Source organism: Tiliqua scincoides, chromosome 1, assembly GCF_035046505.1.
Source record: "Tiliqua scincoides isolate rTilSci1 chromosome 1, rTilSci1.hap2, whole genome shotgun sequence".
Lineage (NCBI taxonomy): Eukaryota > Metazoa > Chordata > Lepidosauria > Squamata > Scincidae > Tiliqua > Tiliqua scincoides.
In genome coordinates, this window is record NC_089821.1 from 258,634,152 (window position 1) to 258,778,330 (window position 144,179).

The 144,179-nt window shown below is 41.4% G+C and overlaps 1 protein-coding gene across 2 annotated transcripts; it reads left to right on the forward strand.

Moving 5' to 3' along the window:
- The first annotated feature begins 13,620 nt into the window (after positions 1 to 13,620).
- EML4 (EMAP like 4) lies at positions 13,621 to 106,190 on the forward strand. Of its 2 annotated transcripts, XM_066623342.1 has the most exons (24): positions 13,621 to 13,805; positions 28,921 to 29,103; positions 45,885 to 46,014; positions 48,235 to 48,414; positions 51,932 to 52,060; positions 53,184 to 53,209; positions 53,870 to 53,902; positions 61,306 to 61,429; positions 62,960 to 63,109; positions 64,310 to 64,379; positions 67,381 to 67,491; positions 69,748 to 69,843; positions 71,641 to 71,775; positions 73,176 to 73,311; positions 77,629 to 77,780; positions 80,053 to 80,178; positions 80,269 to 80,400; positions 81,912 to 81,979; positions 87,311 to 87,399; positions 88,962 to 89,059; positions 94,580 to 94,667; positions 100,244 to 100,342; positions 102,195 to 102,325; positions 103,399 to 106,190. In XM_066623342.1, the coding sequence occupies exons 1-24, from the start codon at positions 13,739 to 13,741 to the stop codon at positions 103,867 to 103,869; spliced, it is 3,024 nt and encodes a 1,007-aa protein (XP_066479439.1). In that variant the 5' UTR covers positions 13,621 to 13,738; the 3' UTR covers positions 103,870 to 106,190. The 2 variants fall into 2 exon arrangements, with proteins under 2 accessions (XP_066479439.1, XP_066479430.1); XM_066623333.1 differs by lacking the exon at positions 53,870 to 53,902.
- The last annotated feature ends 37,989 nt before the right edge of the window (positions 106,191 to 144,179 follow it).

The window sequence follows — 144,179 nt, forward strand, 5'->3', positions numbered from 1 at the left end:
CCTGGATCTCTTGTTTGCTAAGCGTTTGAAAAGCACTCTGCTTTAATCTTTTGTAGAGTAACATCCAGGCTTTCTTGGTGAATGCCACATTTAAAAACCATGCCTTTGAAGCAGAGTATGCTGTATGGCCAATAGAGATTGACAATAACAAAACTTCATATAACAAAATGATCCAGTGCAGTGTCATCATTGGGAAATGTTCAGATCTCGTAGGTGCTTAGAATTCTCCCAGCAGCTATGAGAACACGTGTTTCAGAACACAGGCTAAATCACAGTACTTACTCATACTTGATCCTATTCAGAACATCAAGTGTTTTGATACTTAATGTTCTGAGTATCACTGATTTTCAAGGAGATTGGAACTCAGAAATAACACATGCTCCTTTATGTGCTCCCATACTGCTCTTCTTCAGTGAGGAACAGACAAAATGTTCATAAGAAAATATAACTCTTAAACTCAGTTGTTACACTGTGTGTTCCCAGTTCAGGTAGGTTTTCATTCTGCTACAAATTTCTGACAGCTTTATGAGATCTCTGTCTTTGAAATTTAAGGTTTCCCCTAAATCAGAATGTTTGACACGTAAAGCAGTACAGACCTATATTTGTATAGACCTAAGTATTGCAACGCTGGAATAGTTTTGGTTTTGATGAAGCCATGCTGAAATGCAACTGTCTATCCAAGTACCATTTAAGTAGGCTGGGTTTGACTAGTATGAAGAGGCCCATGAAGCAGAGAATAGGCCCCAGATCTCAGGCTGATGGTATCAGAGGGGTCCCAGTCACTTGATCCCAAATGCAGGTTGGACAGTTGAGGAGACAAACATGAAACAGTTTAATCTGCATATGGATCCAGCTATGAGCTCTTTTTTTTTTTTTTTACTGTAAGGATTTTTGGGGGCTGTGTGTGCTCTTCTTCACTTGAATACTCTCTTTGCAGTCTTCCTTCCTGATAGTGATGGCTTCTTTGTCTGATACAGTCTAGAAAATTGCCTTTGTGTATGAAGCACTCCATCCATCTGTAACTAGAAGAAATCCATTCATTAAGTATCGCATGAGGCACTGAATCCTCCCTTCTGTGACATGCACCTTACCATGGCCTGTTTTTCACAGTTGAGATGTCGTGGTGGTGCATTCCTCAATTTAAAGTTCTACCTAAAGTTCAGCGAATGTTTATTCTTTGCACTTGATTACAAGGCAGTTTCTTAAAGGGTGATCATGCACCTGATTGGACCTCCCCTGTAGTCCTTTCACTGTTGGTGAACAGTTGTTTGAGCTGTGGGCTACGTGCTGTTGAACTTCTGTCCTAAAAGATGCAGTCCTAGTAGTAGATGTATTGGCATATTGGTTTTGTGAGCTGAATCTCCAGTGTGGTGCATTTTTTTTTTCTGATAGTCTAGGAGGACAAAGTTATTTCAAGTTCTAGGGCGGAGTTTTTGCTCTAAAGTAAGTACTGTCTTATTAGTGTTCTTTTCCTGGCCTTCTGATGATGGAGTTTTATCCTTCAGACACTAGATGTTGGCAATACTCTGAAGTTTTGTTTGCAACATTCTTCTCAGGTTAGGAAGGATGAAGTTCTACCAGTGTAAAGAGACTTTCTTTATTGCAAGATTTATCTTCTGTGGCTAGAATGAACAGAAGATGAGGCACTTAATGTAGGGCACTTAGTGCCACAGCAGCTAGTTGTGAGAAGAGTTAGGTGTGCATCATAGTTGATGCTCTAGAACAGGGGTCTCCAAACCCTGGCCCGGGGACCAGATGCCGCCTGCGGAGAGCCTCTATCTGGCCCGCGGCCAGCCTCTGATCCCCTGAGAGCCTCTGGCCCAGTTGACCAAACACAACCAGAGTTGTGCTTTTGGAGTGGGGGAATGGGATTTCATTTAAGTGTATGTTTTATTACCTGGGCTGTGTTCGTGCTTGGAGAAGTCCTGGACATTTGAGCCCATTCATATATTCGTTCATCTAAGTTCCATCTCTAATGCATTTATTTAAATTTTTAATTTTTTCCTGCCCTCGCCACTGTGCCAGGTATTTGATGTGGCCCTTTGGCCTAAAAGTTTAGAGACCCCTGCTCTAGAAGCTTTCCCAATCTGGTCTGCACAAGCCATAGGTTCTGGTTTTATGACTGCTAATGAAACAAGAACAGTAATTAAAATTGAACTCTAACCTGTGTTCTGTCCACTTTAAACTCAAACAGTGATTTTCCGACATAAAACAGGGATTGTTGCATCTTTCAGATGCAAGAGTTCACTTGCTTAGATACACAAACTTAAAAGTCCCCCTCTTTTCTCTTCTGAAGCCTAAGTGGAAACTTTCTGTGTTACTGTAACATTAGTCGGGTTAATATACTGATTAACAAGCAAGATGTCCATATATACCATTGTTAACTTTGTGCAATTTTTATTGCACCATGAAGATCCCCAAATCCAGGAATATCATCTGACTGCTACCATTCTGGAAAGGTCAAGCATAAAAATGTAATGTCTAACTAGAGCTGTATGTTGCTTTAGGGCAGGAGTGCCCAAACCCTGGCCTCGGGCCACTTGTGGCCCTCAAAGACTCCCAGTCCGGCCCGCGGGGAGCCACCAGTCTCCAATGAGCCTCTGGCCCTCCGGACTTGCTGGAGGCTGCGCTGGCCCAACACAACTGGTCTCAGCGTGATGGCCAACTGTTCAACCTCTCACATGAGCTGTGGAATGAGGGCTCCCTCCTCTGCTTGCTGTTTCGCATCTGTGATGGAGCAGCGGCAGTAAAGGAAAGGTGGCCTTGCTTTGCGCAAAGCCTTTTACAGGCCTTGAGCTATCACAAGACCTTTATTCATTCATATAAGTTCCATCTCTAATATATTCATTTATGTAAATTTATTCAAATTTGAAATGTAAATTAATTCTTTTTTTTTCCTGGCCCCCAACACAGAGATATGATGTGGCCCTCCTGCCAAAAAGTTTGGACACCCCTGCTTTAGGGAGTCTGTAGCCCTGAGATGTCAACCTATAGGGTGAAATAGGTCTTTGTATTCTGCATTTATTAATATTCGGTAATAGGAGTAATTTAGAATGGGCTGTGAACAATATAAGTAGTGGGTCAAATAATGAAATATGTAAAACTAACAGACCCATCCTATCCTCCCCCTCCTCCACTGATGTAACCACATCAGAAAGGCACATTGTATCCAGCAGGGAGTGGTGGATTGGGAGGCTTCAGAAGAAAAGGGGATTTAAATCCCCTTACCCATTCATAAGCTTCCTACTCTGCCGTGGGTCTCCTGGACCTGTGCTAGCGATTTCACTGGCACAAGTCTGAAGAGAGAAGGGGTGGGGAAGCTGCTGCAAGAAGGGGTAGTTTCCGGTATGCACCATTGCTGCTGGATCCACCCCCTCCCATGTCCTCCCTCCCACCTCTCCTATTTTCCCTGCTGGCTTACCTGTTCTGGCAGGTGACCAGCCATCTGGTGATGTGCACAGGAAAGGTCTGGCCTTCCCATCAGTGTTCCGGCAACATGGTACTGAGCATGCTGCTGGAGTGTGCTTCACAACTGCTTTTCAGTAACAAGCTCTGGTGGACTGTGCGTTCCTCAAGCAGGGTAACCCAATATGATTAGGCTGTAAATCAGGTAAGTGTAAGAATCTATGGAATCACCTAACCCTGGTCAGATGGCTTCTGTAAACCAAGTGCATTTGTAATTTTCTTTAATGTGTGGTTTATGTTCTTGAACTTTATTGTCTGACCATCTCCAGAAATGGGTGATATGGATAGCAAAGAAAAATCATTTTAGTTTTTAGTTTCTTGTGATTCTTTGCATTGTATCAAGCTTGGCTGCAGTATAGTGAGAAGAGAAATTAAATAGTGTGTACTTGGACATTTGCTTCATCACTGGAAAGGTGGGATATAAATTTCTTAAATAAATTTAAAAAATGAGTACTTGAAGAATGTCCCATTTTGAACTGATTAAACACCGGTATGTTGATCATAAATGATCATATATCCATAGTGCTTTGAATGAAGTGTTCTTTAGTATAGTTGAATTCTTATTCAAAACTTTCAAGTTAGTTTTTATTTTTATAGAGCGTCAGGACTAAGAGTTTGCCACTATATTGCAACCCTTCGTCAGAACTCTGAAGTTGAAGGTTGGAGAAAGTTGGTTGGAGAAAAGAGGGGGCCCTCAACTAGGGACCAGAGTTCTGGTGAGGACCGTGGCGAGTTCTGGCAGGTTGCTTAGGGACAGCTTCCTAAAGCAGTGTGGAGGAACTGGTGCTAGTCTATAGAAAGTCATTATAAGAAACTCAACAGTAGTGGGGGCAGTTGAACTTCCACTTTCAGCTGGTTTTCTGCCACAAGGACATTGGGTTGGGTCTTATGTCTGACAATTGACCAGTCCAGCTGACCAAATTGTTTAATTATTAGAGATGATAATCACATTCAGTTGCATCTCCTCAGGATGGGAGTGGTGAGAGGAGAAATAAGTAAGTTTTTATTAAATTGAAACAATGTGCAAGTAATGTGTACATTACTTTGTAATGTACTTACAAAGTACAGTATGTGCTATGAGGGACTGAAGTCTGTTTTGGAAAATGAAGCTACTATATTGCATAAACTAGCACTGTGAAAAACAGCAAGTAGCCTATGCAGCATTAATCCTCTGTTCCTGTGTAAGACAACTCCCATTGTGACACACTAAGATTATCCCAATTGCATGCTGTACTATAGCTAGTAGGTATAAGGGAATCTGAGAAGTATTGCCATCGTCTGCAAGATGTGGTCCTGTCCCTAAGCCTTGATAGACTGTTCAAAGGGAAAGTAGGAACCCTGTTGTTTTGGGAGCAGCTTGACGAGAGAGAGAAAATTGAGCCTGAAACTGAACTGCTAATTTTTAGTCCAGATAATGTGTCTCGGGCATCATAAATTAGAAGGCAAGATCTGTTTCCAGCTGCAGTTAAGCTAAGTGGGCAACAAACCTCCTTCTGTTGCTTCTGTGGGCTACCGTGCTCCTCATCCTGTTTAGAGATGCTTTCAGTCAGAGCAGATGGCAGTAGGACAAGCTGTGCTTCTATCTTGCTGGCTGCAAAGCCAGTCTTGGCTTCATGTTTGACTTTCGACTGCAAGCTTCTACAATCCAGGAGCTGCCATCGTTAATACAAAGTCTATGGGAGAATTGCAGGTGATTGAGTGCTGCTATGGAAGGTGGTGGTGTGGTGAGAACCGGTGGCTTTTCACACAATTTATATCGGACTGGGATGCTTGAGAAGGATTTGGAAGGGAATGCACCAGGAAGGTGAACTTAGTCCTTCCCTTCAACTCATGATACTGGTGAGGAGCCCTGTGCTAGGACAGGCTGTAGCTCTTGGGGGTTTGTCATTTATTTTAATTCTTTGGAATTCCTGCTGGTGTATGGGAAGAACCAAAATACTTGACATACAACTTGCGTGTGTAATATAAGGAAACATATAATCAGCCCAGTGCTGAAACATGATGGCAGATCTTTCTATGCTCCTTTGATACAGATCTCTGTGGTCTTGCACAAAGAAAACAAAACCGGTGTAAGGCATATGGACAACCAATTGTGCCAAGGGAATGCTATCGTATTAAAAGCCACCTCCTGAGCAACTCTGATGTTCAGCTAGCAATTGCTGTGTTAGAAAAATTCACAAGTAAATGTGCTAAATATAGAAACCTGGTTGGGTCTTAGTAGACATTTCAATTAATAAAAATATAACTAATTCCACCAACTGAAGAAATTGAAATCTTCCTAATGAAAACCTAAGTGTAAGTCAGGTTAGAGATGAAATACAGTGAGATGGCAATTGAAGAAATGCTTTCTATCATATCTTGATAAGTCAACATTTTGTGTATTATTTCTTTGATAAAAGTGCCATTGGACCAAAGCAGTGAGGGGACCAGCTAAGCCTCCTGTAGGAAGAATTCCAGAGCCTGGGGAATGCAACTGAAAAGACTCTGTCATGTCATCTCTCCTCTTACACCCTCCCCCCGAACTGCATTACATAGGAATGGTATCTAGAATGCACAGTTTGATCCCAGCTGCAAGATATTTTCAGTAACTGCAGAATATGAGTCTGTATTGCTTCAACAGCTTTTCCTCCTTTATTTTCATTAATTTCCCACAAAATACCACGGTAGGATAGGAAAATGCTTGACTCTTCTGCTTTAAGTACCTTCCTGAAGTCAGTGCTGGGAGCCAGCCTTAGGAGCTGTGGGGCCCAATGCAAAATATTTTTTTGGCGGGGGGAGGGGACTCCCGTGGGGCAGCTCCACTCACCAGAATGAGCTGCAGCAGCGAGGCACCCTGCAGGGGCTTCATTGACAACTGCTCGGGGGGGGGGGGCTTGCAATTTCAAGCCAATTGGATTCGGGAGATAGTAAGGAGTGCTGTTCAGCAGTAATGCTCCGCTCACTATACATTCCTTGCAACGCCTTGGCATGGAAGATTCCATGCCGGAGCATCAGCTACAGAGTGAAGTGCCAACTGCTCTGCTCGCGTCCCCAGTGTGGCGCCTTTCCAGGTGCGGAGCCCAATTTGGCCAGATTGCGTTGAGGTTGGCCCTGATTAATGCTATTGGATATTTCTAGCTTGCAAATGCAGTGACTCTCAAAGCTAGTTACTTAAGAATGAGGTTGCCAACTAACCAGTTATACAGTTGAGTCAGTCTGACAAACTACATTTGATTCTTTGATTTTGAATTGTGAACATGGCTCAAGCCTTCCAGATTTTGATTGAAAGTCATAGTTAAACACAGCTCTTAGGTATGAACAACACTAGGGGCTATACTATAACTTACAGGAATTTTTCCCTTGCCGCTGGCTGCACAAGGGGAAATGGAAGCTCAGAGTTCCTTCAGTTTATGTTTATAGTACAACAAACCAATGTTTTATTTAATTTTTTTTAAGTGTGCAAAATATTACTGGTCTGACCAGCTAAGCTGCATTTTTCCAGGTAACCATTACTGGAGCCTGAATGGCTAGTTTATATTCGGTCTGGCTCCTGCACTGGATCTGATTATGAGATTTGGGGAGTAGGAGAGAACAACAACACTTTTGGGTATCAGAGTTGGCAACCCTGTTTGAAGAAGGTATACTACTGAGGCCTCCCCATAAGGAACACTGTATTAGATATGCTTGTATTTAATCATGGTCCTTAAAGCTTTGCTGGGCATGCAGTTTTCAACAGTCTTCATAATGCCCCCTCCCACTCCCAGTTCTGCGTAGAAAGTAGATTTTGAAACTTGTGCAATTTGCAAAAGCACCTTGATGTAGGAGGGTGAGCTGCTTTGAGATGAAAGGTCCAAAGTGCCACTGGATCCGTGCCCAATGGTCTCTCAAGGCATTGGACTTTATTCCTTTTTCCTGAACTTCCCCCCTATACATCTAAGATAAGATTGGTGTCTCTTCTGTTCAAGGCTATGTATTTGCTGACAAATTTCATGTACTTGGCTGTAATCCAAGGTTGTCATCTTCCTGTGTGCTTGTGTAGGCCAGTTTTAAAACAAAAAAAAGCAAATGTAGCAAATTCCTCCTTCACATCTCTCACCACTCTCCCTCCCGCCACTCATTCTCCCTACTTGTAGCAGTTAGTAAATATATAGATTCCACCAGGAAGGTTAATTGCAGGATATTTTGTTTTAAATAACTCTGTTGGACTTGTCTAAAGGAAATAGCTAAATCATCCTGTTTATAGACATGTGAAGCATAAAAAGCCCTACTTCATGTAACTCTCAATAAACTTGTTCCTCTCAAAGCACTATAACCTATTTAAAAATACTAATTTTTCCCTTTGACTCTTTTTATAAGGGTCTTTTTATCCTTATAAGCATCTTGTGAGAAGATAGGGAAGATAGATTTAGTGTTTTTAAAAGCATTTTAAAAATATAATTTTTGTTTAAAAACAAAATTTTCAACATTTGTTAGTCAAAATTACATTGCAGTCTTTAGTTCAAGCAACACAATGGAGCTGTGGTTCAACATAGAATTAACTGGGTTCCTTGTTAGATGAAATCAGGATTTGTGTCAGTGGTGATCCTGACCCCAGTACCACCTGGGTCCAAGACCACAGGCTGCAACCCCCTTCAGTGCCAGGCTGCCACTCCCTACCTCCCTTCTGGAGGCACAAGGTGGCTGTGTGCACCCTTCCCAACCCTCTGAATACCTTGTAATGGCCTCGGAGGATTGAAAAAGTCACTTCCTGTTTCACAGATTAAATAGGAAGTGACGTTTTAATGCCCTTAGAAGGCATTCTGAGGGCCAGGGAAGCCTCCTCAGCTCCATTGGGTTGCTTGAACTAAAGCCTTCTAAGGGCTTAAAAAGTCACTTCCAGTTTCCTCCACGAAACTGGAAGTGATTCTTTTCATCCCTTCAAAGCCTTTGCAAGGCTTTTGGAGGAGGCAGCACACTGCTTCTCTGGCCCACCACTTCTGGGCTTTTGTCCTGAGTGGCGCAAGGCAGGTGCCACGGGCTGGGGTGGATGGTGGCACAATGACCTCTCCAGTCTAGTGCCTGGGGTGTTTGTCCCCCTTGTCCCCTCTCAGGCTCGCCATTGATTTGTGCATCATAGTTTCTCCCCCAAGCTGAGAAGGAAAATGGAGAACACTTGGGGTTTGGTGCTCCTTTGACTTTCTAGTACAAGTTCATGCAGTCATCTTTTTTTTTTTTTTGGATCATATGAAGCAGATCGTTGTGTAAAAAAGTATTTGATTTAATCTCTCTTTAACTTTTTATGCAACGTATGTGTGTGATTGTTCCTTGCTCTGTCATCTTTGTGGGCCAGTCACCTGTCTTGTACTGGGCATCAGAAATATCTCCTTAAAAAACATCAGAGTTTCAGCTTTGAGTCTTAAACCTGAGCTTTATAGTCCCTAAAAATACTGAGTTGGTGTTTTGCATCTTACCCAAGTATGCATTTTATTTTTGCTACAGAAGTATTTCCTTAATTTCCTGTTAGAAATCACCTGCATGACCCAAACTAGTCGTAATAAGGAACTAGTGCCTCTGCCTGTGGTCTCACTTTCTTAGTGCTGTTAAATGTTTTCTGTGAAAGTTATTTTCTGCTGCCCGGGTGGCAATAGATACTCATTGGCAATATTCCATAGTTAGTATTTCTTACTGTGCAGCACTGCACCTCTTGTTAATAGTACACAGGTGAAGCAGCTGCCAGTTTCTGACTGTCATGCTAGAGAAAGCTAATCAAAAACTTGCAGGGTCATGGCCAGTTGCATTTGAAAAGTGTTTTAGTCAATTTTGGGGAATGTTTCTCTCTTCCATGCAGACATTTCTCATAATGAAATGAATGGATATCCATACCTGCAGCCATAAACTCAAAAGAAACCTGTTCCTGGGCAGAAAATATACCAATTTAGATATACAGGTGGGGTCTCCGTATCTGCGGATTGTGTATTCAGGGAGCTGGCTCAACGCGGGTTCCCCAGACTTACACTGAGCCAATCTTGGCACCATCAGAGCCCTCCAGAGGCTGTACTCAAGGGGCTTCCTCTCCAGGGGCTTCCCTGGGCCTCAGAATGCCTTATATGGCATAAAAACGTCACTTCTGGTTTCCCCCAGGAGACTGGAAGTAGCTTCTTTTGGCCAAAAAGGCCATTCTGAAGCCTGCAGAGGCAGCGGGCGGATGTGTACTGCCTCTGCAGGCTTCAGAAAGCCTTCCAGAGGGAGCTGTGCTCCGGTCCCCTTTGGAGGGCTTATGGGGTCCCCCTTTGGTGGGCTTGATTTCACTTGCGGCCCAAACCTATTAGGGTCTTGCCCCCCACAAAGCACAAAGCATTCTGGTGGTATAGGGTCCTTTACAATGGTTGCAAAATGCAACAAGCCATTCAGCATGCCCTGACTGCCACTGGCAAGTGTCAGGTCCACACTCCAGTAGACCAGGGAAGATTGCAGGTGCTGCTAAGTCAGACCAGGGGTTTGGAGGGGGTGGATCAGGGCACAGAGAAGGACAAGTTAGGGCTGGGCTGGGGGTGGTATCAGTGGCAGCAGTGCATACCAATATCCTAATTCCTTTCCCAGCCTTGATCCCCCAACCTGAGTCCAGGATATTGGTATGCACTGCTGAGGTTCGAGAAGATCCAGAGGCCCAGCATGGGCAAAGGCCCCCCCTGGACAAAGAAACAAATGTTGGCTTTCTTGAGTAGGTTATTGTTCAGTATTGATAGGTGCTGATCCTGGCTGTGGAAATCCTACTCTTTTTCCACAATTTGTATTATAATAAAAATACCTTTATGGCTACAGTCATGACTTTTCTTCCAGAAATCTGTCTAATCTCCTTTGAAAGCCACCTGAAGCAATGACCTTTGCCACATTTTATGAGGGGCATGTACAATTTTGATGTAAGCTACTACTTTTTATGATTTTATTTGCAAACATGTCTTAATGGTTGAGAACAGTATTGGATAACCTCAGTTTCAGCTTGAAGAGTTTGACATAGGGAACGGTTACAGAGAGTAGGATTGCTGGGGTCAGATCTGTTACTTAGGTTTGTTTTTTTATATTTAGGGCACAATCCTAACCCCTTACGCCAGTGCTTTCCAGTACTGACATAAGGGCAGTGCAGCTCTGAGGGAAGGGAACAAACATTCCCTTACTTTGAGGAGGCCTCTGTGAGTGACACCCAACTGCAGGATGCAGCACACGTCCCCTGGGCACCGCTATGCCAGTGCTGGAAAGCACTGACATAAGGGGTTAGGATTGCGCCCTTAGTGGTTAATGAGATCTTTAAAATCTATGAACATGTTGTGGCTATGCCCTGCCCATTGCCACCAAAAATCACTAGAATAACAGAGTGCGTATTCTGCCCATACCTAACATACAGTGCATGTGAGAGAGAGTGCATGAATCTCCGGAAAAAGGTGCGAGATAAAAATTATTCAGATAACTGGCAACCATGTTGGGTCTTGGGCTGCATGCCCCCATTTTTCCAATAAAGGAACTATGGAATTATTTTTATTAGTTAACTTGCCCTGTTCTCGTTGTGTGACATTCTAATATACTTTCACAGTGAATTGTCAGCTTTGTGATGAAGTTGGAGGTTGAGAAGAGCAAGGCGAAATATCCTGGCAGAATGACAGGGGTGGGGAGGCATTGTATCTGTGTTCTTCCCCTCAGAGGTGCATTTGGTGAGAAGGATGTCTGTCCTGGGGGGTCCTTGTAAATGAAAGTCAGCTGCCTGTAGCCAGAAAGGTGATTTATTGTCTCCACAATTGTGTCCTCTGCATGCAGCAGTTTGACTCTTATGGAAAAGAGCAAGTTAAAGAAGAAGGTAGCCAGACACAGGTAGCCAGAATCTGCTCCTTTTCTTCCTAAAACTAACATTGACAGCATAGGGAGCAAATGGCGAATGTGATTGTCTCCACTTTTATTCCTAACAGCAGCCAGTTTTTCTTTCCTAGAACTGAGTGGCTCCCAGTGAGGTCTGTGGGAAAGGTACTTGGAACATGTCCATGGCCCGAAATTGGGCTCAGAAGTTTTCCTCTCAGTGCTGCAGCTGTTAGAGGTGAGATAGGTAGTGGCTGGAGAGCCTTCTCTGTTGCAGCATTCAGTGGAACTCTCTCCTCAGAGAGGCAGGCCTGACAAAGACTTTTCATTCTTCCTGATCAAGGCATTTTAGGGTTTCTGTTTTTAGCTGCCACTTTTATTTGTGCCAGTTTTTTAAGAATTGGCAAATGTTTCTGTTTTATTTATAAATATTTTATTTGAAAAGTGGTGTAGAAATCCCCTAAATAAAGTATAATTTCATATTGTTCGGTTCTCTGTCTCCAAAATGTAAGGTTTGATTTGAGGTATTTTCCTTGGTATTAAATTGCAACATCTTATGCACGTATGCAAGTGCTCACATACAATCTTTCTCTAATATCTATCTAAATTAAAGACCAACATGTAAATAAATATAAGTAATGTATTGATTTTCAATGTAATTTTATGAAATACTCCTTGCTAGTACTGTGCCAGTTCAGGTTTACCACCTCCATTGTATTTTCTTTAGGGTGCCAATCTCTGCCTATTTAAATTTCTACACTTTTAAGGCTGTGTAGTCGTAGATGAAAATTACTCTTAACATATTAAAAAGATCGAAGGGGAGGGGGTCACTCCACACAGTAAGATTGCTTTGTTTTGACATTTATCTTACTGTGATCGTTCTGCCAGTTGGCTTTAGGCACGGCTACCAAAAAGACTGAACACATGTTGCATTCATTAACTTTCCTCTGGCTCTGCTCAATTTTGCAAGTCAGACAAAAGCATGATCTTTTGAAATGGACTGCTGTGCAGTTGTAATATGAGTACTTTCTCACACACTTTAATGAAGTAATAATCTTGAGAAAACTGCACATTTTTTTTTTTCCATTAGAGATACTGTGTCAAAGCAGTGCTAACAATTGTGGATGGTTGCCTTCACCTTCTGCTAATCAAGTTCATAATGCTGAAGTCGTGGATTGGTCACTAACTTGGTGACATTGTCATTCTTTCAAGCCTTTCCAGGCATTGGTGGAGATCTGCATATTATGCACACAACAGCCATGTGAGGTAGGTTAGCCTGTGAGACAATGCCCCTGTAAAGGCGGCCCACTGCATTTCACTGGCTATGGATTTGTGCATAAAGTCCTTGGCCTTTTGCAGTGTTGTCTCCATTATACCACAGTAGAGGTACAATATGGCTGAACCCTGTTTGTCTTACTAGTTATAAGAATGGTCTGGTTTTTGTTTATGCATGTGATCTGCCTATAGAGCTTGTTTGCTCTATGGATATATATGTATTCATTCCGCATGAGAAGGTATATAGGGTGGAACTTGTTTGTAGTAGGTAGGTCTTTCCTCCCTTTTTGTCTTCTAGAAAGCACTTGACAACTTCTTTAACTGGTTGCATAGGTTCTGCTTCTGAATCTTGCCGTCTGTTACTTTTTTCCCTTTATTTATGTATAAAACTCTATATAAATCAAATTATGAGGGTGCTCTGACCTAAAAATGGACAACAAAGGAATCAGCTCTCTAACTTTATACTGATGTTATAAGAATAACTATTTGCTGCTGCTGCTGCTTTTGTTATAATGTGTGTGCATCTTACTGTTGAAATTAGGGCTGCAATGCAGACTGACCTGAAGAGAGAAAAGCTTAACATTCAGTGCTTCAGTTTAAATCCTCTTTTCTCTTGATTTAAACAGAGGAATAAATTGAAACCATTGTGTCCCCACTCCAGTTGTTGTACCAGTTAATAAAAATCCCAGACTCTTTCATTTCTACCTTTAAAATAATAATAATAATAATCCATAAACACACACTCACATCAGACTTGCAACAAATGCTGAGGTCTTTCATTCCTAGCTTGTGCTGTGTGACAGATTACTGTGTAGTGTCTGTGCTAGTAAGTGCCTTTATTAGTATATTTATGACGTCTAGAATTTAGTCCCTCCCTACAGCACACTTGGATTTTTTTCTCCCCTATGTATCCCACCCCCTTCTGCCTCCCTCTCTCACACACACTCAAAGGCAGAAGCTCTCCATTTGCTCAGTCGAGTGCCAGGGCTCGGAGGAGGAAAGCTGATTGTAATGAGTTCTTGTGGGTGCTGGGCATAAGAGCTTTTGTGGTGGGCCATCTGGGCTGGCAGGATTTCCCCAGAATTCAAAGTATGTTGTCTGATCTGGAGAGCAGGGGTTCGCTGTGAAACTCCAGGAAGGCAGCAGGAAGCGTACACAGAACTGGTTTGTAGCTCTCGTAACGTAGGTGGCCAGAATGGAAGACGGCTTGCCTTGTCTTGCTTCAGTGTGCAATTCCTCAGCTCTTATGAACTTCTGCACCGGTAAAGTATCTCATCCTTTCTTCTTTCTTTTTTGTTCACTGGTGATGCCAACACTTGCTATCCCCAAGGGGATAATGTTCTATTTTCCCCTTCCTTTGCTTTAGAACTGGTTGTTTGAATCTACTACAACCCTTCTGCAAATGCATGCAGCGAAAGAAGAAAAACATTTACCTCCTTGAAGCCTAGAGGGTTTATTCTTTTCACAGATCAGGTTTGCAGTAGCCTTGAAAGCAGCACACTTCATTTTTGCACAGTAAGAGACCAGACATGCACTCCTTCAGCATGGCTACTCTTATAGTATGAAGAATCCACTCCCGTTGATGGAAATTAATATTGTGTTGTTTAAAAAACCTAATGTGTAAGAGATTTTTAAAACCTGGCTGTGCTTAAGCATGAGTTCTTTTTCTGTGTATCCATGAAAGAGGCTTCAGTTAGACTACGTTTCAGCATTGTATCAAAAAAAATAGTGAACCCCTAGAGGAAAGTTTTGCATTGCATAGGGGGGCCGGCAGGAAGTCGTACCGTAAAACATCTCTGTACACAATAAGTCATTATGTATGCTTCAGTCTTGAGCATGGTTTGTATTTCTGCGCAGCATGTGATATTGTCCAGACCAATTTAATTCTGGTTCTCTCGTAATTGTTAATCGGCAACTGCTGAAGTATCTCAGCATGGCTACATTTGCATACATCATTATCAGTGATCTGTGTATTCTAGAAAGCTACCTATGGAGCTCTTGCATTCATTTATACATATTTAAATATATATGTATATGTTGACCCAAAATAGTATGGCCAAAAAAAGTGGGAGAGTTACAAATTTAATCCTGTTTTGGAGTCCAAAGGTAAATGAGTACTTATTCATTTGGTTGACTTGTCCAGATCAGTCTTGGCATGAATGTATACTGTATATATGTCTTTTAAAGCATTGGTTTAGAGCATTAAGATGAAGAGAAAATGACTTCTGCAGAAAGATATAAAATGTTAAAATAGAAACTGCTTCATACAGTGAAAGAATTATCTTTCCAAGCTTGCTTTTATTGGTAGGAAAAAATGCTGCTTTATTTAAAATCCTCTAAGTAATGTTCAATGTTTTTATCTGTTGCAGAAACCCTATATGTTAAGTGTAGGATAGCACAAAATATAGTACTAAGAGAGGAGGTGGGCTATGGGGGTCTCAACTTGACCCCTTCATATTTCTGTTGAGCTCAGTCCAAGCTGATTGGCAATATTGATTCTGGGTTGCATCCATGGATTTTAAGATCATTCATTTTAAAGTTCACATATACTTACTCCCTTGCTCACTTGCACACCCTTACCTTAGTCAGTGTGGAGAAAGGTTGGTCAAAGTCAGATATGTCTGTGCTCAAATGTCACATGCCAAGAGGTGGTTGTGGTGGTGAACCATCAATATCATTACAACTGGGCAGGGAGTCACATCACAACATCTTTGGGTTTGGTTTCAGTTCCCGCTTGATTTTGATTGAAGCTGTTCCAGTTCAAGTCAAAGTTAAAGTTTTGTTGCTGGTTCACTACAACTTTAGTTCCATTTTACAGGAAAGACAAGTTAATAGGTCTGATTTTTTTTTTTAAGAAGCTGGCCCTAATCCATGCTTATGATCAAAAATATATTTAAATGCAAAGGATGAAACTATAGTAAATGTATAGCACATGCTTAATTTGAACTATTTAAAGCTTGTTGCAACCTTAATCCTTAAAACAGCAAACCTTTGTCTTTTTTTATGAGGACAGAGTTCAGAAGCCTACACAAACACAGAATGTGCAACATTGCTTCTAGGCTTTAATTTTATGTGGTTATGATTTATTCTAGTTGGGGCTAGTAAATTTGTGAGAGAGAGAGAGAGAGAGAGAGAGACTTCTGTTGAACTGGACACCGGAATTCATTTTAAAGATCTGTTCTGGGTTACACTCAACAGACTTTCAAACTAGGTCAGGTTATATTATGGTTGGGGGGGGGGGGAAATCTGTTTGGTTCCAGCTTGATTGGGCTCCATGCAAGTTAGTCTGCTTGGTGCTGTGGCCACTGTTTGAAATGGCTCATATATCTTGTCTGCAATCACATGTATTTTGCACTTAACCAACAACTAGCAGGATATCAGAAGGTCACCTGTAGATCAATACTTTGGGAAATCAATTCAACTACAGCTGAGTCATGTTGGTAGATGCAAGAACAAAGACTTTTGCAGTGCAGTCCGCAGTTTTGATTATAATCTCAAGTTGCAAATGGAACGGCAAAAGTGTGTTGCAGCGAACAATACACTGCCTCCCCATATATCCCAGAAGGCATTCTTTGAATTGATTCTTGTACCAGATAAACTGTTGTTTGTTGTTGGCAGTAACTGTATGTGGACTCTGACTTGTCAATGTAAATCTGTCCTTTATCTGTCTTTGCAAGGGAAGAGTATATGTAATAGAATGTATGCTATTTGTACATGATTTTGCATGGAGCCATACTTTGGTGCTAGATATCTGCTTTAAAAAAAATCATTGGAACAGATTCATTTAAAAAGAAATCCATTAACGGGCAGGGGAATGGTTGGTAGAATGTTTCATATTTGCTGATGTTGCTCTTGCAACTTTCAGCACCAACCTTCCATAGAGGTGAAACAATTCAAATTAATACCTTTTATATAAGCACCCCGGATGCCCGGTTCCCAACTACCCAGCTAAGCCTTGGGGAGGGGGCACCTCTATCATGCTTTGCTTCTCAAGTAGGACTGGAAAAATCAAAGACTACTGTTCAGATCTCAATTGGGTCACTGTTTAGATATGGTACATACTATGATTTGTTTATGAAACTTCTAAGGATGCCACTGGACTGAACTGGTAGTGATTGTTGGGTCTGAAAATTATGTTCATAGTTGTGATGCAGAGATTAGTGATGAGGCTTAATAATGAAGACTTCAGAGTTTTTCTCTATTGCCATCTATGTAGGTAATTTTTCTTACTATTTAGAGTGGGAAAAATATAAGCGAATTCTCCTCCAAGTTTATGAAGATGCATGGTTTTCTCCTTGTTGGTACTGAATTGAGCAGGCATAATCCTAATAATTGGAGGCATTTTTCCAGTCTGGCTTTGGTATTCAACAAAAAATGGTTCTGACGTAGGAGCTGCAAAGATGGAGTACGTATATTAGTACTTTGAGGTTCCATTGTCAGTACAGTACAGTATTTTGATCCCCAAGAGAAACAGTGTACTATCAAGCAGGTCGTGTTAGGATTGTTGCTGCCGAAAGTGTATGTGGAGATGATGCTGAGTATTCCAGGTAACATGCAAAAACTCTAAGTAACTGGTGGACCATGTGCCGTAATAAATGTAACACTTCTTAACGGCTTATTCTGGATTGCACAAGTGTGTGGCTCCTCCTCCATCTCTACAATGCAAGCATTGCAATACTTCAATGCTTCTTCATTATCATTTCTTATTAAAATGTATACTTCAGAAGATTTGCAGAGAACTTATCTACCACGTTTTTATATTTGTTACCACTGTTTTGTCATATGACTATTGACAATTTTGTAAATTGCACTTTTGTTTTGTATAGTGGATTTATCACTTGGTTTTAAAGTGACACAGCCACTCTTTTCTCAGGTTTGCTTGAATCAGGACCCAAACTTGATCTCAGAATGTTATTCACTTCTGATTGCGTCTCCCTTTTCAGGTAACTGATACCGCAGAGCATGTCTTGCCTTTTCCAGCTGTGCCCAGAATAACCTAGACTATGTCAGCACTGTACAGAATGGTGAGGAAAGCCCGCCTCAAAGACCAAACAAGCAATTGTTTGTTTGGTTGACTAATGTGCGTACATCAGATGGCACAATGCACCACAGCTCTAAGGTGCTTCTTTGGGGGAGTGCCTGGCTTCTTAGGTCTTTGGTTTGTTCTCTAGGATCATTTGATGCTATTTGACTATAGTTTGATAAAAAAGAAGTAATTCCATGAAAGAGCTTTATGTTTTCATAAGCGAATATGATTTGTATAATTCACAAGAATTATAATCTCACACTTTCCTCTGTGCATAGTAGGCAGCCTCTAAAAAGTTAAAAATGCCCCCCTCTTGTCACTTAGATGCTTAAAAAAAGTTCACATTTTGAAGAGTCATAATTATACTGGCGATATTAACCATATGTTCTGTGGTGCCACCCTTTCTAATGACTATATAATAATTGATCTGGATAACCAAGAAAATAATGAGACTGAGTTAGACCATGATGAGTATGGTCTCATTTTTGTGTAAGTATTTTGTGTAATGTTGAAAGTGTAAGGGGTCTTTAATAGTAATTCTGTTCAGTAGTTAGGTTCATGAGCCTTCTAAATCAAGAAGTGCCTAACCTCCTTATGTGTAATGAAAGGCATAAATTTGCATGGAAATGTCTCTGACATTTTTAGTGCTCAGCAAGAAATATAGGAAGGAATCTTTGCAAGAAACAAGAGGGGAGGGAAGAAGGTGGAGCTCAGTGCGTTTCTTTTTCTACCCAGAAACAGAATGAGCTCCTCTGATTCCTGTGTGAAGTGCCCCTCGTAGATGCTTCCTTACAGCATATTCCTGGACTGTGCTATTCAGAGTGCAGATGAGGAAAATCACATTTTTTATTTCTCCTCTATGAAGAAATCTCCATTATTTTTAATAAACAAAAATGACTGTGTCACAGAGAATCTGCCTTAAATCCTTCTCTCTGATGGCATGTTGTTGACACTCAAGGCACAGGAAAGTTTGACTGTCTTTTTGTGGCGGAATGTTCAACCATGACTGTTCCCCATCAACACTTTCCTGAGTCTGGATCTGGCAAATAGGTGCCTGTGCAGATCACCTGTAACATTTAGAAAGTGGAGGCGGGGGAGAGCAGAAGCAGGACAGTGTTGCAGAGAGGCTGCTGCTATCAGGCTCACAGAAAGAAGACCAAAGGCAAAACAGGTGGGAAGGAGCAGTGTGGATGAAAGACTCCTTGGACAAGAATCCAAAGGAGGTTAAGCTTGTGTGCAGTTTTAGGATGACCCCACTGAAATGCTAAGCAAGACAATAGGTCATGCAACTCCCTATCTCTGCATTTGCTGGGAAGATTTGACAGTTTTTTCCTGGCCCCATCTTGCTGCCCAGTATCCCCTTATTCTTTTACCAATAGAGAGACTCTGAACTACACACAGACATCTGCATTTATCAAAATGGCAGTGTTTAACTGTAAGAAATGCAGACCAGTAACCAAAGGATGGTGTTGTTCAAAGCAATACTTCTGTGAAGTGTTTGGTGGGGTCCTCATCAAAAACAGGACATGCTCCATAGCATTGAGGAGCTATGCACGACTGAGATTGGCCTCTACTATCTGACAACAACTCCCATAAGGAGAACTCACTGATGGAAAGGGTCTCTTCAGTGCTGAGACAAATGAATCATTGGTGTGCCTGAAGAAGACTGAGGGGACAATGAAGACGTTCGGGCTCACTTTTACCTCACCTGCAAAATCAAGGACAAAATACTGTTGATTTTCTGATTTCAGTCAGAATATGACACTATAAGCCATATTTAGGAAGGGTGCACTGTAGACTGTTTTCAGGATCACAGGAAAAGGGCCAGCAAACTGCCTTTGCCAAGGAGAACAAACATAAGAGTGCTTCAGCAAGCAGAGTGTTTGACTTCACCTTCCTTCTATTCCTTTCTACTAATTTCTGCCATCTTCATCTGTTGGCCACGCTATTAGCAAAGATTTAGAGTCAAAATCGTGATGATGTCCACAAGATTGACAGTGAGACATCTTCTGTTGTATTTAACAGTGACATTGGGACACACAAAACATCCTGAAGTTTGTTGGGAAGTATCTAAAGATTTAGATAAAGAAAATTATCTAAGAGAATTACACAGGCCTACAAAACTGAGGGTCAGAAAAGTTTTCCCCAAACTTTATGGTGGTGTGATATGAATTTGGGATGCTGATTCCAAAAACGGCATCCGTTTTGCCCTATCACGTATAGTTTTGGAGATATAGTATAGCCTCATTAGTGAATGGTTCAAGCAGCTTCCTCATAAGGAAGCCATGGTGTAGGCTTCCTCATGTGAGGAAGCTGCTTGAACCATTCACTAAAGAGGCTATACTATATCTCCAAAACTAGACGTGATAGGGGCAAAACAGATGCCATTTTTGGAATCAGCATCCCAAATATACCCAGGAATTGGTGTAACGTTTAAGGAAGCAAAAGGTGTGTTGGCCTGTGTATCGGGGAGTAATGGATTTAGATCAGTGGTTCCCAAACTTTTTAGCTTTGGGACCCACCTAAAAAAATGTTTCACTTACAAGCCTCTCAAGTCTCTGTGGCTATAATAGTGATTTTGCAGCAGTGCTCCTCTCCCCATTAGCAGCTTGTTTAACCCTTGATGCACATAGCCTAATCTGCCTAGTCAGTTTGCAAGCCACCAAGAATTGAGTCATGACCCACTGGTGGGCCAAGGACCCCACAGTTTGGGAACCACTGATTTAGATTAAAAGAATTTGGACAATATTTAAAGATTGTAGATGCTGGAGACATTAAACTCCTTGGTGATTACCTTAATAAGGATTGACCACAACATAGAATTTCCAAACCTTCTCCTTGGGACTGCTAGCTTTCTTCAAACCACTAAAATCCTTCTTATCTTTGAAGGGTCATGTAGTGCAGATTCTAATGAACAATATGATGGCCATGCACTACATGAACACACAGAGTAGCATGGCACTGAAAATCCTCTGCATACTAGCATCAGCTTATCAATTTATCAAGCTGATCAATTTATCAGCTTATCAAATCTTGTGTTTCCTGTGCAGTCCTCCTGTATTTACCTCGTCTTTTTCTGAAATTTCTTCTGTAAAATGGCAGACAAATCGCTGGAGGAATTTGCCTAATAATTTCTCTCTTAAAGCCCCTCAGTATGATACACATAGAAGCCATGAATTTTATGATGGAAACTGTGATCCACCAGGAATTTCTGTGGTGGTTAACCTGTATCCAATAAGAGCTTTGAGTACTGCATGTGAAGTATGTTGGAGATACTTAGCACAAAACATCTCCCACTTTAGCTTTACTGATTAAGTATTTACAGCTATGGAAATAAGCCTTCGATTTCACTTGAACTTAATTTGGAATAAATATTTAGGAATGGAGAGCTTAAAAATTCTTGAATGGACAACATAATTCTAGGTTTCTGAATCCTGCTAGCTTGCTTGTGTTTTAAAAAGTAGGCTTGCCATTTGCTTTACATGTTTGCAGTACACTGTTACATATCCATACAATACATATGAAGTTTGCATGCTCAAAGTGCTCTACAGATGCTTCATCATTCTTGATAACTCTCCCACAAACTGTAGACTGACATGTCCCTCACTACAGAATTGTCAAGTATAGATGAGAAGTGCTGGGGAGCGTTTACCACTATTTACCTACTGAAGGCTGCCATCCTAACCACACTTTCCTGAGAGTAAGCCCCATTGAACAAAATAGGACTTATTTTTGAGTAGACCTGGTTAGAATTGTGCCATAAGTGTCATAATTAATCAGTATTTCTGTCTTTTCCTCTTGTGTGTTTTGTTTTGTTTTTGAAGCAGATTTGGCTTTTCCGGCTCTGTGCCCAAAAGGGCACAATCCATTGTGCTAGTGTTCATGTTTTTCCCCCCAAAGATCCAGTCCCATTGAGATGAATGGATCTACACAAAGAGATGCATATAGAAGAGCCAATGCTGCAATTTTTTTGTTTATAAATTGTTTATTGTTCTGCATGTCTGTGTCCCATGGCTTTTTTGCAAGACTTGTGCAGATGCAGGTGCATACAGATTTGCAGCCTTTGTTCTGATGACTTGGCAGCATGGCTAGGAGCCAGCTCACAGCCTGGATGGTGCTAGCAACCCAGACTTCATGAGATACCGTATTTTTCGCTCCATAAGACGCACTTTTTCCCCCCCAAAAAAGTGGGGGGGGGGAAGTGTGTGCGTCTTATGGAGCAAATACTGCAAAGCTGCAGGTGTTCTCAGGGCAGCAGAGCCTCCTTGGCAGGTGCTTCTGCCCCTGACCAGGGTCCTGCCTTCGCTCAATGGTAATGCAATGGTAATGCAAATGTAAATTGAAATGCAAATGCAGTCGCTCAGTGGTAATGCAAATGTTCAGCGCTTAGTGACAATGCACTTGCAGAACAATACTACAGTACCTCATTCTACCAGTGCAAGGATGATAAAGCAGAAAAGGCTAGCATATAAAATTCCTTTTAAACTAGAGGTAGTAAAATATGCTAAGGAGCATGGAAACAGAGCAGCGGAGAGACATATTTTATTACACTATTTGGTTCAGAATATTTTTTTTCCTGTTTTCCTCCTCTAAAAACTAGGTGCGTCTTATGGTCAAGTGCGTCTTATAGAGCGAAAAATACGGTACCTCTTCACCCAGTTATATGCATGTGAAGGGAAACTCAAGTGGTTCATTCTAGCCCAGGTCTGTACCAGTGCAAACTTTTAGCTAACAGTTTGGGTTCAAGAAAAATAGCTATTTCCCTTCTCTTACTGCCTTTGCCGGTCTCTTCATTAAAGAACCACTACGTTCTGTTTTACATAGCGCAGAATATACAGATCTTGAATATTGCAAAGTTAATATGGGCATTCACACCGTTCAAAGTGACCTTGTGTTATAAGGAAGCTACCTTAATGTCTGGAGTAAATCCATCTGAAGGACTACTCCATATTTCATGAGCTTGGATAACGAATACTTGCAAACTAACATCAGTGACAGAACAAAATAAACAGTCCATAAATGAGGAGTCAGGCTGACTCTGTCTTAAATTATCCAGCATAATGACTTCAATATTTTTTTCAGTTTTGTTTTGAAATAATGTCTCAGAATTGATCAGGAAATGATGGGTTTAAACACAACTTTCCTTCTGGGCAGATATGTACTAGAGACCACACCACAAACACAAAATGTACCCAAGTTTGTTGAAATAAGCAAGGAATGTCGAGCAAGTTTGCAAAAGCACTTTCCATACTGTTTTGAATAAAACTCTTACTAGTTGTATTTTGAATTCACATGGTTCATAGCAGAGTATATTTTACAGTGTGTGCCCGCAGACCAGGATCAGGAGAAAAGTGTTTGCAATTCTCATTTTATACATATTTGGTAATTTGATTTTTAAATGAACACAGGACACTATTTGTTTATGTATGCATGCTTGTGTTTTGCAAGCGTAGACTTGATTAGCAAAGCAATATGGAAAATTCTGTCCTTTTCCCACATTTTACCAAGTCACAATCGACATGCATCTAAAGCTCAATTTTCCTGTCAGCACACACCCTTTCAGCCCTCCCCCTTCTGTGTGAAACTTTAATTTCCTTTCTCTTTGGCTACTTCTTTGTTGATGTCCTTGCCTGTTTCCTTCACTGCTTTGCATCTTTCATCCATTCTTAAGAATTCCGTTGCAGGAGAGAATAAGAGCTAGAGATACACACTCATTAAAATCAGCCAGAGAGAACCTCTCTCGTGTTCCTCCCGTTTCTTAGTTTCAGCTGGTGGTAAGAGGTCCTTCTTCATGATGCCCTGCAAGGCTTGGAACTTCCTGCTTCAGGATATTCATTTGGCATCCAGTCTTCAATATCTGACTTGGCTTTTCCAGCAGGTCTTCAATTGGTTTGATTTTAATCTTAATTGGTGATGAGTTTTTGTGCTGCTCTTTAGTCTTAATTTAACTTGCTGTTGGTCTTATTTATAATAGTTTTAAATTCTGTTTGTAAACTACCTTGACCTTTGTAGGATTGGAATAAAGAAATATACATTTTCTTAAATAAACAGAATCCTGATCTTAATGTTTATCTTATCCCAAAGGGCAGCTAGCCAGATGCCTCTGAGAGCTCACAATCCGTGCAAGATGATAGCCTCTAGTATCTGTTGTTCAGAGGCCAACTGTCTCTCCCAGGGATGTACCATTGAGCAATCATGGCTAGTAGCTATTTTTAAAAGGTGCATCCTTTTCAGGGCATGTCAGATACTTATTTCCTTCATTCCAGGTTGACTACTGTTGATTTTACTCCCAGTTTTGGGTACCATGAAGGAGATGGAACATTCATAGGAAAGGCAGACAATCCTAGCTCCCCTTTCTGTTCAGAATGGCCTATAGCAGTGGTTCTAGCCCAGGATCCACTTTTTAGAATGATAATCTAGTCGGGACTCACCAAAAGTGATGCCATTAACATGGAAGTGATGTCATGGCCAAAAGTGACACCATTAAGTAGGAAAATTTTTTTAACAATCCTAGACTGCAGTCCTATCCACATTTACCCAGGAGTAAGCCCCGTTGACTATCATTGTTTAAAGCATATACAGGTCCAACCTTGTTATACACGGATTTGACTCAACATGAATGGCCCCTGCAAATGAGAAGGAATGTGCTGATCCCTGGAGAAGGGGAAAAATGCATCCCTTTAAAATCACAGTTTAAAAAACTGCTTTTTACTGTTGTAGACAGACAGTCATGCAAGTGATTAGAGGTATAACCTAATTATCCACAGATTTTTCTATCTCAACGTGATGAGAAGTACCCTTTAAATCAGGGGTGTCCAAAGTTTTTGGCAGGAGGGCCACATCATCTCTCTGACACTGTGTCGGGGGCCAGGAAAAAGAAGAATTAATTTACATTTCAAATTTGAATAAATGAATATATTAGAGATGGAACTTATATGAATGAATAAAGGTCTTGCAATAGCTCAAGGCCTATAAAAGGCCTTGCACAAACCAATGCTAGCCTTTCCTTTGCTGCCACTACTGTATCACAGATGTGAAACAGCAAGCAGTGGAGGGACCCTCATCCCATAGCTCACGCGAGAGGTCAAACAGTCACCCTTACACTGAGAGCACTTGCGTCGGTCCAGTGTGGGCTCCAGCAAATCTCCAGAGGGCCAGAGGCTCATTGGAGACTTGGGGCTCCCTGAGAGTCGCATTGGGAGTCAAGGTTTGGGCACCCTTGCTTTAAATTAAAAGAAAACAGTGCTTTGGCAATAGCCTCTTTAATGTGAGAGAGAGGGCAACCAGCTGAGAATCCATTAATCATTCTTTCTCCAGGCACAAGGAAAACCCCTCCCTTCCCCCTGAGCATATGAAGGAGGGCTAAATGGCAGTGATTATCATGTCCATGCTTTCCCCCTCACTGTGGCTCCTGGTGAACTGAGGGATTGCTGCCTACTAATGAAGCCTAAGCACCTGGAGAGAGACTGATTGCTGCTGTGTGCATTTCCAAAGGTCAGCAAGTCTGTTTTTAAATCACCAGTCCAAAGGAACTTTGATTTTTAAATTGATTTGCTTTAGTGCATTTTTTGCCATCCAGGTGAGTTCTGGGAATGGAACTCTCGCAAATAATGAGACTCAACCTGTATATTGTAACCTGTTAAAAGTACAGATCTCCCCAAATGCAGTCACATACCATGTTGGCATCAAGTCTAATATACTAAAAATAAAATATTGAAATGAATGGTGACCCACCTAGTGGGTCCTGAGCCATAGTTTGAGAAATAGTGGCCTTACCCACTGGAATTGGTTACCCAGGCCTCAATGAATTATGCGCCAGTAGATGCAGTGCATTAAAATGAATTCTGCCTAAGCAACAGATGTAACAGTAAACTATGTTAGAAATGTTTCACCCTTTTCTTTTAGCCCAATCATTAGAGATGCATGCATCTCTGTCACCAACAGTCCAGCTGCTTAAGACCCAAGAGGGGTGGGTCAGCATACACGTTAAATATTAAATGGTTCAAAATATCCATAACAATGTGATATTTACATTTGCATGCAAGCTATGCAAGTCCTCTCTAAAGAGATGTGAGAGCTGCAAATGTGCATCTATTGAATGTGGTCTGTGTTGAAATAGAATCAGAGTTGGAAGGGCAAATTCCCTAGACTATCCCTAGACATAACAGGTGCTCGTTCATCCTCCTGCTAATAACCTTTAGAGATTCCACAACTTCTTGACCAGTCTGTCTATCGTCCTATTTTTCCATTATCAATTTTGGCTCTATCTGTGTGATGACCCCAAGTGGCCAGTTTACTTCAGTAGAGCTGAACATATATCCAGGAAAGTACTTCTACCACCACATCTTGCAACATGATGCTTTTGTTAGTAAGCACTTTGAATGCACAGTATCACATTGCCATCATGCGTTTGGATAGTGAAACATGATATCTAGATCAGTGGTTACCAAAGTGGTGGGTTGTGATTCACCATTGGGAACCAGAACTGGGCTATTCCTCCTTAAGGAGAGTGACCCAGTAATGGGTGTCCTGATGGCACCCCAGCAATAGAATCCAGGGGCTTTCCCCCTCACATCGGGGGTCCTGTTGGCTTGTGGAGGGTCTGGGAGGCCTGGAGCCCCCTCCATGGGTCTCGTCAGTGCTGGAAATCACTTCATTTAGGGATCGGAGCGCAATTTCGGTTTTCATGCGAAGGGGGCTATGTGTCTCCCAGATCCTCTCCAAGGCCAGCAGAACCCCCTGCCCCACATAAGGGGGAAAGCCCCTGGGTTCATGTGGCGGTGCAATCACTGTGGCATCATTGGGACACCCTCCCCCCCCCCGAAACACTCACCTGTCCAAGTAGGACTTTGGGAACTGCTGATCTAGATTCTTTTGTAATGGAACTACTCTTTTGCTTGTTTACCATGTCTTCCTGACAGAACTTAGGAAAATGTTTATACTGTAAATTTGAAATCATTTAATTTTTTTTTAACTTTACAGTGAAACTTCTTGCATATTCTGTAGGTAGGATATTTGAACCATCTACCAATATCAGTAATCAAGGAATAGACTGGTGTAAGTAAACTCCGTTTGTTGTAGTAGGTTTGCTTGAAGGTTTGAATTCTGACTAATATCTTTCGATGCCTTTTGATTCCAGTTATTACAGGAATACTGTTTTCTTTAAATTTACACTCACTTGCTTACTCTCATGCTTACAAAGACTAGAGCAGTGTTTCTCAAATTGTGGGTCAGGACCAACTAGGCGAGCTGCGAGCCAAATTCATTTGGTTCCCCATTCATTTCAGTGTGCATTTTATTTTTAAAATAGGATTGCAGCCTTTAAAATGTTTAGATAATTTTTTTAAAACAGATCAGCAATTGATTAGGAAAGTTAGGAGGGGGGTTCTTAAATCTTTAAACTTACATTTATTGTAAACTTTTAATACTTACAACAAAATCAAATCAATCAAGTATGGAGGCTGTTAAATGTTTTCCTATTTGATGATATCACTTCCGTCCATGACATCACTTCCAGGTTAATGACATCACTTCCTGTTGGCCCTTCAGTCGTCCTTCTAAAAAGTGGGTCCCATAGCTAAAAAGTTTGAGAACCACTACACTAGAGTATCTCATTCAGAACAAAACTTGTACATTATTACCATTTTAAATGGTACAACAACCCTGTGAGGTAGGTGAGGCTGAGAGAAAGTGACTAGCCCAAGGTCACTCAGGAAGCTTCGTGGCTACGGGGGGGATTTGATCCTGGTTCGTCCAGGTCTAAGTCCACCACCCAAACCACTACACCACCCTGGCTCTCTAGTCAGGTCTAGTCATAGTCTTGATAAACAATCCTCCACAAATAGTTTTAAAAGATGTCTCTGCATTGCTTTTAAGCATCCTTTGAATTCAGTATTGTTCTCATGAAAGAATCCACCTCTGCATACAAAAGAATTCTATGAGTATGAGCCAGAAATAAAAGTTAGTCAGTAGGAAAGGTTGAGGAGTCACTGCCATATCCTAATGAAACAATTTTATTCCTTTTATGTATTTGATCCAAAAAATCAGCTTGGCATATTCCAAGGCCAGATCTTGTATGTATGATTCATAGCAGCTCTCATGAGAATAAATCTGCATCATATCACGTATGGGTGGATCTGTGTGTCTCGGCTACCACATGGCAGCTACTTTTAAATCGACCCATGTGGCATCTGTTAGCACTTTGTGAACCAGTTCTACACAGCTGCCTGCCACAACACTGAGATGGAAAAACTGCCCGCATGTCCAAAGAGTGTGGAGGAGCTATTTAAAAATGCCTCTGTGCAGTAGCCAAATCCCCAGGCTGATAGTTATGAGAGAATTCAAAGTCCCCATTGAGGCCACAGTGTGGAGGAGCTCTGGATTTTATTGCCTCTGTGATCACATGAGTCTGTCTCAATTGATATTGGGCTACAGCTACACTTATTCTGCTGGAGATATCTTCAGGGTATTGGTACTGGATTGGGATGGTAGTGATCAGTTTGTGGGTAAGTTGGAGATAAGTCGCATAACAAACAAATCACTATCTTCATGGCACTCAACTGTTTTTGAACAATGGTATTTAAAGAGTCATGTTTTTCTACATCAGTGTTTTCAAACTGTGGGTCGGGACTCACTAGGTGGGTTGCGAGCCAATTTCAGGTGGGTCCCCATTCATTTCAATATTTTATTTATAATATATTAGACTTGATGCTACCATGGTATGTGACTGCATTTGGGGAAATGTTACAGATCTCTTCTTTTAACAGGCTATTGTGTCTGTCATAGTAAATGGGACTTACTCCTGGGTAAGCATGGGTAGGATTGCAACCTGGGATTGTTAAACATTTTCCTGCTTCATGATGTCACTTCCTATCATTATATCACTTCTGATGGGTCCTGACAGATTTTCATTCTCAAAAGTGGGTCCTGGTGCAAAAAGTGTGAGAAATACTGTTCTACGTGATTCCACCTGCTCACTGAAGTTATCATGAATACTCTTGAGTTCTAACCTACCACTGTCAGAAGTGCAGTGGTTGGGATGTTGGACAGGGTATTTTGGTTGTTATATGTGGGTTATCTTACCCATCTGATCCTCTTTCTGTTAGTGTCTTGGCATATTCTTACTACTGTTTTGGTTTTCCACACACTTAGATTTTTCTTATGTCTTCTGTAATGCTGTGTTGCTATTTCTCTATTTTCTTATTGATTTATTTCACTTTTTAGTGGGTTTTATGTTGCTTATTATTTGATTTTTATTTTGACGATGAATTTATATTGTTGAATCTGTTAGTAACTGAAAGATGGAGTTTTAAGTGTCTAACTAAAAATGAATAAATTTCTATTTTAAACAGATGACAGCATTTCTGCAGCAAGTACATCTGATGTCCAGGACCGCCTTTCGGCTCTAGAACTGAGAGTGCAACAGCAAGAAGATGAAATCACAGTGCTGAAAGCAGCCTTGGCAGATGTATTGAGACGTCTCGCCATCTCTGAAGATCATGTTGCATCTGTGAGAAAGTCCACACCCAGTAAAGGTAAAGTGAACCTGTAGTGCAAACACTTTTCTGTTCAATTTTTGGAATTTTTAATGCAGTTCATTAATGTTTCTTAAGCTCCTAAGAAACAGGGCATTAATATGTACAGTACTAATGTTTATATAATGCCATCAGTGTAGATGGTACTTTATATAAAGTGAAAAGATACTTCTCGGCCCCAGATTTTTCCAGTCTAGATACTGACGCAGGGAGGGGGAAGGAAGGGGGTGGAGTATGAAGGTTAACTGGTGATGTGTATGTGATGCTTTCACTTAAACATATACATACCAGGCCTGGAGTGATGGTGGTATTAATAACACTGCTGTTGGTGTATGTGGCAACTTAGAGTTGCATAGGAAAGATAGACAAGTCCCTTCCACCAAGGAGCTTGCAGTTATAAATATCTAACCTAGAATATGGAACAAAGTCTTCTGTAATAAACATGGGTTCTATGCAGCTATGCTAGGATTTCTTATCAGAAAGGATTCTGATAAGGTAGAAATTTGGACAACCATGTACTTTTTTTTTTGTCTGAATTATCCTGTAGTTTGTTTTTAATTCTTTACAGCATTTCATTTTGAACTGGTGAAGTTTTTGACTTTCATTTCTGGATTTACTGATGGCTCATTTAAATACATTGATTAGGCCTCTGGTTAGAGGACTAACTTAGCATTTTCTCACTTTGGAGACAGTGAAGGACCTGGTGTAGGTAGGAGAGTCTGATTGTATTTAAAAACCAGCTAGAAAGTAGAATGATGGAGGTGATATTGGTCTGTGTATTCAGGTCTTATGCAGAAAGCCTCTTCCAGGCTTCTACGTAAGACCTTATTACAGTCGGTCTTGGCCCTAATGCACACTAGTCTTGCCATTTAGCTTCCGTTCAGTGTGTCTAATGAATACACACCTCACCAAATGGACTCCATCATGCATCTCTCTATTATAGTCAGGCTACCCTTTTTGAAGAGAACAATTGGTTTCATGATTAGGTGGACAACTAAAATAACTTCCTGTTCTCAGAATTAGAAATACTAGCAAAATTCTGGTTACTTCTGCTAAATTGGTTGTCCTGGAAATCTTGTGATTTTTGAAAATTTTCAAAATGTGGTATGTTACTCAACTCAGTTCACAGTGTGTTCATTTTTAACAGTTTGGTTTTATAGGTTTCAATCATCCTGCTCTGGTTTTGAAAAGGGGCATCATCTGGTCTTGTTTAAATGTAGCTCAGGAATCATCAGAATCTTTAAGTTGAATGTACAGAAACTGAGTTGATACTAGGGTTGGGCCAAATATTTTCAGTTTTTAACCTCAAAATATATAGTGCTGGTGGGAACAGACAGTACTAAAATAGACTGGTAAATCAGATTTAGTGCAGTTCTCTGCTGTTTTTACTATATTTTCTGCTACAGTCTTCGACAGTAGTTTCTTCATTTGAGATCCATGGACTTGGATCCATGGACAGTCTTATTCACAGATATCCAAAATGGTACCACCTAGAGTTTGAACTATCTAGGAAGAAACTTCAGTGCTTCCACATTCTGTGGGCAACCTTGTAGCTGTCAGTAAAGTGAGCAGATTTTACGTACAAAAAGACTGCCTGTGGTGATAGCTTTTTGTGAAAGAAAACAACCAAAGGGAGTTCTGGTTGCTCCTTTGAGTGTCAGTATTACTCAGCTGTTTCAGATTTGGTGTTTTCCAAATCAGATTTGGTGTTTCCCTTGTGATCCAAAGTGGGGCCCCTGCCTTATAGACCTCTTAGCAAGTAACTTCATTGTTCCCTAGAGATAATGCTATTCAAAGTATGGTCAAAATGTTTGAGAAGAGCTGTGAAGCATTGCCAATGGAAGGAAAGAATTTTTGATGCACAGTATATGAACAGGCAACTGAAAAAGTCACTTTGGTTCAGCCTATAAGGATAAACATATGGAAGTTTGAGCTACTGTAACACTGCAATCATTTTAAAACTCAGAAGGTGCACTCACCAGTCTTTTATAATTGAGACATTCTTTACTTCATGACAAATGCAAGTGTTAAAATGAAATTGGCATAGATAAAGGAACAGACATCACCTTTCATTCATTCAGGCTGTCTTTGCTTAACATCTGGATTTAAACTTATTTTATATTTGCATATTTCTGTCTTTCCTTGCCCTGAAGCACTGGGATGGTTGATAGTGCATTCTAAGCCAGCAATAGACATGTAATATAGCCAATAAGCATTAAAATAAAGTATGATCAGACTGTTACAGCCGACTATGACCAAAGCTTTCAGAAGCTATTCATATATTCACAAGCACATGTCACCTTGGGATGGAAATGGGGTAGCTTGTTCAATTGCACCCAAGTATCAAACTTCCTCCCACACCAGCTGTAGGGGGATTTGGCTACAGTGCATATGTTTCCATACCATGTCCATTATGCTCCATAAGCTATTAGTTTCAGGATGTTTGTTACCACAGATTTGTGGTGACCTCAAGAGTGCATTTTAATTGAAAATATACGGCTGCATAAACTGTTTCCCTTGCTGCAACTGTATTTTAGCTTAAGTGAAAAAGTGTGGCAGCAAGTGATTGTAGCCAGGAAGGAAATAGCACTTCTGCAGTGCCTGTAAATAGAGCATGCAGGAAGATGAGCATTTTCTAGGAGAGAGAGTATTAAGAAGACACAAGAGAGATGGGGGGGGGTGATCTCAAACTCCTTGGGCTTCTTGCTCAATCTGGCCTATCTCTTTAAAGAGCCTACAGATATTTAAGAGACTAAGATTATGACATTTGGTTAAAAATTCAAATATATGCAAAGTGAGATGTCATTTGTCAATTTTGTGCATCTAGTAAGATTGTCCTGCAATTAAAAATTTTTAATTGTCCTGCAATTTTATAAATTATAATTTTGTAAGAGTTGCTGCTGCTTTGACCTCCTTCCGTAATCCTTTTGTTGGTAATACTAACTAAGTAGTCACTGCGCTAGTAGAATTAAGCAGTGCTGCCACTGCACCCATAAAAGAATAGTTTTCTAAGGAAAAGCAAAAGGACACCCCCCACACTATCTACAATAAAAGTAACTCGTTCCCCACAGTAAAACTTTCAGGCTGCAATCCTAACCAACTTTCCAGCATGGACATAAGGGCAATCCAAATCCAGGGCAAGGGAACTAATATTGTCTTACCTTGAGGAAGCCTCCATGATTGCCCCCCAACTGCAGGATGCAGCACATGCCCCAATGGCATAGTTACACCAGTGCTGGAAGGTTGGTTAGGATTGCACCCTAAGTGAAGTCTGTGTCCCCATAAAATTGCCTGTTTGCCCCTCCTCTTTCCCTTCCTCAAGAAAGTTAGCAAAATAATGTTCTGGTTTGGCAGTGGTACCAGTAGAGGTGTCTTATAGGAAGGGTAAACTTATTTTTTGAAGTGGAAGGTGCGAAGTGACTCAGAATCCATCTTAAAAACAAAAGCCAATGGTTAGAACTTTGGAGAAAGTGGAGGCACTTTCTGTATTCAGACTGAATACGCTATTAATAAATGAAACTCGCATCCATATTTCCTTCACCCTGATGTATAATTTTGCAACAGTATGAACCCAGGAACAGTACAAATACCGTTATATGTCTGCACTACCTCTTATATGTCTGCATCTATACTTGTGTGTTTGCAGGCAGGAAGACTTGGTGTAAACTATTATTTATCTATCAAATTTTTATTCCGCCTTTCCTTCTCATAGTGAGTGTCAAGGCAGCTATAAACTGTGTATCACTTCACTTTGCATCATGCCTGCTATTTCATTTTCAAAATTACTCTTTGGGTCAAGCGTTTGCCAAGATCAGCAGAGCTAGTACAAGGTCTGCAAATACGTTGAAATATCTCTTGCGATCTGCTCAGTTATTTCTTGTGATCAAGGAGTTAACCTAACTAGTCCTAAAACAAAATGTGTGGTTATTCAAAAGTACTTTTGCATATTATTGTTTTAAAGCAGGCCAAACATACTTCCTTTAGAAATGAAGATAAAGAGTTGGCTAAATGTTATGATGCCACTCCAAAAATGCATTTGAGGAAGTAGAACGATATTATGAGAGGGTTTGTGACAAGTGAATGATGCAAGTTTGCCTTTATAAAAGCAAGTTGTTGTTTTAAGAGCCATTAGCAGCATTCTAATACTTTTATTATTGACAGTAGCTACACACAAATCCTTTTTTCAAAGCACAAAAGCATAATGAATGCTTGGTCCATTAATTACAGAAACACCAGCCAATCTAGAGCTTTTGGAAAGGAGTTGGCTAATATTTGGTTACACTGTTGTAAAGATGGTAGAAGTTCCCTAGCTATCATCATGAATTGCAATGGAAATTCATCAAGGCCAACTTCTATTCTGTTGGCAACCTTCAGTCTCGAAAGACTATGGTATCACGCTCTGAAAGGTGGTTCTGGAACAGCATCTAGTGTGGCTGAAAAGGCCAATTCTAGTTGAATAGTATCTGTATGTGTATAATTTGTATGACTATCTTAGTTGCAGGTTAGTGCGAATATCTTGGCTGTGGACCAGTGAAGTTTCTATTCTGTGACCACATCCTTACGCTGGCAATAGTGGCAACAAAAGAGCTTGGTTTGGGCATCACACCATGGCGCAGTGTGTAGTAAACTTGGATCTGATGTTATTCACGTGTAAACAGATGGCATTTCCACTTTTGTAAGCGAGGGGGTGATTTTTGCTGCCCCCCCCTTCTTGCTGCAGCTTCCCATTCTGCAAGCTATCCTTTTCCAGAGAATGTTCGCAGGTCTTGGGTGAGTCATTATTCTGAGGCTGCAGGGGAATTGCAGAGTGAACCATGTTTTGAGTTTTCAACCAGTCAAACAATGTTTTGAACCACTTGTCTACTTTTTGTGTTCCTTCTGCCCCTGTAGGCAGCTACCCAGGCCACATTATTGGGCTGATGGGGGAAAAGCTATTCCTTCCAAGTAAAAGATGGCTTGTAGTGTTCACAGCCAGCCTTTAGAAAGAAGAATTCCAAGAAAAAACTAACATTCGGCTTCCGTTAGATCCATGTTCTTTTTTGATGAGAGTTCTGAAAAAATCATAAGAGTAAATGAAGAATTGATCTTCAGTTCTCATAATAGCAGCAAAATTGGTTTCACACTTTTGGAAGCAAACTCCTTTTCCAGCAAACCAAATGTCTGTGAAACTGGGGTCACCTTATGTCGACTCTAGTCTTATGTGGGGCGGGGGTGCTGGTAAAATTTGAAGACTGAGGATCAAACTAAATGGATTTTAGAAAGCTAAGGAGTGAGAAGTCTACTTAAATGAAAAAGGAGTGCACTGAGGATGAGAGCACAACTTGTTCCTGCCTTCCTTTGTTGTGTTCTTAGCTGTCTTCTCTGCTACCTAAACAGGACTAGGTGAAGACTCTTAAAGCATCAGTATTCAGAAACCAATCCTGTGCATGGCAACTCAAAAATAATTCCCATTAGAGTCAATCAGATGTTCTCCTAGGTAAGTGTGGATAGGATTGTGGCCTCAGGGAGGTAAGGCAGGAAAGGGGATACATGCAAACTACTTTAGTAAGCATGTACTTGTAGATAATTTATTTACTCTTGGTAACTTTCATATACCTCTACAACAGTGGTTCCCAAACTTTTTAACACTCGGACCCACTTTTAAAAATGACACTCTATCAGGATCAACCTAGTTTACAAGATTAAAAAAAAATTTCATTTTACCAGCTATTCTGTTTTTACCCTTTTTACTATGGCGGGGGCTGCGTTCTATTGCATTTGTTGAGTTCCACATTTATCAGATTGAAACCAATCTGGTGGCATTGTGTTCCCTTTGGCCTGCCCATCGGACTAGAGCAAAGCACAATCACCTACTTGTGAGTAAACATGGATGTGCTGGTCCTTTTTGGTTTCCATAGTGCTCAATACATTTTCTTTGCAAGTTTTGTGACCCACCAAAAATCAGGTCCCGACCCACTGGTGGGTCCCAACCCACAGTTTGGGAACCATTGCTGTAAGCTATCCTAGGGATAGCTGTTCCTTTTCAGTAAGGGATTCTAGATGTACACATCAGTCATACCTCGGGATTGGTATGGTGAATAATAGCTAGTGCTGTTTAGGAGGTAGGGTTTTTGCTATAAAGGAATAAAAGTTACTCATTGGCTATAACAACAAAAAGGTGAACTGCAATATGTTCTTCAGCTCTTCCTTGTAGTAGTTAGATTAAGAGCTCAAGTGTGCAACTTATGGTTGTCAACTTATTTCATTCATGTCTGACTGTTTTTATTATTTCTTAATATTTTGAGTGAAGCAGGAGAAAGCATAGTCCTGGCCATAGGGCCATAGAGACTTAGAGATGGCAGAGAAATTAAATAAGTTCTTTGCATCTGTCTTCACGGCAGAAGACCTCGGGCAGATACTGCTGCCCGAACGGCCCCTCCTGACCGAGGAGTTACGTCAGATAGAGGTTAAAAGAGAAGATGTTTCAGATCTCATTGATAAATTAAAGATCAATAAGTCATAAGAACATAAGAACAGCCCCACTGGATCAGGCCATAGGCCCATCTAGTCCAGCTTCCTGTATCTCACAGCGGCCCACCAAATGCCCCAGGGAGCACACCAGATAACAAGAGACCTCATCCTGGTGCTCTCCCCTACATCTGGCATTCTGACTTAACCCATTCCTAAAATCAGGAGGTTGTGCATACACATCATGGCTTGTACCCCATAATGGATTTTTCCTCCAGAAACTCGTCCAATCCCCTTTTAAAGGCGTCTAGGCTAGACGCCAGCACCACATCCTGTGGCAAGGAGTTCCACAGACCGACCACGCGCTGAGTAAAGAAATATTTTCTTTTGTCTGTCATAACCCGCCCAACACTCAATTTTAGTGGATGTCCCCTGGTTCTGGTATTATGTGAGAGTGTAAAGAGCATCTCCCTATCCACTCTGTCCATCCCCTGCATAATTTTGTATGTCTCAATCATGTCCCCCCTCAAGCGTCTCTTTTCTAGGCTGAAGAGGCCCAAACGCCGTAGCCTTTCCTCATAAGGAAGGTGCCCCAGCCCCGTAATCAGCTTAGTCGCTCTCTTTTGCACCTTTTCCATTTCCACTATGTCTTTTTTGAGATGCGGCGACCAGAACTGGACACAATACTCCAGGTGTGGCCTTACCATCGATTTGTACAACGGCATTATAATATTAGCCGTTTTGTTCTCAATACCCTTCCTAATGATCCCAAGCATAGAAGTCACTGGGCCCTGATGGCATCCACCCAAGAGTTATTAAGGAATTGAAGAATGAAGTTGCAGATCTCTTGACTAAGGTATGCAACTTGTCCCTCAAAACGGCCACGGTGCCAGAAGATTGGAGGATAGCAAATGTCACGCCTATTTTTAAAAAGGGAAAGAGGGGGGACCCGGGAAACTATAGGCCGGTCAGCCTAACATCCATACCGGGTAAGATGGTGGAATGCCTCATAAAAGATAGGATCTCAAAACACATAGATGAACAGGCCTTGCTGAGGGAGAATCAGCATGGCTTCTGTAAGGGTAAGTCTTGCCTCACGAACCTTATAGAATTCTTTGAAAAGGTCAACAGGCATGTGGATGCAGGAGAACCCGTGGACATTATATATCTGGACTTTCAGAAGGCGTCTGACACGGTCCCTCACCAAAGGCTACTGAAAAAACTCCACAGTCAGGGAATTAGAGGACAGGTCCTCTCGTGGATTGAGAACTGGTTGGAGGCCAGGAAGCAGAGAGTGGGTGTCAATGGTTTACCCCTGCTAATTGGGTAAGAGGCACTTTTTCAAGTGGGTGCTCCTTTTTTTAGCAGGGGGAGAGTAACTGGCCCACCTTACCCCAGCACTGTCTGTTCTGGTGGCTGTCTGCTGGTATTCCTTTGCATATTTTTAGATTGTGAGCCCTTTTGGGACAGGGAGCCATTTGGTTATTTGATTTTTCTCTGTAAACCGCTTTGTGAACTTTTAGTTGAAAAGCGGTATATAAATACTGTTAATAATAATAATTAATAATAATAATAATGGGCAATTTTCACAATGGAGAGAGGTGAAAAGCGGTGTGCCCCAAGGATCTGTCCTGGGACCAGGGCTTTTCAACCTCTTCATAAATGACCTGGAGACAGGGTTGAGCAGTGAAGTGGCTAAGTTTGCAGATGACACCAAACTTTTCCGAGTGGTGAAGACCAGAAGTGATTGTGAGGAGCTCCAGAAGGATCTCTCCAGACTGGCAGAATGGGCAGCAAAATGGCAGATGCGCTTCAATGTCAGTAAGTCATGCAGGAGGTCTGGTCTAGAGGGTAGAGCCTCCGTCTGCCTGAAGATAACATCCACAAGGTCGCCAGTTCGAGGCCACCGGCACCGTGCGACCTTGAAGCAGCTGACAAGCTGAAGCCGAGCTATTCCATCTGCTCTGAGCGTGGGAGGATGGAGGCCAGAATGTGAAGCCAGATCGGAATAAAACACCTGAATGTAGTAATTCTTGAAAGAAAGAACCTTCTTTCAATTGTAAAAATCCCTATTTAATAAGGGATTTAGATAAGCCTGCCTATGTAAACCGCCTTGAATAAAGTCTTGAATAAAGATCAAGAAAGGCAGTATATAAATACCTGTTGTTGTTGTTGTTGTTGTTATTGGGGCAAAAAATCAAAACTTTAGATATAGGCTGATGGGTTCTGAACTGTCTGTGACAGATCAGGAGAGAGATCTTGGGGTGGTGGTGGACAGGTCGATGAAAGTATCGACCCAATGTGCGGCAGCAGTGAAGAAGGCCAATTCTATGCTTGGGATCATTAGGAAGGGTATTGAGAACAAAATGGCTAGTATTACAGTGCCGTTGTACAAATCTATGGTAAGGCCACACCTGGAGTATTGTGTCCAGTTCTGGTCGCCGCATCTCAAAAAAGACATGGTGGAAATGGAAAAGGTGCAAAAGAGAGCGACTAAGATGGTTACTGGGCTGGGGCACCTTCCTTATGAGGAAAGGCTACGGCGTTTGGGCCTCTTCAGCCTAGAAAAGAGACGCCTGAGGGGGGACATGACTGAGACATACAAAATTATGCAGGGGATGGACAGAGTGGATAGGGAGATGCTCTTTACACTCTCACATAATACCAGAACCAGGGGACATCCACTAAAATTGAGTGTTGGGCGGGTTAGGACAGACAAAAGGAAATATTTCTTTACTCAGCATGTGGTCGGTCTGTGGAACTCCTTGCCACAGGATGTGGTGCTGGCGTCTAGCCTAGACGCCTTTAAAAGGGGATTGGACGTGTTTCTGGAGGAAAAATCCATTATGGGGTACAAGCCATGATGTGTATGCGCAACCTCCTGATTTTAGAAATGGGTTATGTCAGAATGCCAGTTGCAAGGGAGGGCACCAGGATGAGGTCTCTTGTTATCTGGTGTGCTCCCTGGGGCATTTGGTGGGCCACTGTGAGATACAGGAAGCTGGACTAGATGGGCCCTATGGCCTGATCCAGTGGGGCTGTTCTTATGTTCTTATGACAGCATTCATCTTGGGATGTCTCACATAATGTGCCCCTCCCCCCAAAAAGATCAGCAATTATTGGAGAAGATAGAAGGCAGTATCTGGCACTTGGGGCTGCCATTGCAATAGATTTCTGCTGGTGTCAGAGAAATGCATTAGGACCTCATAGGTTGTCAAAATATATGTAACATAAGACTTCAGTCCCCAGGGTTTCAAGATGCAGGTGGGTCCTTGGTATCTGCTGTGGATCTCTTCTCGACCCCCCCCCCCCACTGATACTGAATTTCACAAATACTCAAATCTGCAAAATTTGCCCCATTAACCCCACCAAAGGGGACTGGAGGGCTTTCTGAAGACCAGAGGCAGCGCAACGTCTGCCCGCTGCCTCTCTGGTCTCTGAATAGCCGAGAGAGGTGAAAAAAAAAACCCACTTCCGGTTTCCCTTGGGTTTCCCTGGGTCTTAGAATGTCTTATAAGGCAAAAAGCGTCACTTCTGGCTTCTCTTGGGAAACCAGAAGTGGCATTTTTTCGCACATTCTGGCTTTTCTGAAGCTTGGAGAGGCAGTGGGCAGACACATGCTGCCTCTCCGGGCTTCAGAAAGCCCTCCGTAGGGGACTGGAGTGCAGCTCTGGTCCCTTTCAGAGGGCTCAGGTGGAGCCAAGTCTTGCTCAGTGCAGGTCCAGGGGACCCCCCTCCCACCCCATTGAGGCAGATCCATGGATGTATAATCCGCAGATACAGGCTCCACCTGTATGTCCATGGCACACAGTGGCCCTAATTAGAGGCAGCTTGGATTAAGCAGGCTTTTGAAGGCTATTACCCCCTCCAAAGGAGCTGCTTCCCTGATGAAAGCTGTATAATGCATCTGTCCCGAAAGAGGGAGAGACCACATCCTCTTGCCAAATAGAGGCAAAGAAGAGAATTGGCTCCAGTACACTCTCTAATGGAAAAATTCTTTGTGGTGTATGTATGGAGAAGAGGAAAGTATAAGAATGTGATACGTTATCTGCCTTTTACGTAAGCACCATTTCTGAAGATGCAAATGTGTGCCAGAGCTGGATGGAATTCCGTAAAACTATAGCCAGAGTTTAGTTTCCATGTTAGAAGTGTGCATAATTTTGCTAAATACTTTGAATTTGTACAATTTTTTTTTCTATAAGAGGATGTCCTGTAATATCAGCTGGAAAACTATATACCTGTATGTTTGAGGAATATGATGATAGGTGACCTAAACCGCAATCCTGTTTTATGGATAGAGGTGTCACTGATAGATTGATGTTTCTTTGTGAAGCAAAGTGGTGGCCAGCCTTTCATACTCTTTTTTTCAGCATTTATTTCCCCTCCTCCTTGTTTTAACCATAGTTTATCAGCAATGCTAACATTGATCAATTCTAACCCTCCGAGATGTCACCTTAGCCAGGGTTTGCAAAGCTGCTTCAAACTCTAGTCAACAGGGGAAATTGATTCAAAGTCACCAAGGGGGGGGGGCAGCATACATTTACAAAACTAACTTCCAGTTTTGCAATTCATAGTTTGTGCTGTTCTTCATCAACCAGAATTTAACATTTGATTTAATCTGTTTTCTAAAACCTCCTTTAATTGTTCTAACGTTAAATGAAAAAAACACATCTGCACTTAATTTTTGAGCTGTTGTTGAGGCTGTTGATTTTTAAGCTTACAATTAAAAAGTGCATGGTTAAAAACACATTTCAAATTTTCAAGGCATTTTAAAATGAAAGATTGTTTTTTGCAATGATTAAGACTGACCAAAAATTTTAATTGAGTTGTAGTAATTTTTGAAGACTGTTGAGTTGTCCTTGAACAACTAGAGGCCTGTTTTCTATGGAAGTTATTTATGCTGAGAGAGGTGAAAGTTCTACCAGTGTTTAACTATTGCATCCGTGAGTTACAGACAGGTGGTTTTTCAAAGCTTTATGCCTGAGATATTCAATCTGTGCATCCCTCCTCCCTAGTGAGGTGTGGCTAGCCTCCAGGGGCATCGCCAGGCATCTCCGGGAGAGAGTCGAGGCTGCTCTGCTTGCTCAGCTGCACTCCTGACTTACTGCTTTTCTGCAGCTGTGAACGAACGAGGTGGGTGGGGCAGTGTGAGGCTGGGGGGCGTGTGAAACATGGTGGGGGGAGGTGGGAGAGAAGTCTGGCTGGGCAGGCAGAGGTGCCGCATCTCAACATGGAGCTCTCTCCATGTGCAGCCTCGCCCCAAGGACTACATTTCCCAGTGTGCCCCTCACCCTGGGCATCCTGGGATTGGTCAAGGCTGCTTGGGAAGGAAGGAGCCAGCCTGCTCCTAGTGGGGCGGGGGTTATCCAAATGCCCCAGCCTGCATCCCTCCGCCTTGCCTGGGGGGAACAGGGGTGGCCCCTGCATGTTGGGTGTGTGTGTGTGTGTGTGAGAGAGAGAGAGAGCAGCCCCCATCTACTTTGGGGTGAGTTGTAATCTTGCTGGGTGTGGCTGCAATCCTTTCCACACTTTCCTGGGGGTAAGCCCCATTGACTCAAATGGGGCTTACTTCTGAGTAGACCTACATAGGCTTGGGGTCTGTGTCAGCTTAACCCAGAGTCCTCACCTTTCTCTTTTTCTTCCCCCTTCAAAAAAGAAAAAAAGCCACTCTCCAAAAATTTTGTCTCCAAAAATTGATTAAAAATAAAAATCCCCATTCCTTTTCAGCCAGCCCCCTTTTTCCTCCTACCTCCTTGGGGGGGGGGGGGATACTCTGTTGGCTGAAATTGTAAGACAAAAGGCACAATCCAAGCTAGGTCTACTCAGATGTAAATCCTATTGTGTTCAATGGGACTTATTCCCAGGAAAGTGGGGTTAGGATTCCAGCCAAACAGTCTCTAGGTCTCAGTCTGCATCAGTTTGCAATTAGCAGATACACACAAAACAAAGTCTTCCTCTCCCCCAGCAAATTCATCACTTCTCTCCCCCTCCCCTTTCTAAAACCCTCCAGGTGTGCTGCTAACAAACTCAGGGCACAATCCTAACCAGGTCTACTCAGAAGTAAGTCCTATTTTGTTCACTGGGGTTTACTCTCAGGTAAGTGTGGTTAGGATTGCAGCCTCAGAGTGCTGGCAGCCTTGTTTCTAGTGTATCATTTATAACACCTTCATCCCCATTTTGGGGGTAACTGAGGTGAGGTGTTGTAATGGAGAGCCGTGGCCAATGGCTACAAGGATCAGGGGAGGCGTGAGTTGGAAAAGTTCGAGAACCACTTCTTTCTGCACTGCTGAGTAGATCATGACCTTGACAGTGGTTAATTGCTGCAGGTTTGTTATTCACCTGGTCATCACAGCAGAAGATTAGTCATAGTTTGGATTAGATTTCCACTTTTGAGGGAAGGGGTAAAGCTAGGGAATTGTATCCTCTCTCCCCCCTAGTATAAAATCTGATTTGGGGGGAGAAAGTGCTCCGCACAGGGTGTCATCTACTTGGAAATTTAATGAAGGAAATAGAAAGTGTTTCAGGTTGGAGTAAAAGTAGATCCCCACATTTTTCTGGTGTTCCTTTAAGAAATGTAGTCTGAAATGTAGTCTGTCTGTTCAGGGTCTAGTAGGCTGTTGGCAGTAGGTGTAGTAATAGCTATATCTGTAAAATATATCCTGTATTGAGGAAGGCAGCTGGGATATGGGAAGAGTTAGGGCACTGATTGAGAAGCGGTTCTTGCTTTTTTAACACAGTCAGTAGATGGTCATAAGCTACTGACAGTTTTATTTCCCTCTTTCTTGCAATACTCTCATTATAAGAGGCCTCCCAATAAATTTCATCTTAGCACAGTGCCACATGCAGTTACCACCAGAATGGCAGAGAGAGAAAGAACTAGCAGTCCTAATGTTTCCAGGTTTCCTTTTGCAGTCCTCTACCGCACCCTGTCCCATTTATGTTCTCTGCAGTATCTAAAACACACACGAGCTAGTTGTACTTCAAAGATATACTCTGTGCCACCCAGAAGGGTGTGTAGCCTGCAGTTCTGGTTGGGTTTTTCCTCTAGAAACAAGATCCCCAAGTGATTCAGATTGAAGGGTACAGTATTTCTCAATTCTGATTGTAGAATAGTAGTGTCTGTGTTTGATCTGTCTGCAAATGGCTTTTTGTTCTTGCCTAACCTGAGACACTTTACTGTGATAGATGGGTTCTGTTCTATGCCCATTCTTCACATGCATGCAAACTTTGTTTGTGTACATGGCATCCTTTGAGAGGGGACCATGTTCAAGTACTTGTGATTTGGGATAGTAGGGTTGTTAAAATTCAAAAGCAGCATACTTTGAGTTGTTCTTAATGCAATAATTTTTTTAATGTACTCTTGCAACAAAATTTGCCTTCATCTTTCTCCAATTTTACTAATGAAGACCATTTTTGTATTCTGATTATGTGAAACACGGAGGTTTAAGGGAGGCTTTGTCTAAATGTACGTTATCTTTCATTCACACACATGAACACTTGACAGATTTTTAATGAAAGTTCTCTCAAACTTGGCAGATATTATTGTATGAAAATGTATCAGAATGGAGTTGGAATCCATTATCTGTGGAAGGCATTTTACCTCTTTGATCTCCAGCAATTTGGCTCTAATCCTCATCACCCGAACACAGGATCTCATTTTACATTCAGCTCACATCTGGCTCCTGTCCTGAGTCAAAAGATAAAGCTGAGTGCTATTCAGGCTGAAACGTTTCAGGATGTTTATGCTGGTAATTGACATATAACGTAATATTTGCCAGTGCATAGGATGCACAAGAACATTGCTGTTGCAGGATTATTTTGATTGGCAAATTATTTTGATAACCCAGTGCCATTTGTCCATTTATAAATGAAGCACGTATGCAGGAATCTGGCATGTCACAAAAATGGTGGGTGGTCTAGCCAGTCAGTATATGCATAACTACCTCCCTTCTGTGGTTGCACTTTGATACATGGCAGCGTTCATATACTGAAACATTTGTGGGCCCAATTCAAAGTGCTTTAAAGTCCTAAATATAGACTGGATATCTCCAAAACTGACTCCTATTATATGAATCTATTCATGTACTCAGATCAACTTTAGAAACCTTATTTAATATACCCCTCCCCTCCCCCAGTCAAAGATAGGTAGAGGCTCCTTTTCTGCTTAGGAATGCTATAGAGCAGTGCTTCTCACACATTTAGCACTGGAACCCACTTTTTAGAATCAGAATCTGTCAGGACCCACCAGAAGTGGTCATGACCAGAAGTGACATCATCAAGCAGGAAAATTTTAACAATCCTAGGCTGCAATCCTATCCATACTTGCGCGGATAAGTCCAACTTATTATCAATGTTGAAAGAATATACATAGTACCTTGTTAAAAGTACAGGTCTGTAGCATGTAACAAGTGCAGTCATATACCATGGTAGCATCAAGTCTAATATATTAAAAATAAAATATTGAAATGAATGGGGACCCACCTGAAATTGGCTTGCAACCCACCTAGTGGGTCCCGACCCACAGTTTGAGAAACACTGCTATAGAGGCTCCTCTTCCTAGGCTGTGGAATGCTTTCTCAGGGAGGTCCACCTTTCAACTGTGTTTTGTGTTTTGGTGCTATTTGGTTGCAATTATTTTTGTTGTTGATAATATTTAGCTGCCATGTCAGTTTTCAGGCCAGAAAGTGGGATAAAAATGTTTTTATAATTGGCAAATTCTGTCATACCGTGTTACCCTCTAATTTCCTTTATGCAGCCACTGTGTGAAATTGTCTGGGATAACCTGCCTTGTTGAACTCCATTTTGAGCTTTTATTTGTCACTGAGAGAGTATGATCCTGATCTTGATATAGATACAGGGGAAAATATCAGTATTCCCCAGCTTTTCGCATGGATTTTAAAGTTTATTTATTACTTTATGCCATCCAATAAATGTCTGCTGCATAACTTGATTCCAAATTTATCTTTCTTTACGAAACCTGGAAGCACCGTGTCAATGGCTTCCTTTTTATTTCTGACAGGAAATTTAGAGCTGTTGCAATTGTGTCCTGCCCATTCAGGTCTCCACATAATTGCGTCTGTGGCACCCTCTGAGGTATTGATCTATTATGATAATGAAGAATGAAAGAGTTCACCTACAGTTCAAGAGCAAATGAATGGCTTGAATAGGGCTTCCGCCTTCCCACTCCCTTGGAATAATCTATGAAATCATTTTGTTAACAGTGCTTGGAGAAACCTAGCCAAAGTTTCCCGCTGCTCCTGTGCACATGAGGAACTTCCTTTGACCCTGAAGTGATTCTGGTTGCTTTCTGAGCCTCTTTATGTGCCACTGAATCCTTGCATACGCACCAGAGTTACTGAATTGCCTTAAAGTTTCTCCTGTGTGCTACCATTATGAAATCTCTTGTGCTACCATTTTTACCTACCAATTGTGCTAGGTAGTATCTCTATAAGGAAAGAGATGCATACTAAGTACAGTATAGGAGCCACAACATACCAATTTCCTTTATATTCCTAAAGTAAGATTTTGTTTTAATAATATTGATGCACTATATTGTTTTGGTAATTAATGGGAAAAAGTTAATGGATTGTGCCTTGGCTCCTTATACTGAAGTAACCTGCTGCAGCTGTTGAAATAAGAGCCATCTGGTGGCCAAAAGCTACCACATTAAAAATGTTTTGGAAAATGGGTTACCAGGCCAAGTTACCAGAAAAGAGGTGTCAGAGATCTGTCATATGTTTCATAGATAATCAGGAGTCCTGCCTTGCATAGTGACACAGTCTAATCCAGCAAAATGACTTTTGTCAATTTAGCTGTTGTGGATTGATGTTATTTTCTTGGTCTTGGGGACCAAGTGGATTTTATACAATATATGCATCCTGATGTCTGCCCAGTAGCAGATATTATGCAAGCAAGCTTTTGATGTTCTAGTTTATCTATTTGTTTTTCTTATATTGTATTCACAGATTTTACCACAGAGGACAACTGTACAAAGCTTGAAGCTATCTGATGTTTTTGGTTTTTTTAAGGCAAAATGTTCCCTCTACAAAATTGGGGGGGGGGGGGTAGAAACCATTGCAATTTAACTGTTTCAAATGGTGGCTTATGGCTTTAAAAATAATAATATAAAAAACTTCAAAGAGCTGTTTTGCTTGGATACTGCTCAAGTACAGTTGTTGACTGACAAGGCAGTCATGCATTTACCAGATGTGTAGCCTTTTTATCTTCGCTGCTGTTCTATCAAAACCAATCCCAAATGTGATAAATCTCAATTTGAATGTCAGATGGATGTTTTGAAGGCTGTTACAAGTTATTTTCTCATTGCTTTCTTGTAGGTCAGCCAGGCCTCCGTGAAGCTATCTCCATGTCCTGCATCACTAACGGAAGTGCTGGAAGCAGAAAAACCGGCCATAGTCCCTCTGTACCAATCGCCAAGAAAGAAACTCTGTCATCTGCTGCTAAAAGGTATACTTTACAAAAGCATAAACACACTAGAACCCCCAACTATAAATGGTGATGGAATTTTTAAAAGAACCCTATATATTGAAACAGGAAAATGTATTCAGCATGTAGACTACTAATGATGCCCAAAATCCAGAGGTCTCAAACAGAAAGGCCTCTTGTTCTCACAAAAGATCTGCTTTCAACCTAGCAATCAGTTCGAAAAATGACCCCCAAGATTTTGCACTAGCTTTTTCTCAGGACCTTTGATGAATATGCTAAAATACCACTAAAATGAATACACTAGAGCCTGTATCTTTTTTCCTTGTGTAACACAACCCCCTGATCTGTTGCAACACTACACTGTGAGCAGTCTTCTGCTAGCACAGTAATTGCCAGAACAGCACTCTCCCTCTGCTCCCAGTTCTTTGGATTCAAACCTATAGATCCCCCTCCCCCTTTCAAAGACTTGCTGGTCACAACATTTACTAACCCACTTGTAACTTTCTTCTCCCCAGACCTGTTCCCATTTTACCTGCTTTCTAGTTTCAAGCCACAAGTAAAATTAACCTATGTGGTCCCAAAGAGGAGGTGAGAGATAGGGAAGAGCAGAGGTCAGAATAACCACTACCTTTTTTTCTTAATCTGTAGTGAACATTTGTGTTTGGAAACATCTGTCTGGCTAACAATAACACACTTGCATGCTGTTCTAATAGTATTGTTTGGAAAATAAAAATAACAGCAAGCTGCTTGCTTGCTGGTGACCAGATCAGTCACCAGTTCCCCCCACCCCATCTGTAGCTCTTGTACGTGCCCCTCTTCCTTTCAACTTGATGCAAATGCTTAGGAAACCTTCCAGAGCAGCTTTTGGAGGACATGGGGAAAATCAGCCTCCTCTGCAGAACACTTTCTGTGATGTAGCAGGATCTTTGAATCCAAGCCAATGAGAGATGTAAGATCAAAGCATGCTCAGTGTTTTACCATCTGGTTAGTTATCTCTTTGTGTTTCTATCCTTCCACAGACTGACTGCAGTAGCTTTTCTTCTAGTAAAATGTGGATACTGAGAGCTGCAGTTATGCTGAAAAGTATAATTTTAAAAAAAGGAGGAGGGGAGTTTGGTTTATGGAGGCATGATTATATTACCATAGTCTGCTTTTTCATCCATTAACAAAATATTAGTAAAACTGTTATAAATTAGTAAAATAAAGTAAGATACATTTAAGATGTCTTGAGAAAATGAAGTTGATTGTCTTGCTCTTTATTTAAAGCTTTATATAGCTTTTTGTCTATCTATTTGTTGTGTGTTTATATGACATATTTGTAGCCTGCCTTTTCTCCAGGGAGCTCAGGACAATATACGTTGTAGATCTCTTGAGAGCCACATAACAACCCAGTGAGGTAGGCTAAGCTGTAAAAGCAAAGCAAAAGGAAGCAAAGAGGGAGCAATAAATGAAAGTTATATTCTGGGGGATGGGCTCAGTCAACAAGTCAGCTGTACTGTGCTGCATTGATACTCACATCCTGAATTTTTGTTTATAACCAAGAGCAAGCTAAATGCTGGTGGTCTCTCAGTGCAAATGAGTGCTGACCTAGGATGTAATAGCTCAGAGGCCAGAAAGGCAATAGTTGATTTACTGTAAGATACCTGGCATGAAGACTGTCAGCAAGTAAATGCTGCCAATACAGCTGTGACAATAATAACTTCAAAAGTTATTTTCTTTTGTGGTAAGTTATTTCCTTCATTTTGTTTTGCCATGTGACTTTGCTCTGGAAAATGTTGAAAGTGCAGTACTCTTTCAAGAAATGTAAACTAACCTTTTAAATTGTTGATAATAATCATTTTTGGGTACCCTGTTTGCTTGCAAGACCCCAAAAGATCCATACATATGCATGATGTGAAAGCAGATACATATTTTTGTGTTAGAACTGTAAAAATAAGGAAATTCCTCTTTTGTAATTGCTAGCTTCTGCTGTGTAATACCACCTACAACTGAGAAATCATATAGAGCATGATCCTCAGAACCAGTGTCAGTGTTAGGTAAACTTGTAGGGCTATTGTCCATCCAAGCAAAACGGGGAAGAAAAAGTATTTGGTCTCTGTAGCAGTTGCACTGATTCATTTCATTATATATTTTTTAACCAATACTATGTTCATGTTTTCGTGTTCCTTCCCCCTGCCCACTTGTTTGCTTTTTTAAAAAAAAATCTTTTTTTTTAAACCTTTCTTATACTTTGTTTTGCAGCGGTACAGAAAAAAAGAAGGAAAAACTTCAAGGACAGAGAGAAAAAAAAGAGGATTCTCATTCTAATGATCAAAACCCACAAACTCAAGCATCACCTTCACCTTCTCCCCAGCCCTCTGCACAGACTCTCCCAATACACAAGCAGATCCCAGAGGTCAAGAGCTCTGCTTCAGGCAAAAGGTTTCCTAAGTACCCAAGTACAGAGCTAGGAAGTGGTTGCAGCAATACTAACACCCTGCTTGGTTTCTCAATTAAAAGCATGTGTGCATTATTCCTTCTTCAAAAGTGTACTGAGGAGAATGGGTAAAACTCAACCTGTTCTCCTCAGAGGAGTACAAAGCTCTCTTAAGAGTTCTCTCTTTTCCTGAGAGGAGCAGTTCCCCTCCAGCCCATTGAGGCTATACCTCAGTATTAGAGCACAGACCTTGTATGGAAAAGGTCCCAAGTTCATTCCTTCACATCTCCACTGGAAAGGGACCTTCTAACAGGGCTGCAAAACCTGTCTGTATCCTTGAAGAGGATGTTGCCAGTCACGGTAGCCAGTACTAAACTAGATGGGCTAACATTTTGAGTTGGCGTGAAGCATGTTTTCATTCCCAGATGCCTACCTAAGTGTGACATCAGCCCAGAAGAGAAATATTAATGTACCATGACATGAATGGGCTCCCTACTCTGGCTGCACTGCTATTGCCCACCTATTCCTCCCCCAACACAGTAAAGTTCCCTCATAAATATGGAAGTGACCCTGATCTCATTTAGCTTTAGATTTTGACATTCAGTTCTGTTACTATAATAGAAAAAATGGGTGCCTTGCATTTAATTCTATAGACGCTGTTAATGCACCTAATTAATATTTTGATCTTCCTGCCCCAAAAATGGGTATGGTGGCATTTTATGTATACTAATAGCTTAGGACTCAGCAGAGTATCTTGTTAATTTTGGCACCCTGCTTCTTGGCCTGCAGCAGAGTGTTTGTATTGCTTTCTTGCTTTTTTCTTTGCTTTTATGTGTTTGAGTTCAAATTCTTCACACCAAATGGTAAAACAGCAATGACCATATGTTCACCAAGCAGCAGTTTAGCCCCAAATAAATCTGTACCAGATCCTGCATGTTTGAAAATAAGAGCTGCAGAGACCTGCCCTAGAGTGTCATGCAATGACACCCAGAGTGTTACTGGGTGTCATTGCATGCCAGCAAACAAAGGGACCTAGTTGAATGGAACAGTGAATCCCTCTGGCAAGCACATCAAGTCCAGCAGTATGACCTCTAGATAGGTCAGGTAGTGTTGCATCTTCTTGTCGATTTCTAGAAATGAATGTAAATTCATATCTGATGTCTGTGCTATTGCCTTTACTCTCCCACCCTCCCCAAGCACTAGCTAGCATCCTATTGCAGGCATGCATCTCTAGAACAAGCTGGTGTTCTTTATTGTCCATGTAATGGACGATGTAATGGCTGGGTAAAAGCCATTTTGTTCTGTGAAAGAGGCTTCAAGATCCGTTGAAATGGGATTTTATCAAAAACTATTGTATTTCAGATAGCTTCACAAAGTCTGACATTTCCTCACCATGTAAGAATTTTCAAAACATTTAAACTGTATACTTTAGTTCTTATTGGTTGTTGAGTGACAAGGTGATGGTTGCATCATGCCCGCTTGCGAAAAGGGCAGGGAGAGAATCCAAAAACTCACTCACTTAAAGGCTGCTTCAAGCATTATGGATTTCCTAGATGGGAAACATGTGTGTATCGTATTTTCACCCATATCTATGTGCCCTACCCTGTATTCATGTGCACACTGAAAATGCAGTGATAGTTTTCCCAGAGCCTGCATATGCAGTGAAGCAGATGCAGTTTGCTGATTTCTTTTTCCTACATGGAAGTGCTTTCTGAGTAGCCAGCTCATAAAGTTTGAGGCAGCCACAAACTAATGCACGTTTAACTGTTTCTCATAAACTCTTTTTCTTATCTTACACAAACTTATCTGAAAGTGGACTTTGGTCTGTTCTCCTGCCTGGCATCTTAACTGTACAAAGGCTTTTGTTCTTGGGTTTTAGTCTATTAATTTGCTACTGCCTGACTGAGTGTGCACAGCTCCCTCCCCCACTCGCACACAGAAGTGTGTGTTGCTTTTCTAATGTTTGACTTTATAACTTTTGTCACTGTTAACTCCTCCCTTTTATCTTTTTAAGGTCTTGTGGAAATATGCTTGCAGTCGATTGCTTGTACATACCATTCTTTCCAAAAGGCGTTCTTAACTGGATGCATGTCAAGACTATCTCTTGGGCAACTGGTGATAGGAACTGAACTTTCACTCTCTTCAGAAGCCATTTCACACCTAAACTGAGCAAAAATGGAAGCATTTCAGAATGAGATGCCACAATACTAAACTCATGGAATAAAGAAATTCCCTTGTAAGGGAATAAGCCTCAGTTGATCTCAGTGGGTCTTGCATCTGAGTAAATATGCTCAAGATTTCACTGTTATAAATTCTTAAATGCAGACGGCAGGTTGTATCCAGTTCTTGTCTTCCATCTGTTCTGTCGTGGGTTCACGCTAGAAGGGATAGACACAATTTTCCCTACAGTCTCCCCTGACTCTGATCTCCCTCCCAGAAATGTGTTTCTGACAGTCCTGGGGCCCTATGGAACAAGAAAATATGTGGCATGGGTGGGGGCTAGAGAAGGAAGAGGAAATTGTCAAAAATTGTGCAGAATCACGCAAGAGGGAGCACAAGGAAAAGGAAGGGTTTGGATACAATTGTGTGCACAATGATTAAGCTACTTATTCTCCAGGGATTCATTACATTGAACAACTCCTAATTATCAGTTTCTTACATAATATGAGAAAACGTATCACTTAGCCATGATAATTGGCATTTATACGGCATTTCCAAATGTTCAAAGTGTGCAGTGTATTATTGTGGTATCCTTAAAACAACACTGTTTGGTAAGATGGTTTTGCATATGGGGAGCCGAAGCTGAGGATGGATGATTTATCACAAGGTCCACCCCATTGTGTTTATGACTGAAGTCCTTTTTAAAAAAGAGGATGTTAAAAAACACTGAGAATGCTGGTAAGACCTGCCCCTTTCCCCCATTGAATGCTGTCTTCTGCAGCAAGAACTGCTTTCCATGAGAAGGGCAAGAGATGGGTCTTCTGGAGAGTATCTGGTATCTGTGCACAAATGGGGCTTGCCAGTACACTCTTGCTTCCATTACATGAATAATGCCCATGCTTTGTAATGTCTGAAGAGAGATTAGATTTGAACTGGAAGCTTCCTGGGTAACACATCATATGCTTTAGCCACTATGCTAGTTTCTTCATCATTTTTTCTTGAGGTAAAGATTTCCAACTGTGTTTTGTGGGATGTTTCACACTCTACAAGCAGCATTAAAAAACAAATTATGATTCTTTGTTCTCAACATTTTTCTGGACTCTTAAAAGAAATAATGCCTAAGATTTTTGGCAAAATAATGCCAAAAAATGGTTGCCCTTTTGACTGTTTTTACACATCCAGTTGGGTCATTTTCTCTAATCCTTGTTTCTGGAGGTCTTTTGGGTTTGCTTGAAGGATGTCCTGGCCTGGCGCTACTTCTGTCTCCTGCTGCTTGATCTGGTCTTCACATTTCCAATGCCAGCTATTGTGTTGTCTAGTTAGTTCTTGGTCTGACAAAGGGAAAAAATGTGCTTTTTCTAGTATAAAGAGATCACCAGCCATTGAGAAATCGCATGGAGCATGGGAAAATTTGGAAGACAGTCATAAAAAACTGATGAGAGCACCTTCAGCATCAAAATTGATATCCAAAAGTGGCAAGAATGCAGACAAGTAAGTGCTTAACATTTTCACCTCCACCTAGGAGTCCTCTTCAACTCTAAAGCCAATATATTTGCATACAATGGTGTAGTCTTCCATCTGATCCCAAAATACATTAATGCTTTGATAGCACAGATGGCACAAATGTGCTCCTGCACATTTGAACTGCTCTGTTCTCTAAAATGGGCAGTGCAGTTCTTACCAGTCAGGAATGCTCCATAAGTTTCTGGAGCCCTGACTGAGGGCATTGTAAAATTTTGAACTAGCTTGATTTGCAACACATTTAATTACTTTATATCTAAAATATTGTCAAGACAGATTTTCTATTGAAATAATATACAAGCTGGCTTACACCGAAAGAAAAACAGTAAAACAAGCAACTTCAATAAATTAGATCTTTTAAATGTAAATTGGAGAGCATCAGTTAAAAAAAAAATGCAAAGCCATAACTCCAGTGGTGTAGAGCACATGATTCTTTCTACAGAAGATCTTGGGTTCAGTTTCTGACATCTTAAGGGATGTCTAAAAAAGACCTTAAGTACAGCTGCAAATCAGTGTAGAAAATTCTGTCCTAGGCAGATTATTGGTCTGACTCAGTAGATCGTGGCTTCATATGTTTTAAAGTAAATATATTATGTTTATAGCATCTACAATAATTCTTAAACCTGAAAGCCTCGAAGAATATGGAGACCTTAAGTTCTCTTCTGAATGATGAGTTGGGATATCTTCCTCACCTGTTGAGGAATCACACTCCACAATCTAGGCACTGCTTCTTAGTTGTTAAATTTAGGCAAGTTCCTCTGAAACCTTTGGCTAACTGAATATTTTTCTGATTTTTTTTATTTGCATAGAAGAGCTCTTAACTTGATAACCATCGTTGAACCTTTAGAGATCACATGTTTATATTAAATTCAGTTTTCATATTGTGAGATTTAATTTTGAAAAGATAAGTGAAGTTTTAAAAATCTAGTTGTATAAAAACCCAATTTAAAAACACACATTGTAATCCATTATCTTTCATATAGTTCATCTTGTGTAGTTAAATGCAAAGTTAGATAAGTATCAAGTTGCAAATTATTAAGATTTAGTTTTTCAAATAGTTTACTTAATTAACTTCTTGCATTTTTCTCCCCAGACACAAAGATGTCATCGTCAGCCAAGGTAATTGGAAACATTTATTATAAAACAGACATTTCTATTCAACGTTAGAAAGCTAAACTAAGTTTGCATAACTGTGAAAAAGTAAACATTTCTACGCGTATCAGCAGTGTAATAAATCATGTGTCTTGTTTCAATAGGTTCCCTAGGTACACTAGATGCAGTATACTTTAGTTCAAAGTATACTGCATCGAGTGGCATGATTTTCATTGTTTTCAGACTTACAGAGAGAAAAGAGCACAATTTTGTATTCTTGCAGGCATAGGAATTTTTATACATGAAATTTCACCTGCTTATGAGAACATTCCTATTCATTTCTGTGGAAAGAAGTATATGCATTCTTAAGTGGGTTTGGACCTTCATTTAAAACTGGTTGGACTGCTCAGGTGCCCAAGCTTTCTGAAGAGTATAAAGAGCTCATGTGAGCCTCAGGATCAGAGCAAAATAAATGAAATCTATGTTCAGCTGCTGCATGAATATCTCTGCACAGATTCTGTTGTTTGGCTTTCACATTGTATAAAGTTTCTGATTTTTATTTGTTGTACTAGATTTGTTTCCCAACTGCATATTTACTTTTCCAAAATATTAGGTTGGGTTTGAATTGGTAGCTTCTCCCAGGACAGGAAACACCTGTAAGTTGTTTTATTTCTGTCCCATAACCAGCAAAAATGTCAACCCGAGAAAAGAACAACCAAGGTAAGGATTAAAACTATGCTAGCTGGTTGCTTTCTAGTTAAATTCCCCCACTTTTTAAAAAAGATCTTTTATTTGGCATTTTGTTTTCCCAAAGTATATTATTCAACCAATTTTATTAGAACTTTTTAACCTAATCCCAACACTTTATAGGATATTATTGCTCCCAACAAAGGCAAATGTTGATTGGTATGCATATAATTTTGTCCTTTTGGGAATAAACACAGCATATACCTGAGTGTACTCAGGGTGTTTGTCTTCTGTCTGTATCTCAAAGTGCCAACTAAAAGATCTCTTTTGCCCTCAGGGTTCTGGGTTACCAATCATGCAGCATAGAACTGAATAACAAAAGCTGAGGGCTTTAAAAATATCCTTCTATGAGAACACATAAGAACAAAGTTTTGTTTCTTTGTTACAAGTAAATTTTATCTGGCTGTGTGTCGGCTGCTGACTTGTTTGAGAGAGTATGTCTAGTAATTGTAGAATGTATGTACACTTACTGTCAGTCAAGGATATCATTGTTTAATAAGAATTACTGACTTCGATCGGCAAAATGTTACTGAAGCATGAAGCTTGAAACCTGGAGCATGTTAGCTCAATTGCATGGCGCATATTGCATAGTTCTTGCATTTTTAAAAAAATCCTGTTCTTTGCTATGCTATTTTTACAATGCTACAATCTGCACAATTCCCTGCTGGGGCAAATTGTGGGTGGTGGGAAAGAGAGATACTTTTCCCTGTACTGTAGGGCTTAGACCAGGGTTGACCTAAGACCTCCTGACTGCTGAGGTAGCATGCCAAATGCTGTCACACCATACCCAGTGATATGCCAGCCTCTTCTCCTCCCACACACCAGTGTTCTAACTTAGCACTCTCCTCCCATCACCATTTCCTCTTCCTTTCTGTCCTGTTCTTCCTGTCCAGTCCCTAGGGTGAAAGGAAGAGGAGCACTGGAGGCAAATAGGTGAACAGAGACAAGTACCTTCTATCATTTTGCTGCCTGAGGCAACCACTTGATTATCTATAGTTCCCTGTTCTGTCCTAGGGTAGTGTCCTTCATATGCTTCTGTGCTCCTTGTGTGATGTGCTGTCCAGATTCTGCCGATTAAACTGTTGTAGGATGTATGTATCTATGATGTACTTCCCTGGGGTTGGGATTGGACTTAGTTCTTTTTGGTTCCTCCAGTCTTAGTCACTGCTGTCATTTGGTCCAAATGTCATTACTTTCAATAAACAGAAAATGCCAAGTGAGGATAATAAAAATAAGGTCTTGTGGGGCTGTTGCTGATTAGCTGTTTTGTGGCTGTATATTGAATGTATTTTTTAAAGTAATATTTTGTGTGTTGTAGGTTAGCTGCCAGTGACTCATACATGTTCTTTGGCCCATTGGCATACAAATTTGTATAGTAATTCATTAAAATGGGGAACCTTTTAAAAAGTTAATACAAGCATTTTTATGTAATGACTGCCATTGCATTTCAGAAAGCAGCACCTTCAGAAAGGACATTAGTTCCAAGATTTCCATCTCAGTGTTTCTAAGCAGAATGTATTTTCTGTTCTAGTGCTTTTTTGTTTCTGGTAGCCCTCTCAGTTTATATTACCTATTAGGGACATAGCACCAAACCACTCATTTAGTTCTGAAATATGTTTTAGAATTCTGAATTTCTACATGCAGGGTATATGAAGACACACAACTTCAACTCCACAGAATATGCAGAACTGATCTATATACAAGTGGTCTCAACAATAGCATTATGTACATTTACACAGTGAGACTTGATCCTAATGTTAATTTCAGAAGACCAACTTGGTAGTATACAGTGGTGACTGGGTGCCTTTCTATTATGTATATATCATGACTGCCATCTTGCCATGTGTTTACAGACTATCTTTAGCAGTGGTATAACCATCTGCAAATACAGATGAGCTGGTTTATTTGCAGGTCTGGCTCAACGCGGGTTCCCTGGAATCGGCAGAATCAGCTATGGGTAGTCTGAACCCTCTCCTGAAGGCTTTCTGAAGCCCACAGAGACTGCACATGTCCGCCTGCAACCTCTGAAGACTTCAGAATGGCCCACAGAGCTGAAAAAACATAATTTTCAGTTTCCCAAGGAAAACCAGAAGTGACGTTTTTATGCCTTTTAAGGCAGTCTGAAGCCCAGGGAAGCCCTCTTGGGGCTTCCCCAGGCCTCAGAATGCCTTAAAAGGCATAAAAGAAGCATCAATGAAACTCTTTCAAATAAGTAATATTTCTAAATACTGATCAACCGTACGTGACTCTTATTTAGGGACTGTTATTTATTACCTGTCAGAATTTTAGCAAGCCATTCTCTTACTGATTCAGGAACCAGACAGGAGGAACAACCTTTTTATATTAGGACTCTAGACGATGAATTCCATGAAAGAAGAAATAATCAAACTTCAGAATTATTAAAGGCATGAGAACTCTGTAGAATTTTGGCATGACACATAATGGAGGTTAACAATCTTTTACCACCCCCTTACCTTTTGGCTGACTTAAAACCTGCGACCTTGAGAGCCTCACCATGCGGGCCTTATTCAGACATTCTAAGGTGTGTGCCATGGATGAGTGCTGGTATGCCAGCAAGCTCCATCCCTTCTTGAAGCATTTCTGAAGCCCTCCACCTCATGTGTTACAGCATTTGTCTGCACTGACAAGAGTGTTGATCAGTTAGAAGCAACCTTTTTGTATTGGTTGCTCCTAAATTTAGAAGTTCTTTTAAAGCTTCTGCATTGTTTTGGCCTTGTCTAAATTTAGGAGAACTTCCTCAGAACAGCTGCTTCACCTGCTGAAGATCCCAGTTTTAATCTCAGGCATCTCCAAGTAGGGCTGGGGAAGAAGACCCTCTCTGAAAGGGCTGCCAGTCAGTAGCTGTGCCATCTGGCACCAGGGGGGCAAAATATTTTTATATTTTTAACACAAAAAATATTATTTATTTAAATATTTAAAACACAAAATATTTTTCACACACACCCCCCCCAAACCTTAGAAAGGCACTTTCAGTTTTCACTAAAAGTGGAAGTGCCTTTCTAAGGCCGCTGGCAGGCCTTCTGAGGGTCAGGAAAACCTTTCACAGGCTCTCTGACTTTTGGAAGGCCTGCCGGAGGCCTTAGAAAGGCACTTACTGTTTTTGTGCCTGGCCTTCCTGACGCTCAGAAGGTCTGCAAAAGGCATCCCCCTGACACCCCCAGGCATGGCACCTGGGGCCCCCCACCAATCGTCTGACTCGGTAAAGGGAATTTCTGATGTTTCCTAAGCCCAGCATGCCCACTGTGAACCGGGAAAGAGCAGTGTGAGGATGTCTTCTTCATCCTTCCATTTATTAAAGCACTTTAACTCTTTCTACAGCTACAGCCAAGCAAATTTTTGAAAAGGCACAGACTCCTTGAAACCAGTATGAAGAACATGCTGTGACTTTTAGAATTTGTTCTAATGGTTTAATAAATGTTCTACCATGTTTGGCCTATGATCAAGGATGCAGCTGTGTGCCAGTACCTATTTTAAGGACTTTGCTTTTAACTTGGCTGCACGTGAAATACATCCTTCATGCTTTACTGCCAAGGAAGCAGGTCTCTGCATGCAGCACCATTTAACAATAATGATAGTAATGAGATATAGGATTACCTATTAAGTTCCTGATTTGCATTTATGAAATTGAGACCCACCCACTCTCCTAAGGATAGGTGGTTCTTAAATTGCTTTGTACACTGCACATATAGGTGTATACACATTGAGAATTTTTTTTGGGGGGCGGGGGTCATTAAAATTAATAAATTAGTGGAAGAATATCGGTGTGGGTGGGTTTGGGTATCAGAAGTGCATCTGATGATTTTGCACTTTTTGCAACTTGTCTGAAAATATTAAGCCGCTCTAAAAACTGACACCATGTTCCAATTCACGAGTTACCTTCCTGTAGTCCTACTTGTAAAGTATATATAGGAAAGCAGCTAAGAAATTGTTGAGATGAGCAGTTTGGACATTTGAATAGTTGGGTCAGGTGGCTATTAGATGGGGACCTCATTTTCTCCAAAGCAAATTCATTAAATGCATGATACAGGCTTACACCTTATTTATCTTTGCAATGCTGAATAAATATCTGCATCTATTGTCTGGCTGCTAGGTAATGCTTATTTTTTCTGTGTGAGATTAAACCCTGTAATTTTCCTGGAAAGAAAGCCTATTAGAGAAAATAAATTTTACGGTGCTTCTCCATCACCATAACTTAGTGGTTCATTTTTGCATAATGAAAATTGTTTTATCAGAAATATAACCATAGCATCTCCTTCATTAGCTCCATAGCAGAGCACATGTTTTGCTTTTAGAAGATCCCCAAGTTCACGCCATGATACCTCAAGTCAGGAAGGTGTCTAACACATCAGTCAGGATAGACAAAATTAAGGCTACAATTCTGTACTCACTTACATGGGAGTAGATACCATTGAACACAATGGGACTTACTTCCACATAAACATGCACGTGCTGCATGCCAAATGGATTCATGGTCTCACTGCGTATATGTCAGCTTTGTATGTTCTTACATGGTTTGCACGACTCTTCTGTAGTTGGAAACAAGAGACAGAGTTGGCATACTGCGTTTACATGTACAAAACTTCTGCATACATGTATATCAAAGCACATAACATTTTCAGTGCGTTTGTCCTATAATCAGTATCATCAGAACTACTTTGGGGCCTGCCTGGTTTTTTGTTTTGTTGTAATTAGTCATTCCAGCTGCATTCATAGTCCTTAAGATCAAGATCAAGTGAGTGACAACAAACTCACTAAATTATCCAAGATTCAGCTCATGCTTTTTCAGATGTGCTTTTTTGTTTGGTTGGTTGGTTTTGGATTTCTGTTTGCTGTAAGAAAACAAGTCTTCAGTCTTTGAAAAAGGCCAATTTCAGGAGGGTGTAGTAAGCACGCTTGAGATAAACACGAAGAATCTCATCTCTCATTATATGCTTCAAAACTATTAAACAGTTGGAAGGGAACCAATAAAGTTCGGTTTGATGTTCTGGAACATGGTAATTAAACTAATATAAATTAAAAGGAAGTTCAATTGCTGTTCTTCTTAGCTTGTATTTACAGGAATTTAGCCTTGGGCAAGTATGTTCTGTTCGAAAATGCTTTTGTTGATATGCTGCCATTATTGGTGCAGTTTCCAAAGGAGTTTTGCATGAATGCTATAATTCCCCTATGGGCTTGTATACCTAAGAGGAAATTTTATAGTGTTGGATTTCAAAGAGAGGGCCAAGGCTATGTGTTTGAGTTGTTTTCCAGTCAGGTTATTCATGATTTGTTTACACAGGCTTTTTAATTTATTTTTTTTAAGTCTGAAAATATGTCCAGAGAGCTCTCAGGCTTGTATACTGTACCAGAAGAAAACAATGCTGCTATTTTTTTTTCTCCTGTCTCTTTGGGATGAGGAAATGCAAGAGCGACTTGGCGTCTTTGTGGGCGCTATTTATAACCAAAGCATCCACAGGCTCCACACTTTAACCTCCTATTTCTCTCATGATGCCAGTGTACTCTCCAAGGAGTTCTGTGTTTTCTTTTCTAGAATTCAGTAGGCAGCATTCAAAACCACTTGCTCTGAAGTACAGGATAGGCTTGCTGGGAAACAGTACCAGTTTGTGCCTTAGTCTCCTATGGCAATGTCTTCTGGAGGGATAGGGCACAAACATAGTGGTAATTCAGTCATGAAACCTGGGTGTAAAGATATGTATTAGTCTAGCATGATTTTAAAAAAAGAGCATGAAAAATAGTTTTGGCTATTTGGCTTTTATTTTTTACATTGACATCTTTTTGTTTAACCACTGAGCCACTATTCTGGGAATCATGCAGTCCTAGCTTGCAGTGAGTTTCCTCTCTGTTTTCTGTGGGCTAAGATTCAACAAGTTGTTTTTGAATCATTTCAATAAAGCAAGCGTCACTTAGCAACATTTTAACCAGCTACTGGCCACATATGCAACAGACCATCACTGATCACTGTTCCCCCCCCCCAAACCTCTGGAACAGAGGGGAGCTGTTCTCCCCTCTCCTCCAGGGACTTTTCTGAGCCCCTGCAGAGGCTGCGCGCATCTGCATGTGGCCTCTGTGACACTCTGAATGGTCAAAAAATTCCTCCGGAAACCAGAATTGACTTTTTTGCTTTATGAGGCATTCTGAGGCCCAGGGAAGCCCGTGCACACGGCCTGCCTCCAGAGACAAGGGAAGCACAGCTCCCCTCAGCTTCAGAGGCTTAGGTGTTGTCATTTAATGTCTGATGTCACTTGACGACAGGCGTGCGGAAACACATCATAGTTATTCAGCGATGCACACACGTATCTGTGCCTGTATCTGCAAATGGTACTGATGCACATAACTGCACAATCTTTTGGCTTTTTATTTTTTTGAGTGGCCTTTGAATTTTGTATATGAAGGCCTTGCAAATTAACAGTACAATTCTAGACATGTCTATTCAGAAGTAAGTCCTATTAAATCCAGTGGGACTTACTCTCTTGTTAGTGTGTCTGAATGTAAATGTGTAGCAGATTGTGTCCTCTGAAGTGGCTAATCCACAGTTTTTACTGGCCTGTTCATCCATTCATATTTCTGTGTGTTGCTTGTGACAAACAGGCCTCCTTTGAAAGAACCAGTTATGCTCTAATTAGCAAAATTTCCTTTTCTTGGTCACCTAAAGGGGAGATTTTAGTCTTAAGTTCAAAGAAATAGCTATTTACAAACGTTATAGCAACGCTGTGTTGGTAGGTCCTGGGTCAATGTACTCCTAAAATTGCAAAATCTTTTTTTTCCCTCTCAAAGATTGATCTGCTTGTTCATTGATATTTAGGGCTGAAACATAGATTGGTTAAGTTAATAAAATATCTTTTTAAGATGACTTTTTAAAATTAAAAAGTAACTGATTAATCAGGCAGCACTTAAAAAAAATGATTTATGAAATCTGCAGATGGCAGGCACCATCGTTAGAAGAGATAGTCCTCACTCTCTCCCAGGATGGAATATTACTTCTAAGATGGTGCATGCTGCAACTTATGCATGAACTGAAATCTGCTTTTCCTTCCAGACTGTGCTTTTGTTTTCTGCACAGATTTATTCAAATTTTAATCAGTTATGAACAGACCAAAGAAATTTTAACTGATTCTTTGTTTAACCATGTGACAGCCTGATCAACCTCAGCAGGTCTGAGCTTGGAAAAGATGTACAGTATTCTGGATATTTCAGCAGTTCTGTACATACCAATTGTGCATTTTGTTCTAAAAGGCCGAATCTGCATGAGGCTTGTAGTCCCAAAATGGAGCTTATTCTCAACATTCTTTGCAAAGCCTGGTATGCGTCAATTTGCGAAGCAAAACTCACTCTACTGCACATTTTTGTTTTGACAGAAGGAGAGTATGTCAAGATGTTCATGCGGGGACGACCAATCACTATGTTTCTTCCTTCAGATGTAGACAAATATTATGAAATCAAGACAGAGCTGCCTCCTGAGAAATTAAAACTGGAGTGGGTGTATCCTTATCGGAAACCTCAGCAAAAATACTTGCTTTTTCCAGTGTGTGTTTTTTCTTCCTTATGAAATCTAGTTTCCTGTTTTCTAACTGTGAAGTCTGCTTAATTTAATAAAAATGGGGATTAAAGAGCCCTGAATCCCAGAGAAAAAAATAACTTTATGCTCACTAAATAACAGGCTATATGTTTTCATGCAGAGAACCACTCATATTTTCCTTAGGCTGTTTTTGCTGATTTTTTCTTCTCTACAACTTGACTAAGAATTTTTCCCACAGTTACCCAAGGGCTTCAGGTTCTCCAAACTGTTATGTGCTGGGTCTTTAATTTTTAACAGCAAGAGACGTCTATCAGATTGAGATTAGCCAGTCGATGGAATTTTAAAAATTGGGAGAGCTCAGAGTAGCATACCTGCCATGTGAATATTTAGCTGCAGTTTGGGAGATAGGTATACCAGACCATCCCTGGTTAATGACATCATGAATCTATTCCCTCATGCTCAGCAGATGTTCATGGTGCAGAGCTAACTATGTTTAGAAGATTGGAAGTGCCCCCAAAGTTCACTAATCCTTTCCCTCCCTACTTTTTCTCATACACTAATTTTCCCTTGCCTTCTTTGCTCAGAGGTAATCATGTGAAGAACCAAAGAGCAGAAGAACTTTCCATTTTCAGAGTTCTAAACCTATGGTTGCAAGTTGTTGCTTAATATTAAGCATGGTTGGTTCAACCACCACTGCAGGCATCATGATGTCATCACAATTAGTGCCAAAAATGAAAAGCAGAGGGATTTTGTAAGCACAGGGGAAGGAGGGTGTGTTTGCCTGCCTACAGGGCATTCTTGATCTCTTAACCGTGGTTATGACTACACTTTCCTCTTTCTTGATCTCTTAACCGTGGTTATGACTACACTTTCCTCTCTTATTCATGTTTCTCTTAGTTTAGGTCAGACTAAACTAGTTTAGGTCAGACCAGAAAGTTCTTTTTTCCCCCTCTGCTGGAATCTTCAGAGAGGCTTCTAGCATTGTGGATCTGCTTAGCGATATCTTGCCACCTTGCAAGGAGCTTTTGGAATTTTCACACACTTCTTTTAAAAGGCCAAATGGAACTGATACACTTCCTCTCAGGAACTCAGCAGTAAGAAGGCCCTGCGGTCAGATGCAATCCTGTGGCTGCAAAATAGGTTAAGGTAGTACAGCGGCTTCTGTAATGACCTAATGAAAGCTTCATATTTCCCATTTACAAACTGACATTTTTATGTTTCATACTTCTGTGTAGTTTCCATGTGCTTACTTTATATTCAGGGACATACAATTCATTGTTTTTGCTTCCGATTGCTGCTTTGACTGAACTGCAGTGTTTGCTGGGAAAGAGGGGAATAAAATAGTATTCCAAAAATGTAAGTAATGTGGGTGTGCAGCTTATAAAAGGGAATTTATAGAAGTTTCACATTGCCACAGACCTTCATGGTACAAGTTTTGTAAAACCAGTTCCCTTAATAATCTGAATTTTAAAACCTTGACTAAAAACAAAAAGATATGGTTATCGTGGAAAAGACTGTCGAGCTAATGTTTACCTTCTTCCTACTGGAGAAATAGTATATTTCATAGCATCCGTAGTAGTACTCTTTAACTATGAAGAGCGGACTCAGCGGCACTTCTTGGGACATACAGATTGTGTGAAATGGTTGGTGCATGCTTCCACAACATGTTCTACTTGTATAGTGATGTAATTCTGTATTTATTGTTCTTCACTTGATCTCAAAAATCTTTCTTTCCTTTCCTTTCCTTTTCTTTCTTTCCTTGCTTCCTTGCTTCCTTGCTTCCTTGCTTCCTTGCTTCCTTGCTTCCTTCCTTGCTTCCTTCCTTGCTTCCTTCCTTGCTTCCTTCCTTTCTTTCTTGCTTCCTTCCTTCCTTTCTTTCTTTCTTGCTTCCTTCCTTTCTTTCTTTCTTTCTTTCTTTCTTTCTTTCTTTCTTTCTTTCTTTCTTTCTTTCTTTCTTTCTTTCTTTCTTTCTTTCTTTCTTTCTTTCTTTCTTTCTTTCTTTCTTTCTTTCTTTCTTTCTTTCTTTCTTTCTAGGAGTTGCTAGAATTCAGGCTGCTGCTGTTACGTTTATTATTATTCTTTCATGTGTCCTTTAAAAACATGAGAGGGTGGCTTTCTGCCTCAGGCTTACAATCCAGAACTGACACAACCAATGAAGGGCAGGAAAATGGGAACAGAGTACTATAAGCAGGAGAAGAATATGTAATTTCAGTTTTATCTATTGCGATGACTCGCTTGTAAAGATTCATCCAGATTAGAGCTAGTTATCTACATTGGTAGATGTGTGTGTGTTCATGTACCTTGCCTGTGTTAGCAAAGGAAAAATGAACACAAGCACACACTCATGTGTACACTGAGGTCAGTATCTCCCTTTACCAGGTTTCTTATGTGCTGCTTTCATCTCCTACGTTCTAGGGTCTTGGTGTGCCCCTTTATAGAATACTTATACAGTGGGCATAGATTCATATTTTTGATATCAGTCTGGATGTGCTAAGTTTATGAGAACACTGACAGTCTGCTCAGATTTCTGTGTACAGTTAAATTGCATGATGCTCAGACACAGGAGTGTAATTTTTTTAGATGTCAAGTATACTTGTTTAGTACTGCCAAAATTTGCAGGCTGTGCACTCTACAGCAGATGCTGAGTGTCCCAGGCTGTACATAGATGGTAGAAAAGCCATAGTGATACTGTAGCACTAAAAGCCATTCAAAGATGTACCATTGTTTAGAGGACTCCTTTTTCCACGTCTGGATTGGGTGCTTGGTGAATAACATTTGGAAAAGCATTGTTAACCACGGAATGCTGTCCCTAACAAATTACTGACTTGGCATTATTTCTTTAGCCTTGCTGTTCATCCAGACAAAATCAGGATTGCAACCGGACAGCTAGCTGGAGTGGATAAAGATGGAAGAGTAAGTTGAATACTATCTCAGTGGCTGGTTGGTGTTTCTGAAAATGAAGAGGACCCTGTGAAGTTTCTCCTCTTCCTGCTACTCACATCTGTTGCACATGTCAAAGAGGCATAGGTTTATGTTGCCATCCTGCAGAATGTATTGCATATTTTCCACAGAAGCCTATATAGAGAGGGGGCACTTTAAAGTTTATTTTAGCCAAGCTCCCCCTCCTTCTCCTTCCTCCCCCCCCCACCCCCAAGGAAAAAGTGACTCTTACTGGAACTGTGACCACCCATGTGCTTTAACCACTTCAGGGAAAAGGAAACCTGACCTCATGCTCTGCTCTAAGTGAGGCCTAAAGGCTTTGGCAAATGACACTGCAGGATCACAGAGTGAAGTGAGAGTACTTAATCAACAAGCTTGTGTGTAGCTGTTAAAACAGCACTACTATTGGCACTTAAATCACCAAGTCATCTCTGCTAAGTTGACATGGATGATATGACTTAACAGTGGGATTTTGTTACCAAAGAATATGTGGAGCAGTGACGTCACAATCCAGGGAAACTTTGAGTGATTCACTGCAAAGGATAATAATGTCTTTATCGGTATTGTTGTTATAGCCTTCATGGCAATAACTGTTGAGCTGGCCATCTTTGCAAATGTTATGATTCATTATCTTTTTGTGTGTGTCTCTGAGGCTATATTAAGCTCATACTAAGCTCTATGAAATTAACTGGTTTGGAACTGGACATTGCTCTAAAGAAACAAATCATGCCACAGGCACTCTGCATCCAGTCGTTTTCAAACTTTGAAAATCCTTTTTGCAACAGTTGCATCTATCTGTCTGAGCTGTCTGTGACAGATCAGGAGAGAGATCTTGGGGTGGTGGTGGACAGGTCGATGAAAGTGTCGACCCAATGTGCGGCGGCAGTAAAGAAGGCCAATTCTATGCTTGGGATCATTAGGAAGGGTATTGAGAACAAAACGGTTAGTATTATAATGCCGTTGTACAAATCGATGGTAAGGCCACACCTGGAGTATTGTGTCCAGTTCTGGTCGCCGCATCTCAAAAAAGACATAGTGGAAATGGAAAAGGTGCAAAAGAGAGCGACTAAGTTGATTACGGGGCTGGGGCACCTTCCTTATGAGGAAAGGCTACGGCGTTTGGGCCTCTTCAGCCTAGAAAAGAGACGCTTGAGGGGGGACATGATTGAGACATACAAAATTATGCAGGGGATGGACAGAGTGGATAGGGAGATGCTCTTTACACTCTCACATAATACCAGAACCAGGGGACATCCACTAAAATTGAGTGTTGGGCAGGTTAGGACAGACAAAAGAAAATATTTCTTTACTCAGCGCGTGGTCGGTCTGTGGAACTCCTTGCCACAGGATGTGGTGCTGGCGTCTAGCCTAGACGCCTTTAAAAGGGGATTGGACGAGTTTCTGGAGGAAAAATCCATTATGGGGTACAAGCCATGATGTGTATGCGCAACCTCCTGATTTTAGGAATGGGTTAAGTCAGAATGCCAGATGTAGGGGAGGGCACCAGGATGAGGTCTCTTGTTATCTGGTGTGCTCCCTGGGGCATTTGGTGGGCCGCTGTGAGATACAGGTAGCTGGACTAGATGGGCCTATGACCTGATCCAGTGGGGCTGTTCTTATGTTCTTATCCTGGAAGCACAGAAGACTCTTCTCTTACAGAAGAACCTGGAGCATGTTGTAAGGATAGATTCCTTAAACCAGCAGCATGGCCTAGAACACATGCAACCCTTCCCTGCAGGAGCAGGATAGGTGATAAGTGCTGGCAAACCATCGACGTATTAGGCTGCAACTTTTAATTAGTAAAATAACTGTTTGATCAAACTGGAAAATATTCTTCAAAAAATGAAAATGTTTACTTTTAACAACTGTCAATGACAGTCATTACCTTAGAAAGAGAAGTTCTCCCTTTCTCATCTAAAAAGGAATGCCTGCTGCTGTCAGCTGCTGTGACATATACATGACTCCTCTAAAACAATGAAAGCGAGCTTTTTTCTTCAGAACCCTTGTTTTCAGCATAATGAAATTTTATGCAGTTTAATTGATGGGTGAAAGCTCATTTGATGGGCTAAGATTACATTTACTGTGGTCACCCCCCCCTTTTGTCAAGGAAACGTGTCTGCTGTTACTGGTGAACTGTCTCTAATGAGCTTCCAAGAAATCTCATGATTCTCTGGAGTCGTGTTTGAAAATATTGCTCAACTAGCAATAAGTAGAATCAATCAACAATCAATCAACAGTATTTATATACCGCTTTTCAACTAAAAGTTCACAAAGCGGTTTACAGAGAAAAATCAGAAAATAGAGATTTAAGAACATAATGGTACCACCGGTACCAAATACTCTAACAGCCCAATCCTACCCAGGATGCCTGCAGTGCGATACAGCAGTGCTGAAACGGCTGCCGCTGTATCACGCACGGGCATACAGGCAGCCAGAGATCTTCTCAGGGTAAGGGAACATTAGTCCCCTACCCCATATAGAGCCCTGCCAGTCTGAGTCTATTCGAATCCACACCGTCTCAGTCACTGGCACAGAACCAAGTAGCCCTGAGTATGGATTACAGGCTCAGGATGGGGTTACGCTGTGGTGGAGGGCCCTTCACCATTCCCGCTGCCTTCTAGGCCAGAACTACTCACCCAAAATACCCCTCCACTCCCACATTCCACTCTCCTTTAATTTTTAATTTTTTTAAAAAGAATTTCATTATGCTGGTGGAAGTGAATGCAAATATAACCAGGATCTGTAGAAAGTTCAAATGCAATACAAGGTACTGAAGTGCCATTATTGATACTTCTGTACACTTCAGTTAATATTTACGAGTTGATGTTTGGTGTTCACTTCTGCAAAACTGAAGTATGTATGTATACATGTATTTTCCCCATGAGAGCAAACTCTGTTTAATGTAAGATGATTCCTGCATGCGATGCTTTTACAACTGTGCATTAGTTAACAATTTCTCTCATTAATTTCTTAGCTTTTGCAGCCCCATGTCAGAGTGTGGGACTCTGTGAGCCTGGCAACTCTGCAGATTATTGGCCTTGGGACTTTTGAGCGTGGAGTGGGATGTCTGGACTTTTCAAAAGTGGTAAGGAAAGATTGCATTCTCCTTTAATAATGGTTGGTTGGCAACCTTCAGTATCGAAAGACTGTGGTATAAGCCAACTGCACCCGGTATTCCAGGCGGTCTCCCATCCAAGTACTAACCAGGCCTGACTTTGCTTAGCTTCTGAGATCAGACGAAATCAGGCATGTGCAGGGTAACAGTTGCTGCCTTTGTGCAGTTGTGCATAAAGCTGAAACAAAGACCTGTTGATTTTTATGTATTTTGCTGGCCAAACAACCACCAATATTAAATTATATCTATAGGCTTAAGATAATGCAAATACAAATTGCCATGAGGGTTCATAGGATGGCTTGTGCCAACCTTTTTTGCAAAACCATCTAACAGCAGCTCAGTAGTTCAGGTCCTGCTCCAGCTCTGCTGCCTCTTCCAGTCCCACTATGGAAGGTTATGTTCTTTCTCATAATCTCCTGCAGTTACACCTATGTAATCTGTGCCTGCTAGCTAGCTTTGGAAAATTCTTCTTGGGCTTTAGCCAGGAAACTGCTATTGCCCTTCTCCTCTGTCCAAAAGATGATGCCCTTAAACTACGCATGCACTGAAAGGTGGAGTGAGTACCTTTTCCGCTCTGTTGTTGTTCTTATGTAGGTGATTTTGTGCAATTAATGAAAAATCTTGCGAAAGTAACTCCCATTCCATCGCACGTGTTCTTGCAAACAGTTTATTTGCATTATTATTTTTATTATTATTATTATTATTATTATTATTATTATTATTATTATTGAAAGCTGAACCAGAGGGAACAAAGCTGACCTCCATGAGCTCTATTTAGCTACAGTGGCTTTTGGCATAGTAGCTCGGCCAACCAGCTCTCGCGCAAGAGCACTGTGTCCTGAATCAGCACTTGGTGCAAAGTGATTCCCAAGTGCCAGTAGCAAAGGAGTTGGGGTACTCCATTCTAAATATCAGTTATTGCTCAGCCAGTTCCTATAAACAGCAACTCCAGCAATTAACTGTAGTGAGAATGATGGGTTCAAACATGCAAGCTCTTCTAGATTTTGACTCTCTAGGGAGTAGTTAATGCTTTATTGCAGCACTAATGAGAGAACAGAAAGTTAACTCTTAAAAGAACACACAACATTTGCAAGAAATGCCTAGAAAAGAAATGAAAATGATAATGAATTTTTTTCCCAGTGCATGTTGAAATATTTGTTTCTTGTAAGGAGTTCAAGAAAACTCAAGTTCTGACAAAAGGGTTAGTTTTCTCTGTGATGTTGGGCTTGAATTCTGTCCTGCAACAGGAAATAATAAATCCATGCTTTGCACTTCCCATTTCAGAATTTCTATGTCTTTGAATAATGCCTGTCTGTTCTCATTACCTCACTTGGCCATAGCCGGCAGCATTTGCAGTGTAATCACTTGTTTTATTAAGTTGAGGGTAGTGGAAGTTTTAAATCATTTTGAAAGCTATAGTGCTTATCAGCTTACATTGATTTATTTCAATAATCTTTATTGTCTCCTTCAGCACTTTCTGAATATGTGCCTATATTACAGTAAATCCTGCACCTTGAGCAGAGCAAATCTCAGTGTACTCAGGTATATGTGCTGGTTGACAGTAATCTAGACAAAGACAGAAGAGAATCTTTGGCAGTTGACTGATTTTTATGTTGTGGTCAGCTGTTTCCACCTTTTCTGAGCACCTTAATTGTCCTACGCCTATTCAGCAAGACATGAGAACATATAAGAACATAAGCAAATCTTGCTTAATCAGGCCAAATCAGACCTTAACTAAGTCTCATGCAGGACACACACAGAAAACTTCAATGGAATTGCTTATTTGCAGAACCTATATGTATCGGTGGAATTGTTTACCTGCAAACTTAGTTATATCCCATCAATGATCTCTGGCCTGGGCAGGCAGGCATTTCTCTGGTGTACTAACTTTGCTGTTTAGTGCCTGATGACCTGGTATATAAAATCAAGCTGGTCAGATGGAATACCACTTGTATACAGTGTTCTTTTAAGACCGTCATCATTGGGCCAATGTAGTGAGAGAGAATGCATGAGTCAAGACTTACTCCTGAACCTGGACTAACCCTTAAATATACATTAATTATGGTTGTAAATATTCAACACCAAATATTTTTGTCAGTATCCTAGGTTAGAATGTTATCCGGGTATCAGGGGAAAGAATATCACTTTTTATTTGTAAATTTGCCTTTCATTGACATACTGTCTCACATCACTTTATGTGTTATTGTTGCTTTTTTTTTCTTGAAGGATTCAGGTACACATTTGTGTGTGATTGATGATTCTAATGAGCACATGCTAACTGTGTGGGACTGGCAGAAGAAATTGAAAGTAGCAGAGATAAAGGTAATAGAAAAATCTTCATCTTTAAATTACAGACATCCCTTGACTTTGCTTCCGCATGCTTGCCTCTTTTCATCCAACCTTCCATGACATATACTGGTTCTTATGTTTATTTTTCTTTTATTTCTGTTAATTTAGATTTAATCCATTTGCATGTGTTACATAGTTATTTATTCGTTTCTCACTGGCCAGAATAAATTTGAAAGTTAAATTAGGCTATGTTTTGACATTTGTCAATTTTAGACTTCCATCCATACTTTGATCCCCAACCCAATGAAAGTGCAGCGTATTTCTGTGTATGCAAAGTGGTTGTGTAGACATGAATTGTTGTGGTAAAGGACTCTTGTTATCTGAGATTACTGTTCTTTGCTTCTTGACATGGAGACAAGATAGTAGAACACTTTGAACGTTCTTCCAAGGCAGACATAGGAAACGTAAATTTAAATACAAGATACATGTAAGCAAAATACATGAGCTTTCAGCACATGTGAGAATACACACATCCAGTTTTACATGAAATTAAAATCAATTTGCTGGGCACCAATATCTTTCAAAGACAGAAGATAATATGGCAGAAGATTTTTAATTGAGGGAACTTTGAAAATATACTATCCTTCCAAGTACTTCCTTAGTAAGGCATACAACCCAATTCTCATTTTTTTTTTTGACATATAGCATGCATGCACTAAATTATATACATTTTCCCCTTTGTGTGTCAATGAAAATCAGATTTTGCAGAAGTTGAGTAAACTTGAGCCAGGAGTATTTTGATTGGCTTGCTCATCATTCGTTATCCAGTACTTAAGAATTCTTCACGCCTGTCTAGAAATTGAACATAAAAAATAATCTGTTTTTCTTCCTGTCACTCTTATTTTTATTGCATTTTCAGGACTGGGTACATAATCACTTAATGCATAATAAAACTGTATTGGAACTTTTCTTTATGAATAAAGCAATGCAAAGATTGAAAAGCTGCTACTTTAAACTAAGGGTCTATCCTGGCATACAGACCTGTCATATATGCAGTGATGGGAGTACATATATGTATATATGGGAGTACAGACCAGGATGTATAAAAACAACATGAGAAACTACCTTGAGTATTGTCCTAGTAGGGGGTTTTCCTGAAGATTTGCTGCCCTAGTGTGCACAAGAGTGAATTGAATGAAGTTGAATAACATGGCTGATTGAAATTCAGATGTGGTAGTGTCTGGCAAGCCGATTTTAGTGGCATGAAAATCTGGATGTGTGCGCATTCTCATATAGGTTGAACTATCATGTGCATTTTGCTGCATATAAGCTGTAAACCTCTGAAGTAGTCTACCATGCATCACGGGTCTCCTGTGGCAGATATGAGTTCACAAGTGAACTGGGCTGCCAGATAAGTGCCTTCATACAGAATTCTTACATGGTGAGCGTTGGGATGCAACTCTTGTCTAATATATGTGGTTTTCTTATTCAGTCTGTATGACAGTATATGTGTGCTCTCGCTGTCTCACAGGGGTAGCCAAACTTGCTTAACATAAGAGCCATGTACAATAAACTTCAGATGTTTGAGAGCCTCAATACTTTAGAAGCATTTAAATTCTTAAATATATTTACTTCCCATGAACATTAAACTGTGAACTCTCAGTTTATACTGTGTAAATAATTATAAAATGTGGAATTTTTAAATGTGCCTTTTATATTAATTGTGATAAAAATGGAGCTCGGACAACATATTTCATACATAATGGTAAATCTTCATCTGTCTGAACAGTATTCATGATAAAATTTTCAATTTTTTTTTTGTTTCCACAGACTACAAATGAAGTTGTGCTTGCTGTAGCATTCCATCCAACTGATAAAGATACAATAATAACATCTGGCAAATCTCATATCTTTTTCTGGACCTGGAATGGCAATTCTTTAGCAAGGAAGCAAGGAATATTTGGTGTAAGGAACATTGTACTTTAGTAAAGTTTTTAGTGCCATAGGCTAGATTTTATTTTAAAATGATCAAATTAATGATTTCATAGGCTTTTCAGTGAGGTTGAAGGGCCATTCTCCTTAATGGTTTGTGTAATAGATACTGGGTAAGGCCTAACTACATGTTACACAGAGATGCATGTAAAGCCCCCATAGCCACTTTTTTTTAAAATAAAGAAAGCACCTGAAGGATTGAGTTATTTATTACTTATTTTTTTATTTCAGTACAGGGATGAAGAATGTTGCTAAACCCTCATGGGCAGTCCAGCCTTGAGGCAAACTGGTGCGGCTTACATTAGTGATGGATGATTGCCAGGCAACAGACTCAGGATTTCCTTCACCCAGAGTCTGCTGCAGTCTCATTCCAGCCCACCATGAACATGAGTCTATGGTCCTCATTGATCCTCTGCTTGAGCGAGAAGTAGGTCCACTTCCTTGCTGTGCTCTGCAGTGTGATTTTTCCAAACCCAAACAGGACTTCTGGTTTTTTTTATTAAAGGGACTACATGATCAAAGCAGAGCTTCTCAGTTCACTTGGTCTCTTTCAATAAAACCAGAAGTACTGCATTTCCAGGTTTGCAAACATCACACAACTGCGCATAGTGAACAGCTTTTGCTTTTCAGTTCACTGTGACAGTGGCAGATCTAAGATAGCATTGGGGTCCCCAATCATGCAACCCTTGTTAATACTGTTGCTACAGGCTATTTTTCCACTCCAGAATTGTGCTCCATCCCCAGCTGCTTTCCTTTCAAATGATTCCAGCTGCTTTTCTTCCAAATGCACCTTTTCCTTCTGAAATGCACTTTGGGAATCCCACATAGAGAAAAATACTGGGGTTTCGAAGTAGAAGAACACATGGTAGGGACTGAGTTAGGCATCCTCACCTTTTCCAAAATCTCCCCCTTCCAAAGCTACTGTTCTTTCCAGAAAGAGACTATGGGGACTGCATTACATGCATGTCTGTCATTTAGTTACTCTCTTGATACATGTGATAAAGAGAAATATATATTTGGGGCAGTCCACAGTTCCACAGAGAAGATTACCTGCTCTTATTGTTCAGTGGAGGTTTTGAACGTGTAAGGGGCATGCCTGTTTTTCCATATCAGTTTTTCCATATCAGAAACTACTGTTGCATCAAAAATGGCCACAGCTGGATCTACAAGTTCGGATGCATCAGCATCTCCCCACGTTTTGTAAGCACTTGTTTGGGAGCTGTCAAATATGTGGACTAGCACATAATTTAAAATGGGAGAATATTGGGAATTAAGAGTTCTAAATTGTTCAGATTTTGCACACTGTCACATTTGCTTGTCTACTTGCATGTGCACCTTTGTACTTTAAATGCATTTTCTTGTTCCTCCTTTAGAAATATGAAAAACCAAAATTTGTTCAGTGTTTAGCATTTTTGGGAAATGGAGAAGTTCTCACCGGTGACTCAGGTGGGATACTGCTTATATGGAGCAAAACTACTGTAGAAGCCACACCAGGGAAAGGATCCAAAGGTACAGCAAATATTATGCTAGTTTACTGATTTCTTTTATAAATATTTTAAAAATTCTCAAAATAGATTTACAAGTTTATAAAACATGGAAGAATTGTCTTAAAAATGGTGTTCATGAGTTGTTGTCCGCAAATACTATATGCGCTCAGGGTGCTGTACTGATCCATGAGGAACTTGGAAAATATTTTCAGCAGACTATAGTTTTATCCCTGCTCATTACTCATTTGGGGATGTGACTTATTAGGGAAGTAATCAACATGATCCTGTATTATACAAGCTTCTTGGGGCCATGTTTATGGTGCTATATAAATAAAATATTTTAAAACCCACAATGAATAATAAGGATTAACCACTCATTTTCTTCAAAAATGAAAGTTCCTCAAACATCGACAAACTTTCTGTTCAAGATCGTCAGCAGTAATTTTAACCAAATTTAGAGTGCAACTATTGGCTTCATGCATGCGTGTTATGAGGTTGATTCTCTTTGCTTAGGAGCTAATGAGAAATAACTGGTTGTCTGAAGTCATACAGGCAGCATGTACAGACAACCAGATGTATGTTGTTAGTATCCAAGAACAGGCTTGCTTCTTCAGCTGAGAAGTGGCTAAGTTGGAGCATATGAAGAAATACACATGAGCAATGCAAACCTTATAACTACGGTGGTGTCAGAGATGGAATATTGTTTAATGTAGCATTGAGGCACACACATGAACATGTAAAGAAAAACGGAACATGGAATTTTAGTTCTTAATCTGGCTAGGCATAAAGTCTTGGTATTAAAGGATGTCTTAATGTTAATTTTCTGACTGTTAAGTTAAGCATACTTTATAGGGCAAGCATTTTGTTTCAATTTTAAAGAAGAAATTATTTGCAACCAGAAATATGCAGGTCTGGCACTGCTGAGCCCTAAGGTCACTCTTTAATCCAAGGATAATTATTTTCTTTGGCAACTGATTAAAATGCTAGGGCTTAAATGCTCGTGCCGGGGGGGGGGGTGAGGGGACATTGTGTCAGGACGTTTAAACTTCAAATATATATTTTAAGCACATTTTCTCAACTAAAGAAAAGAATAAAATAAAAATGTAATTTAAAAAATTGATTGTACCTTTGCTAGTATATTAACCTATCCAAAGCAAATAGTTTTCTACTTTAGCTGTGATAATACTTCGTTTTGTAACGAAAATTTGAATAATTAACACATTCAAATTTTCGTTACAAAACGAAGCATTATCACAGCTAAAGTAGAAAACTATTTGCTTTGGATAGGTTATTATACTAGCAAAGGTACAATCAATTTTTTAAATTACATTTTTATTTTATTAAAATAATTATTTTAGAGAGATACAGTACTCTGAGTTGGGCTTTTTTATAGTTGGTATATGTTGTTGAACTCATTTTGTTTGTGGGGGATAGATCTAGAAGTGAAGGAAATTGCTCCTTAGGAAAAGCCTGTTAACTTGACCTCTTGTACTTGACTTGCGTGTTTGTGAGAGCATTGAAGCTGGACGCACATTTGCTTTATGTTTTGAATCCTAGAATAGATGGCGGTTTGCACCTAATGGCATCTGCCCTTGAAATATTAATCCTGAAGATTAACAAAAATGTTCATGGTAGCAGCCAGCTGAACTAATGTTATTCTTTAAGGTTTTCTAATTAAATATTTGGGCACATTGTTATGTGAAAAGCCTTCACACCAGTAATTCAATTCACTGCTTAACTGTGGGATTTATAAAGGTTAAGATATTTAATGCAATTCAGGGTTATTGTATAAGGATGTTCTTAAAACTTGCTCTGTCTCTTCAGTCAGTCAGAGATCCTGTCCATTTCAAGCTGGTCGTTTGTGGAGTAATCTTCAGGCTAAGGATTTGTTTGTTTATTGGTGGCAGTAGCAAATTATTGAAACTGAAAATACTAAATTATCTAAAGATGAGAATAAACTGCCTTCTGAGTATTGTAAGATATTGCTGGAAACCTTACAAGTGACCTCGGGGGACACATATGCAGCCTGGTTATTCTGCTGAGTAACAAACACAGTATGTAAAACAAATGCATCCAGTAAAACAGCAGATTCAGTATAACCAGCTCCTGAGTGAAACCTAACTGAAAATGCATAACGGGTACCAAAGCAAGAGATGAGAGATGGTGTGGTGTATAGATTACAACTGTGCCTGGATCTGAGACCTCAAAGTGTTTTCTTACATCTCCCTAAGGATTCTATAGAAAGTAGCAGCAGCTTGCAATTCAGTGCTCTAAATGAGTTGGCTGCCTTTCTCAAGTGCCCAGATTGAAGGAATCAGAGTTTTAAAATAATAGTTTTCACATCTGTTGCTCAAGTTATCTTGCAGTGTTCTGCAGACCTAACAAAACTTTGCATTTTCAACATTTCCTCCAGTCTAGACTTAATGTATGACACCTAAAATAACTGAGATGCTGGCAGTAGCCATATCTGTAACAAAAATTTGCAAAAACACTCAAATTCTTTTGATAACAGCCTATACTTCCAGGTGACATGTGTCTTAAGCTCCTTGTATCACCCTAGACCAGTGATGGCGAAACTTTTAGAGACCGAGTACCCAAACGGCAACCCAAAACTCACTTATTTATCACAAAGTGCCAACACAGCAATTTAACCTGAATACTGAGATTTTAGTTTAGAAAAAACAACTCCTACATTAATTTCTTTTACCTACTGTTACTTGTAACCCGTAAGGAACTTTCCCTCTAGAAATTTGTCCAATCCCTTCTTAAAGGCATCTATGCAAGTTGTCATCACTGCTTCCTGTGGCAAAGAGTTCCACAGACTAATTACATGCTGGGTAAAGAAATATTGGCAGGGAGCGGGTGGCTGCAAGGCCTTGCCACTGCTCATTTTCTCAAACAAGCAAATTTTTTTTTTTGAAAAAGCCCCACCCACAGAAGTGGGCTCTGAGGCTGCAATCCCAGCCACACTTTCCTAGGAGTAAAATTCATCGACTCTAATGGGGTTTACTTCTGAGTAGACATGCACAGGAGCGGGCTCCAAGACTGCAGAGCCAGCCACCCTTTCTTGGGAGTAAGCCTTATCCACTGTAATGGGACTTACTTCTGAGTAGACACGCACACTGTAATGGGGCTTACTTCTGAGTAGACATGCACAGGAGCAGGCTCCAAGGCTGCAGTGCCAGCCACTCTTTCTTGGGAGTAAGCCTCATCCACTGTAATGGCGCTTACTTCTGAGTAGACATGCACAGGAGCAGGCTCCAAGGCTGTCATCCTAGCCATGCTGTCCTGGGAGCAGGCCCCATTGACTATAACGGGACTGACTCCTGAGTAGACATGCACAAAGCGGGCTCCAAGGCTGTCATCCTAGCCACACTTTCCTGGGAGCAAGACCCAATGACTTTAATGAGACTTACTTCTTAGTAAGTAAGGACCAGCACCAGCTGCAGGGCTGGTGCCCGAAAGCCCACAACAGCAGCTTCGCTGTGCCCGCCCACATGCCGCCGCATGTGAACTGCCCGCCTTAGCCCAGACAGAGGAGGAGGAAGCGCTCCCATTGGGCTGCTGAGCAGAGGGGGGGTGATGTCAGAAATGTGCCCTCACAGAGCCTCTCAGCTTTCCTCCTCCCTGGGTGGCCTGGCTAGATGGGGCACCTTGGGAGCACGCCTGGGTCTTGGATGTCAGCCCCCCTATCTACCCCTTCCCCCTGCTGTCCATTCCTTTCCCCCCTTGGCCTCATCCCAGACGCGAGAGCCTAGGCTCGCACCTGGCATCTGGGGCGACGGCGCGCGTGCCCACAGAGAGGGTTCTGAGTGCCCTCTCTGGCACGTGTGCCATAGGTTAGCCGCCACTGCCCTAGACCATTTGTGCCTCACTAGGGTTATTCAAGCTATCATTAGTGAGGTGCCAAGCAGGCAACTTGTAATAACATGACAGCAAACTTTGCTACTGCCATTTGAGATTCAGGAGCAGTGTTTCATAGCAGTATATTTTATACAAAAGGTACAGAAATCAGCATGGTTTCTGCAGAGGTAAATCCTGCCTCACTTGACCTTCTGGTGTTCTTTGAGAGTGCCAACAGGCATGTGGATAGATGCAGTCCAGTTCACATTGTCTACCTGGAGTTAAAAAAAACTTTTAGACAGAGTCCTTCACCAAAGACTCCTGAATAAATTGAGGTATTTCTTGAAATAAGAGCGCAGGTCCTTTTGTGGATTGGTAACTGCTTAGAGGGAGCAGAGAGTAGGAATAAATGGACAATTTTATGTACAGGTCTGATGTTGTGTGAAAGTTGCAGAAACACCTCAACGACTCTGTATGGCTTCTGTCATTACCACAGGTGTGTATCAAATAAGCAGGCAAATCAAAGCTCACGATGGCAGCGTGTTCACGCTCTGCCAAATGAGGAATGGGATGCTGCTCACTGGCGGTGGGAAGGACAGAAAAATCATTTTGTGGGATCATGACTTGAACCCAGAAAGGGAAATAGAGGTAGGTAAGGCCAATATGGTAGGAATGCAAGCAAGCAGCAGTTGTGGCACTTCTCTTTTTCCAACACTAAAATTTTGAATGTCATAGTTTCATTGATACTTTCTCTCTTTATTGCATTTTCGTCATTCATTTCACCACTCGTCAAGTGGGAACAACAGTGACTTATTTCAGCAGCAAGACTAAAAAGGCACCTTCAAAGTCTTGTTTGTGGCTTGGTTCATAAATAGCGTAGCTGTGCAGGGATTTGCATCGTGCACACTTCTGTCCTACACGCAATGGCTGTCAATCATTTCTTGACTAAATTAAATGACTCTTATTTTCTGTCAAAATATACTGAATCAGCTTATCGCAACACAGCTTGTGGAGAAGTTAAATATCGCTGTGAAGTAGAGGAAATGTCTTTTACAAACTATTTTGAAACTAATACAGTTGACTAGTAGATGCCAACTGGATATAAATCACCCTCATGCTCAGTAAACACTAAGTTGCGTTTTGTAGATTATCATCTCCTTATTCTCTTTGTTAACGTGCCATGCGCTCTGTTTAAAATCATTATTTGATGATGAAAAATCCAGCCAGTTTTTTGAATAAAATATAGTAGTTAATAACAATTGGATTTATCTATCTGGCATCTGCCCGGATATTAGCTCACACAAAAGCCATATTTTGGAAAAGACATAGTCTTAAGAGAGAATTCTTAAAATACTATTCATGAACCCGATTATTTAAAATAATCTTTTTATAGGGCTGCTTGGCTTCAGGCACAAGGGATCAAAAATGTTTCAGAGTTGCAAACATGTGAAAGATTCTCATAAATGCAACCCTTTTTCCTACTGAAGCTATACTTCCAGCATTGAGAAACACTTTTAACATTCTTGTACTTAAGCCATCATTCTGTTACTCTGTTGGGAGAACTAAAAACTTCATACACTGACACATTCTGCATAGCACCTGCAAGGTATGTCCTTGAATTATACTTGCATCATCCACTTTGAAAAATTCTTGAAGCTGTTGTAGGGTCTATAGAATTTAATTGGGCTGCAATAATGTAAGAGAACAAGAAGTTGTGCACACAGTTGGTAAATGTTAACACTAAATGGTGGATGATATTATGTCCATGTGCAGCCAAATCCTTGACATCTTGTGCACCATTGTTCCTCCATTCCTTTTGTCCTGCAGTTAGAAGCCTCTGATCCTGGTTTGCCATTTTATTCAAAACCCAGAAAACCATGGTTTGATCTTGTGGTTTCCTCAAATTGGTCTGCCAGGTTGATGAAATGACAAACTAGCTCTGTTCAGGCATTCATGGTCGTATGCACAGTGAACATGTGATGGGATTATCAGGGGCACAACCTCTGTTGATGGACTGTGGAAGTATGTGATCGCTTCCCTACCTCTCATTCATGTGTTTGTATATAGAAGCAGTGCTAAATGCAGGGAGATTTTCTTCCTGTGATTGAATCCCTGAATGTTCCAGCCATGAATAGGAGGGAATGTCTGAAGAAGACTTTTGGCTTTCTGCAAGCTTGGTTCTAAAGCTACACTCTTCATTGGAGGATGGAGTGTGATTCCTAACACATAGCTGTTCATGTTTGCAGTGCTGAACCATGGTCAGTGCAGCTAGTGTCATAACTAGTGACCTTCATCATGTATCAGTATGATTGTATTGCTCAGTAGTTCCCACACTGTGATCCATAGCTCCCCAGGGGGCTGTGGAAACCAGCCAGGGAAGCAGCAGAATCCTTGAGAAAAGCCCCTCCACCCTATATAATGTGTCGAATTGTAGCCCTACTGGGGAACCACGGCCAGTGGCCCAGTAGCTTAAAGAAACCGCCAGTCAAAAAAGTTTGGGAATTACTGGTTTAGTTTGTTCCTTATTTACAGCTTACTCACTTTATTGAGTGTCAATGTTTGAGGGCCACCGCGGTGTTGGATAGTATGCTGGATTTCAAATAGTCAAGTGAGAATTTAGACCCAGATCCAAATCTCCATTCAGCTAGGAGAAGCACTCTGGGCGGTCATGAGCAAGTTGCTAGTTCTTAGCCTCATCTTGCATCCCATGTCTATTAAAATAGGATAACTCCATTTGGCTCTTTCTAGCTCTTGAAAGAAGGGGAAATACAAATGTGAAAAATGCAAAATAAACACGTAAATTGTTTTAAAGTGGTTGAAAACTGCTTACAGTTTTAAAGCAGACTATAAGAGCCAATGACAATTTCTCTGATTCTTGTATTCTGTAATATAGACTTAATGGGATTGTGACCACTTTTAGGTTCCAGATCAATATGGAACGATCAGAGCAGTGGCAGAAGGCAAAGCAGATCAGTTTCTACTTGGTACTTCGCGGAACTTTATTTTGCGGGGAACATTTAATGATGGTTTCCAAGTGGAAGTGCAGGTGAGCTTGTTTTCTTCCTTGAGGCAAGCTGTAGAGATTTGGTTTGTTATCATCACAGGTTGGTTTATTTTTGTTTGTTCATTCACACAGGGTCACACTGATGAACTTTGGGGCCTGGGAACACATCCGTTCAAAGACCTGTTCTTAACGTGTGCTCAAGATCGGCAAGTTTGTATGTGGAACTCAGTGGACCACACATTAGAATGGACCAGGCTGCTAGATGTATGTTTCAGTTTTTTCTGTAAAAACATTGGCCATTACCAGTGGAGTCTTCTGTACTTTTTTACAAAAGGCTTTCCCATTGGTTACTTGAGAACGGACAGAAGCTATGTGCTTTTCTGTTTGCCGGCAAGCAGCAGCAGTACTTTGCTTATGTGCAAATTTACAGCTGATTCTAATTACAGTTAATAAGGGACAGCAGTTGAGTTGGCAGTATTTTGGAAATCAGTTTTGTTTGATGGTAAGATCAATGGGAAAGTATAACATGTAAAATGCTCTTGTTGGTGATCACTACAGTACTGGTTTCTTCTTCATGCTTATCTAATCTACTTAGTGAAGGAACCAGCCAGCTAGTTACAAACCTTGTGTTGCACAGATCTCAGATATGGAGTATGGTTCCAAAATTTGGTTTGGAGCAAGTATACAGAATGTCTAAAAAAAAAAAAATAGTACACACATTTTTAGTTAGCTCTACTTCATACATATTTCCTTGTAGAAAACTGGCAGTTGAAGAGCAATTGAAGAGATGTGTGGAACCATCCCAGCAAACACATAGTTGATGTCCACAGATACCCGACAGCCCAATCCTAACTCGCACTGGAACAGGCCAGCTGACCTTCACTGTATCCAGTGCAGGATTGAGGCTGGCTGTGGCATAACTTGGAGTACGGGGGAATCATGGATCTGCACCACTGAAATAGATGGCGGAGATCTGAGCAGGCTGGTGTAAGGCTGGGATGCATGGGATGGGGGTTAGGATCCAGCCTAAGTGCCGGGTCCTGGCACCACACCCCTCCCAGGCCCAGCCTTCCCCTCCTGCCCTGTATTGCCCCCATTCCGACTGCCTCCCTGCCCTCCCCAAACCCCCACACCAGCCTTCCCTTCCACCAGTGCTGCAGAGGTTGAATCTGGCCTCTGACATGCCCTAGCCCTCTGGCTCCTGAGTTGTCGTAGATGTGCCTTTCAGCACGTTTGCAACATTCCCAGGCCAACATAAGGGACTTGCACTGGCCTAACCGGGGGTTATGACTGAGCCCTGAGTCAACCATGGCTGCTGTGTTATAGACATCAATGGGAGTCATAGCAAGTTCTTGGTCTAATTCATTAACGAACGAATAAATGAACTGGGTTAAGCAACTGCTTCTATGTACACCATATGCAGTATATGTGTGAATTACAGCATAATATATTTGACACTATAAAGTGTGTGTGCATTTTCTTGAGATGTCCTGTATATGCAGTTGAGTTGTCCATAAAACTGGAGGGCGGAGGGCAGGAAGTAAAAACAAATAGCTATATTATGATAGAAATATTGCTGTTGTTGATAGTTCCTCTCCAAGGTTACTGTGCTGGAGATTAATATTGTAATAGTTACTGGCATGTTGCTTCATAAGCAACTATCTTAGCTTATTCCAATTTTTCCCCCAGTCGTTTTGTATATAATTCACTATGTATTTATGTGTGAACTTTACTAGATTTCATCCTAAATCATAGGATCAACATGTGTCTTTCAGGAAACAGGACACTGTGCTGACTTCCATCCAAGTGGAACAGTGGTAGCAATAGGAACACACTCAGGAAGGTAAATGTTTTGTACTGTTAGGTGAAAAAGACAAATAGTGTTATTCCTGACATTGTCCTTTTCTGCGTGATGATGTGGTGCTGTGTGTGCCCTAACATTGTCTCCTTTCCCCTACAGTAATATATGTAACCTAGTGCATGATGGGGGGAAATGGAGATGTGATTTTTTTTAAAGGAAAAAACACAAAAATATAACAAATAGTTTCTTATTTTCTAGAAGCCAGTGGAAATTACCAACATGCAACTAGGACAGAACTGATACATTCCAGATAGACATCTTACCCACTCATATTTTTTTTTGTTTTTATTTAATTGTATTAAATTAAATTATAATTCTTAATGTAATCAACAGGACTCCCATGATGCTAAAGACCCTTTTCTGCAGGTGATTTTGTGAAGAGATAGAAGACTTTAAATTGTTCTTCTGTGGGGTGAGAGCATCCACTACCTTTGCTCCAAACGCTGTTTGCTCTTGCTCTACATTCAAATTGTCATCAACCATCTCCTTAGCAATTGATTCATGAAACCTACAGGGCCAAGTGCAAGAGATCCTTGGGGGGGGGGGGGGAACAAGCAAGACCTGTGATTGTACTTTACTGAGGGGATTACAGTGTTTTGTGCTCTCCCACCAGTCTGAAGTATGACTGTTCAGTTTGCAGCCAAGCTTAGCATTTAGCAGTCTGCTACTATTTTACAGGCTGAGTTTTACCATCTGCTTGCTGCATACATTTTCATTTGGAAATGACAGATCTTCAAGGAATGTATCTTTCCCATAGTGAAACCTAGCTGTAGTAATAAACCTCCATTGTAGTCTGCATCTGAACCACTGATTTGACTATACAGGATATTTATTTCATGGAGACGTGTTTTCTATTCACAGCCTCCATCTATGCATATAGGTAGGGCATCTGTGTGTATAGATGAGAGCATTCCAGCAGTTTCCTTTTTTAAAAAAAAAATAGGACTCTTGTGTATGGTTTGTTTCAGACTTGGTAGTGCCAAACATGTAGCTGGAGCTTTTTAAGCAATAAAAGGGCTAACCAGGTCCCGAAATTATTAGCAGATTGTTGTAATGAACTATTAATTTGCTGGTATTAACCTATTATCTTTTTTTCATCCTACCCACTTCATTAGAAAATATTTGGGGCAACACACAAACCAAACCAACAACAGTAATACAGGTTCAGCCTTGTTATACACGGATTTTTTATACATGGATTTGATTCAACACAAATGACCCACTGCAAATGAGAAGGAATGTGCTAATCCCTGGAGAAGGGAAAAAATGTACCCCTTTAAAATCACAGTTTAAAAAACTGCTTTTTACTGTTACAGAGAGACAGTCATACAAGTGATTACAGGTATAACCTAATTATCCACAGATTTCTATCTCAAGCTGATGAGAGGATCTCTTTAAATTAAAGGAAAACAGTCCTTTAATAATGCCAGAGAGGGCAGCTGGCTGACAATTCATCAGTCATTCTCTCTGTAGGCTTCATTCCTCCTTTCCCCCTGAGCATGTGAAAGAAGGCTAAATGGCAGCGATTATCACCTCCTCAGTTCTTTCCCCCTCACTGGTGCTCCTGGTGAAGGGAGAGTTCGCTGCCTCCTAGTGAAGTCTAATCCCCTGTAGACAGACTGATTGCCTCTGCGTGCATTTCAAAAGTTCAGCAAGTCTGTTTTAAATCACCAGACCAAAGAAACTTTGTTTTTTAAGTTGTTTTGCTATAGTGCGTTTTTTTGCCATCCACATGAGTTCTTGAAAGGAACCCTAGCGAATAATGAATCTCAAGCTGTAGTTTGTGAACAATAACAACTCAAGAATAATGTATTTGCTTAGCATCTGTATAGCACTTAAGAGTACTCAAAAGTGCATCTTATGTATCCAGTTGTAGTACCTACAACAACCAAGTAAACTAAGTCCAGATTTGCAATCAATATTGAGGATGGACTGAGTTTGGGAGATCATAGCCTGCAGAAGCCCTCCTAGTAAGTTTGTGGTAGGGATGGGATTCAAACTAGGGACTTCCTGATTTGTAGTTCAGTCTCTTAGCTACCACTCTCCACTAGCTCCCAGCATCTTAATTTACTCCAAGGAAATGTAGCGTCCCAAGTTGCCCATGTTCCTTTCCTCAAGAACAATGTCACGATGTTGGATCACAGAAGAGCCTGTAAATCATTTTCATCAGCGCATGATGGAAATGATTTACAGTCACTTCTCTGATCCATGAAATTGTTCTTGAGGATGACATTCCAATGCGTGGAAAGAGCCATGAGCAACAAGGCAACAATAATGCATATAGGTTACCATGTCTTGTAACCTCTCTGGATGGTAAACACTTGAAAGGTAGAAATGAGGGAGGCAGAAGAAGTAGAACCAGTAGTGTCACTAGGCGTTACAGACAGCACCAGGTGACACCCTCAGGAGGGGACACCCCTAGTGGCCAAAATTATGAAAAACTTGGTATTTTCAAATATATGATCGTATATCATTCAATGAGTAAGTTAATGCATAATGCAATGAAACAAACCTCGTAGAAGTATCTGTATTCTAACAAAAGTTATGGCTTTTGATAGGAAAAATAAAACACAACTGCCTTTTGTAACTAAAAGTGGATTTTTTAAACTCAAACCTGACCAATGAGACTGATTGTTCTGGAAGCCAATGAGGTGTTGTGAAATAGCAAGGAACCAATGTGTTAGCATGAGTCAGCTCTCATTTCCATGTATCAGAGCTAATATGAGAACTCTTATTCAGTTGTTTGAGTGTCAACAAGTTGGCCACTGGTTTTTTGTTGGTTACTGATTTTGTTCGGTGACCTGTACTGTTGGGTGACCTGTACTGTTATACATTAAAATAGGGAGTAACACCAACCCTAGTGGTGCCACTGCATTTAGGTGATGTGTATAATATTGTAATTTATTCTGTCTGATCTGATATTGGAGGAGGTCCATCTTGGGGGTGATGTAGTGAGCTCTTGCACTGGGTGACGTAAATCCTAGTGACACCTCTGAATAGAACCCGTATCTCCTTCTCCAGGAAATAGAACCCAGGTTCAATACTGGGATTTCTGGTTAAAGGATCACAGGTAGCAGGGCTGAGATTCTCTGGCTATAGTCTTGGAGAATTGTTGCTCCGTCAGTGTGAGACAGTACTGGGCAAGATACACTAATTGTTTGATTTGGCACCTATTCCTTCTGTTTGCCATATTGTTTTAGAACCTATACTGTTATATAGAAATGAAATGCTGTCTACCCTGTTTTTGTCATTTGTCCCTGAATACAAATGAGTGTCTCTTAATATCTTTTTTGAGAAGACCTCTCTTTCAAATGCTGGAAAGATAAACCTTGCATTTGAGGTGTAAAGTTGATCAGCTTTGCAACCTATAGTGGACCAAAGCAGCATCATTCCATTCACTCCACCAGGGTGTGGGGTGGTGGTGGTGACAATGAAAGTTTGGATGAACAGACAGACAGACAGACAGAGAGAGAGAGAGAGAGAGAGAGAGAGAGAGCTTTTAGCCTTATGGATTCAGCAATAGCTAATATAATTACTGGCTAACCTTCCCCAGCATAGTTTGTTTTTTATAGTCTAAATTTTAATGTTATAAGGCACAGTTATGTGAGACTTTCACATTTTGCCCTTTTTGTGCTCACCTTTAGCAGTTGCTATATGTATTAGCAATAGTTATGTACACTTTTCAGTGGAGCTGTATGTTTCTCATGACTGAGAATAAATAAAAATCTACAACTACTGTTGGCAAAGGACACAGGGCAGAAGAAAGCATTTCTAGTAATAATGGTGCAGGGGGGACAGGGTGGTGCAGGGGGGACAAGGTGTTTGAATGTAACTCAGTACCAAAGCAGCAATCTGACATTCATTGTTCATCCAGCAGCAGTACAGAAGGCTGTAGGCGAGACCTACATTTGTGCGTGTGTGTGTGAGAGAGACAGAGAGAGAGACTATTGAAAAGTGGTTTCTGTTGCTGTCCAATGAAAACATTTCATCCATTTTTTCCACTGGTTCCATCCATTTTGCACACAGCATATTCACAAGCTGTGGTAGTATGCTGAGCTGCTTCATGCTTAATGTCTTTCATGTGGTCCCTTAACCACAAATTGGTTTTAAGCCATTTGGACTAGGCCATTTTCCAGATATTTGGTTTTAAGACTTTGGGCTTTTGAAAATAATGAGAGATTACTTCTTTTAGAGGGCTTAACTCTGAGTAGTTTTGCTCATGAAGAGATTTTTCAGTGTCAAGATAAATTTTGTTTTGCTGTCCATGTTTTCAATTTGCATTATATGCTGTAGTATGGAAGCTTAAACAAGTGGTCTGAACCTCCTGTCTCCCCCAGCAGTCTGTTCCAGCCAACAGAAATGCAAAATCCTCACAGATTTGAGAGCACTGAGATTACAAGTTCAAAAGTTGGTGGACTGCACTTTCTGAAAACCTGTATGCAAGCCAGTGGTCACTTGAAATTTCTGCCCTTGGTGTCAGTGAACTGTTTGTGTACAGTTGTGCATTTCTTTTCATATCACCAGATTTCTCAAGGGAGGTGGCATGGAGAATGTTCATCAGTGCAGATGCAAATCTAATGCCCTATTGACCTGTCATAACGAAGTTGCAGGTTTAAGGAAATATGCAGCAGAGCTTGGCATTGCTTCAGAAGCCTTTCTGTATTAGATACGTCTGCTTTTGAGGTCACATCCAGAACCAAAGTTCAGCAGAGCTTCCATATTGAGAAACCCATATGCAGAAGAAAAGAATACTTCCTGTTTTTGTATCGTAGTTTTTGAGTGTTTGAAGTATTTCTCATGTTGTCTCAGGACACTTTAAAAAAAAATCAGGTAAATTAGGTCAGCATTACTGTCTACAGACAAGGTATATGTGCATGCTCAGATAGCAGTGGCTCACCTAAGAAATACGTGGTTGACATCTCAACCTCTTTAGTTGCTATACTTCACCGGCTCTCATGGGGCAGAATTTGTTCCTGCGAGTTTTATGTGCTCAGTGTTTGCATTAGAGCTTCTTTTTGGGGTCAGCCGAACTTGATATGAAGCGACACTATTTGTCCATGCACTCTTTCAGTAATACACTAGCCTGTGTGTTAGGTTCAGAATCACAAGTCTATGTATACCATATATGCAGATAAATATATTTCTTTATAAATTACATTTTTAGTAGTGAAAGAGGTTTTTTCCCCCCTCAGCATCACCAGTAATTGGGACACACTTGAGAAGCAGCAGGTCTGAAATTATCTTAGTTTAGAAATCCTTTTCCATTTGAAACTTCTTTTATTAGAATTTTTGTTTTCTGCTTCTCCTTAAAAGGTGGTTTGTTCTGGATGCTGAAACGAGAGATTTGGTTTCAATACATACAGATGGCAATGAGCAGCTCTCGGTGATGCGCTACACAGTAGGTAGGCACAGCTGAAATTAATGTATAACGCTTCTTTCTAAAGGGTGTACTAACTTCTCATAAAATATGTGCATTTCTGCCGCTCACTGAAACTGTTCATATTTAAACTTGTTCTTTAGCACCCACATCAGTTTATACTCGAACATGAACAAAATGTGCATTAGCAAGAAAATGTAGAACTAAGAATTTCACTTCTGTTTCTACTACAGCTGACTTTAACAGCATTACTCTGCCATCCTGTCATTTTGAACAGTTACCTGAATTTCATCTAGAGATGTGAATTCTTTAAAAATCAATGGGAGTCCTGTCCTCTCTGTTTCAGATCTGGAACTTATTCTTGCCCAAGTATTCCATTTTAGTTCTATTCCTACTAATAGTAACTTGTGCAAGGGGTCAAGAAGAGCTCCTGCCTGCTCCAGGGTGGAACAGGAGTGCCTCTGTTCCCAGTTAATGGCATACCCATGTCATAGTGCACCAGTCATGGAGGCAACATGCTTGGAAATGATTTTACTGGAAGCTGCACGAGGAGCTGATTTGCCTATGCAGAATGCAGAATTGCAACTTAAATTACAATGTAGTGAGAGAAAATTCACATTGGAAAAGAGCCAACATCAGAGTCCAGCAATTTTCACCCAGTGTTCCACAACAGATTTGCGTGCCTCGAATGGTCTGCAGGCATGCCATGTACATGTGGGGGAGGGTCATCTATTAGTAGGTCCGTTGGCCTTATCAGTGTACCATGAGATGAAAGAGGTTGAAAATAGCTGGAGTAAGACTATCCTTAAAGCATGACAAATTGACAGTTTATACTGGCAATTTTTCATTCCTGCTGCATGTGTCAACTTACTGTCTGTAATTATCAATTGCTGACTCTTTGAAGGAATCCTTGGCCTGTAAATGGCTAATTATGCTTAAATTATGGCATTCATTGTTCCAAAAGTGGTCTAGAATTTGCACTACCCTGTTCAGAATTCTCAGATACTACCTTCACCAGTCAGTCTGAGTGGGGAGAAGGAAAAATAGCTACATTCTACAAGCAAGCTGCAAGCTTCTGTTAGCATGAGAGTTTGTTCTTATGTTCAGTGTTCGTGTGTATTTATTACTTGTTACTCATTTGTTGCGCACAGACCATATCTTGTCCCTCAAGGCTAGGCTGCTCTTTCAGGGAGATTGCACTTCCTCTCCATCCGTTCAAACACCAATATTATATGCTGGGGCAGTTTGAGAAGAAAACAATTACTTTGTCCAGGCATAGCATGTTCCTTTCTTTTTCTGTTCACGCAACAAACATGAAGAAGCTTAGGGCAGTGGACAAGATTTTCCCTGCCCCATTCAAACCTTGCCATAATCCTTTGTTTGGATGAATTGGCAAGTCATGTTATGCCCAAAGACTTGGAAAAAGAGAATCTTAGAATGGAACATGTGGACCCAAGACTTGTAGCTGCTCATGCCACTAAATAGACCATGGTTTAGCATTGGGTTTGAATGAAGAGGGTGAGGGCTAATTTATGAAATAAGTATTGCGTAACAGTTTCAGATAACATGACATACTTTGCTTTGCAGATGGCACCTTACTTGCGGTGGGCTCCCACGACAACTTTATTTACCTCTATGTTGTAACAGAAAATGGAAGGAAGTACAGCCGATATGGAAAATGCACTGTAAGTTGAATCTGTGTCAAAGCTGAAATTTATGAAGCTAGGCTGCATACATATTTGGTTTTGTTAGTCTCTGAATATAGCGCTTTCCAGTGTAAAACATATTTTGCAGCTCCTCCTTAATTTTATTCTCATTTATATAGTAGGATAGGCAGAAAGCAAATTCCTGTATACCACCCAATGAATACTAAAAAGAAGTTTAAGTAAGAAGTTGAAACTGCCTCCCTATCCAATCCTGGCACTTGGTCCACAGCAACACTTGCCTGGATGCCTGGATATAGTCTGAGAGCATGATATAGCCCTCTTGCTGAGACTAAGCAAATCTGGATTTGGTCAGTGTTTGGATGGGTAACCCCATGACTGAATTTGTTGATGGAACAAAGTCAGGATATAAACATATTTCCAATTTTAAAAAAATTTCAGTTACTACATTATAAGCAGATTTTAACACACAGAGTCATATTGAAGTGACATTGAGATGTTAGGTTCTTGGCTTTAATCTTGACTAATATCGCATCTAATGAGCATATTAAAAATATTGTGAAATTCATGAGCAGTAGTTTTCAGATTTATGACCCAAGAAAGTGATAATTTTATTATATTACAAGTCCAGCCTATTTATACACGGATTTTTTATACATGGATTTGACTCAACAAGAATGGCCACTGCAAATGAGAAGGAATGTGCTGATCCCTGGAGAAGGGGAAAAATGCATCCCTTTAAAATCAGTTTAAAAAACTGAACAGTCCTTTAACAATAGCCTCCTTAATGAGAGAGGGAGGGGCAGCTGGCTGACAATCCATCAATTCTTCTCTCCCCAGCAGACCCCTCCCTTCCCCCTGAGCACAAGAAAGGTGATCACTTTGCATTGGTGAAGGTTGACTGAGTGAAGTGCCTTTGTAAGTGCTTGTAGGAGGACTGATTGATGGATTGTCTTCTTAATGACTCTTATCTTACATCACAAAGGTCAGCAAGTCTGTTTTTAAATCACCAGAGCAAAGAAACTTTGTTTTTTTAAATTTATTTGCTGTAGTGTGTTTTTTGCAACCCACATGAATAATTAGTCATCCCCCGTGAGTGCTTGGAATGGAACCCATGTGAATAATGAGGCTCAACCTGTAGTTATATTGTATTATATAAACAGCAGGGAGGCAGGTGGTCCAAGATGAATGAACACATAATAGTTATACCAATTCTGTAACTAGTCTCCTATACTCATATGGACTTTACGGATTACTGGATGGCTCCCACCCTTTTGCCCCCTCATGTAGCTGTGCAGGAGCTGCTTTCCTGTGCATTGCAGTGATGTTGGGAAGCACAACATGTGTTTGGACTGGGATGTGGCTGGGACTATTTGCATGGGTCCTTTCTCCTCATGTGAAGGGGCTCTGTTTACTGCAATAATAGTATAGAACTATTAAATGGTGGTTATTCTGGATTAATGAACATGGGTTGGTGGGTGTGATCTTATGTGTTATGTCTATATGATTTAAGGTTTGGGAGAGCAGATGTAGCTGAGTCGTTGAGCAATGTTTTGCATAAAGGTGGCCCAGATTCAATCCCTGGGTTCCCCATAGACCTCTGCCCAACATCCTAGAGCAGTGGTTTCCAAACTTTTCAGCACTGAGACCCACCTAAAAAAAAACCTTCAATTTACCAACCACACAAGCCTCAGTGGCGATAATGGTGTTTGGGCAACAGTGCTCCCCACAAGTAGCAAGTTGTTCATCCCTTGATCCACATAGCTCAATCCGTCTTGTCAGTTTCGCGACCTGTCAAAAATTTGGATGTGACCCACAGTTTCTGAGCCGCTGCCCTAGAGCATTGCACCCAATCACATTAGACGCTACTAAGCAAGATGACCAGTGGTCTGATAGTAGAAGTTCATACATTGCACAGAAAATGCATAGAAAGTTTCTACTCCAGCTGCTCCCTGCGTTGCTGTGGGCACATCATTAGAGGACTTATTCCCATGCTTGGGGCTTATGTACAGTATCTTATGCCCCCTTGTGGTGATCTAATATCAATCAAATTTTCTTTGTGATCTATAGAAAGCTTATGGAAATTTTCATTTAATTTGTAAGTTAGAAAAATCCATGAGTATTTGTCAAATAATAAACATTGTTGAACATTAAAATTGTGTGTCTCAGATATCTTTTGGCATTCTTCCAAACTGTGTGTAGTTCATAATGCTTTGAGTGTCTGCATTTAAGACTACTGATGAAGATGCTACTGTTTTCTTTTATTCTTAGAGAGCATGAGTCAGAATGGATAGGCTGATAACTTTATGTGATCAGCAAGCCTTGACATGGGCCCTTGTTTGGGATGAATGGGGGGGGGGGAGACAGTGAGAAGCTAATGCAAGAACACATGAGAACATGCTGGCATCTCTTGGCTGCTACTGCTTTGTCACAATGGGAACCAGGACCCGTGGTTTTGTTTAGGATTTGTTGCTTTATCCCTGCCATGTGGCCTTTTAAGTTAAGAACAGCTGAGCCTGCTTTGGCTGCTTTTTCCTCTCTGGTCCCAGCCCTTCAGCATCTGCCCTTAAGCATCACAGGAAGCAAGATGCTGATAGATTGTAACACTTACAGTTCCTGACAGTTTTTCATGCAAAACACCATATTGCTGGATCTTCATTTTGTTGGTTTGGTGTGAATTTTTTTTTGGGGGGGGGGGGAGGGGGTAGTTTTCCAGAGCCCTGTCCTTCCTGTGAACCCTTTCCTGAGCTTATTTTCTTCTCTGAATTTCTTTGCTGTCCTAACTGTGAGCCTCCCCCGCCTTTTCTTAAGCAGCCAAAACAAACTCTTTAAACGTGATCTCTGTGATGACATACTCTGTGCAAGTATACACTGTACAAGTATACATACATACTCTGTGCAAGTACAGCATACTCTGTGCAAGTATGTTGACCCTCTGTGACTGTAAAACAGGGGGATTGTTGTGCACCAGGCAGACCACAATATGTAGCTGGTGGGGCTGCATTCAGTCTCAAATTGTGCAGGTCTACTTTAGGTCAGAGAGATCTTCTTTTGCTTTGGAGGATTATTCTAGTTTCACTGGAGACTGTCTCTCAATGCTGCCATTCCTATGATGGGCTCTAAATTGCTTTGCTGCTGATTTTCTTGTTGGAGTATAAGGATGTACCTTACATTTCTTCTTTTCTAAGGCTCCCAAGATTCCATTCTTATTCTTGCAACTGCTAGGTCTGAAATCTCAGTGGGCCAGTTTGGATATCACGGTGTGAGCTATTCCCCTACTGCACAATTAGGGAGGTGCAGAAACAAGTCCACATCCCCTTTCCAGCACATCTTCCTGGCTCTTCTAATCTCATGGGACTGGGATTCATCCTCCTCACAAATAGTCTAAAAACCAGTTCCGAGTGCAATTCTATCCTTTCAGTTTGAACATCAAGCAAGCACTGATCTCTAATACAGTACTGATCTCCTAGTGATATCACAAAATTAGAAGACTTCTGATCCCAGAACGTGTTGTTCCCCAGGGGACTTTAAAGCCATGCAACCTCTTAAGAAACTTGTCACCATTTCTCTTCTCACCACAACAGAACTTGTGAGGCTTGTATAAGGCATATATTGATAAGCTGATGATGGGTGTCACTGCTGTACCCATGGAAGCAAACAGTTCTTGATGAGAGAAGGTAATTCCAGTTTAGTCATGTATTTTGATTAGCCAAAGATGCCAGTTGGTACTCTTTTCCCTATGTCATACCTGACAGTATGTCAGAACAGAAGTATAAAATGTTCTTTTGTGGTAGCTGCTGAAGGGAGACTTTTTTCACCACATTGGAACGTAAAACTCTGCTATTTAGACTATTGTAACAACGTGATGTTCAGATCTTTCCTGTCACAGTTATTTGCTTGAAGGGATTTTCTGGCATGAGAGGGCCCCCTCCCAATTGCTTTTCTTTTTTCCTGTCCACCTCCCGCAGGAATTTTAACAGCTGCCAAATGTCTGGCAGGACTTAGTAAATTGTTGTCTTTTTTTCCCCCCTTCCATGTTAGAGCAAGCCTCCAGTGTCCTAAAGACCCGGGATAGGGTGAGGGATTATGTGATGGGGGAATTAACCCCAACTGCCTGTGTTCCACTCCAGTAGGGAAAATAAAAGCAAATCCACACATGCAAGCGGGTTGCTTATTTTTCCCCACTTTATGGGTCTGCACTCCACCAAAGAAATCCTATAGTGCATCATGCTGTGCCCAGTGAGAGAACACACAGCAACCATTTCCATTGAAACCATAGCTGGAGGAAAATGCAGCTACAGTTGTAGAATGATTGCTACAGTCTAAACAACCTACAGTGAAAGATACAGCCATCTGTAAAGAAGGCTTGCCCTTACATGTGTCCCCTCCTTCCTCACCTTTACACACTCCAATTATCCTCCCTCTCTTCCAAATTAGCAGTAAATCATAATTTGCTGTTATAACTGAACAGCTAGGATTGCAAATCACACTTGACTTGTTTTCTTGGTTTGTGGATCGGCTGTGGTTTGCTTGGTTCAGGTAAAAAAACAACAATAAACTGATTTATTGCTGAGAAAACTGAAGAGTGAAAATGGTGTATACAAGCACACAGAAGCCATTCACATAGCCTCAAAGTAGACCAGCCATATGCTTCATACCCCAGGGCATAGGGGTATTAAAGCGGCAAAGTATATAAATCCATATTCTTGTCTTCCATGTCAGTGGCACAAAACCTGTGTAAACTGAAGGCATGACATGTAATTTCTCCTGTGTACAGGTTTTGCTGTAAATAATCTTTGTTAACAGAAGTGATGTTGCTAAGGAGGGGCGGGGGGGACACAATTACCCTGGGCTCCACACTGCTGGGGAGGCAACACTGTAACTCAGAATGTCCTTGTTTAAAGGCTCCAGTAAGCATTCTGATTCACTTGGGGGGGGGGGGAGGTAATTTTGGACTTTGCCCTGGTTACCACTGAGACTTACCTCGTTTGGATTTCCCTCCAATTTTTGTGGTGCCACCACATTTTGTGGTGTTTTCTTTTTGACATGGGATGAAAACCTTATTTGCCCAGGATGTTGACATTTTTTCATGTATTTTTGACACTGGAAACTTACTGCTGCACTGCTATATTTTTTTTAATGTGTGTTATTGCTACATATTTTTTTGTGGATGTGGGGGGGGTGGGGATGTTATTAAGGCAAAAAACCAGTTGCTTGTAATAACCAGGGCAGGACTTTGCATTCACAGTTGTGAGTGCAGTCCACTGTGTGTGTGCTGCCCCTAGTCATGGGTTTCTACCTGTTGAGACAAATGTGGGCCCTGCAGCGGTAAAACTTTGTGGATTACTCCTATGAGTTGTGTCATTTCTCTTTTCATATGAACATTTAGAAAGGCAGTTACTGAAGAAGGGGGGCAAAAGTCTGGTTGCTGATTGGAATAATGGTTCACTGTCAGCTTTGCCCCCTTTGTTGAGCCTATTCTTAAGTTTTAATTTTGATGGAAAATGAAGTCTCATGTTTGCCTCTGTGTGGCTTTTTCAGGGACATTCCAGCTATATTACACACCTTGACTGGACCCCAGACAATAAGTATATAATGTCAAACTCGGGAGACTATGAAATACTATACTGTGAGTATGAAACTGTATTTACTTCCATCTTAGAGAACTGCCTGAACAATCATTATGGGGTGGGGCGGGGTCAAGGTGAAGGCAGGTCTGATGCAAGCAAGCTGTTGGCGCAAAACACACACTAACGGGAGCTGTGACCTGCAGTAACCTGACCTTCTGATATTATTCAGAGTTGCTTCTTACCTAATGATGCTTCTAAATTTAGCTTATGTCTCTGAAAGGGCGTCAGTCAGTTTAACCGTGTGCGCAGAGGGAGCAGCACTAGTGTGCAATATGTCACAAAGCAGGTTTTCAGTGTTGAAAGTTATCTATACACTATTGGTCTTAATTGAATCCTCTTATCAACTGCTGATGGAGGCACAGGCTGACATTTTTAAAAACTGCATTTAATATTACTTAGTAGGCCTTTAGTGTACTGTATTAGCCCTTTTCCTTAGGTGCTCAAAGTGCAGCATATATGCACAGTGTGCCTATGCAACTTGTGATAACACAACCCTAAGCTGAAGACAGTAATGTATAGTGGCCAAGTAGGGGCTTGACTACCTGTGATTTCCCTGCCCCCCCCATTTTAGTTGTCAGCTGTATCATGTGGCATGACACAAAACATGGTGAGTTAAAGGTTGTGCAATATTAGCTTGCATTATCTCTCTCTGCTCTTAAAACAATCCTGTAAGGTAGGCTTTATATATTTTGTATGTGTGTGTGTGTGTGTGTGTGTAAATTTTTTTGTTCACCTTAGAGCAAGTTGCTTGGCATAGTCTGCCCAGTGAACTCAAGGCACTAAGCTGATGTTAGGGCCATGGGCTTTTATTACTGGAGTACACTAGAGATGCTCTGCAGATACCTGAACAAGGAAATGAATGGGATGAAACAAAATTGTGTGTAAATTAGTAAAGTAATGCAACCAAGTTTTCATGTGGCCCTTCATGAATTGATAGGGCAAGTGCTTCAAACTTGTGGCTGTGGTACACGTATGTGGACTCCCATCTCCATGCTTGCTTAAAATCAGTGAGGAGCTTTACAGATTCATTCAAGTGTTAGAAGTGCTCTGTAATGCACCAGACTAATGGAGGAGTCCCCCTCGCTGTAGACCAATGAATTGAGGCCTGACTGTATTATTTGGAAGCAAATAAAGAATAGCATTCTAGTTCTGCCATTAGGGTGGACCTATTAGGGCCTCAACCAATCCATGCCCTGGCATCTCCATTTGAAAAGGCTAAAATATTTGAGAGCCACTGTCAGCCAGGCAGGTAGTATTTTCAACCACTGTGCCATGGCACACTGGTGTGCCACGGATAGTCTGCAGGTGTGCCATGGGAGTTTGGGGAGGATCATTTATTAGCTGGGCCACTGGGGGATGCAAACCCCTGCTGTCAGTGTGGTATGCCTTGTCAGTTGTCAAAAAACTGATGGTTGCCTTGAGAAATGCCTTGAGAAATGTATAGTCTTGTTACTATGCTTGTTTATTTCATTTGTAAGATGAAAAAGGTTGAAAATAGATAAACCAATGGTCTGGTGCAGTATCCCATCTCTTCTGGGAAATGTTATCTAATTTTTGGTCATTAGGGCATTAATGGTGCCTACACTTCTGGATTTTTCTAGAGAGAGTGTGTGTGTATACAAATAGCATTTATACACATACATACCTCTTGCTGTCCAAGGGGCACAAAATAGTTTCCAGGTGCAAGCTGGAGTGTTGGCTTTGACGTAGAAAGTCTTAAACTGTCTAGGAACTTTAGAGAATGCCCCTGTGCATATTGGTTTGCATATCCATCAAAATCGACAAGGAGAGCACTTCTTTTTCTTTGGATCCCATCTCTGAACAGAGTAACATCTGTGGGAACCAGGAACTGGGCCTTTTATGTTATGGCTGTGGTTCTTGGGAACTCTGTTTCCAAAGAAGTTGGACACATATTTACATGTTCTTTATATTGTTTAAATGCCACTTTGAATTGGCCTTATGCATTAAAAAAATACATAGAATTAGCATGGGTGTGGTTTTATTTTTCATTAGTTTTAAGTTGTGCCAGGCTTAAATGGGAGGAAATTGGTTAGACTAAAAAAAAAAAATGAAGTGTGAGAAAATGTACAGCTTTACAGTGCACCAATCTGGGACAAATGAGTTTCAGCTCTCTTTAAACAATCAAATGGCAAACGTATTTCTGGCATCAGCCCCCAATAAACTTGCTTTTGCTTGCTAGTAGTTCCAAACTTTCAGCTGCCTGCTGATATCAATGCCAGACAAATTATGAAAGGCATCAAATCTATGGGGACAAGAAAGAAACACTACAGGGGGCAAGAGGTACTGTAGCCTAGTTTCACTAACATATAGCGCTGTTCTGTATCTAACCTGACAGGATGCTTTCCTGTTTCAGCTGACCTTTTCCTACTCCTCTGCATTTGGTATCCTTGCAAATACAGTATGGAGGAGGGATGGTACTTGGTCAAGTTCTTAGGAAAGGAAGGAGTTCTCATTCAGTGGGTAGAGCACGTGCTCTGTATGCAGAAGGTCCAATGTTTAATCCTTGGCATCTCTCACTAAAGCCATCTCCTAGCACGACTGGGAAAGACATTACTCCCCATGACTTTGAGGAACTTCTGCCTATCAGATAATACTGAGCTAAACGGGTCAAAGGTTTGTATATAAATTTGAAGTGTCAGCTGTGAATGTGAGACAAAGAATTCCATGGGGAGGAACCTTCTTCTTTTGAAATGAAAAATGTAGGGAATTTCAGGACTATGAACACTGGGGCTGGCTTGACTCTCAGTGGTTTCCATTGAACTCTGTTGAACAAAGTAATTGGGCCAGCTTTGGTAAAGGAATAAAACATACTTCTTTCTTCCTAAAAAAACTTAGGTACTTCAGGCTTGGTTCAGTGGTAACCCTGTGCACAGACCTTTACTTAACTCTCATATAAGCAAATGACTGCACTTGGCTTCATGGGGAGGGGGAGAGAGAACAATAGCAGTACAATTCAATACCGTACAACATATTGGCCCTTCTTGTTTGTAAGCTCTGTGCAGACAAATGTAGTGGAGTTCTGTGCAACCTTGAAAGCTTCTAGAGCTTTATCAAGTGTCCTGTCCTGCTCTTGAGTTAAGGAAACCCTGTGTGCTGCCTCAAGTGCATGAAGAACCCCCCACCCCCGTCTCTCAGTTCCTTTGAGGTTCATCCCTTTAGTTCATATTGAAGTCTTTGAAGAGAACGCCATCAGCTGGATTGCTTAGAGCTTGAAACATGAACCTGTCCCTTCTTAAATGAACTTGCTTAAACAGAATCCATCCTAAAAAGTTTTTGGCCATCATGTGGGAATCGTAAAGTTGAGTCCTAAACTTAAGCACTCAGTGTTGAAGCTAACTACATATGTTGCATTATTTGTTTATTTTATTTATTCATTTATAGAATTTATATCCCACCTTTCTGTCCCAGTAAAGGGCATTCAAGGCGGCTTACAAAAGAAATCATATAAAAACACAAAACATATAAATATAAATATTAAAAACATATAAAAATAAAGCATTTAAAAAACAATAAAACACAGTAAAACTTGGAACCCTAAATCAAAATAAATAAATAAAAATATTTTAAAAACCCACTTACTCTATTAATGGTGGCTGCACTCCCACCCCCCAACTCCCTCGAGATGTCAAATGCATAACCCTGGCATATATTGGAAAAATAAATTGCTGGTCCCTTGTGTTGGATAGTTTGAGAAACATTGGTTTACGCCAGCAGTTTTCAAACTCTCTGGGAGTTTTGTAGAAGTGGAGCGTGATCGTTCCACTTTCACTTCTGATGACCTGGGGAGCCCTGCAGATGCTCACACCAGGCTCCCCACACCTCCAGCAGGCTGCAGCATGGACTGGTGAGTGCAACCCAGTCCCTGCTGCCCTCCTGAGCGGCACGATCCTGGGGATCGCTTCGCTGCCTCCTCCCTGCCTCCCCTCTTAAGGGGAAAGACGCCAGGGCCCTCAGGCTGGGGCATCATGACACCCCAGTCTGAAAACCACTGGTTTACACTATCATCCTTTATTAAGCACTACACCCTGAGCATAAGGTTGAAGTCTTTTGCCTCATTGGGGGTTGCTATCCTACAGAATATCTTTGAATCAATCTGCACCTACTGCTAGGTAACTAGCTACTCCCAGGTGAAGCTAGTGAGTGTCCAGTATGTGTGCCTACACAGAGACTATTGACAGATTACTTACCTGTAACTGTAGTTCTTCAGGTGGTCATCTGTGCAGGCACACGACCCATCCAATCATCCTCTCTGCAGGTGAGCTCCAATTCTTGGATTTTTCTGCAAATGCTACAGTTTGAACTTAAGGTGTGGTCCTCAGAGGAATTCAAAGATTGGAGATTCTGCCTCCACTTGAGGCATGCAACTGTGCATGGGCTTTCTCCAGAGGCAGAATGCTCACTAAGTTTTGCGAGCTTCTGTGGTTAGCTCTGTCTGTGCACAAAACTCCACTTTGTGTGTTTGCACAAATGATCACTTGAAGAACTGTAGTAACAGGTAAGCAATCTCTCTTTTTCCACAACATGGTGATAATTGATTTTATATACATAGTAATAAAAGAAACTAAAAATGGCTGAGCTATTTAGAAACAATTGATGGAGAGGTCAAGGAAACGAGAGCTTATTTACAACTTTGCTATCATCCAGAAGTGGGAGTAGGTTGACATTCTGATGGTACCAGTTCTGCATACCAAAGGAATCAGGCCCTAAAATCCAAACTAAAGATCAAAATGGTGGAACAATGCTCATTCCATGTTTCCAAGCAGTATATATAAGTGCCACAGGAGTATCAGCTAAGGAACAACAGACATGTTGGTAGGTTTTTTTTACTAGAAAGTTATATGGTGCATAGTGTATTCTGAATGTCATGCTGCAGAAAGAATATTTTTCATTCAGTACAATCACATAACTTTATTTCTTGGGATTGCAATGTGTCGGCCAAAGATACTGTCTGTCATTGAAAAAGCTAATGAGGGGAGACAATTGATACAGCTCTTGAGGGTGTTTCCCTGTTGTTCTTTGGCAGAAGAGCTTCCTCATGATTGTGCCCTCGTGTGGTCATTATTAGATTTAATCAGACTGTAAAGAACAGCTAGTTTCACTAATTATTGAGAAAGTGATTACATCTATAATTGACCTAGCAGAGGTTCACTTACAAAAAAAGTTACCCTCCAGGCAGAATCCACATTACCTCACTGTCAGCTGTATACTAGGAATTGTACAAACCCAGCATTAAGCCAAATGTTTAATTGTAGTAGAGGCACACTTTTTCCCAAGCCACACATCAACAAAGGAAGTTAGCATAGTACTTGAGTAGCCTTCTGTAACAAGTGTGCCAAAAACTGTTCAAATTGATTAACCTTTTATTTCTCCCATGGCTACAAAGTATAGCTCTATATCCTGATTTTATTTTCTTTCATGCTCAAACACTTTCTGCACTGGATGGTAGATGTACCACCTTTTTGGCACTTATTTTTATTGGGGTTCATCTTGGGCAGGTACAAAGCATGCTACTTACTCGTGTAATTCTGTTACTGAGTATGCAGTTCTTTTAAAGGGGACATTCCAGCTGGCTGCAAACTAATCAGGAATCGTTCTGAATGCAAGGATAAAGATTGGGCAACATACACTTGTGTGCTGGGGTTTCAAGTATTTGGTGAGTGGCATCTTTCTGTTTATATGAATTCTTAAACTATGTTTTACAGAAATTCATTTTGTCTTATTTCTGTGACCCAGAACACAGCATGTTGGTAGTGTCCAGCTGAGAATAATGTTCTTTCTAAATACTATACACAAATGCATTCAATGAAACCACAGTTCCTAACATTTTTTCCAAACTTATTTTGAAATAGGAGAAGTGGAATACGGAATGGCTTTGCCCTTCCCCCCTCCCTTCACTACAAAATGCTCCTCCATGGGGTTCCAGGCATATGTTATTTAGGATAAAACGTCTCTGGAACACAGCAAGAGAAGATGCAGCAGAAAAGCAGACTTGAATCCAGACTTTTTTCAGAACCCTAAATGACAACAAAGCCTGGTTTTGGTGTAACATCCCCTCTTATGTCTTAGCAATGCTTCTCCACTGCTTCCAGCTGCTTCAGAATGTGGCAGTAAAGTTGCTTACTGATTTCTGCAGCCGTAATCAAATTATACCACTCTTGTGGTTCAAGTGTTGGCTTCTTGTAGAATGACAGATTGAATCCAGGGCTGAGTTATTGGTTTCCAAGGTCCCATTACAGCATAAGCCATTGTCTGTATTAGGGGATCCTCCTTTCTGTGGTCTCTGTCCAGAACCAAGCTCAGAAGCTCCCAGAGCTTTGTTGTGCATTGTGCCACTGCTATCAAGTGGGGTAAGTCCAATGCACACCATATGCCTCAAGCAGGAGGCACATTCAGTTGAATTATTTTTCAACCATCACCTAAAGTACTGCTAAAGTAATGCTTCTAACTTGTCCTTCTCTCCCTCACCTTATTTTACAGGGGGGGAAAATGAAATTTTTATCAGTTTATTTATTTTATTTGTGTTCGTTCTTACCAAAACAAAATAAAGTGTTCATTGGCTGCTTGTTCCCTGCTCTGCCATATGGCCAACAGGTTCACATTTAAAAGAAAAATAAACATTTGCCTCAGATTTTTTTCTTTATTTGGGAACCACAGGAGAGAGATTTGACCTGATCACATCTCCTTTCATCATAATTACTGGTACCTGTTTTTAAAAAAATAAGTTAAACTCAGAAGAAGAAGAAAGCCAAGACATAAGTCTTCTGAAATAAAGTTGACATTCAGACTCATGCAAAAAGCATGAAGCTGTCATAAGCCATGAACAATGAAGTTGTCTAAACAAGTTGGGTCCCATGAGGGATTCTGGCTTTCACATTCGTACAGGAAACATGGCATTTAGGCATGAACATAACCCTTCAGAATTGAAGCTGCCTAAACAGGTTCTGTCACATAAGAGATTCTGGTTTTCGCATTCATGTGAGAAACTTAGAACTGGGGCCTGGGCATAAGTCTTCTGTATCAAAGCTGACTAAATATGCTCCATCTTGAGAGGAATAGAATTGTACCATGCTCTTAAGGCCCATTAACTTATATGTACAAAAACATATTGTTTTTAAAATTTTAATACTTTCATTTGCTATGAATTTGAGTTAGGGCTTACACTGGAGTTTTAATTAATTAAATTTTAATTCTTTAGTTTACAACCTTCAGATCAAAAAGGTGCTGCCAACTTAATTGGGCATAGATTAAAAAAAAATTATTTTCATTACAAGGATTTACAGAAATCATGGTTGGCAGGTACCATCCTAGAAGAAGCACAGAAGGGAATGCTTCTTCCAAGCGAGGGCTTGCTACTGCTCATGAGTGCATCATTTTAGAAACAGTTTTTGTTAGAAATATTTTGTGGTATCCAGCCTTTCAAGATTCATCTTTTTAAAGCTCATGTGACTGACAAGATTTATTTAAGTAAGTGATCACTCTAATGTGTTTGTTTTCTTCTGTTGAAGGAGTATGGCCTGAAGGATCAGATGGAACAGATATAAATGCTCTAGTTCGGTCCCACAACAGGAAGGTTATAGCTGTGGCTGATGACTTTTGTAAAGTCCATCTATTTCAGTATCCCTGCTCCAAGCCAAAGGTATGTCTAAATGACACGGTTTTGCAGGATAGGCTGAGGAAGGTAATGTGTAAGCATGTGTGGAAATACCGTGTTTATATGTACTGAAACATGCATGATATGGAAAAGAAATATAGTTCTAACATCATGAATAAAAGTCACCATCCTGGAAAAAAATAAAAATAACCACTCCTTCAAGCCCTCTGTGATTTGAATAATGAACTCAGAACTGAAAAAAGTTTACTTTACTTTCTTATTAAAGCACTGGTAGGCAACATTTTGGCAAGTGGGCTACAAATCTCAGAGTGTTATGTTCTGTTTTGTGCCACATGATATGTATGATATTGACTTCTAATTAAGTCTGGGGGGTTTTCCTGGTCTTGTCTGGGTGTGCACAGTATTTCTGCTGCCTCTGTCAGTTGAATGGCCAGCCTGCAGCACAGGTGTTGCATGTTGTATAACAATGACACGCAAGAGGCATTTTGCAGTTAGGGACATATTCATAATCCCCCATTCTGTCCCACCACCATTTCCATAATTATTTGCCAATTGCCCCTTATGGGGCTATAAATCTTAATAACACCCTAACTGTTTTGTCAGATGTTGTAGACGTATGTTAGATCTTGACTGACAGTTTGCCCATTCATTTATTGCAAATGCAGCATAATTATAGCTGAAAAGATAGCGGTCTCTTTTTATTTTTCACTGGGGTCACAGATATGCGTGTCTATTGCACTGCTAAGAACATTCCCAGTAACTACAACAGTTATATTTGTGTAAGGAAAATTGGATCAATGATTCTTTTGGCCTTTTAATCCACTTCTGTCAGATACATGCAGCTATCCTAACAGTAAAACTACCAAATAATTGCAGTGTAATGAGGCTGACGTAGGATTCATACTCAGCCTTGCAAGCGTGCATATATCATAAGAAAATGTGACCAGAAGTTTGTTTGTTTTTTTAGTTTACAGTTTGTTGGATAAGGGCATCTTTTCATTCTTGGTTTCTTTCAATAAGATTAAAAAACTATTCTAGTGGGCTTTTGTGATACTAATCAAGTACTGAAGATTTCATTTCCTGGTTTGTTTCCACAGGCCCCCAGTCACAAATACAGCGTCCACAGTAGCCACGTGACAAATGTCGCCTTCACTTATAATGACAGCCACTTGATTTCAACTGGAGGCAAAGATATGAGTATCATTCAGTGGAAACTTGTGGAGAAAGTAACTTTGCCACAGAATGACATTATGGTAGAAATGAATACAACCAAAGTGCCTGTAAATACCAGTGAAAGCTTTGTTCAGCCAAGTGCTCCTGTTCCCCTGATTCAGCCGTTTGATGAAATGGTTGCCAGTGAAATTCTAACAGACGGTTCGCTGACATCTTTGGAAAATAATCTGGAGCGGACTGTGGAGGCCAATGAAGAGCAGAATGATGAACAAAGTGAGGGGAGTAGTCTGGATCCAGGTGAGCCAAACTGTGAAGAACCATCCAATGAAACAAGTGAGGAGCAGAGTGAGTCCACTATTACTGAAGACCAGCAAGAAAACTCTCCAGTGTCTTAACAGCTCAAACTCAAGATGGTCTTTATTTTTATTCCTCAGTGTGAATACTTTTGTAAAGGGGACAAGGATTCCCATAAGGAAGGGGAAGCAGCTCTGAATTGGGAGTGCTCCAGTTGTTGGGTTTCAGTTGAAGACTTCTAGACTGATGTTATTTTTTTCCGTTTTCGATACATGGAACTATTGCAAGGACCCATCTTAACTGTTCCAGTCAAGGAACTGGTCAGGATAGTAGGATCTCAATTAAATGTCATTCTTAAATTGCTGTTGGGAAGATGCTTGATGCAAGTGACTGGGTAGGGAGAAAGAAGGAATTGGTTCCAATAGCATGCTGAAACAATGCAAGTATTCTGTGAAAGAACCTTAACAACAAACGGAAGCTCTGAATAATAATCTGCTGAATAATGCATCCCAGGTGCAGCAAAGCTAGCAAGATGCCAAACTCATTATGGAGTTCTTCTTTTTATATATTTGTATATAAAAAAGGAAAAGGAGACATGGACAACATCGCAACAGGTTCAAATAGGGCATTGTGCTCACAGCCTTCTTGATTAACACCTATGCAATTTTTCTAACACAACTGATTCCTACTAGCTTCTTGATATGTTCTACCCAGGGTGCTGCTAGTTCTAAGATAACTCACATTAAGGAACACTTCTTGTGGTCCCCTGATGACGGATCTTAAAGACTGAACATAGACAACAAGCGTTGCCTAGTTCTTGAATTGACAACCACGGTATGCCACCTTCTCAAGGAGCTTCTTGCTGAGACATAGTAAAACTCAAGAACACCCACTGTGACTTTGATGTGAACTGACTTGACTGCATGATGATGAAAATTCTGATTCTCAAGTTAAAACTTGGCCTTCAGCTACAACTCATTCCCTCAGTGAAAGGCTAAATATTAGAGGACTACCATTAAGTTATGAAATGTGGTGCTTGGGATTAATGTATTAAATCAATCACTTATAAAAACTATGTAGGGGTGACCATAAGAATAAGAGAATTTCAAACGGGCTCTTTTTACAGCCCCCTTTTTAATAGCTGTAATATAAATGTCACATCAACTTGGATTATGTTGGATGTTTTTGGACTTTTTTTCTTTTGTGTGTTTTTTTGTTTTTTATTTTCCTCTTGTCCAGTTGCTGTACGCCATGCAGCTCTGAGATGGCTGGACCTGGCCAGTTATGGGATATCATGGCATTTTGTTATGTGTTCGGGAAAAGTTCCATTTTTTAAAAATTTACACCAAAAAAAAAAAAAAACCACCCCAAAAAACTTGGCTACATCTTTCTTAAGTACCTAGAGTTTCCTACAATTAAGATGAAAAAAAGTCAGCTGAAAAAAAAAAATTCCTACTTGTTTATATTTTAATTACATAGGATCTTTTTTTATTGTGCTGATATTTTGGGGTTTAGTTAGAAAATGTGTTTAGAAACTTTGGATGAGTTTGTTAAGTCTTAAGTGTGCAAAGCGTTTACGTGATTGTGCCATTCCAAAGTGCATCAGAACTGTCATTCCCTTCTAGTATCTTCTCAGGAGTAAATGCTACAGATCAGGTATCTAGTCATCATCGATAACATTAAACTCAAACGGATTCCCAAAGGACGGACACACACACACACACACACACACACATACACACACACATATCTCCATCCTCTTGTTTACATCCATTCCGGAAAACCTCAAGATTCTCTTCAAGTAGGGAGAGACATGGATTCCAAGCAACCCATCTGTTTTTTGAACTATGCTATTTTGAATAGTAATGGAATTTGTCGGAGAGCTCTCCTACGATTGGCAATTTTGCCAAAAACTCTCAGTGGGCAATACAAATGATCACAACAAGGCAATGAATTCCTTAAAAGGAATATGCTAAGGTGAAACATACTTCTACTCATGTTTATCCAAGCTAATGGGACACAACATTCTCTTTCATCCTGAATGAATACATGAAACAATGCATTTTTGGAAATATCTATTACCTTGGGGTTGCCATGTAAAGTGAGAGTTGATAGTTGTGATTTACTCATCTAGTTTAAAGGACTTTTTCTAATATGCAAAAAGAAAAAAAAAGCCTTACAGCTTTCAATTGCTGGCAACTACTGTTTAATGGATAATTAAATCTGTGATAATGGATGAAAGTGGGTGGGATTATATTAACTGTAGATGTTTTAGGGGGAAGAAAAATTGTGAATGAAATATGATTTAAGAGTGTGTCATGTGAAGATGTTTGAGCCATTTCTATCTATCATGCATTCCTGTCTCATGGCAGAAAAAAATTGAAGATTAAAAAATAATAATAAAAGAATCAAAATACAATAATGAAGTTTTGGGGGTTTTTTTTAGTTACCCTAAATGTGCCTTAAACCATGGCCTCCATTTTGTATATAATCAAACTGCACTCGTCTTCCGCAGTGTTTTGGTAATCAGTGGTATAAGAGGATGGCTGATGGCTAATTGACTCAAGTAGACTTCTCTTTCTCTGCTGCCACCCAGCCCTCTTTTATGTATTTTTCCCAACTGAGACCTGAACATTTGGTGGCTCATGGGGGCCAGTGAAGCATGCTTAGTTCACCTCAAGACCATGTCAGGGAAATATTCTACTTTATAAATGTTTGCCCTTCTGGCCACCTAGGGAGTCATTCACATAGGAAGAAACCACTATCTTCCCTATGGATGGTTTTATGTACAAACTGAAAGAAGCCTGAGTTTGCTATGTGTATATAGATTGATATACAGACACTGCCTCGAAAGACAGGAAGTACCATTCTCTGCAATTTAGTAATGTACTGGCATCTGTTCTTTTCTGTAAAGCACTTTTTTTAAAAGGCTGCTGGCATCAGAGAAGTTAACACTGGATAAAAGACAGGATTTAATTGCTTGATGTTTGTTCATTCACATTCCAAGAGAAGGGACTTCATTGTTTCAGTCTGTTATTTGTGACAGATGTTTTACTTAGTAAGGCTTTAATCATTAAAGAATGGGGAAGCTGCATGCAGTCGGATTATGCCATTCTGAAGAATAAATACTTCACACAATTACTTCTCAAAGCAACTATTTGCACAAAGAGAAGTTTCCTGGAGGTCCTTTTACAAGCAATCTCTTCATTGCTTGGTCAAGTTCATTGCCAATCTGTGCCCTTTCCTCCATGCTGGAAGTGTATAGAAACTTGCAAACCTGCTGCCAAAATTAGAGCCTCCGTTTCTTTATTCCCAGTATCAGGTATTCTGAGATTACCTTTGAACACTACTTTTGACTTGGCCATCACAACTGATTTAAGGTCCAGTGATAGATACTTTCTCTAGTCTTTTCAGCATCCTAGGCCTCTGGTCATTGATACATCTTGGGATATTAACCTGACTGAACAGCTAGCGTGTAATTCAAGCGACTGCTCAGTTTTCATCCTTCCAGAAATGTGTGTTCTGAAACTATAAATAAATAAACATTTTATTTACGTGAAAGTGTTGGCAAATTCTATTAGTGCTCTTTCCGGTTTTCCATCTTCATTTTGTAGTGTATCTTCAAGAGTGAGGTAAAGGCTGGAAAAAATCATGTTTGTGGCTTGTGAGGCCTTTCTGACTTCCAGCTGCAGTGTTTAGAAAATGCCAATACCCCAATTTATAAAGAGGCTTTTTTTTAGTCAGAAGTTGTTTGCTATTTTTGTCCTGTTATTCTCTGTCTCTTGTGGCGGCAGTGGTGGGGGGGGATAATAGTGGTGTAAAGACACCTCTTGGCTTTCAATGTATTCTGGAAATTGCATCTGTCTTGGATTTATTTATTTTATTTGTACAGGTATTTATATACCACCTTTCTTTGGTTGTCAGATTTCTCCTCAGACTTTAATCCAAGGCTGTTTACATAGGCAGGCTGTTCTAAACCCCCGTAGGGATTTTTACAATTGAATAGTTCTAGTCTTTCATAGAACTCCTCGTTCCAACTGGATTCCTTCCCAGTCTGGTCTCTCTCTGGCCCTTTGCCTCCCATGCTCCACTAGACGGCAACTCCTCTCTGTCACCGAGGGTCAGCTCATCAGTATATCAGCGTGTCGTCAGTTCTCAGGTACTTCTGGTTGTTTCGAACTGGCAGCCTCAGATCTTCAGGCATACAAGGTGGCAGCTCTACCAACTGAGCCAGACCTCCTGCTCTAGTTCTGGGTGCCTAGTTCTGCTAGAATAATTTCATTTGCCAGGAACATCCCCAGAATGTTCCCGGATTGGTTGATCTCCTGAGCCATATGGATACCATTCCCCACAGACTGTGTAACAAACAATGGGGTCCATGTAAATTGCCTTCTCAGGGAGTAATGGAGGCTTTGCCTGAGGAATGTGAATCTGGAAGGAGAAGGTAGTTGAGAAGGTTGATGAGTGTGCTTCCCAAAGATTGCAGTTGTAAAATGAGATGAGTAGCCATTTTGCTCCCTTCACAAGGTTCACTGCCCACTTTGAAAGTCTGGGATGCATGACTTCTCAATGTAATGTAATATAGATTCCTCAGACCTGTCCTTGATTTTGAAGACAGACAGCTCCTTTGCCATTATTGATTGTTCCATGCCACGAGCAGCCACACAAGAGAGTTTGACACACATTCAACTTCTGGTGGGGGGAAGGAGATGAGACTCTATGGGTGATTGTGTCCTGTCATGAACTGTGTGCACTAGAATATTGCAAGGTCTTTGCAGCCAATCCTATCATTTATTCAGATTACTTAGCAGACAACAGGATTATCTGTAAGAAGTGCCATTTATATTTGCTTTCCCAACTCCTCAACTGACTCCTTGTAATCAAATGCCAATAAAAACTTATTACAGCATTTTTGCATGAAGGCAAAGATGATCCCTATAATGACCTGTGGCACACTGCAAGACGTGCATTCTTGGTGGAAAGCTGGGTCTGAAATCCTTTGCTCTGCAGTTCTGCTTGATTCTCAGCAGGGGACATACTTGGACTCAACTCTGTTGTGCATACTTCATATGCACATGTTTTCATTACAGATCTTCCATTCCAGGTCATGTCCTGAAATGCATCTTTTAACAGCATGCAATAAAGAATGAGAATGAAAATCAGATGCTCTAGAATTGCTGCAGGTTTTGATCAGCTCAAGCGCTGGTGTTTCATAACAGTCAATTGATCTGTTGCTGTGCTTGCATTGGGCTTGGGGGCTATAACTCCCCAACCTGAGCTAAGATATTTGGGAGAGCTACCTTTTGCCATATTGGTTCCACATGAAGACTGCAGCAAAAGAGTCTTCAGAGTCTGCTCTCTAGCAGGTCATCTGCAGTATTAGTGAATTCGGATTTCATCTGTCTGCTTCTTAAGTCATTATGAAGAAAGGGGAGGTGGGTGGGGAGTAGAGAGAATGCAAAGGATTTGGATTTATAGGAGCAAAATCAGAGCCAAGTCCCAAATGATTAACCACTGGACAATAGAACAATGTACTTTGGGAAGAAAGCCCTATTTTAAGAGTCCATTTCTTTTAAGAACTCAGTTTTGTCGTTTTGGTAGAGATGAGCAAGCTGGCCACAAGTCATTTTCAGTTGTCTTGGGGAAAAACCTGAGTTTCCAGGTTTTCCATTAAAAAATGTAAAATAGCTGGGCTTATTTCCGAGGCAAATCTAGTGCCCCCCATCTCAACCGCTTCCCTTCAGCTTCGACCAAATTTATCTGTCCAAGGCAAGGGGCAGCGTTGGAAAGGAGCAAGAACAGCTCTCTCTTCATCACTTCTCTAGTATGCTACATGTGTCAAAGAAAGAAAAACCTCAGTGGCCCTTATATAATGGAGTTCTTATCTTTGCAGTAGCTCTTTGGAAAACTACATAATCCGGAAGCCAGACACTCAACCACAGAGGAAAGTCTTCCCACAGTCAAATAGGGGGTGGGTGGATCAGGCCAAGGAGATGGGCATCCTAACCCCTTTGCTGGGCCTGATCCACCTGCTCAGATCAACTTCAAATTAAACTGATAGTGTTGGCAGGTGTCTGAGTTGACCCATAATGGCTGCTGGGGCCCCAAGGAGTCCTCCAGCAGCCAAAAATCCCCTGCAGGATGCAGTGTACCCCACGCTGGTGCTGCTGCATTGCAATGCAGGGATTTAGTCTAGCCCAGCGTTTCCTAAACTGTGGGTTGCAATCCCATGTGCAGTGGACCTGACAGTGCTCCTTTTAGTTCAGCCGTACATTATTGGGAGGCCTGGAGGCCTCTTCCAGATTGTGCCAAGCAGGAGACCGACTCTGTTGGCTTCTGCAGACCTCAGAATGGCCCACAGAAGTGACTAGATGTGACTTGTTGCAGAAACAACTTCCTGTTTCACCGTAAGTCTTTTCTGGTTGCTTCTGTGGGCCATTCTGTGGAGGCCAACAGAGTGGTCTGATGCAACCTAGAAGAGGCCTTTAGTCCCTCCCAATAAAGTATGGCTGCACTAAAAGGAGTATCACATCACAGCCCACTGGGTAGGGAGAGGTAGGTCAAGGCACTGAAAAGTTTGGGAACTGCTGGTCTAGCCTGTGTGGTTGGGAAATCAGGCCTGATCAGGGTGGTTTTCCCTTCCCCGAAGGCCCTCATACCCCTATCCCATCCTCTTCCAGGGGGTGCCTCTTGGGAGGTGCAGGGAGGTTGTTGGGAAAGACCTATGCAATTTCTTCATAGCCTTTCAGACAAAATATACACTCTGTTCCTCCCCATACTTGAGTGTTTAGAACAGTGGTTCTCACACATTTAGCATTGGGACCCACTTCTTAGAATAAGACACTCTCGGGACCCACTGGAGTGATGTCATGACCTGAAGTGACATCATCAAGCAGGAAAATTTTTAACAATCCTAGGCTGCAATCCTACCCACACTTACCTAGGAGAAAGCCCCATTGACTATCATTGTTTAAAGCATATATATAGTAACCTGTTAAAAGTACAGAGCTGCAACGTTTCTCCAAATGCAGTCACATACCATGGTAGCATCAAGTCTAGTATATTAAAAATAAAATATTGAAATAAACGGGGACCCACCTGTAATTAGCTCACGACCCACCTAGTGGGTCCTGACCCACAGTTTGAGAAACACTGGTTTAGAAGCTTCATCTGTCTAACACATGCAATAATGACACTTACACATTAGAGACCACAAATCCTGTTTTCCAAGGAAAGGAAGATGCACACTGTAAATTAGCATAGGGTACAAGTTGTGCACCCTCCACAACTACAGTAGTTAAAATCTGGTTTGCCTTCTGGGAAGCTTCAACTGATTGCTGGTAGCTGTTGAATGCTGGCACTTGGCCTGAGTGTGTTGTCATGTGGAAGCTGAAATTATGTGCTGACTCTGAAAGTCATGTTCTGCTGATACAGCACGTTCTAATATAGGAAAGCTTTGCAAGGACATCATGATTTGTCCACCAACAAATAATGTACAGAAGTCTATAAAGTGAGATTAAGATTTGGATGTGCAAGATGAAACGGGCACAATCCAGCCAAATTTAGTCATGACTAAACTCAATTAATTGCCTAGTTTGTCTGCCCTTTCCCCCCCTCCCTTGCTACCTGAAACTTTGGGAAATGTAGTTTTCTCAGGCTGACTGACAACACAGGGAAAGAAGGGCTAGAGAGTGAAAGGGAAGAGACAGGACCCCTCCCTGCCACTGTTACCACAGGTGATACATGTAAAGAGATCAAGTTTTGCTACTGTTGTCATCACCAATTCATTAAACACTATATTTTAGATTTAGATAAGTAGATTTAGATAAGTAGATATACTTAGATTGACAAGTATATTTGCTACAAACATTGCTATTTTTAAATACCCTTATACCCTGAATCGCAACTTTCTGCCTAATCATAAGAGCAGGTGTTTCAACTACCAGGCTGAATAAAATTGGGGAAATCAACAGATTTACCTAATTCCACATGTTCACATAAGCCAGTGGTTCTCAAACTCTCTGGGAGAGTTTGAGAGCCACTAAGTACTTGCATGGGTGGGGGGTGAGGCAGCGGGGGCGGGGGGAAGGCAGTGGCGTGATCCCCAGGACTGTGTCGCCCAGGGGGGCTGCCGGGGCTTGGGTGCACTTACCCAAGCCACTTGCAGCTTCCCCAGGCTGCGGGGAGCCCGGCGTGACCCGCAGCAGTGAAAGTAAATGCGGAGTGATCACGCCCCGCTTCGCACCTAAGCCTCTGAAGGCCAGATCGCGCCGCTGCCTCCAGGCTGCCCCCACCCCTTAAGGGGTAGAGGCCAGGGCTCACAGGCTGGGGCATTGCGATGCCCCAGTTTGAAAAACCCTGACATAAGCATTTACTTTAGTTTATGGGGCCCTGCAGGGTTGTCAACTGACTAGATAAAAATGGTCTGTCCTGCTCCTATGCTTAATCTGCAGAAATTGGCATCTGAAACTTTTCCTGGCAGGGAGATGAGCATTATCACCTACTGCTATTAATGGCATAGGAATAGGAGCCAATAAAACTCAGCAACCCAAATGGCCTATAAATTATGTTTTTCCATTGCTTGACATAAGCATCTATATGGAACCTTCTCAATGAATAGGACCATATATTTAAATGAAAACACACAGGTGTTTTTGTTTGTTTGTTTTACCTTTTTAAAATACAGTTCTAATCTGAAGCATATCCCAAAGCTGGAACTTTCAGCTTTGCTGAGAATCCTGCTCATTTCCTAAAAAAGAAAGTAAAATCTGAAATAGCACTCTTATACACAAGGCAGGCATAAACCATAGAATCTGCTAGTGCTCTTGGGAGAGAATTTGCCCACTTCTGCAGTTCAAACTGGTGGCCATAAAAGCCCTTTCGTAAAAACTTGCTTCCATTTCCAATAAAACCCCATGAACGTATTTGCTTTCTTCCTCACTGCCTCAGCTGGAAGATTGATCACCATCCCCTTGATCCTTTTCTTTCAGGAAGTGGATTGCAAACTGACGGGGATTACATGTTGGCTTTCATATACAGCTGTTATTTTGGGGACCTTTAAAGCTCAAAGGCAATATAACCTGGTGTGTGTGTGTGTGTGTGTGTGTGTCTGTTTCCCTTTCCTGTGTCCGTTTCCCTTTCCTGTGTCCTTAAAAATGTCTTTAACCAGCTTCTCTGTGGTGCGTATTTGTGTATAAGAGACAGAGCAGAAAGCACACAATTTCCCAGGGTTCTCCATTTGAAATATGCAGGCTTAAAAAAGAATTGGGTCACATTTGACTGCTACCATCTGGCCCACTTCTCTCAGAGATTACCCTGGAATGCATTTCACATGTGCTTTTGGAACTAGATTGCATACTGCCAAAAAATAAAATACTTTACAGCTGAGCATTGCCTGAAAGTTTAAATATTTCAACTTCAATAACCAAAGGCCACTTTCATGAAACAGCACAGGACCAGCCTTCTAGATTAACCTTATTTTGCCTTAGCAAATTCTCATTCATTTTTTTAGACGTGTGTGTGTGTAAGTCAAACAAATTAATGATAAACTCCCAAATTTCCCAGTGAAAGATTTACCTTGGAGTATAGGGGGTAATCAGTGCAAACAAATGACCATAATGAAATAATTCTGGTACCAAAGCAAATGATTGTTTGTATAGGTAGAAGCCCCAAGAAAAAGCTTTCTGTGGTGGTCACTGTTTGATGTACGGTGCAACGGTTAAAATGGAAGCTCCATCGAGGCATTGTATCGACTTAAGCTTCTGCCAGACTTCTCATTTGGTGCAAATCAGTGAACCAGGAATGGGAGAAATGAATGCATGGATGTGCTAATTGGTTAAATTGCCATGTTTGTACATAAAAGACAATTCTCCTGAAGTTGCATCAACCTAGAAAGGAGGTGAACGTATAGCTTGCACAATAATTCCAGTTTACAGGACTATCTGCCAGGAAGATGTATAATAGGCTGTTTCCGAGGAAACGTTTTATGTGTATGTTTCTATGGGAGTAGCTTCCAAAGCCATCCCATTAACTCAAGAATTTCCCAACCCAGGGGTTGTGATCTCCCCAGGGCAGCAGAAAATACCATAATCCCCCTTAAGAGGAGTAGCAACTCAGAGGTGATGACAGGATGGCGGCGACGGCACTTCCAAGTTAGTGCTGTTGCAGCCACCATCGATTAAGTAAAAAAAGGGGCTTCGGACTCATCCATCTGCAGTGGCAGCTAGAGATGCCCCCAAATGCAGATCCTTGCTGCCACCTCTGCGGACGGATAAGTCCAAAACCCCCTTTTTTACTTGATTGGTGGTGGCTGCAATGGTACAATCTTGGAAGTGCTATCACCCCAAGTCACCACCCCTGTTGATGGTCCTCGTAACAACTTAGTAGGTAAAGGTTGGGAACCACTGCAATAACTGGTGTTGCAACCCAGATTTGCTCTTCTTAAATTCGTTCATGAAGCAGAAACTGAGGTGTCCATGACTTCTCTCACCCATTTTCTCCTTGGTCCTTGTGTCTTCCTATCCTCTTCACCTCAGGTGTGCAAAATTTCTAGTTTATTATATTAAGAAATAGTGTACATCTCTGGGGTGTAGTGGTTGGGATTGAATTGGTAGTTTTGATTGATTGATCGATTCGTTCATTCTCTGTACCTCACTTACCTTATGGGATTGTTATGATGGTTTATTTTTGGGTAGTGTGTGGGGCACCAGATTTACCAGTTGGCCCAAGTAATCTAAGGGAAGACTCTTCATCACCAGTCAACTTTTTCTCTTATTTCTACTGTGCCACAGTAACTAAAAGTTGTCATTGCACACTAAATGGAACCCATGTGGTGCTTAATTGCTCACTTGCCAAAGTAATGGGGGTAAGAACTTCAAGGGTAAGCTCTACATATACAGTATATAAACATCCCATGTATGTTAAGCTGTAGTTGAATGTCCCACAGTAACTAAGCACTAGGTGGAGCTCTGCTATAATTTTAGGGTTGCAACAATTCACTTCTCACTGAAGTCAGCAGCAAAAAAGCCATTGAGTTCAGTGGCTTATAATTGCATCTTCAGTTAGTTTTTGCTTGAGCTGAAGCCTTCCTAATGCTTTAGAAACAATCTTGCTAATTGTTTTTTAATCACTAGATCTATCAAAATGCTACTTCTGTCCAAAGTGTTTTTCGAATTATTTTTCTTATATTTTTAAAACTTTATATTTCTACATTTTAAATTTTTGGACCAACAAAATCACAAATATAGGTAAAGATGTGCATTATAAAGATTAAGGAAAAGAATTCTTATTGAACCGATTTGCAGTATTGGTTCATAAGGCTGCAAGGAGTCATGTGGCACCTGAAAGAATAAAAATAGTCTTGTGACCTACATTTTCCTGGGCTAGACTCTATTTTGTCAGATGGATGAAGAGTGAACCACTATTGACAGATAACAGGCTGCCCAATCCTGGGGTGCCTGGCGCCCAGGTTTTCAGTGGCATTGAAAATGGCTGCCGCTGCATCCTGAGCACAACCTGAGCAGTGCTGGCGGATCCTCCAGGTGTAAGGCAAGTAGCCCTGCAATGGGGCTACTTGATTCTACGGTAACTCAAAGGTCATCATAGAATCAAGAGCTTCTGTGTCAGGCCAGCAGCCCGAAATGGAAGTTCATAATCTGGTGGGGCAAAGCCACCTCTCTCCTGCCCCACTGCCTCCCCTGGCACCCCTCCTCCCCACTCTCCCTCCCCCTCCCCCACCCTGCAACGCCTCCTCCTCACCCCCCCAACGCCCCCACCTACCTCCCTGCCACCCAGCAGTTCATGTGACCACGGAGCAGCGGAGTAACAGCAGTCCACCGGCGCTAAGGACTGCAGACTTGTCTTACAGTACATTTATTACAGTGCACACCAATGGTAAGCTGGCGCGCAATGTATAGGATTGGACCCTAAGTGGGTACAAAAAGTCTGTAAGCAATGAATGGCCATGAAAAATGCAAGGAATCACCATCAGTCTGTGATGGTTAAACTAGAATATATAAGATGAGAACAGAGTGGCCAACAGACTCTTTGTGAAGTATTGTTTTTAATCATTGATTTTTATGTTGGCCAGTTTGAATTCTTTGGAAGAGACAGCACAGCACACATCTTAAAACTGAACAAAACTGTTGCTTATTTAATTTATTGTTATATGTTTGTGGGTGGGGATGTGGTTTTTGTGGAGCTCCCAGGCATTCTCTCATCTAGATACAGATTTGGCTGAGACCAGATTAGTTTTAAGATTGCAGCTGTTGGACACTGAGGACCAAACTACACATGACGTGCAAGATCCATGAAGAGATCTTCCAACACTTTGTTTTTCTTTTAAGTATCAAAGACTCTGGTTTTGCTGGGCGAAGGAAGCTCTATCTTGCAGTACTGTTTTCTGGACCTAAATTGTGCTTCTAAGGGCACAATCCTAACCAAATTTGCAGCACCGAAGTAAGGGCAATGCAACTCCAAGGTACGAGAACAAACATTCCCTTACCTTGAGGAGGCCTCCATGACTGACCCCAACTGCAGGATGCAATGCTTGCCCCATTGGCACAGCTATGTCAGAGCTGGAAAGTTGGTTAAGATTTGGACCTAAAGCTTCTTTTACTTCCCCCTTGGGGAAAAAATAGATGTATGCATTGTTTCTCTATTTTTATATTTTTAAAATACAGTGAAAATATTTTGCCAGAGAGATCATACAAAATAAAGCAACTGTATCTTGGGACAAAATAACAGTATAATCCAAAGCATGCCTACACAGAAATGTGTTTCACTGCATTCTGTTAAAATTCTGTTATTCCCAAGAAAGTGTTTTTATGATTGCAGCCTCACATCTCTATAAAATACAGAAGACCTACAAACTTCAAAAGTGCAAAACTGAATTCTGAATGTGCACTATGGAAGTGAGAGAACATTCAGATTTAAAGATGATTAGAAACAGGATTGAAAGAAACAGATTCATGGATTATCACAACACTGTGCCATCTAATTCTGTATTTCACAAGTGGTTGGCATCATTGGGCAGCTGTCGAGGGCTCAGAGTGTTCAGGAGGGTTCAGTGCTGATCCCTGATGCCACCTCTCATGGCCAGGGTCTTTATGTAGTGGCAGAAGAGCAAGTTCTTGGGGCCACCACAATAAGAGGTGGCAGGTACTCATGGAGGGCAATTTTCTTGGTGTGCAGTCATAGTTGCCCCATTTCAAAAAGGATACTATAGAGCCGAAGAAGACTCAGACAACTAAAGTGACCAGAAGGTCAGAGAAACTTTCCATTGAAGAAAGCCAAGATGTTTGGCCACTTTCAGCCTAGGGGGGAAGAAGACAACTCAAGAGGAAACAGCTTCTAAAACTATAATTGTTGAGAAAAGTGAGAAGAGAGGCATTTCTGTCTTTAAAAATGTCATTTTGACTTGGTAGCCCAGAATGGAAGCCCCACATTCAGAAGAAATATATCTCAAATACTGAGGATGAAAAAGAAATCCTGCATTATGCTCTGTATTATGTGTCCAGCCCAAGGCCTCTAGCTATGAGAAATGTATCAGCCTCCATGTGAAATGTTGAATATGAAACAGGACCCAGGAGAAAAACTAGTTATATACTGTCTGCAGGTGGCCAAATTCATCTGCACTGGGGAGGATGATCTCCAGTTAGCTGTTATCTTCCAATAAGGCAATCTATGCATAGAGGACATAGTTCAAATTCAACTCCGCGACAATATGCTAGTGTCATGCCTCTTTCCAAAATAGCCCCATTGTGTAATATATGCAAACTTTTTCAGCCTAATCAGAAACCCTGCATGTGCTCAACCTCACAGGTGCAGTTCTTGCAAATGTGGGCAGCGTCATTTATTTTCGTGCACCTATATATGTGCTGCAATGGGTGAGGAAGAAGTGGTGGAGGAGGAGCTTGACTGACCTTATGAACAGCATAGGGGAGTTCTTGCACCCACATCAGCCAGTTGGACATTTGCTGTCATATGTTTTGGCTTTATTACTGTTATCTTCCTTCTTTCAAGGAGATTCTATTTTTCTTATGTTCACTGTTTTGAAGTTTGGAATTATAACTAATTTTGTTTTACTGCCACGCTGACTAAATATTTCATTACTGGTACTCACAGCGGTTCTCACTTATTCAGATTGCCATCAAACCTGCCCAGGAATAATGTGTACTTGTGATAGTTAATAACCACTATGAAGACTGTAATTTGAATAATACTTAATGGGCAATTCAGAGGGGAGTGAAGGAAATGCTGTCAGAGGAAACTGATTTTGTTTGGCTGATAGTTCCGGACCAGAATGTAGATATTGTCTCTCATTTTAACGTGATTATGTTGCAAGGCAAGCATTATAAGTCCCCAGAGGTCTCCTGCCGTTTGCTCTCACTGGCAGCAGACAAAATGATTAAAAGCTTTGTATGCAACAATGGGTCATCGTTCATTTGCAAAAGCACAATGGCAGCCATAGATCATCATTCAACTGCCATAGTTTGCATTCAGATTTATGAAGAGAGCAGAGACATACTCAAACACCAAATCATATTGTTGCGTTGAGGACTGGTGCAATATTTTATTTTTCAGTAGGTCCTAAAAGGGCCATGTTTCCCTTTCATATTTGTGATTAAACAAAGCTCTTGAAGGACAAGATGGCTACCTTCAGCCCAGCTGTCTGTAAATAGGTATCAGAGGGCCAAATTTTACAGACATATAAAGGCATAATTGTGCTTTGGTTCTACTTTAAAAAAAAATTCTCCTATGTCTGTCTGTCTGTCTGTCTGTCTGTCTGTCTCTCTCTCTCTCTCTCTCTCTCTCTCTCTCTCTGTGTGTGTGTGTGTGAGAGAGAGAGAGAGAGATATGAGATTAGAACCTGGTCACAAACACGTGCCTCACGATTGCTTTTATTGCTTTTAAAAGTTTTTTTAAAAAATAAGAAAGGTATGGGGAAGGGGTTTTTAACTCTTTCCCCCATACAGTGGTTCTGATGAAAACCAACACAAAGCTATGTGACCCAGGAGGTAAGCCAACACTGGTAACTTTAGCAGCATGCTTATTTATTTAATATGATTTGATACATTTATATACCACTTTTCTGCCTTGGCAAAACACTCAATGTGGTTTACAAATTAAAACCACCATGTTACAGAAGGTTTAAAAAGCAGCATTGTCTCAGGACTTTGATTGTTTCCCAGGAGCTAGTGCCAGAGCTCCAATGGTTTGGGTGCCTGTTTTCTTGCCTTTCTTCAGTTAACAAATTACAGTACTTGGTCCCTGGGAAGGTGAGTCTTTCAGGAGTTCCAGCCCCACAAATTGGTCCCAGTTGCTGCCCCCTCCATAGCTGCTATTTTTTTAAAAAAAAAGATGGAGTGACACTTTTAGTGTCCCTAACCTTGAGCTGATTCTAATTTACCAGAGATAGCCCCAAATACTTTGGGGTCTGAGATGGAAACTTCACCTGTAAAGTAGTAAAAATAAGTTATATAATAAGGTGATCATTGAACCAAGAAGACTGCTTACAGGAAGAAGATAAAGTGAATAGAGAGATGCTCGTCACACTCTCACATAACACCAGAACCAGGGGACATCCACTAAAATTGAGTGTTGGGAGAGTTAGGACAGACAAAAGAAAATATTTCTTTACTCAGCGTGTGGTTGGTCTGTGGAACTCCTTGCCACAGGATGTGGTGATGGCGACTGGCCAGGATGCCTTTAAAAGGGGATTGGACAAGTTTCTGGAGGAAAAATCCGTTATGGGTTACAAACCATGATGTGTATGTGCAACCTCCTGATTTTAGAAATGGGCTATGTCAGATGCAAGGGAATGCATCAGGATGCAGGTCTCTTGTTATCTGGTGTGCTCCCTGGGGCATTTGGTGGGCCGCTGTGAGATACAGGAAGCTGGACTATATGGGCCTATGGCCTGATCCAGTAGGGCTGTGCTTACGTTCTTAAAAGAACACAGCCTATTTGTCCACTGTACTGCACTGCCAACAGACCCCCTTTCAAAGCCTCTGAACAGCCACTGCAAATCTAGGAACTCAGCATATAACACATTCCATCAGGCAAGAAGTAAACTGTTTTAATCAAATGTGTTGGTTTGACAACCTAACAATTAAGTCCCCAATCAAGTTATTGATGGGAGCCGCATAGGTATCACACATAGGTTCACAACTGTCCAGTTCCAAAAATATGGACTAGAGGTCACCTCTATGGCCCCTTGAGCAGCTGGGAGGTCATGACAGCAGAGCTAAAAAGGCATTTCAGACTGAGACGGTGGGTCATACAAGTTGCTCTTTCCCTCCAGCTCTTAAGATGGGAGACCTTTAATGAAATGGAAATATGGTGAGAATAATGAATTCCTGATTGATTCCATATACTGGCAAACCTAAGACTCTCAGCATCTGCTTTTAATATATTCATGCACCTGATCCAGGCTCCAGTGTTTTGAGATTTAGAAAATCAATACCAAATGTGGTAGACTTTGATTTCTTAAGAAAATAGCATCCAGCTATGCTATTGTTTATATTTGGCCTGTTCCAATTGACGGTTTTTTGGACCTATATTTTTCCAACCTTATCAGTTCACAACAGTAAAGAAAACATGCCCTGAAAAGGATCAGTTTAAAAGGCACAACTCTTCCTCTAAAATTGCAGTGGGGGTTTCAGAAGACTCACCTAGAAAAGCTGTTGTTAAACTGTTTTCCAATCGTCCTCCAACTCAGAATTCCCATCTTGGCCCCCCAGTTAGACATACAGTTATGACTTTTGTTCAAGGTAGGAGAGAGTACATTCTTAAGAAGCAAGCTACTACGTTTTAGAGTTTTAATCAGCTTCTGTTTAATAGTTTTGCGAGATTGTGCCCACTCTGTGAAATAGATTTTTGCATTGCCTAAAGTTTTCTATGAAATTTCTTTTCGTTTTATTTAGAAAGTTTCAAGAATGGATGTGGACTGGATTTTCATTTGCATGACTCAGTTGGATGTATCTGAAATACACAGGTAATGTTCCACACTGTGGCCAGTTGCTTATCCCAACAGGAATCTTGGTGTCAACCTTGGTGTCGTACTAAGTGTTACTGAAAGTGTGACAGTGCATTATGAAACAGGTTATAGGTTTTCAGGTTGGATCTCAAGGACCACAAGTGGAATTCTGTTCATGACGCCTTCCTTCATTCTGCACTGCCTCTGCCCAGATACACCAATCCTAAGTATCGGGGGACCGTCATGGACAATGGCATAACTAGGTCATTTGATGCCTGGGGCCCATACATTTTTGACACCCTACATACAACAAAATTATTTAATTTATTTTTCCCCCACACTTTTATACCACCATTCCTCTAAGGAGCTCTGGACTGAATACCACTGTTGCACCTTCAAAGTATGACAGGTGGCACTTAGCCCCACTGTCACAGGGATTGCATTGCACTTTTGTGCCTTGCCTGATCCCCTCCCAAAGTTGGGCAGTGATGCTTGGAAAGCAAGGTGTGACTGGCAGCCTGGTCTTTCAGAAGAGCCATGGGTAGGGTAAGGAGGGTGAAAGGCAGATAAGAAATTAGGAGGCAGCCAGCACTGGAGAAACATCTCCCTTGCTGCAGGGACCACTGTGAGGCAAGCAGCCAGCTTCTGCCCATTGCACTGCGGTACTTGGAAAAGTGGAACTTGCAAATATGGCTTTCAGAAAAGTGGTATTTGCAAAAAAAAATTGGAAAAGCCCTGCTACGGAGAGCAAGATGCCCACATTATGAGGGGGGTGTGTGTGGGAGGGGGTAGGGTTGTTATTCTAAGAGCCAGTGCAAGGAAGGAGCAGAGGTGGTACCCTCACTTCAGCAATGTCTGCAAATGGAACACTTGCCTTAGAAATGAATGCCAACAACCCACTCATATGGGAGCAAGTCAAGGGGTGCACTAAGGGGTCTTTTGGAGGTGCAGAGTAAGGGTGCTTCCAGTCCCAAGTGACCCCAGCCATGCAGAATCAAGCCTTCTCCTATCTGCTTGACGCCATCCCTTCATCTGCATCCAGCCCTTGCCTGTTATTTATTTCTGAAAGTGACACACAAGCAGATTGACCGTTGAGATTTATTTTCCCTGTTTTCAATGATAGAAGTGATGTCAACCAGTAAGTGAAATTCTGCAATTACACTGGAGTGACAATGAAAACAAGCCTGGAAGAAGTGGCCTGGCAGATTTATCTCATAAACTTCAACCAAAGGAGAGTTTTATGGATTGAGAACCTTGGCTTTAAGTGCTGTGCAGGAATGTTTCTTTCAAGCAGGAAACGCATCCTTTCAAATGCAATGATACAAGAGAGGCTCTTTTTGGAGAACTTAATTCACTTCTTGTGAACGCTCCAGCTCCAGTGATGAATGGTGCTGAGAATCCTGTGCTTACCTTGGTGTGCCATTTGTTAGTACAGTGATAGATGTACTGTGGATGGTTATCATTTTTTCTTTGCTTAATAGCCTGCAAAAACAAACATGTACTGCACATAAATCAATATGACTCATGATGTACTTGTTGATCCACTTATTTCCCTGAATGGTTTCTCAGTGCCAAAACCTTTGATATGCTTTGGCAGTGACTTGCTCTAACACGGCCAACCTCAGTGAGCCAAGTAGGATAGGAGACAGAATGCTAGACTCCTTGACCTAATCTGAATGTTGGTCTTCCCTGCTTGGATTTTTAAGATGCATAGGAGGAATGTGCTGAAATGTCTGAAGTTAAGCATCTGTGTAATGTGGTCTGCTGTCCTGTGTCGGGCTTACGAAAGTGTCCAGATCGCTGCCTTTTGAAAAACAAGAGGGGACAATTTAGGTTCTTCTCAATTCCCCTTTATTGCCATACAGTCCAATGCTTCTACAGTTGCCCTGGTGGGTCAAACCAAAAGTTCGTCTAACTCAGTATTGTGTTTCCAACAGAAGCCAACCAACAGACTGTGTGTTACTCAAATGGGGCGTTCATGTGTTGACTAGATTTGTGTCCAACATCTGGTATTTTGCCTTAGTATTTGACCGTTTCCTTTAACTGTCTCTTAGCTAACAACTATTGTCCTATTCCTGAGGTTTCCAAACTGGGATGTCACAACACCTGAGCCAGGGAACCCTGGTCACTGCCCCCTTAAGGGGCAAGGTGATGGCAATGATGGGAAGTCCACAATCATGCCACCGCTATGCAAAAAAAGGACTTTTTAGGTACTTAAAGAGGGTTGCTATGGCTTCCAGAAAGTTCGGGGAGCCCATGGCCCCCTCTGCGTACCTCCCAGTGCTTCAAAAATGCTCGGAAATGCATTTGTGGCCCAATTCTTATTTTCATGGGTTGCAAACGCATTTCCCTCATGCTCCCCCTCCCTCACAAAGACAGTTGGCCCAAACTCTCCCAGAGAGTTTGGGAACCACTGGCCTATTCTCCAGAATTTGTCTATTCCTTCTTTTAAAACTTTCTAAAGTAGTGGCCATAATCGCAACTTGGGAAGGAAAACTCCATATATTAAACTTTCTTTTTTTCTTCTTTTTCCCCTTTACGGATTTCCAGTTAAGAGTGCTGGTAAAGAAACAACAATCTTGTAAGAACAGGCAGGCCAATTTAAGAAACCTCCATCTCGTGTGCAGCACAATCGTATCTTGCGCTGGAACAGGTAGGCCAGGAGGCCTGTGCTGTATCCAGTGCAAGATTGGGTCCAGAATTTGGTCGGCCGGAGGCAAGGGGAAACTCTTCCCCTTACCCCTGGGTAAGCCAGCACCCAATGGGTCTCCTTGGACTTGCGTCACCTCAGGAGGTGGTGCAAGTCTGAGGAGAATGGAGTGACTTGGAGCCACTCTGCACTGCTCGGGGAACGGGGTTGGGATCTGGCATAACTGCCAAGTCCCAGCTCTGCCTCCCGGTCCCTGGAACACCCTCTGCCCGCCCTCCCCCTCCCCCAGAACACCTCCCTCCTGCCCCCTCCCCGCTTCCTCCTCTCCTTCCCCATAACCCTGCATCAGCTGAGCTTGGCCAATGCAATCCTCCCTTCCCAAGTTGGTGCAGAGGCTGGATGCAGCCTCTGTGGGCTGGTGTGCATCCCAGCGCTGGCCCAGCCAAGTCCCAAGGAGACGCAAACATACTTTACGCAAGGGTCATGCGCTGGCCTAACATATAGTTAGGATTGTGCCCTTAGTTTGGGAAGTCAGATTTTTGAACAGTTTGCATGTCCTATTTGAATTAAAGACCCTTCTGTTCACACAAGAGGGAAGATTTTTGCTGATCTCCCGCTTTACTCTACAGCCATCTGCCCAATCCCCCTGGTTCCCTATAGCCCTGACATACAGTCCTGTTGTAGAGAATGAATTTTTAGAGGTGGTGAGGGGGCTAATGTGCAGTAGAAAAATGTACTTACTCAAGCTTCTTCCACATGTGTTCTTGAATTTACAATTGCATGACCCAAGTTCCATTGTTTAGGATCAGATCCAGCCACTGGTAGAAGTATGAGAAGTTACATTCATAGTAAGCACAAAATTCTCCCTCTTGATTCAGCAGCCAGGGATACATCCACAAACATGTCTGGGCAAATAACTAATAATTGCACCAATCGGGCCTGGAGTGGGTAGTGGGAGATTCTCAATTCAGGCCTAAGCCTTCCCTCCTAAACAGCTGATCAATCCACATGGCCAAACATTGCATCACAGCATCCTTCTTTGGCAAGATGCCACACTACTGTGGCAATGCCAAAACGTAGTAAACACAAGAAAGAGCAGCAAATTGGGTGGAATGTTGGTCCACTTGGCTTCTCTTGCAGTCTCTATATATGATGAACTGTGCTAGTGACTTCTTTTTTGCAGAGCTGGTTTGTCGTTCATTAGAAAGGTGTTGCAACGGTTGACTGCAAAGGCAGTCCCATAATAGCACGTGGTGCTAGAGAGAGGCATGTCACAGGGAGCCATAACTGGATGCTGAAAGTAACAAAACCAACTGCAATAGTAAATTCTAATGCACAATCTGTCTTGATTTTCTTCTTTGCATGTAATAAACCCGATTAGGGCAAGTGGCATAGCTAGATGGGGGTGCAAAGCACTAAGTTTTGCAGGTGCTTAAACGTGCTGTCCAAGTGGCCCCAACCTTTAAGAGCCATTCTGAGCAGGGGAAGCAAAGTGGAGGCGAATTCCTCCGTTTTGCTCTTACTACCCAGAATGGCTCCGAAGGGGAGAGGGTGCTCGCACAGCACATTCAGGCACTTGCAAAACATAGTGCTTTGCACCCCCTATAGCTCCGCCACTATGACAGTTGCTAAAGCTAACAAATGACTGTTTTGAGAGGCTTTATGAACTCGGCAAGGGTTCTGTGTGGGAGAAGGGATGGGAGTCTCTCAATGACTTTTGCTTCTTAAAGATTAAGTGTAAGCCCCTGATAACGCTCAGAACCATCTTGTAATCAGCGAAGGATTTGAACTTAAACTGGGGGCACAGCCAGGACTTGAGCAAAATGATTACTGCATGTAGGTCATGACCATTCTTGGATTATCTGCAGGCAGCAGGAGAGGGGAGAGGAAGACCAGGTGAAAAATTGAAGACACAGCTTTATCAGGACAGTCCTTCCCACAGTGCAGCACATAACTGAAATGCATCTGAATTAGTGCAACTGGAAGTGAGATGAATTGTGTGGGTGCAGAGAAGGTGAATCATGCACAAACTTTTCATTATGCTTGTCATGTAAAAAGTATTGAGGAGTACAAATTGTAACTTTTAGGGCACAAGCCTAGCCAGCTTGTGCACCAGAGAACATGTGCTGCACTGGTGCCATAAAGCACTTTGTGACTGTGTGACAGTCTGGGGTGCTGGCAGGAAGGCCCTCACTGGTCCACATGCACCAGCACAATGCACACTGGACACAGTGGGTTCTGCACTAAGCAGCACAGGGGCGGGGAGAGGGCAGAACAGGGTAGGGGGAGAACAATTGGACTTGGGAGGGGGTGGGATTGGCAGTGCCAGTGCATGCAGCATCCTATCACCCTTCCCAGGCCAGATCTACTGACACAAGGCAACGAGGACTTGTGTCAGTGATTCAGCTAACCCAGGTCTGAGTTGCCCCATTGTGTCTGCTGGGGCTGACATGGGGCAAGGAGACAAATGTCCACTTATCTCAGGGAGACCTCCTGCCTGCTAAATTTCCTCATGGGGACTGGGAAAAGGGAATGTTAAAGTTTAAATTACAAAATAACATTTTCTTAGCTCAAAGAAGTTATATCTGGACCCTATTTTACTTGAGCAGAGTCCAGGTGTCCATGTCTCCGATGATGACAGCAACTGTTACCCTACACATGTCTGATCACGTCTGATCTTGGAAGCTAAGCAGGGTCAGGCCTGGTTACTACTTGGATGGGAGACCGCCTGGGAATACTGGGTGCTGTAGGCTTATACCATAGTCTTTCGAGACTGAAGGTTGCCAACCAACCATTGACTTTAATCACCGGAATGACTTGACAGCCCACAATCTTGAACAAGCTAAAGTGAGTCTAAGTCCTTGCCTCAGGACAGTCTTGATCTTATCTTTACAGTCTACCCTCAAAAACCGACCAACTATAAAGCAGAATTTCATTCACTGAGATCCTGTATGTTCAACTGACCTGGTTTACCAGTCCCTGTTTTCCTGTATCTGTGCCTGTTTTGCCTCTATTTTCAGAACACATTGGGTTGCTTTTCTAAACTACTGTTTGTGTGCACACATATGCAGTAGTTCTTGTTTCAGCCCCCTTCACCCAACTATCTAGAAGTTAAATCTCTGGGGCTGGTGAGACATTCATTTACGGGCTGTCTAGGGCCGTCTAGCATTGTTGTACAAGATGTTGTGAAGACCACTAGCTTAGACTTTAAAAGGAGAGCGTGGACAGATTCATGAAGGATAAATCTATCAGTGGCTATTAGCCATGATAACCATCCATAATAGTTATCCAAAATGGTGGAACCTCCACTTTCAGAGACAGGGACGAGAGGGCTCTCCCTATCTAGTTCTATATTTCCTGCATCAGACAGAGAGCTTAACTAGATCACTTACAAGGACTCCTCCAGTTCTATGATGCTATCATTCTATGCTACTGAATATCTGTTTCTGGGAGAGCATAGTAAAAATACAAACCAGGCTAGTCAGTTGGCAACCCTGCAAACCACTTAATGTTTCAGATAGTAAACGTTGCCACACGTGTTTGAAGAGTAGGCATTCAAAGTACAACTAGACCTGCTGTTAGACGCATTCTACTAAATATTCTTAAACATGACAAAAAGGAGACTGTCATGATTTGTGTAATGTACAGCAAAAGGAGAAGAACTTCCAGCAATGCGTAATGGACATGGGAGAACTCGTTTGCCTCTGCTCTTTGAAACACAGGAATTTCATGCCAACATACATCATTTCCAATCACAGTTTCCAGGATGTTAGTCTGATGCTTTGGAATAACTCACATTTCATCCTGTTTGTTGTTGTTGTTGTTGTTATTAACAGTATTTATATACTGCTATTCAAATGAAAGTTCACAAAGTGGTTTACAGAGAAAATCAACTAACTAATGGCTCCCTGTCCCAAAAGGGCTCACATTCTAAAAAGAAGCAAAAGAACACCAGCAGACAGCCACTAGAAAAGACACTGCTGGGGTGAGGAGGGCCAGTTACTCTCCCTCTGCTAAATAAAAGAGGAGCACCCACTTGAAAAAGTGCCTCTTACCCAGTTAGCAGGGGTTATCATGCAGTCATGTTAATGCAGTCATGCACCCTAGTCGAATAACTAGGGTGCCTGAGTGCTGCACAATTTCATCTCTGTCCATAGATGGAAGGTCAGCTATAAACTGAATGGCAAGCTTAAAGAATAATTAAAATGACGTCAGGAAATTTGCCTATCTAGAGGAAATGCTATGGGTGCATAAAGGAACTATCAATAGCAGTTAAGGATGAATAAGGAGTACAGTACTCTCCCCCCACCATATGTGCAGGTGATATGTTCCAAGATCTACTATGGATGCCCGAAATAGTGGATAATAACAAACCCAATATAGAAGACATTTTTTCATTTACAAACATACCTATGATAAAATTATTTTCACAACACTGCGATAACGCGGAAAATAATGCAGACAGAGAGAAGGCTAGAGACTACACAGATGCAAGTAAAGCGAGTCCAGAGGGAAAGAGAGAGACGGGGTGGGAAGAATGGTGTGCAGTTTGAAACATATGAATTGCTCATTTCTGGAATTTTCCATTTAATATTTCTGGGCCGCAAATAACTGAAATCATAGAAACCGCATCCGTAGATACAGGGGTTCTACTATATAAACACTTCCTAGGGAACAGAAAGAAATTATCTATTGGAAAGAAAAGGTAAACCTGGACAGAGTTTCTTTCCATAAGGTGCTGGATTTCTCCAGGAGCAACAAGGCAACTTTAGCACCTCTCTGGGAATTAATGGTGTTTTGATGCAACAACTACTTTCCTGAGTTAATGAATATGGCTTTCTTCACAAACAAATTTCCCATGACACACTTTCCAGTTATTTTTTTTCATTTTGATCAACAAATTCCCAGGTGCTTGCAAAATGAGTGCAGATTATTCATTTTGGCATAGCAAATTCTAACAGTGTTCATCATAACTTTTTTTTGTTAACACAAAAGTGTACCCGCAGGAATATATTTATTATTTTCCTCCTAACAACAGGAAAAAAATCTATAGATCTCCAGCAAAATAATAATGACACTTCCTTTCATCTTCATGTTCATTATAGATCAAAGAAAAAGGAATGGGTTTCAGTAGAGATAAGGATGAGGACAGGGGACAACTCGGGATGATTTACAGAGTGGGACACTCTGGGACAGGGATGTAAACAGTAGAAATGAAGGTCGGTGTTAAAAGTGAGGTCACTTTGACAGTCACACAATCAAGAAGGATAATACATTTGGAGAGTGTAAACTCTTGACTGTAAACTCAGCGTGTGGTCGGTCTGTGGAACTCCTTGCCACAGGATGTGGTGCTGGCGTCTAGCCTCGATGCCTTTAAAAGGGGATTGGACAAGTTTCTGGAGGAAAAATCCATTATGGGGTACAAGCCATGATGTGTATGCGCAACCTCCTGATTTTAGAAATGGGTAATGTCAGAATGCCAGATGCAAGGGAGGGCACCAGGATGAGGTCTCTTGTTATCTGGTGTGCTCCCTGGGGCATTTGGTGGGCCGCTGTGAGATACAGGAAGCTGGACTAGATGGGTCTATGGCCTGATCCAGTGGGGCTGTTCTTATGTTCTTATGACTGTGTTTTTATCTTCTATGGCAGGGCATGCCAAACCTCTAGTGCCCTACCTTTTCCCACCCCTGTGTGAATGGAGCTTACTGTTCCATGGGGGAGAATGCTATTGTCGCAGCTGATCACCCCCAATGTTTGGGGCACCCCACTGCTTCCATGTTCAGCTGCCCCAGCAGGCTCTGCACCAGAATTTCTTGGCAGATGCAGTGGGGTGGAGCAAACATGGGGGGAGATCAGCAGCGACAATGGCAACCTCCCTGGCGGAACGACATGCTCCGGTTTTGGTGGGGAGGCTGTTGCAGCACATGGTGGTCTCCAGTTTGGAGACCACTGTGCCATGGCAAAAAAAAAAAAAAAAAAATCTACAAAGTAAAGTGATTCCAACCAGACAACGTATAATGGGTTCAATTTCCTGTTTTTCCATGTTGTGGCATCCTGAATGATACAGCCATTGCAATTGTACATTTCCAGTTGGCATCAAAATATGAACATGATTCTGCTGCAAAAGTTGTTTTAAAAAATAGATGAGAAGCATAAAAGGTTGCTTAGCTCTAGCCCAGGGGTCTCTAAACTTTTAGGCTAGATGGCCACATCAAACATCTGGCATGGTGTCGAGGGCTGTAAAAATAAATTTTAAATATAAATTTTTAAATAAACAATTTTTAAATTATTTAAAATTTTTAAATAAACATAAATAAATAAAATTTAAATATAAATTTTTAAATAAATTCTATATTGGGTTTGTTATTATCCACTATTTCGGGCATCCATAGTAGATCTTGGAACATATCACCTGCACATATGGTGGGGGGAGAGTACTGTACTCCTTATTCATCCTTAACTGCTATTGATAGTTCCTTTATGCACCCATAGCATTTCCTCTAGATAGGCTAATTTCCTGACATCATTTTAATTATTCTTTAAGCTTGCCATTCAGTTTATAGCTGACCTTCCATCATAAAATTTTTAAATACATTTTTAAAATAATTAGTTTAAATAAATAAAAAAATAAGGAAAACCAGGTAGTGATGTTTTTAGGCCTTTAGAAGGCATTCTAAGGGGATGCACATGGCCTCTCTGGCCTTCAGAACACCCTCCAGACGCAACTGGAACACAGCTCTGGTCACATTCGGTTGAGTGGGCCAGAGGCTTGCAGAGGTCCAGAGGCCGTCCGCGGGCCGGACAGAGGCGTGTTGTGGGCCACATCTGTCTCAAAGGCTGGGGTTCAGAGACCACTGGTCTAGCCTAAGGAGAACAGTAGCTGAGGGTCCCACTCAAAGATAGTTGTAATTTTGTAAAATTGTTCTGGGATGGAGGTTTGATTTGGGCAGAGAAGTGGAAGTGTGACAAGGGCTGTTCTCTAATTCTTGATGTCAGTAGCTGAGATTTCTGTGGGCAGAGCTCTGCAGAAGTGCGATGGTGAATAGAAATAATGAAGAAGGACAGAGTCAAAAAGAAAATAGGGGTGGCTTCTGAATTAAACTATAGGGTTCCTATACACATTCATCTGCTATTAAACTCAATAGGGCTTTTCTTCTGAGTAGACATGCCTAGGATTGCACTGTTAATGACTACAATAACAATCAACTATATAGTAACTATGAACAACTAAAAGCAAGCAGTTCCTAGAGAAGGGAAAGGGACCACTTTCTAGAGAATGAAACATTTATGACCCCACATTTTCAAAAGGTTTACTGTTGTGAACTCTCGTTGGAGGAGGCCAGGTGGTACAGATAGCTCATCCTGTGGGCTGAAGGAACACAGCTTTTATTTTGATGGTGCTCAAGTCAAAGGGTAATGATCCTGTGAGAGAAATAAAAATCAATATATAGTGCATGATTTTCTGGCAAACAAGGGTTGGAAGTTAAAGCAAGAGCTTTTTGCAAGCTTCTTGAGCTCTACATTATTTATAGAATTCCCAGAACTGCCTGTTAAAAAAGAGATTAGGGCAAGGCTAGTTGTAATGAACATTAAAGAAAAAAAATCTTACAGAAAGGTTTCTTCGACTTGCCAAACTTTGGTTGGAAATACTATAAAACCTAGTTAATAATACCAATCTAGGTAAAGCCACCCACTTTACAGACCAACATATACTGAAGCTGTGCCTAAAAGTTGAGCAAATCAGGAAGACTCAGACTGAAATCTTATCCACACTTACTTCAGAGTAAGTCCCATTGACTATAATGGGACTTACTTCTGAGTATACATGCATAGGAGTGGGCTCTCAAGTGATCGGGATTCACTACACTTCAGGGAAAACCAGGAATCAAGCCTAAACCAAACATGCATTAATCCCATCAGAAATTACAAGTGTTAAACTGATGCTCAGTTTTGAAATGACTGCCAAATCTAGCATTGTTCCAAACACCATAAGCATGCCGGCAGAGAGCTGGCTGAGCACTCAGACCCTGTGAAAGCTTGCAAGGCCATTACGTTCACTCAGGGTGACCCCTCTTTTTTTAAACTGGTAGTTACCTAAAAGGAGATGGTGGAGTTGGGGTGGGGTATATTGTACCTCAGCCATAACTGCGCAGCCCTGAATGTACACATGTTTGCATACAAGACTGCTAATGGTGCCTTTATTTCGGTACTAGGGCTACTGAGATAAATTTTATCAGGGGATACAAAGTATCTTTTGGGTCCCTTTTGGAGATACAACATTTCTTTTGGAACCCTTCCTTTTTCTATTGGATCCTAATTGCATACAATCATTAGATTAAAATTTATATTATGATATATGAAGCTATATAGGCTTATACAAAATGTGAATGCTAGTCTTCACACAATATATGCAAACATTTTCTGATATACCCCCAAATTTCCAGCTCCCCTTCTTTGGTTCCCAGGCCCCCTTTTTGACCCCAGGCCCCAGGTCTGATGTATCCTCTGCAATATCCCCCCCCCCTCACTCTTTCATGGACACTGTTTAGTGCCCTAGTCCTCTTCCCCTGTTATAACTAAATTCAGATGACATGGGGCTCAATCCTATCCAACTTTCCAACACCAATACAGCTCCACAGTAAGGGAAACAACTTGAAGAAGCTTCCATGACTGACCCCACAGGATGCAGTGCTCACCCTATTCACCAGTGCTGAAAAGTTGGAAAGGATTGGGCCCATAATTGCATATTCTTCTCCAGTTTCTCCCTGCCTCCACTTCTTTCCCCTTCCTCCATTGATTCCTTTCTACTGAGTTTAGATTGAAAGACTTTTTGGCAGGGGGCTATCTTATTTATCTGTCTGTATCTATACATGTCTTGCATCTCATATGAGATCTCGCATGAGATACTCACATGCTTAAAATGCTGGATCTGCATCAGAGGTCATCATCCCTACTCCTCTGGGCCAAGGGTGTGGTTGGAAGGTAGGATAGCCTTGTCTCTGAACTTCACATGCATTTTAGAGTTTGAACATGCCCTAAATTGCTACGGGCACAATCCTAACCAGGTCTACTCAGAAGTAAGTCCTATTTGTTCAGTGGGGCTTATTCTCAGGAAAGTTAAGATTGCAGCCTACAGTCCTATAGGAAAGAGATTTTGTACTGACGAACTCACGTCCTCTCTGCAGATAGGTTGATACAGCATACAGTTGATACAGTATGTCAGTCACAGCATCCTGCAAAGCTTGAGGTGGGGAAGCATCCATGTAAAAATGAGTGAGTGGCAGGCCAGAGAGCTAAAAGAAAACAAATTGAGCACAGTTTGTATCTATCTGCTACACGGCAGGATAAATTTGGGGAATCTCCAGGTGCCAAGTTGTAACAGGAGGTGTTAATTAGCCAAGCAGGTGATCTAGTTAGAAAGACAGAGAGGCTGGTTATTCTGGGAATTTACTCAGAATAATTACTTACACAAGACTATGCACAGACCCAGGCACATAAACTACAGACTGGGATTCTGTTCTATTATTATTATTATTATTTTTACAATTGTGGCTTCTTCCTATATGTTAGATCAGGGGTGCCCAAACTTTTCAGCACAAGGACTGCATCATGTATCTGACACAGTGTAGCGGGCCAAAAAATAAATACATGGAGGACTGATATGCTAAGAGTTTGATTGAGTACAATAAGTGGGAGGGGGTGAAAGGAGGAGGGGAGCAAAAGGTAAAATTGATTTGCGCAGGAAAAGTGGGGAATGGATTTTGAAAAAGCATCAAGCAACCTATGATGCAAATCTCAAACATTTGTCTCAGTTTCTGCTCCATTTTCACTAACATTATCTTTGTCTTTATATTCCAAGTCTCTCAGCATGGGTATGTATCTCATTTAGCCACTAGAGGTGCTGAATGTAACAGAATAATTTCTTTCTATTACATTGCATTACATTGCACATCTAGTGGCTGAATGTGGTATATACCTGGAAGTGTATCTGGTGAGTTAGTTTTAGCTCTGAGAGGCTGGGGAACCTCGGGGGGGCCGATAAAATCCTCCCAAGTGCCAGATTTGGCCTCTGGAGCGGGGTGTGGACACCCCTCTGTTAGCTGAAGGATGCTACCTCATTTGAAAATGAATGTTTAAGGTTTCATTCCCACACACATTTTCCTGGGAGTAAGCCCCATTGATCATAATGGGACTTACTTCTGAGTAGACATGCATAGGCTTGTGGTGTAATGTTATGGTATTGATGTAAAAGAGTATTTGGAGTTGTTAAAAAAAAACAGATAGCTAAGGAATAGCAGTTAGGTGCTTTACAGTGTAGCAAAAACAGAAAGTCAGATCTCTGCCCAAGGAATTTACACTTTGAATGCTGACAATTAGGGTACAATCCTAACCCCTTATGTCAATGCTTTCCAGCACTGACATAAGGGCAATGCAGCTCTGAGGTAAGGAAACAAACATTCCCTTACTTTGAGGAGGCCTCCATGAGTGACGCCCAACTGCAGGATGCAGCACAAGTCCCATTGGCACTGCTATGCCAGTGCTGGAAAGCACTGACATAAGGGGTTAGGATTGCACCCTTAGAAAGATAGGCGTCTAAACAGGTGAATGAACTAAGGCAATTCAACATATTTAATGCACAATCTATGTAGATTTGCTAGGTCGTAAGTCCCATTGAATTCAGTGGAACTAGCTTTGTATTAAGTGTGCATAGAGTTATAGCTCTAAGCTTTATGTCAGCTGGAGATGGGGACTGAGATGGTGGGAGAAAAAGTGGGGTTTGATAAAAGTTTTTTGGGGGGAGGGGGGAGATGAGAGAAGTACGCCTTCCGGGGAACTAGTTCAAAAAATAAGGCTCCAATGTTCTGAGGCAGGGGTGCCCAAACCCCAGCCCTGCGGCCACTTGCGGCCCTCGAGGCTTCTCAATGCGGCCCTCAGGGAGCCCCCAGTCTCCAATGAGCCTCTGGCCCTCTGGAGATTTGTTGGAGCCCACACTAGCCCGACGCAACTGCTCTTAGCGTGAGGGTGAGTGTTTGACCTCTTGCGTGAGCTGTGGGATGAGGGCTCCCTCCACTGCTGCTTGTTTCACATCTGTGATGCAGTAGCGGCAGTGAAGGAAAGACCGGCCTTGCTTTGTGCAAGGCCTTGTACAGGCCTTAAGCTATTGCAAGACCTTCATTCATTCATATAACTTCATCTTTAATATATTCATTTATGTAAACTTATGTATACTTATGCAAATTTATTCAAATTTTAAATGTAAATTAATTCTTCCCCCCCCTCCGGCCCCCAACACAGTGTCAGAGAGATTATGAGGCCCTCCTGCCAAAAACTTTGGACACCCCTGTTCTGAGGTCCCATATTGCCTGTAATCAACAGGAATAAATTAACTGTGTGATGGAAGGAAGAACAGGAAGTGGGAAGGAATGAGAAGTGCTGGAGCCTAAACCAGAGCTATAGAGTAATGCCACAGTTTTTCCACATTCCATTTTTGTAATGCTATACATGTTGATACTGTGCTGTGTCTCAGCCCTGGTCAGATGTATGGTGCCCGGGGAAAATCCCTGCATGAAGCCACTGCTACAGAAAGGATGTCATGTACATATAGTTTGTGCTGTGGTTTGTCATATGTGATGTCATCTGCATAGTGGTGAGCCTGTAGGTTCCCAAGGTGGAGGCCTCCTGCCCCATCACTTTGAAGACTTCCTTGGTCTGAATTGCAGGTGAGGGTCTAATCCTATCCAACTCCAATGCCGATTCAGCCATACCAATGGGGCATGTGCTGCATTCTGCAGTGGGGAGGGGGCAGTCACAGAGATATCCTCAAGGTACAGGAATGTTTGTTCCCTTACTTTGGGCTCCACTGCAGCTGAATCAGTGCTGGAAAGTTGAATAGAATTGGGCCTTAAATTACATAATGCATCAAAAGGATCGTAATGGAGAATGTGTGTTCCTTTGCTTCGGAGAAAGTGAATTGCTTTTAGTTAAATAATCTGTAATGGTTTTTGTCAAGGATTTACATTTTTGGTAAAAACACAAATAAAAACTGTCATCTTCATTTATTAGTATAGGAATATTTTTGAGCAATCTTGCTTTAATTGTTTTAGCACTCACGATCGCATATAATTTATTATAAATAAAGTAATAAACAATAAAATCATAAATTTTAAATAAGCTTTGACCATAATTATGCCTTCTGTATCAATGATGTGAAACACAAAGCGTGACAGTAACAGTTACATTTCACTAGAAATGATGAACTATGAATTAAAATTATACTGAAGTGCCTTGGGTGACAAAACGAAGAAACAATAAGGTATTTATCTTTCTCTTTTAAATCCAATAATTAATGCAGTATTATCCACTTGAATCTTATAGGTTTGTGTCTTTAGCTATTCAGGACTTTGCATAAAGAATTCTGATTTTGTTTATTTCTACACCAAATGGAATAAAGATAAATGGTATAATACAGTGGTTCCCAAATTGGCGGGTTGTGACTTGTCCCTGCCCCTTTAAGGGCAAGGAGGGGGGAAGGTAGCAACACGATCGACAGGATTGCACTGCTGCTGTGGATGGGAGGAGGGGTTTTTTTTACTTACCTGAAACAAGTGCTGCAGTCCTGTAAGGTCTGGGGAGCCCTCTGCAATGTTCCCTGTGCCTGCAAAAGGCTGAAAAAAGAAAAAAAAAAAAAAAGAGGCACTTTTGGTTTTTGCAATGAAACAGGAAGTGTCTCTCTTTTTTTTAAGAGGTTTTCAGACATGTGGAACCCTGCAAAGGTCTCCCCACACCCTCCATACCTGACTGCAACACCGGCTGCAGGTAAGTGAAAAAAAACCCCTCCCATCCACAGCGGCAGTGTGATCCTGGGGATCACATTGCTGCCTCCCCCTCCCCACTACAACTTACAGTGCTCTCAGTTCACTTGTGAGAGTTTGGGAAGCACTGGTATAATAGGTAGGTTCAGGATGATCTGTGATACAAGATACTCATTCTTTTGTCAGTCAGGGGGTCTTCCTGATCTGTTCACTGTATTTCAGAGCCAAGAGGTGCAGCATCTGCCTTTCTCCTGTGTCCATCACAGTGCTCAGCTGGGATCCCTTGGAGACTGGCATTAGCTTTTTAGAGAATCCCGCTGGCACAATGTTTTAATGCTATAGAAGTCATATAACCTTCCATCATTTCAGTCAGCACAAGAAATTGAATTCATAAAAATTGCACCTAGGTGGATAATATGTTGTTTCTTTGCTATCAGAATACATGATTTTGTATACGTATTTTTCTGCTAAAACTGCAATAAAGTCAGGCTGCAATCCTATGCAGACTTTCCTGGGAGTAGGTCCTATTGAACACAATGGGACTAACTTCTGAGGAGACATACATAGGATTGTGCTGTCACTGATATACGTGTGGTTTCCCAAGAGATTTTCTACTCTGCTGTGGTGTCATGCCAATTGATCAGAGATTTACATTAAAAAATGAAAGTGTAGCAATGTGCAAACTGCAAAGAGTTTCATTGTCTGCCAGGATTCAAAATGAGCTAGCCAGGACTCATGACAGATCTTCTCACTGCCTGTCTTCACTAAGCCTGGCTCACACATGCCTTTACTTCACTTAAGTTTTGATGGGTCCGTCATCATGTGAAAGTGAAGTAGGATGATGCCATAAGGTTCTGGCTCCATCCATTATAAGGGGGGTGCTGCAGCAACAGCAGAGATCAGACCAATAACTTGGGCTGTGCATGGTGAAACTGCAGACGGACAGCCCAATCTGAGAGCAATGTTATGCTGGCACAGGCCCCCTGCACTGGCTCTTGAATGTCACAAACGTTTGTGCCAACTCACGAGTTGGCCACACCGGCACAATGATGTGCTCTGATCTGTTGGCACCAGATCCTATCCCTGCACTGCCCAGAGCAAGTGAGTTGGTGCCAGGAGGTGGGATAGGGTGGCAGGAGAGCATTCCGGGGGTGGGGATGGTATGTTTCTGGGTTGGGAAAGTGGAACCGGGGAGAATTAGGCCTGAGGGGGGTGGAACCGGTGACAGCAGCATACATCATATGCTTACTCCCACTCCTGGGCCTTGGAGCCCTACATGGGCTTCTTGAATTTGTGTCAGCAGAATAGATTCAAGTAGCTCTGTAGCGGAGGGTGTTACAGAGGGAAAGGGGGAAAATCTCCCCTTACTCAAGGTGACCTCCTGCCTGCTCCTAACCTGTGTTGGATACAGCACAGGCCGTTGTGGCCTGGTTGTATAAGCCCAGGTTAGATGCTGTAAAGCACTTGCTCTGCTACTATAGTTCCTTGTCTAAAATTCCTGGCCATTTGGATTGCTTTTTTTAAAAAAACAAAAGACATCAAGAGCTGTGCACTCTGTTCTGTAAAGTTATGAGACTAGTGATGGGTCCCCTTGTCTTAAGAACATAAGAACAGCCCCACTGGATCAGGCCATAGGCCCATCTAGTCCAGCTTCCTGTATCTCACAGCGGCCCACCAAATGCCCCAGGGAGCACACCAGATAACAAGAGACCTCATCCTGGTGCCCTCCCCTACATCTGGCATTCTGACTTAACCCATTCCTAAAATCAGGAGGTTGCACATACACATCATGGCTTGTACCCCATAATGGATTTTTCCTCCAGAAACTCGTCCAATCCCCTTTTAAAGGCGTCTAGGCTAGACGCCAGCACCACATCCTGTGGCAAGGAGTTCCACAGACCGACCACGCGCTGAGTAAAGAAATATTTTCTTTTGTCTGTCCTAACCCGCCCAACACTCAATTTTAGTGGATGTCCCCTGGTTCTGGTATTATGTGAGAGTGTAAAGAGCATCTCCCTATCCACTCTGTCCATCCCCTGCATAATTTTGTATGTCTCAATCATGTCCCCCCTCAAGCGTCTCTTTTCTAGGCTGAAGAGGCCCAAACGCCGTAGCCTTTCCTCATAAGGAAGGTGCCCCAGCCCCGTAATCATCTTAGTCGCTCTCTTTTGCACCTTTTCCATTTCCACTATGTCTTTTTTGAGATGCGGCTACCAGAACTGGACACAATACTCCAGGTGTGGCCTTACCATCGATTTGTACAACGGCATTATAATACTAACCGTTTTGTTCTCAATACCCTTCCTAATGATCCCAAGCATAGAATTGGCCTTCTTCACTGCCACCGCACATTGGGTCGACACTTTCATCGACCTGTCCACCACCACCCCAAGATCTCTCTCCTGATCTGTCACAGACAGCTCAGAACCCATCAGCCTATATCTAAAGTTTTGATTTTTTGCCCCAATGTGCATGACTTTACACTTACTGACATTGAAGCGCATCTGCCATTTTGCTGCCCATTCTGCCAGTCTGGAGAGATCCTTCTGGAGCTCCTCACAATCACTTCTGGTCTTTACCACTCGGAAAAGTTTGGTGTCGTCTGCAAACTTAGCCACTTCACTGCTCAACCCTGTCTCCAGGTCATTTATGAAGAGGTTGAAAAGCACCAGTCCCAGGACAGATCCTTGGGGCACACCGCTTTTCACCTCTCTCCATTGTGAAAATTGCCCATTGACACCCACTCTCTGCTTCCTGGCCTCCAACCAGTTCTCAATCCACGACTGTCCTCTAATTCCCTGACTGTGGAGTTTTTTCAGTAGCCTTTGGTGAGGGACCGTGTCAAACGCCTTCTGAAAGTCCAGATATATAATGTCCACAGGTTCTCCCGCATCCACATGCCTGTTGACCTTTTCAAAGAATTCTATAAGGTTTGTGAGGCAAGACTTACCCTTACAGAAGCCATGCTGACTCTCCCTCAGCAAGGCCTGTTCGTCTATGTGTTTTGAGATCCTATCTTTGATGAGGCATTCCACCATCTTACCCGGTATGGATGTTAGGCTGACCGGCCTATAGTTTCCTGGGTCCCCCCTCTTTCCCTTTTTAAAAATAGGTGTGACATTTGCTATCCTCCAATCTTCTGGCACCATGGCCGTTTTGAGGGACAAGTTGCATACCTTAGTCAAGAGATCTGCAACTTCATTCTTCAATTCCTTAATAACCCTTGGGTGTATGCCATCAGGGCCCGGTGACTTATTGATCTTTAATTTATCAATGAGGTCTGAAACATCTTCTCTTTTAACCTCTATCTGACTTAACTCCTCGGTTAGGAGGGGCCGTTCGGGTAGCGGTATCTGCCCGAGGTCTTCTGCCGTGAAGACAGATGCAAAGAACTCATTTAATTTCTCTGCCATCTCTAAGTCTCCTTTTATCTCCCCTTTCCCTCCCTCACCATCCAGAGGGCCAACCGCTTCTCTGGCGGGTTTCCTGCTTCTAACATATTTGAAGAAGCTTTTATTATTCCCCTTAATGTTGCTGGCCATACGTTCCTCATAGTCTCGCTTGGCCTCCCCTATCACCTTCTTACATTTCTTTTGCCACAGTTTATGTTCCTTTTTATTCTCTTCATTAGGGCAAGACTTCCATTTACGGAAGGAAGCTTCCTTCCCTTCACAGCCTCTCTAACTTGGCTGGTTAGCCATCCGGGCACTCTCCTGGATTTAGTGGAACCCTTCTTTCTTTGCAGTATACACCTCTGCTGGGCCTCTATTACTGTTGTTTTAAGCAGCCTCCATGCACTCTGGAGAGACTGGACTCTTTTTACCCTCCCTTTCAACCTCCTTCTAACCAGCCTCCTCATTTGAGGGAAGTCCGCCCGTCGGAAGTCAAGGGTTTTTGTTAGAGATTTGCCTGGTATTCTTCCCCCAACGTGCACGTCAAAACGGATCGCAGCATGATCACTGTTCCCCAATGGCTCAGTAACGTTTACATCTCTAACCAGGTCCTGCATACCGCACAAAATTAAATCCAGAGTCATCCAGAGTCCTCTGGTGGGCTCCGTGACTAGCTGATCTAAGCCACAGTCATTTAGCACGTCAAGAAATCCGGTTTCCTTATCGTGACCAGAACACAAATTGACCCAGTCAATATGAGGATAATTGAAGTCCCCCATGATTACAACCCTGTCCCTCCTTGTCACCTCCCTGATCTGTTTCCTCATTTCAAGGTCCCCATCAGATTTCTGGTCTGGAGGACGATAGCACGCCCCCAGTATTACATCGCTGCACAAGCCTGGTAATTTAACCCACAGAGATTCTACGGTGGAGTCGGACCCACCTTCAATCTCTACTTTGCTGGATTCTATCCCTTCCTTAACATAAAGGGCCACCCAACCTCCAACACGCCCCTGCCTGTCCCTCCTGTAGAGTTTATAGCCCGGGATTGCGGTATCCCACTGATTCTCCGCATTCCACCAGGTTTCCGTTATGCCCACTATGTCAATATTTTCCCTTGTCACCAGACATTCCAGTTCTCCCACCTTTGCTTGTAGACTTCGGGCATTCGCATAAAAGCATTTATACACGGAATGCCCCAGGATGGGCTGCTTATTCGCTCCTTTGTCCCCGCATCCTCTCATTGTGCCAAACCGTCTATCACATCCCATCACCCTACCTTTCCCAATTTCTTCTCCTACCCTGCCTTTGTCTTGTTGTTCTCTAACCTCCCCATCCTCATCCCATAGGGATGAGGAGTCCCGAACCGGATGCCCCTCGGCTCCTGTCGGCCTTCCCCAAGGGATCAGTTTAAAAGCTGCTCTGCCACCTTTTTAATGTTATGCGCCAGCAGTCTGGTTCCATTCTGGTTCAAATGGGTCTTCATGTCAACTGGCTTGGCATTTGTGAGCATTTTCAGTGAGAATTCAGAAAACGCTTTTGTGCTTTCCAGAAAGCCTTTCCAACTCAGAACGTTGGTGCTTATTGACATTCTGGGTTGGAGAAGAATTTCTTATGAAATTGATGCTCAATTTGTAAAACATCTGAATGCTCTGAATTGGACAGATGTGTATTTCTAACTAGGTTCTTCCTGATTTTGAAATAAAATTTGATTGTATTTGTTAATATCCACTTTCCTGCCTCTGTCTTGAGCAGAACTCAGGACAGCATCCAATGGGTGCTCAGGCAATCTCTCATTGACCTGAGCCCCCATTTGCTTAACAGCAGCATTCATCTTCAGACCATGCCTGAGATCTAGTTTGGTCTTATTTTCTTCATATCCTAACTTGGATAGTTGTAATAATTAATAACAATTAACTCCTAGGCCATGTGAAAATAAACACCAACATAGGGCAGCTTTGATTAACTCACAGGGGAAAATGCACTGTAATATAGAATTACTTCTTGCACATCAGCCTCCCAGTCAATTCAAATATGAATTGTGGAATGAGTCACAGGCATATACCACAATGTGAAAAAATGCTGTCTGGGCACTTTTTCCTCACGATTGAGGTTGATAGTGCTCACAGAAACATATTTTAAGTGTTCAGTAGGCCTTAAATAATCTAATATTATCCTCCACTGAGTCTATGCTAAAACACAGTTTAGATTACTTGTGTGTCAAACAGAGTGTTCTCATCTCTTTACTTATATGCTTCAAATATTAACCAGAGCTCAGAGATAGAGTTTCCACATGCAAGAGTCATTGTGTGCTAGAACTAAAATACTATTCAATTTTCATGACTTAAATTTGGGAAACGACATTTTTTTCCAGGATGAGCAGAATCCCCAAGAAATTTCACTTGTCTTTCAGAAACTTGTTCTTTGGTGTTTTGCCTTAGGAAGAGCCTTGAAAATTTGCTTTGAATTTTACTTTGTGTGAAATTTCAGTACCAAACATTCCGATCTGAAAGAGCATTTCACATTGAAATACAAGCATGCTAGACTTGTCAGCATCTTTGGTGTTTTTGATTTTGTAGATGTTAAATATGAAATCATCAGTGGTCTGTTGGATACTAAAGAACATTCTACATCAGTCAGTCAAATACAGAATAATATTGCATTCCAATGATCAATATTGTAGAAATATGAAATCATATATATTCTATCTATAGTTCACTTCATTCCAGGGTCTTTGGGGGAATACCTGTGATGTTAATCACAAAACCCAAAACTTATTAGAATTTAGACATGCGCACTAATATCTGACACAAAATATGAATGAACATCAAGTTCGGTATGAATGGTCAGTTCTGCGTGTTCTAATTTCTGTTTTTGGTGCACTAATATTTGCAATAGTTCAGAATTTGATGACATAACATGAGTATCAGCCAAAAAAGAGTTCTTTTTGAAATTCAAAACATTTCTACTCTTAAAACACCAAAGTCATGAACCACCAGCTTCTTGCACATATAGGGTTCCATAATGCATACAGATATTAAAAGATTTAGAATATTCCCAGAAATGAATATTGTATGTCTGCAGTATAATGCCTTATTTCTGCAAATATAATTCCTTCTTCCCACTGAAGCTTGATCTGCACTTTGAGTGTCTTGATGTTTATTAGGACTGAGTGTTAATCATCAATCCAGTTTCTGGACTGGCCGACCTTTTCCTGGAAATCCTCTAATAGCCTTTTATGTCAGTGAAGAGTCAACTAGAAGACATTGGTACTGTATATGAAAGACAGCTGCATTAATCAGAATCAACGCAAATTACCACAAGATATCGCAAAATTAGATGAAGGTGGTTAAATGGAGGTTTTACATAGTCCAGGAGCAAAAAAAGTACACTGTCCAAATTTCCCATAGAATGAGAATAGCAAGTGGTTATCCAGGTGAATCATTTTTAGACTGTCATGAGGAGTGGAGCAAGTCCCCAGTGGTGTCCTGACTCAATCTTTGAATGGCAGTTTATGGGGTAAGAAACTGTGGGATTAAGCAGGAGAGCTGAGCTGCTTGCAATACCTTTAAAGCCAGAAGAGAGGCGAGTCTCAGCAGATACACTGTGCCCAGGATTTCTCAGCATGAGGGTTAACGTTCAAGGCTTTCTAGCTGCTGGTGGGGCAGAACTCCATGACGCTACCCTACTTGCCTAGCATAATACACAGCTCTACTAACAGAAGCAGTGCAGTCTAGACTAGTCACAGTCTAGTACAAACAGTAAAGCAGCTTCAAAAGATCACACACTGACCTTCCACCCTCCCATGGGGACTAAACACTCTAGGAGTTGAGATGAATCGTTTGGCAGTTGAGCTGTCCATTGCTTCCTTATACACTTTGCCAAAAGAAGAACCTTCTAGATCTAGGAATTGACAAACTAGTGTTATTTTGAGGGCGACTGGGAGACATTCAAATTTAAGTGTGTTCTAGCATCTTTCTGAATAAATTTGTTTTTATTTATTTAGTTTATAAACTACTCCAAAAGAAAAGGAGAGAAATTGTTCAAACAAACCAAGCAGATTTCTGTTGTTTAAAACTTTACACCATTTCAATGGTCCAAGATCCTTTGAATTCCAGCCATGACATGACAAACCTCTTTGCCAGTTGGGTGTTGGTACTCTCACTTCCATAATTGGGGGTGGGGTCTCATCATCCAAGAAGTGGGGCACCAGCATGAAGTTGGTGGAAGAGCAGCTTCAGGTATATGCGAGCCAGCCAGCAGCTACCATAGCAACAAGGGGGTGCCATTCAGGGAGGAGACCACACAGCCATACCTGTTCTCAGGAGCAGTGAGGCTCTTGTAAGATCTTGGAAGCGTCAATGGATCATGCATGGCTTGCCATGACTTCTTTAAAGAAGCTTGGGAAGAAGGGTGAGGATGTGGCAGTGCATGGCAGCACACCTGAGGAGGCAGGTGAAAGAGAATGCTGCTATTGACATGGCAAAGGTCAGGTCTATCAAAGGCTACTAGCCAGAATGACTGTGCGCTACCTCCAGGTTCAGCTGCAGGATTCTCTGAATTAGCAGCTGCAGTGAGC

What these genes read in the sequence shown, in the direction of transcription:
- EML4 (XM_066623342.1), top strand. Translation starts at nt 13,739, where the DNA reads ATGGAAGACGGCTTGCCTTGTCTTGCTTCAGTGTGCAATTCCTCAGCT. An exon ending in TCTTATGAACTTCTGCACCG is followed by an intron (nt 13,806 to 28,920) that starts GTAAAGTATCTC and finishes TATTTTAAACAG; the next exon opens with ATGACAGCATTTCTGCAGCA. An exon ending in TGAAAGTAGCAGAGATAAAG is followed by an intron (nt 69,844 to 71,640) that starts GTAATAGAAAAA and finishes TTGTTTCCACAG; the next exon opens with ACTACAAATGAAGTTGTGCT.